Source organism: Castor canadensis, chromosome 5, assembly GCF_047511655.1.
Source record: "Castor canadensis chromosome 5, mCasCan1.hap1v2, whole genome shotgun sequence".
NCBI classification, from domain to species: domain Eukaryota; kingdom Metazoa; phylum Chordata; class Mammalia; order Rodentia; family Castoridae; genus Castor; species Castor canadensis.
In genome coordinates this window covers 33090260-33234438 of record NC_133390.1, presented here as the reverse complement: position 1 = coordinate 33234438, position 144179 = coordinate 33090260, and positions in this window count along the sequence as shown.

The window sequence follows — 144179 nt, the reverse complement described above, 5'->3', positions numbered from 1 at the left end:
ATTTCCTTTCCATTCAATATTAGAAGCATTTATGTGATGTTTATTGCCACTTTTTAAAAATTTCTGGCAATGTTATCAATGACTTTTCAATACAATTCCAATGACACTGATTCAATACTCACACCAGCAGCATGAGATAAAGCTCCATTCCCGTTTTTGATAGACCATCTTTACGTAGCTAAAAAGATGCCACACTATCTTGTTTATAACCATATCACTTTACTTAGTGTTTCACAATTTTCTCTTTGTTTTAAAAATCTTATCTGTTAGTTGATTCTTGAGTCCTGATGCTCAATAATTGCAAGATAAACATTCTTTTTAAATGCATACAGAACAGTTGTCAAGAGTAACAATTGCTAGTTTTATAGTGAGTAACAACAAATTTCAAGGTAATGAAACCATATGGAGAATTTTTCTAACCATATAAATTAAAAATTAAGTACAAAAGGATTAGTAATCTACTAACATTTCACTTTCTTAACTTTTTTGAGGTATACTAAATGATTAAAATTGTATGTATTCAAGGCATACAACTTGTGATTTGATATATGTATATGTTGTGAAACAATTCACTAAAATCAAACTAATAAACATATTCATCCTCACCATGCATATTTACCAATATTGTGTGTGTAGTGAGAACATTTAAGATCTAATCTCTTAAACTTCAAGTATGCAATATAACATTGTTGCTATTGTCACATTGTTGTAAAGGACATCTCCTAAAATTACTTATGTTATGCAGCTGAAACTTTCTACCTTCTAACCAACATCTTCCCATATCTTCTTCCTTCCAGATACTAGTAATCGCCATTCTATTCTCTTTTTCTAAAATATTGGCATGCTTAGGTTCTGCTTGTAAGAGAAATCATGAGGCTTTATCTTACCACATGTAGCTTATTTTCCGTAGCAAGAAGCTCTCCAGGTTTATCAAGGTTGCCCATAGTGAAAAGCTTTCCTTCTCATTAAGTCTGAAAAATATTCCATGGTATTTTTGTGTAAAAAATTAAGGTTATTCTAAAATTTTGCTTATTGTGAATAAAACAGAAATGAAGACAAAAGTCATTCCATTTGTGCAATATATACAAAGTATCATAATGTATATTACTGTGTTTATATAAACCCTATACTGTTTTTCATAGTGGCTATAATTGTAATTTTTCATTCACACCAACAATGTACAAGGGTTTTCTTTCTTTCATTCCCTAACCAATTCTTGTCATGTTTTGTCTTTGATAACAGCCATGCTAACAGGACATTAATTATAATCACATTGAAATGTTGATCTGCATTTTCCATGTGATATACCCTTTAACCATTTGTATTTCTTCTTTTGAAAACTGTCCATTTATGTTTTTTGCCCATTTTTTAATCCAGTCATTTATTTTTTTTTCTATCAATGTCTTTTCAAATAAATTAATGATCATGATTCATGTTAAAATATTTGATAAAATTGTATGCATGTGATAACATTTTAACACAATCAAATATAAACACCAGCATATTAAATTTCTTATTACAATGTTGCAAGTAATATTAGCAATGTTTATGGCTTAAAGAGTGGGTCTTAGAACCATTTTTATTTTATTGTTTGTAAGCTTTAGTATTTGATAGTTTTAGGATAAACAGGTTATTGGCTAGAGCATGTCTCAACAGAAAAAACACTTGTTTAGTAAGTTTGAGAAACTGAGTTCAAATTCTAGTACTGCCAAAACCAAAATGAAACAAAAAGATAAACTGATTATCATAAAACTTTCCTTTTGGAAAATCGGTAATATATTGCAGCAATTTTACTTGTGAGTAAATTAAGAGTTTAGAAAAACTTGTACTTAACAAAATTTATTTGAGAATTATGAATGGAAAGCAGAGGTGAAGATTGCATAATTAACAAAGTGTATTTTACATGCTTTCAAAAGTCATGATCTGGTAATTCCTATATTGGAGGCAAGTCTGTTAATAAAAATTAAATGTTGATAAAAATTCTAGTTAGTATTTTTAAGGAATTCTATGGAATTAAATGTTCAAATACACAGGGCTTACCTAATATACTTACCTCTGGTGACTTTTAACCTTTATTCCTCCTTTGATTTTGCCATGATTCACTCTTTACAGCTTTCCCAGGTATGAATGTGCATTTTTCCATCTTCCTTTTTCCATCAGAGCACTTTCCATCCTATTTATCATTTGAAGAAGCTCCTTCCCTCAGGTTGAAACTCAAGGTTTTTTTTTCTTTGCATGATACCATCTGCCAAATAGGCTTTGCTTTTTGAGATTACCATTGTAGATTCTTCTGAATATCCCCAGAGACTATGATCCATGTTTTCTCATCATTAATGAAAGTCCTTTTCATTTGAAGCAGATTTTAGTAACGAGTTTTCTGTGTGCCCTTATAAAATTTACATTTAGAGCAGTCTGATAATTTTCTATCCCTTTGGCATTAACATATATTGAGCATGCAGGATTTTCTTCCCTTCACCCAATTCACACTTGTAGCTCTCAATAGGATTAAAAGGAGATTAGCGTGTATTGGCATAAACTCTGAGAAAACAAGGTGCTGAAATGTGTGGATATTAATCAAATAAAAAGTCATTAATCTCATCATTGTATCAGTAGTTTTAAAAAGAATACATTATGTATTCCAGCAAATAATGTTTTAAGCATATATAACAACTGAATTAGATTAATGGCAGTATGATTTTAAATAAGGATGAAAGGAAATTGCATTTTAACTCTTAAGTCAAATTTAATGGTGATTGGCACTGGCATATTCTTCCAGTGTTCAAATATTTGAGTTCAAGTGGAGCATTTTGCATCCATTAATAATTCTTCATTGCATGTAGGATTGAGATCCCAAACTCTGCCTCAATTAACAAATATTTCTTAGTCACCAGTTCCTTTTATCTGAAATTCTAATACATGTGGGTTTACTTTATGTCACTCTTGATCCTTTTGTTCCCTGAGAGACAGTAACATTTGGAGATCAGATAGAAAAATGATTGAATTAGGAGAAAATCTTCCTTTATACCCTGTTAAAAGGGTTTTCTGATCAAAAGCAATATTAAAAGTGCTACAACTTGGGATGAAAAGATACTAGCAAAAGATGGTGATTTAAATTATGATTATGGCCATATGGTGACATTGGTTTATCCCAATCTTATTTTGCTCTTATGTAAAATCAGAGTTCTACGCAGAATAATTTGAAAACATCATAGAACTCTTTAAAGAATCAGTGATTCTGTTATATAAATTCTCGTTATAATATATATGTGTTATCAGAAAATATTATTTATCAGAAAGTATACATATAAATGGCTATATATACATACATATATATACATATATATAGCCATTTTTTATACTGATACTATATGACATAGAAATTTTAAATTTTACTGTATGTAGTACTTATGTACATAAATTTACTTCTGTTTGACCCTCCCTTGCTCTTAAGAGATTGAACAAAAATTTCCACCCAGCCATGTGCCAGTTCTGGAACTCAGGAAGGAGATGCCAAGATAAGAGAAAGAAATATATTGAATGTTTAACTATGTGGTATGATCTCAATGCATCCCCTGAAATTTAAATAACAGTGCGAGATTTTTAAGAAGGGGAATTTTTAGGGAGAAATTAAGTTATGAGCCCACAGTAGTCATGAATGGATTAGTGCCTTTACAAAGGATGTGTGAGGGCCTGGCATAGTGGTGCATACTTATAATTCTAGCTACCAGGGAGGTGGCGACAAGAGGATGTAGAGAGATCAAGGCCAGCCTTGACAAAGTTAGCGAGACTCTTCCTCCAAAACAATACAAAACCTAGACATAGCTCAAGTGGTAGAGCACTTGCCTAGTACACATGTGGCCTTGAATTCAATCTGCAGTACTGCCACACACACACACACACACACACACACACACACACACACACAAAGTCAGGGAGTTTTGTTTGTCTTTTCTGTCCTATTGTCCTGATTGCCACATTGCCACATGAGGACACAGGGTGGGGTAACCCCTCTACAGCAGCAATACAGCCCCTTTGAAGCAGAGAGCTGCTCTGATCACACTCTGAACCTACCAGCATTTGATCTTGGACTTCCCAGCCTCCAAAAGTGTGGGAAATTAATTTCAATCATTTATAAGTTACCCCGCCTAAAGTATTTATAAATTACCTAGCAGCATATTTGAAATAAGACAGTTGTCAAGGAGCAAGGCTAACAAGAAAAGCTTCAGCCACTTACCTTTGCCTGACACTGTAATGCTTACAAACTCACACAGGAGGAAACTCTCACTTCACTAGAGAGTTCCATCCAGGTCAGTACATAGCAAAGGGTACTTCTTAGACATGCCCTACTCGGGTCAAAATTTTCCTGCCTCGTTTTTACTTTGCTCATACTTTGACAATAGGAGAAATCTTGACCTAGGTATGAATGTCTCCGTGAACCTGAAGATGTAGCAAATGGAAGCCATCAGCTGACTGCACTTCTTATAGCAACTCTGAATATCACACCTCCATGGCTACCACAATTGGTGTAATTATAACTGACAATTTGACGTGATGGATTTACTGTACTCAATAAATATGGAATTAGTGATTTTTAGGAAAAATAATAAAAATACCTTGAACAAAAATACATTTGTTCCTTGTGAAATTCAAAGGAGATAATATTTAAGAAAGCTATGATATATTTTATATATTGTAAGAACTTTTGTAAATGCTACAATATACCCCCAGAACAACAATAAAAACAAAAGAAAGATATTCGTCTTGAAAAATTTTGCCTATTGAGTAAATATGTGCCTATTAATTCTGGAAAAGACTTGGTGATTACATGTTTTTCTTATAATTAAGAAGATGAATTTGGAGATAAGCACAAATGGTGGCGATCTCTTCTAAATTTTACATAAATCATTTCATTTAATTCTCATAATAGCCTATGACATTTCAGTTTAAAAAATGAACAGCTAGAATATTTTGATAGAATGGTTTAATTGAATTACTAGCTCACTAATACACCTGTGGAGATTCGCCAAGAAAACACTGTGTGTCTTAAATTAAGTATTGTCTTTCATTGAGATACAATGATATCATTTCAATCTTGCCATAGAAATTGGGACGTAATACAAATAGTGTTATAATCAAGTGCAAGCCTTGGAGAGTACTGCATATAAATATGCATGGGAAATTAACCTTGAAAGAATTTCTTCTAAAATTACTTTTCATGATATATGCTAGGTTCATTATCTTTAATGTCTAGCAGAACATGAGTAAATATATCTTACCAAGAGACTTAAGAATGCAGATGAGGAATGAGCCAGAGAAAAATGTCAATGACAGTGCTTAAAGACCCATAAAGTAAAGTGAGAATGAAAATAAAATAAAAGGATGACACCAATCTGAAATTAGTTGATTAAAACATACAGAAAAAATACAAGAAGCAGAAAATTAAAGGATAAAATAGAAATACAGAAAACTAATAAAATAAAAAACATTAAAGAAAAAGTTGGTATCCTATATTGCAATTTTAAGTACTCAGAAGACATAGTACATAATTTTGTAATTTAGTTTTCTTCTGTTAGTCTTAGACAAGTAATGGAAAATATTTGGAAAATCCAGTTTGTGACAATAGATTAAATTGAATATAGTAATAACACAGGAAGGAGTGTCATGGCCTGAAGAAGAGATCATACAAACTTTAAAGTTCTTGCTAATGTTTATTATCACATTGAAAACAATAACAGAAAGTGAAAGGATTATGTTTTCCTTGTTTTTGAGATTTATTATTATATTTTAAAAATGTATATATACATCTGCAGCTTTAAACTATTATATGCCTTACAATTGAAATCAGGAATAAAGCATATTTTCTAAACACAAATTGGGAACACATTCATTAATTCCACTGTTTATTCATTTCAAAACTTCAGAGTCATTAATTAAATCCTAATTTATTTGTGACTAAGACAAATTCTCTATTGAGGTTAAGTTTATAGTATATCAAAAAATGAACTCACTAATAATTTAGCTCTACATATTTGCTATGATAATATGAATTTAAATGAATCACCTGTAATCTATTTAAAAATTCTATTATTAGAAACAAAGCTACTTACATTGATTATAATGTAAAAGAGCATTGTAATAGATAATCATAAAATATTATAGCAAGTTTAAAATTATTTTTACAATATATATATAATTCAAATAGATATAAACAAAATGAATAATTTTGATTTCAATAAAATTGTCCTTATATTGATATTTAGCAAGAAATGTTTGTGTTAATAACAAACTCGAACTTTTTAGAATTTTATTCATGTCATTCTAACTTTTTAGGAGGGCCTTGCATTTGCTAGGCAGGCTTGTGACCATTGAACCACTGTGCCAGTCCTTTTTGCACTGGTTATTTTTAAGGTAGAAACTTGCATTTATGATTAGGCCAGCCTGTGCCAACATCTTCCTATTTGTGCTTTCCTGCCACACAGCTGGGCTGACAAAAGCATGCCACCATGCCCAGCAAGTCATTGAGAAGGGATCTAGCAAACATTTTTCCTGGGCTTGCTTCTCACCCTGACCCTCCTGATCTCTGATTCCCAAGTAGATAGGGTTACAAGTTTGAACAAAGAAATCAAGAAAATAATCCTGTTTGTGATCAGTACAGAAATATAAAACACATTGGAATAAATTTAACCAAAGGGATGAAAGATATCTAAAATGAAAATTATGAAGTATTGGTAAAAATATAAAGGACACACAATAATGTGAAAAAGACATTCCATAAACTGAAATCAATAGTTCTTTTTTTTTTCTGCTTTTTATTTTATTTTATTTTACTTTTTGTGATAAGGATTTTTCTTTTTCCTTTTTCTTTTGTTATTCATATGTGCATACAAGGCTTGGTTCATTTCTCCCCCCTGCCCCCACCCCCTCCCTTACCACCCACTCAGCCCCATCCCTCTCCTCCCCCAATACCCAGCAGAAACTATTTTGCCCTTATTTCTAATTTTGTTGTAGAGAGAGTATAAGCAATAACAGGAAGGGACAAGGGTTTTTGCTGGTTGAGATAAGGATAGCTATACAGGGCATTGACTCACATTGATTTCCTGTGCGTGGGTGTTACCTTCTAGGTTAATTTTTTTTGATCTCACCTTTTCTCTAGTACCTGTTCCCCTTTTCCTATTGGCCTCAGTTGCTTTTAAGGTATCTGCTTTAGTTTCTCTGCGTTAAGGGCAACAAATGCTAGCTAGTTTTTTAGGTGTCTTACCTATCCTCACCCCTCCCTTGTGTGCTTTCGCTTTTATCATGTGCTCATAGTCTAATCCCATTGTTGTGTTTGCCCTTGATCTAATGTCCACATATGAGGGAGAACATACGATTTTGGGTCTTTTGGGCCAGGCTAACCTCACTCAGAATGATGTTCTCCAATTCCATCCATTTACCAGCAAATGATAACATTTCGTTCTTCTTCATGGCTGCATAAAATTCCATTGTGTATAGATACCACATTTTCTTAATCCATTCATCAGTGGTGGGGCATCTTGGCTGTTTCCATAACTTGGCTATTGTGAATAGTGCCACAATAAACATGGGTGTGCAGGTGCAACACCACCACCAACAGGTGTTGGCGAGGATGTGGGGAAAAAGGAACCCTCTTACACTGTTGGTGGGAATGTAGACTAGTACAACCACTTTGGAAAAAAATTTGGAGGCTACTTAAAAGCTAGACATCGATCTACCATTTGATCCAGCAATACCACTCTTGGGGATATACTCAATAGTTCTTAAATGTCAATAGTATTCAAACCAATTTATAGATTTCATACACACTCTATTAAAATACTGAAGTCATCCTTCATAGAACTAGAAAATACAATCTGAATATTTATATGGGACAAAAAAAAATTCAGAGTAAGCTAAGCCACCTTGCTGAAAACAACAAAACATGGTATTAGCATAAAAAACAGACACACAGACCAGTGAAACAGAATAGAGAGTCTATAAGAATACCTATATATCTGTAGTCAATTGATTTTTTGGCAAACTTTCTAAGCCCATGCATAGGAGAAAACAATTTTTTCAAAAAATGGTGCTGAAAAATTGCATATCCACATGCAGAAGAATGAAACTAGACCCTTATCTTTCACCGCTTAGAAAATACACTCAAAATGAATTAAAAACTAAATGTAATGAAGACTGTAAACTATGAAACACATAGAACAAAATCTATAGGCAATGCTAAAGGACATTGGGCTGGGCACAGATTTTTTTTTGGAGAAGACCCCTACAGCACAGAAAACAAAAACGAAAGTCAAAAAATGGGATTACATAAAACTACAAAGCTTTTGCCCAACAAAGCAAATAATCAATGAGTGCTGAGACAAATGACATAATGAGAGAATATATTTACAAATTATACATATGACAAAAGATTGTCATCCAGTGTAAATAAGAATCTCTAATAGACCTAAGTAGCCATTTCTCAAAATAAGACATACCACTGGGTTATAAAAAATGCTCAACATCATTAACAGCAGGGAAATGCAAGTCAAAAGCAAAATAAATTAATACCTTACCTCAGTAAGAATGGCTATTTTCAAAAAGACTAAAGATAACCAATGCCTATGGGGATGTGCAAAAAAACGAACCCTTGCATACTATCAGTGGAAATGACAATTAGTATAGACATTATGGAAGATGTTATAAAGGTGCCTCAAATATTAAAAATAAAATTACCATATGACCCACTAGTTCCACTACTGTTTCTTCCCAGACACTACTATTTAAATATACAAAAGAAATAAAATAAGTGTGTTATAAAGATGTATGTACTCCAATGTTCATTGGAGCATTATTCACCATAGCCAAAATAAATGGAAGAAACATAAATGTCTGCCAATGGATTAATGAAAGACAAAAATGTGGTACACATTATAATACACAATAGAATACTATCCAGCCATAAACATGATGAAATGCTTTCATTTGCAACAACATGTATTGAACTGGAGAGCTTTACATTAAGGAAAATAAGTAATGTAACGAAAGATAAATAATTGACAACTGATAACAGATTTTAAAATGACACAATAAATATATGCAAAACATAAAAATTAAGTAGCAGTAAAATGTACAATCTTATGTTTTATCAATTAAAAATTAATGTCAAAAAAAATTGAAATAAACAATGTAAGTACTTTTTTCAATTCCCATTCAATTAAAGAGAATTTCTTCAAAATTATCATCTCTTCAGTTTTACATAATTTTTTTGTACCATTGTGCGCACACAAGTTAATTTCAAAGTTATGTCTTCTATAAACAAAGAAAGCTTGGGGATTTTATTTGGGAATTTTATACATATTCATAAATGAAGTCACTTTAGAGGTGGGCACATTTCTGAGCATGCTCAGTTAGGAAGCACACTCTTGATTATGCTATGGTTAAGGAAACAATTCAAGAAGGAAAGATAGCAGATTCATATTTGGGCTTAAATGAAGGCATAGAACACATACTTAACAGTTTAAAATCATAAACAGGAATGTCTGTGGACTTGCACAGCTTGCATCATAAAAAGGCAGAAATGAATTTGGGGGCATGCTCAACTTTTTCTGAAATGTAGCAAAAGGAAAGGATACTTTGAAGGTACATCAATACAGAAGTCTCATGCAAAGTTGCCTTCCTTGCTTAAAGACTAATAAATTTTCCTCTGAGACATTTCACTTTGCACTCTTGATGAGTTCAGGGATGAACTGAAACTCTTCTGGTTGCATAGCACTGTATCTTTAGTTAGAAGAGTAAAGCTCTCTTGATGATAAAACAAGATAGATAGATTTTAGGACCACCATGGACAGGCTAACACAATAGTCTGAGTTCCTTTTGTAATTGTTTTGCTACATTTTAAGGCATGTCTAATTATAACATTATAATTACATTGTTAACATTATAACAATCAATCAAATTGACGTTCCTGGTTTAAGTAGTCCAGAAAACATACAATTAATATTCTGGAGAAGCCAGGCCAAAGCACAGTTAAGGAAACAGACTGCCTAAATTAAGACAAAAGCAATATTTATTATTGTATCTGAAACATACAATGCAGTTGCACTGAACATGATTTTAAGCTTCTGGTTAAGACACAAAGAACATTAGCCTTTGGAAGAATAATGATAAATACAGACCAACTAAGAAAGCACGGCAAGAAGATCATTTACTGCTTGACTCGCCTTGTTTTTTGACTTTCCTTAGATTTAGTGTGAGTCCTGGGCTGAAGAATCCATGAGGTTATATACCATAATGCACATCTGTAGTAGAGAAATGTTTCTGAACCTCCCAAACATAAAATTGCTAAGTAACAAATGTAGACAGTTCTTCCAGTCTTTCAGATCTCCTCTATGGACTTTTATGATCCTCCTCTTCAAGACAGAAACTCCTTTTATTCCCCCGGACCTCTGGCATCAGTCTTGTCATAAGTTATTTTTTGACCCTCCATTACTTAGGGCCAAGATGCAATCTCAGTTTGTGGCTGAACCATCCATGTCTTTCTTTCCCCAGTTCTCCTCCACTTTGTTACCAGTACTCTATTACCTGATGATTCAAAGGTTTAGCACCATCCATTCATTTGAAACACCTTCTAAGCAAAAGGTTCAGAGTGGCTGCAAAGTTCACCTAGGAACATAATGCAGTGCAGGACTAATGAGTCAAGCCCTGAGAAGATGTTCCCCTTGACAATTTGGGACTCATCTCTACGAGTGCATGAGGTCATTCCAGGACAAACTAATTTTCTTAATTACCTTTCCTGTCAGGAGCAAAGTAGCAAAAGACTTTCATCCATCAAGGGGTTGAAAATTTGTAACCAAACAAAAGGCGTTCCCATCTTGGTGAGTGTAAATCCAAAAACAAGCATAACCAAAAAAAAAGAAAGATGTATTATGTGCACCAAATAAAGAGAGCATGGGAGTTATTTCTAAAATTCGTATATAAAAAAATTATGGGATAGAAGCGGGATGTGCAACTAAGTAGTACAGTATATACTTAGCATGTTCAAAGTCCTTGGTTCAATCCTAGCACAAAGGAAGGAAGGAAAGAAAGAACAAAGAGGAACAAAGGAAGGGAGGGAGGGAGGGAGAGAAAAGAAAAAGAAAGAAATGAAAAGATGATGAATAATAAAAATAAGTATTATATATCATTTGATGCATGTTTTCACATATAATTTGATACTGTAATTCTTACGTACTTTAGTGGATATGTTTCCAATCTTCAACTGTAAGAAAATTGATATAAAAATGATACTTTGAAATATTCATTTTCTTGTTGTTGAACAGAATTACTTGAGGAAAATACAGTGTAACTACAAAAGCGTTTAGGCCTACTTGCACTTAAATCTTACTTGGTCATTGTTTCTGCAAAAGTCAATTAGCCTGCTTTGGTTCCAATTTATTTCCAGTTGATTTACTTGCAAAATGAAGATAATTGTCATGCAAATATGAAAGGACTAATATGAAAAATAAATTTCAGAATAAAGTAACACTAGAAGAGCATTGTATGGTAGGGTGTGTTCATGATTCTGTGCACTTAATAAATGTTAACTGATGGAGCAGATACAATTAAAATGGAAAATTACAAGTTGAAAAGTTATAGCTGTCATAGATTACTTAACTATCCTATGCTTAAAAAGTCATTACAAATCTGAAAAAATAATATAGCATATATTTTAAGCCATTATTGCTTTATGAGAATGAAAAATAAATTATTTCTTGTCATTCTTGATGAAACATTGCAGTTTAAAAAGCAGAAAAATTGGAAAATTTCAATGTTCTTTTATAGTTCCTAATAACTAATTTTTATTTTCACAATGGCTGATATTCCTTAATTTTCCAGTGTCCCTCATCTTTAAATTTATACACTTAATGTGTGAAGAAATATATTGTCATTTGCTATTGCTCCCAAATTTCTTTACTGGTTGGTTGTCATCAACATTGTTATTTTTGTAATGTTGAGACATGGAAATTTAAACATTAACTCTTCCACTCCCAACATTTTATCTAATGTATTACATTTATTAGAGATTTTTTCTGAATTATGAAATTCTGCTTTTTAAAGATCATTTTTAATTGGTACACTCAAAAGATTTACAGATTATATAAACTAATTCATTCATCTCAAAGTGGTATTAAGGAAGTTTATAATCTTTCTTCGTAATAGCAATAGCACTTCCTAAACATTCTTCAAAAGGAGAAATAAAAAAGAAAAAAGTAAAAAAGAAGATATGCTATTAAATTGAATGAAAAATCTTTTAGATATATTTATAAGGTAATTTAGTGCCATGAAATGTAGTTTGAACTCTTAGAAAAATAGTAAAATAAAGTCTTGTGAATACACTAAATGCAATAAAAGATGATATAATCTGAAAAGACCTGTTCCTCCAATACCTTCTAAATAATAACACTTCATGTAAGACAAAACTGTAAATATTTATAATACATAAGTCCCAATTGCATTTATATAAACTTTTATTTAAAAAGATTGAGACCAAAGCTAATATATTTCCGTATTATGAAAATGTGAGAACCAGAAACCTTAAATTGGAGGAAAACTCCCTTTTAAATCACAAAAGATTCAATCACTTAACCTTGGACAACATCTTGTAAATCTAAGAAAGGAGACAAAAGAATCTATATATGTAGATACATTAAGTGCATTAAAAATTAACATTGACTAGATTTATTCAAATGTCATTATGTGAAATATATACTTAATCTGACTTTGTCGTTACCACGATTATCACAATTGAATCCTGACTAGTCTCTAAAGGAACCTTTTCTGAGCTTTTCCTGTGTTTTGTTCTAATGTACTCCTCTGTTTTAATGCAATGATGTAATGCAGTGAGTAAACTTGGACTTGAAATTGAACTTACACACCAGATTTTGTAACATTTAATTCAATGAGAAGTCCTTCAGAGATTTTGGGGTTAATGATAGCAAAGTGGGCCTCTTTTTATTTAAGGTTAGAAAGAACTGTGCTTCCTTCCTATCAATTTTGGTGCAAGTAATATTGAACATGGACAAATAACTCAGTGTGTAAATCAGTCTTTATATTTATTCATCATGTTTCACAATCTTTTTTGTGCTCATCCAGAAATGCATTCTTTCAATCTGTACAGAAGGAAGTAGATACATTTTTCATATATTCCTAACCTATTCTGCAACCTGCTTTTTTGGGGGTGGGTGGGTAGGATATTGGTGGTTGAATTCAGAGCTTTATATTTGCTATGCAGGCACACTACCACTTGAGTTGTGCCTCTAGCCCTTTAGGCTCTGGTTACTTTGGAGATAGGCAAGCTGGGACCACAATCTTATTTATGCTTCATGCTGTAGTTGGGATGACAAGCACATGACACCACACTTAATTTTTTCTGTTAAAATGGAGTCTTGTAAACTTTTTCTTCAGGCTGGTTTAGAATCACAATCCTCCAGATCTCAGCCTCCCACGTAGTTGGGATTACAGACATGTACCATCCAATCCAGCTATCAGTTGAGATGTGGGTTTTCCCTATGCTGACACTGAACCAGGCAGGATCCTCCCAATTTCTGCCTCCTGAGTAGCAAGGATTATAGGCATGGGATACTGGCACCCAACCTTTAACATTTTTTTTGTATAATAAACCAATAATAAAGGGTGAATTGTCAAATATACATTTTTTATAGAATTAATTCAATGTGATCTGTTCTAATACTTAATAGAGAATTTAAGAAAGGAGCAAAGAGTGGCATAAGTGGTAGAGAATCTGTCTAGGAAGTGTGAAGCCCTCAGTTTGAACCCCAGCACTGCAAAAAAAGAGCAATGTTCCAAACATAGCATCTGTGATTGTTAGTTTTTTTTTCTCGTAAAGAAGTAGATAAAACAAAAGTTCATATACATTAGATTGAACAGAATTATACAAAAAATTATTCTGAGATTCATTAACATGGCAAGGAAATCTTTATTAATGCGTTTTTCAACAGGGTGATTGGTATTTGGAGACTAGACTCAACAGTGCTTAAAGCAAGAACAAGCAGGAATATATGGCCAAGGGTGAGGGGCTCAGTAGATGAAAACTTTCTACAAGGAGACATCAAGGTTAAGGGGATCCTTTGGTTAAATTCATTTAACAGGAATTTAGCTGAAGGCAGTCAAGAATATAAGCTATCAAAGGAGGAGAGATTTTTGCAGTAGCTGGACTGAACAAGTGGCAGATTGGGTGGAAATAAATGAGGCTGCCTCAAAAAGAAGGTCCAAAAAGCCTAATTAAATTTTGGTGAGGTAGAAAACATTTATCAATATTTTTAAGAGGAAACAGGCAATGAGGATAACTGAGTTGCAAATATACTTTCCCAGAGAGAGTAAATTAGAGCAGACTATTGAATATCTGCTTATAAAAAAGTTGTTACAACATTTTTATCAGAAAATAATACTATCTCACAGGTAACATGGAGGAATAACAAATATTATGTTATGATGTTTTTGCATTAGAAAAAATTTTATGTCAGACATTTCTTTCTAGTTTTGACCCTCTTAACAAACATATAAAGGCAACATATTTGAAAACCAATTTCACTATCATTTTTTACAGAAAAATGAAGGGTAACTAAGTCTCTTAAAAAAACAAAGCTATAATATGTGCTTATTTTAAATTCTGGTAAGCAAAATGAAGCACTTATTACATTGATAAGTTAATTGGCAGTCATCACAGTCCAAACAATTTCAATGAAATGACAAATGAACTTTGTGTAATTAACAGCTCCAGACCATTTTGTGATTATGTGAGCAGCACTGTTTCCCATGTAAAAATGTCATAGAAAATAAATAAGGTTAATATTTAGCCTATGAACAACAGTTTCATAGTCCACCTAAGTTAAACCACTAATGGCTAATCAAAAATGATATAACAGCAATGAAAATAAAGTGTAACTTACTATGAAAAAAAAATCCCAGATTAATGAAGTACAATCCAAAATTACAAGGCAAATACAAGTCCCAAAGAAGTCATTAAAGTGGAAAGGATGCTGATTTCTTAAAACACTGTGTATAATAATCATATTTGAAGTTATATAGACAAATACAACATCATATTAATGGACTGCTTAAATGAAAGTTTCAGTGTACTAATAAAAGATTGTTTATATTTCTACCTTCATGCTACTTTGTCCTCATGCGTATGTATGTGTTTTCTTTTTCAGTTATATAACATAGACTTTGCATTTATAAAAAGATTAATCAGATTAAATATTAAAATGTGTAATTTGTTTTAATAGTTTTACATACATTTATTGTGGCACTCAGAAAATATTTACTGTAATCAAACATTCAATAATTTGAAGTAGTTTGCAAATAAAAATTGATTTTTCTACTATTGAAATGTCTTCACCAAATATATTTTTATAACTAAAACTTGGGAAATTTTTTTCATTTTGCTTTTCTTTTACTAGGACATATTCATTCTAAAAGGGGATTCATTGTGACAAATTCAAATAGGCTTATATTGTACATTGGTTAGGTTGCCCCCACCATCTCTTTCCCTCGACCCCCTCCCTACTCCACTTAAAGTAATTGGAAGAAATTTCATTGTTCTGTTTCATATATGAAATCCATCAACCATATTCCCACATTTTAATCTCCTTTGTTAATCCTTGCCCCTCCCACAAGTACCCCCCCACTGTATATATTTTTTACTCCTGTAAAATTAATTTCTAAGTAAATATTCAAAGGGTTTCTTGATATATTCCTGCTGTGACCATACCTTACTGTGGTCAGTTCAATCCCTTCCATTACTCTGCCTTTCTCCTTCCCTCCATCCCCTCCCCCATTATTCAACAGCTTCAATACATTTCATTATATCCTCTACCTTCACAGATGTTACGTATTTCAATATTGTTGGCACTTTATCATTCCATTTTCCTTTCCCTCCTCCCCTGAGATGCATATAGTAAAAGATGGATCCAAAAGACAAACATATACACAAAATAAAAATGATCATATGCAAATTATATGTAGAACATGAATCTAATAGCAGAACTACTCTATGGAGATATCTTAAAACAGCATAAACAGACACACACACACACATATGCACACAAAGAGGTATCATTTATTTTGAGGGCAGGTTGATATGTTTGGATGAAATGTGACTTTCGCATTGGATATTCTTCTCAATGTCTCTGTGCTAAATATTTTTGACTGTTACTGCTTAGTAAAACTCTAATAAGTTTCACTAATGTTTGGCCTGCATCAGGAGTTTCGTAAAGACTATTTTGGGGAAATACGTAATCAATTTTGATCAGTTGGTAGTACCTATTGTGATTCTACTTAAGAAGATGTTAATGTACTATATGGATTTACTACGAAAGGCAAGTAAGAAAATTAGCCTTAATATTTTTTTGTTTCTCACACTACATACTTCATAGTATAATTGAAAACATTCACTTAGGAGGGCACCACTGGCTAACGCCTATAATCCTAGCTACTTGGTAAGCTAAAATTGTGACAATTGTGGTTCAAAGCCAGCCCAGGCAAATACTTTGTGAGACCCACAAAGTTCAAAATAATCAGAGCAAAACAGACTGTCAGTGTTGCTAAAGAGGTAGAGGCCTGCTTTGCATATGTACAGGCCTGAGTTTAAACCAAAGTCACACCAAAAAAAAGAAAAAGAAAAAAATGTAGAAAATTCAGACTTGAAGAATCATCTCAAAAAATCAGCTAGGTTACTCATGGCCTGATATCAAGAGAAAATATTTTCCCCAGCTTCCACATATCCACAACATTTTATATATGTTGTAAACTCAAGGCTTAGAAACTATCAGAATTTTTCATTATTTTGAAAAAAGTTCTCTGGTAGATGAACTTCTCTGTGACATTATTTCAATTTAAGATTTGTTCAATAAATGCCTATTCCATGGATAAATGTCCTGAGATTTAGACATGTGTTGATATTTTCATTATGGAATCAACCCAAAAGCAACTATTGAAGATAATTCAGTCCTCAAGCCAAATACATGATCCATGTGTTGAATAAAGTTGGCACGATTTATTTCCTTTTCAAATGGACTGTATAATTTAATTCTTCTAAATTTAATTCTGCCAAAGGAAAGCTCTTTTATTTAACTTTTTTATGACTATGAGAAATATTTAATGTTTTTCTTTTTTTCTATTTTTTTATTCGTTTATTCATATGTGTGTACATTGTTTGGGTCATTTCTCCCTTCTGTCCCCTACTCCCTCTCTCTCCCCCTACCCCCCTCACTTCCAGGCAGTACCTGTTCTGCCCTTTTCTCCAATTTTGTTGAAGAGTACACATAAGCAATAATAAAAAAAGACAAAATGTTTTTGCTAGTTGAGATAAAGATAGCTATACAGAGAGATTCTTAGAATCACTTCCATTCACAAGTGTATTTAACCTTATCATATGGTTTGAAAAGAGTTTTTTTTGTTCTCTGAATGAGTTCAGCTTGATTTCTCCTACATACACCCAAATTTGAAAGAATGGAAGAGATGTAGGTGGCAGAGAAAAGAATAAAACCACAAGCCTCTAAAGAGTAGCTGCCAATTCTCAGAAGGACTACTAACTTCTAAATACTAATGGAAAAGAGCCTTGGAATTCCACATTCAAGGAAAATGTCAGGCAACACTGAAATCAACATATTTCTCAAATTTCCAAAATATCTACTTTACCATAGATGTATCATGAGTATATTTCAATTGTGACTTTTTTTGGAATGTTTACAAATTACTTTTTATTCTTCTCCCTAATCACTTATTCATTCAACATTTTCTGAGATCCTTTTGTTTGCCAAAACTTTTTTTAAGAGACTGAGTATTCAAAGAAATAATAATAAAGAAAAATTTCCATGAAGACCATTTGTCAAACCTTGCTAGGTTGTTAGCCCTATACCAGCCTACTAGTAGCAGGATTTTATGTTGTCCACCTGTGGCAACAGGTACAAAGAATGAAATAATGCTGGCATCAGTAACATTACTGCATAGAAAGCAGATAGTAAAATACTTCCTCTACAGTGAAAATGATGAGAACTGTTTTTTGAATAAACACTTAATTCTGTCATTTTAATACAAAGAATACCTATTAAATGATATGGAATTCTTTTTAGTAATTAAAATTAATATTAAAGATAACACATCAGAAACATTGTCTCCTGTCTTCTCATTAAAAAAAATTTTTTTAGATTATATTGTTCTGGGTGGAGGTACATTGCGGCATTTACAAAAATTCTTACAATATTTCAAGTATCCACCCCCTCCACCACTCTCTTTTACTTGTTAAAACTATTCCTTTCCTGGAATAGTTTCGACAGACATCCAGGAAGGGAATAGTTTCATCAGACATCATTTTTCTATTTCCATACATGTGTACACAGTATTTTGTACTTATTCACATTCCTTCATCATTTCCCTACCTCCTCCTCTTGGTAACAATCCCCCTAGGCAGGGCCTGTTCTACATTCCTGTCCTCTAACTTTGTATAAGAAAGAAGACGAAGAAAAAAGTGACATTTTGCTTGTTTAAGATAGCTACACAGGGAGTTTCCTTGTGAGGTTTCTATGTATAAATGTATTTATTCACTGTTTATTTTGTGCCAAGTACAGGTTATATAAAATGAAAAGATTATACTCTGTGCCCTTGATAAGTTAGCATTTTAAAGATTTTTCTGAAATATGCAAAAATACAAGCAAAACCAATGTTAATCCTATCCCCTGAAGGACTTAGCTCAAGAAGAGAAAAGTTGTACTGACAATGCCTAGAGGAAATCCAGTAGAGAGAAATAAGTTTAGATTCAGCCAACAGCTACATTGCAGGAAGCTGGTAATGTCTACTTCTTCCACAGACCCCAGATGGCCAACCGAAGCCAGCTCATTGGGATATCTACTCACTGTTACTTTTGGATCCTGGGAGGGATTCCCTCAATGGACATCAATTGAGGGAATTGTGACATTTCTTTTGGCAAGTTTCAGAGATGAAGAGTTGTACCACAGGTCAGCTGCAATCCACCTTGGAGTTGGTTGGATCTGAGGCAGTGTTTATTCCCTCCTTCCATACTGTCATTTTACCTACTATTACAGACAACAATAACAAAGGATGGCATAGTTCACATTTTGGGGGTTGGGAAGTTATTTGGCATTTTCTTATGCATCCAGTAAGCCAACTCCCTAAAGGTTGGATAGTTTATTTTTAAATAACACAAGCAAGTTCATTTTCAGTAACTGATCATCTCACTGTTGCCAACTATTGATGCCCCTATAGCATATAAGCAATCAAAGTTTTCTCATCTCCTAATGTCTTAACCTTTCCCATCACAAACTACAAGTTTCAGCCAGTGAGGTTCATAAAATGTTCAAGTGTCTTCTATTTTGGTTATTACTTGGGATATATGTCTGCTTTCAAAGGAGAGCAATGACAATATGGTTGGGAAGACTGAAAAAGGCTAAATTTCTGAGAGGAAGTTAGTAACTTAATCAGATTTGCATTTCTAAATGACTGCTCAGAATCTGAATTTGAAATGATGAGGATGGAGTGAGGGAAGCAGCAGGCAAACTGTTAGTAATCCTAGTATAAAACAAAACAATACCAAAAATTATCTAACTTAAATAAGGCCAGGGAAAAGCAGTTAGTATTAAAATTTCAGGTTGGTTGTTCTAGCTACTCCAGAAGCCAAGACAAGAGAATTTCAGCTCAAGGCCAGTCAAGGCAAAGTTAGGGAGAAGCTTTCTCATAACATAAAATAAAAATGAGAGGTTTGGCAGTGTAGCTCAAATGATAGATCCCTTGGCTAGCAAGAATGAAGGCCCTGTGTTCATCCCCAGCATCATAAGAATAAATAAATGAATAAATACATAAATATAAAATGTAAAAAATTATGATGTATAACTGGTAGTACCTACAAGTGAAATGGAGTGGTGCCTTAACCTGGATTCTGCCCTTGACAACTAGAAAATCCTTGTGCAAATGTTTACTTTAAAATACAAGTTACATCTGACACTGGTGGCTCATACATGTAATCCTGTCTGCTTGGGAGGCCAGTCCAGGCAAATAATGTGAGACTGCCTCCCACCCCCAGCTCCAAAACAACCAGAGCCAAACAGACTGAAGGTGTAGCTCAAGCTTTAGAGCACCTGCTTTGCATGTGCGAAGACCTACATTCAAACCCTAATCCCACACAAAAAAAAGAAAAATGGGACTCAAATTACACTTGGGCCACCTAAGAGAAATAGAAGTAAAAACGCCAATTCCGTAGGATTTTTTTGGATTTGAGAAAATAAATCAGGATTAGAGTTGTGATTGGCAAGCCATCATGAAATGGAACATAGAGGGAGAAAATCGAAGTCCTGAAGGCAGAACTCTTAAAATTACTCATATTTGATGGTTGGGGAAACTTAGGAGACGAAGAATCAGAATATGGTTAGCAAATCAAAAGAAAATTTGAAAAAACACTCAGGCATGAATCAGTAATATTTATAGCCAAGTGTAAGAGAATGGGCAGACAGATAAGGGTAGAAGAGAAAGGTTCTCTTCTTGTTTAAAGTTCTTATAGAACTTGTTTAAAGTCTTCAAATCTTAAAATGCTAATAAACAGGTACATATAGTACTATATTATGTATTTTTAATAATATTTCTGTTTTACTAGTTTTCTTCATGATAGTATACACATTTTTCTTGCACAATTTAAAATATTCTTATAAAGAACCTTATAAGGCAAGGTTGCTAAAACAAAGTTCGACACACTTAGTGGTAAACAATAAAAATTTACATTCTAAGGTCTGGAGCGCAAATGTCTGAAATCAAGGTGTAAACTGGTTGGTTCCTTCTGAGATCTATTGAGGAAGACTCCACTCTATGACTTTCCCTAGCTTCTGGTGGTTTTCTGGAAATGTCCAGCTTTCCACGGCTTTTAGAAGCACCACCCCATCTCTGTCTTCACATAAGCTATTCCGGTATTTATATTTGGTGTCCAAATTTCCCCCTTTTTTAAGGACACCAGTCTTAATAGCATAGATTCCATCCTAAAGACCTCATTTTAATATAATGGCAATACCCAATTTTTAAATTAGGTCAAGTTCTCATATATTGGGAATTAGGATTTCAGCAAATGAATTTTGGAGGCCACAATTCAATGCATAACAGGCTCCTAGGAGAATGTACTGTAGGTTAGCCCTCTTCATTAGAAATAAACAGACCACTTGTAACTTTTAAATATCTATAGCCATACTAAAAAATAAAGGAAACTGAAAAATGATTTTAGTTTTTGGTGGTACTGTGATTTAAACTCTAGACCTCATGCTTGCTAGTCAGGTGCTGTACCACAGAGCCACTCCACCAGCCACACAATTTTAATGTTACTCCAAAATATTATTACAATGTGCAGTCAGTATAAAAACATAGATATGTTTTGATTTCTTTTTGTTTAAGTCTTTGAAATCAGGTATGCACTTATTTTATACTTGTAGCACATCTTGTTCAAAGTGAGCCAGAATTCAAGGGCTCAGCACATATGTTTGGCTCATAGGTATTGCACTGAACTGAGAAACTCTAGATCAGCAGGGATTATTTATTCATTGATTTGTTTTTTGGTACTAGGATTTGAAACAAGGGCTTTACACTTATAGGTAATCATGCTACTGTAACTTGAGATATGCTCCAGCGTTTTCATTTGTATTTTGTTTTTCAGAAAAGCTCTCACTAACTTGGCCCATGTTGTCCTTGAACTTATGATCTTCCTCAGTCTACCCCCCAAGTAACTGGGATTACAGAAATGTATTACCATACCTGGCTCAGACCAGTAGTTCTTAACTATTATATTTGTTTTGCTTTTTCTATGAAACTATTGTTAGTCTTGTGAAACAAGTGTGGCAGAATAGTAAATTTATTTAGATTGTAAATGTTTATTATGAAGCAGATAAAACTGGACTGAAGAGAGTGAAAAAAATGTGAGATTGCTAAGAATTGAGGGATGTATTAGGCAGCTTTCTAGAACTATGACAATATGCCTGAGATAAATGATTTAAAAAGTGTAAAGATTCGTACTTGTTCACAGTTGCAGAGGTATCCATCCATGATGGCTTAGTGCTGTCACTTTGGGTTTGTGATGGCACAGTGTGCTTTAGCAGGACACACGTGACAGAGACACATGTTCACTTCACAGCTGTGAGGAAGCAAGATACACAGAGAGAGGAAAGAGGCAGGAAATAACGTGTGAGGAAGTAAAAACAGTGGTTGTGAACTAACCTAGATCAGTTTTACCATCACATACTTTCGATCCTGGGTGTGTCCTCTATTCTTTGTAAGTTGTATTAGCTTCCTATTTGCTGATACCCTGAATATTTCCGCACAGCATTCATTGATTTACAGATCTGGAAGTCTAAAATTGGTTTCAATAGGCCAAAACTACACTGTTGATAGGGTTGTCCTAACTCCAGAGGAGATAGAGAAAAATCCACTTCTTTGTCATTTTTAGCTTCTAGAATTATACTCTTTGCATTCCTTCATCTTTGGGGTGGGGTGGGGATTTTCTTCCATCTTCAAAGAGCAATATTTTCAATTCTGTCTCTGCTTCCCTTAACACATCAGCATCTATCACTCTGACCCACTGCCTATGTATCTTTATGATAATAAAATTTTTATTGTACTATTAACCAATGAATGGAATAATACATGGAATTTATGTTCTTTGTGTCTTAGACATCATCATGAAATAATCACGTAACTCTCTTCATTATGTTCAAATGACCAAAATCAACAGTTTAGACATTCCTAAAGTCATTTCAGGCATGGTATGGCTGTAGGAGAGGATAAAATGCACACTTAATATTAAAGTTGACACATTCTTTTATGATTATATTTGCTAAATAAAAAAAAACACTCAATGCAGTGTTACATAATTATAAAATCAGTAATTTGTCCCTGAGAGTTACTTACTGTGAACCCAACATATCCTTTAATCATATGTAGTCAATAATTATAGACTTTCTTTTCTTTTCTTTTTTCTTTTGGTTGGACTTGTTTTCAACTCAGGGCTTCAGGCTTTCCAAGCAGGTGCTCTACTACTTGAACCACACCTCTGGTCACTTTTGCTCTAGTATTTTTGGAGACGCAGTCTCACAAACTATTTTGCCCAGGCTGGCTTTAGAACCATGATTGTCCCAAGCTCAGCCTTGTAAGTAGCTAAGATTATAGGGGTGAGCCACGGGTGCCTGGTTTAGACTTTATTTTCTTAGTAGTTTATTTATTCATTTATTGAAAATTATTAAGAATCTACTATGAGCTAATTATAAGTTTTCATTTGATTTCATAAAATAAGCTAATGGTACTATTTTATAGAAAAATGTAACCATTATATTGTACTAGGCAGTAAATATTAGATAATAGATTTTCAATTACTTTCCTAAATTTTTTGTTGCTCTGTGTTTTTCCTTTTCTTTACTTTTTAAAAACAGGTTCTCACTATGTAACCAATCTTGGTGCCTTAGCCTTCTGAGTGGGGAGTTATAGGCATGTACCACCATGCCTGTCATAGGGGCCTCACACGTGTTCAGCAAACACCTCAACACTAAGGTACATTCTCAGTCCTGCTCATTGCCACTTACAGGACCCCTTTGTCAACAGAAATTTCACTTGGGTAATCCAGGGCAATCTCTCCATCTGCAAACCCTTAGCATAATCATATGTGCTGTTGTTTTTGTCATCTGTGGTAACCTCAAAGGCACCAGGGTTTAGAATATGAACAAATTTGGGGACCATTATTTTGCCTCACTTATATACTATTGATTTGAAAATTATTTTTCTTTTAAATTTTTTTAATATTGTTCTACTGGGCGCACATTGTGATATTTACAAAAGTTTTTGCAATATATCGTAATTGAATTCACCCCCTCCATTATTCACCTTTATCCCTTCTCCCCCTGTTCCTGGAATAGTTTCATACCAACTTGAATGCACTCAATCTCATCTAATCTCAGAGGCTAAGCAGGATTGGGCCAGTTAATACTTGGATGGGAGACTTGAAAATTTACTCTCTGAAAAAAACAATATATATATATAAATCATTCAAAAACAATTACAGAACACAAATATTAACAAGTATCTATTCTTCAAACATTTATTAAATTTCCATCATATGAAGACTTTATATAGTTTTTTCATTACACAATTTTATTTTTCTAAATATTTTCTAAATTTACATCCAAAAATGTAAAAATATATACCAGATAAACTGATAGTTTTGTTATCGATATGAAGAAAAAACTATACACTCTTGGCATTCTACATATGAGAGAGCTCTATTTCTTTACACTAGCATTTTGAATTAATTTGTGTTTCTGATAACAGAAGGCTTAATAGCATTTTAATTAAAACTATACAGATCATAAATTTTAATCATTAATTAACACTAACAGGTATGTGAGTAGCATGGAAATTGCCCTTTTGTTCTCTTTTTTTCTTATTACAACCTTAAGTTATAGAAAAACTCAACACTTAATTTTTTATACAAATTCCTATTTATTTCTTGCCATCATTTTTACACCTCTGCAATAAATGTAGATTTTTCAGTTTTAGTAGAAAAAAATATGAAAGCAAAGTATTGACAATAAACATCCTTCCTTATATTAAACGTCTTATAACTCAGCAAAGATGAGTTAATGAAATTGGTACGATAGATGGAAACACTTTAAATAATTTTTCACTGTCATAGCCCCACCATGCATTTTCAGTGTCACTTAATAAATCAGCATGGCCAAAGATGTAGAGTGGCATTCTTCAAAAGAAAAGAAAAGATGCTTATCCTTACTTATACAACCACTGAACCGCTGATAATGTTATTTACTAAAATTTTGTTTTTAAGGTTCTATTATTATTAATTATAAAACTAAGGTATTCTATAAGTAAAACAAGTTTGCCAGTAAGAGAAAAACATTCTTTTATAAAAAAAAACAGCAATAACAATAATAACCTCAAATATTCTTAATAACATTATACTACTACTAAAGGACTAGGGAACATTATAGCAAATGGTTTTTCTTCAAACTATAAGCAAAATTTAAGAGTATGAATATAAGACAGAAAAGGTGCATAGACCTATGCAATCCCTAGTTTTAAATTATGACTAAAGTTTTTATCTAGCTACATCTAAAACATAATGGTAAAAAAGCTCTAATTAGAAGGCTTCTGTTAGCTATTTTATAAAATATTTCAACTCTATGTTAACCTGATGATATTATTGTAGCAGTATTTCATCATACTAATTTCTATTAATGAAATTAAACCCATAATGACCTTAATCTTCCCAACCCTGCTCCAACTTTAATTTTCATAAAAGTACAAACTAATACTGCCATAATGGGATTTTATCAATCTCTCACAGAACAAAACTCTTCTTGTTTGCACATTGTTAGAAATCGTCATTATTTAAGATAGTTTTTCATGGTGGTTACAAACCACCTTTCAAATCCTGGGCTACTTCTTAGCTATGTGAAGTTGGAAGTTCTACTGATTTCCATTTGCAAATTGAGAATACTTCTTAGTGTTTTGTATGAAGAGTAAATGAATTAATAAATGTATGCATTGTAGATGATTTCAAATGTGCAGTAATGTTAGCTGGTAACTTGTCTTCTGTATTAAAGACAATGATAGTAATTGTGGCAATGCACCAGATAAGTGGAAAAAATTTCAAAAGAAGTAGAAATGTTATGGTTTTATTTTGTAGTTTTGTTTTATGTAAAGGAGCCACATACAAAATGTATACCACATAATTAAGTGCCAGATGTAATAAGAAGCATTTCTATTAGTAGTAGGAGTAGTAGTAATTGGTTTTGTGAGAACCGTGTAAACACTATCCAAACTGAAAAAGTACAAGTATAAAACAATGCAAGTAATTTTACATATAGATCTTAGCCAAATTTCTTAATAAACTATTGCTAAATATTTCTGAAAACTGAAAAATGATTATCTTGGGAATAAATTGATAGCTTAACATCAAATCTATCATTATAAGATGTCACATGAAAAAATTAAACAGAATATCATATTGATATAAAGCATTTGATATTGTTTGATAACTTTATTTTGAAGTATATTTAAAAACAGAAAACATATTTCTTTATATGATAAAATTTTCTACATAAAATTTACAAAATTTATATTACTCATAGCAGGAAAACATAGAAGCAATCTGCTTAGAGTCAGGAGTAAAATAAAAGTTTACATTTTTCAGGAGCATCATTCAAATATTTAAAAACACAACTAAGAGTCAATATCAAACAATTAGACCTGAGGCACTCACAGTAGAATATACGAGCTAATGACCAATTTACTACAAAGTATTGAAGATCTATTCAATGCAATAAGACCAAAAAATATCAACAGTATAATTTTACCTAGAAAACTTAATTCAGGCCAAATTTACTAGAAATACTGAGATCATTTAGAACAACAAAAGAATAAATCAATACTGCTATTCTATACTTGTGTTTAATAGAAAATAAGATATTTAAACAAATACAGAATTCATTCGTTAAGCAGTGTCTTAAGAAATGAGTAAAATCATTATGAAAACATTTGAAGTTATAAAATAAACAGAAGTGCTACCCTTATAAAGAGGACAGTATCATTAATCCCAGACAACCTTACTAATCCCAAGAGGATTCGGGGGTGGGGAATGTACAAAATTATTCTAAAATTTTTGTAAAAGAACAAAGATTCCTAGAGAACCAACAAATGTTTAGAAGATATAAAAAGATAAGATACTTGCTCTCTTAAATATTGAGATATTCTCAATTTGTGAGAAAACTGGTACTGCTAACATATTTACAGACAAATACAGCAAACAGACAAGCAAGAGAATGAGGCGCACATATACAATGGAAACTTCTAAGTAACAAAGATATCAGAACTACTCAGTTAAGGACGAATGGACTATTTGATGCAGCTAATAACATCAGTTCATTTCTTACAGAATAGTGCATTGAACTGTAACATTACATATATGAATAAAATATAAATATGAAAACAAGAACATTGGGATATAAGTAAGATTAAATGGGGCATGGTATTCTTATTTAAAAGGCAAGAAGATAATGGGAAATCATGCCATACATTGCACAATTTCAAATTTGATAAATCACATCAAATAGACATGGAGAACTTGCTTTAGTATCTTCAAAGTATTCATCATTTGTATGGTATCTGGATTGTTTCCATAGCTTAGCTATTAGGAACAATGCTACAATAAACATGGGTGTACAAGTGTCCCTATTGTATACTGACTTAAATTCCTTTGAGTATATCCCTTACAGTTGTATTACTGGATGTTATGGCAGTTCTGTTTTTAGTTTTTTTGAGGAGCTCCACACTGTTTTCCAAAGTGGTTGTATACTAATTTACATTCCTACAAGTGGTGTATGAGGGTTCCTTTTCCCCACATCTTTGCCAACATTTGTTGTTGGTGTTCTTGATGGTAGCCATTCTAACAAGAGTGAGGTGGAATCTTAACATGGTTTTGATTTACATTTCTTATATGACCAGGAATGGTAATCATTTTTTCATGTGGTTTTTAGCCATTTGAACTTCCTCCTTTCAAAAAACTCTGATCAGATCATTTGCCCATTTTTTCATTAGGTCGTTGACTTTTTGGGGCATCTAGTTTTCTGTGGTCCCTTTATATTCTGTTTATTAATCCATTGTCAGATGAATAGATGTCAAAGACTTTCTCCCATTCTGTGGGCTGCCTCTTCAATCTGGTGACCATTTCTTTGGTTGCTCAGAAGCTTTTTAGTTTCATGTAGTCCCATTTGTCAATAATTTCTCTTAGTTGTTCATGTCCTATAACTGCTGAATAGATTAAGAAAATGTGATAAATATACATATATAGCTATATATTTATATACCTATATCTATATGCATAGATACATATATCTATAAATACAGATACCTATAAATATAGATATATGTAATGGAATTTTATTCAGCCATAAAAGAAGAATGAAACCATATGGTTTGAAGGTAACTGGATACAATTGGAAGACATAATGTTAAGTGAACTAAGCCAGACCTAGAAAGAAAAAGGTCTCATGTTTTCTCTAATATGTGGGAGATAGACACAATACAAATATAATTAATGTACTTTCTATGCAAGAAGGATATAGGATATAGAATATTTTAAATGTACTTATTTTTGTGATACTGAGGTTTGAACTCAGGGTCTTCACCTTTAGCTACTCCACCAGTCCTATTTTTTTTTAGTGAGAGTTTTTTTGAGATAGGGTCTTATGAACTATTTGCCCCAGCTGGCTTTGAACCTCAATCCTCCTGATCTCTGCTTCCCCAATAGCTGGGATTATAGATGTGAGCCACCACTGTCCAGCTTAGAATTTTTTAAACTTGTTGAAATCACCATAGGAAGGGAATTAAGATAGGAGAAAAATAGAGGAGATAAACCAATTCAGAATATATACATATATACTTACAAAAGTCACAGTGAAATTTGCTGTAGAGATATCTTAAACAAATAAAATGTCTTTTTTCAAAAATAGAGAACAGGAAGGTAAAACAGGTTTTGTCTGAGAGTTGATACCAGTGGGAGGGAGTCATATGTATTTATATATGAAAATGAACATGTTGAAACTATTCCAGGAATGGGGGAAAGAAGAATAAAGGAGAATGATGGAGGTGAAGAATTTAACTATGATATATTAAAAGAACATTTGTAAATGTGACAATGTACCCTCAGTACAATAATATGATAAAAAATGTAATTTTTTTAAAAAATATGGCTTCCTTGAGTTTAAAAAAAGAGAAGTATATTTTTGAGGTTTTCTTGTCATTCTTGCTTAGATTTTTGAGACCCTTACATATAATATAGTGACCAAATTATTTTCTATTGAAATTAGATAAAATCTTATATATATATGTATATATATGTGTATATATATATGTATATATATATTGCTGTGTAAAGTATGTTTCAATAGATAAAAGATAAAGCTATAGTTCTGAATATAAGTGCATGTATGTACCTATAATTCTTATAGAAATGTAACTTTTTTCCTAAAACTTATAAAACATTTGACTTAAAATTAAAGTCATAATCAAGTGATAACAATATTAATATGGCCTTACTCCATAGGCCATAGCAAACTTTGATGGGTGGTTTGACAGATGATGATTTTCAAGAGAACAAAGGTAATATGAGATATTTCCCATGAAGCAGGACAGAGTCATAAATTGCTATGATTATGTTAGGTTTAGAAATCATTTTTTCTCATCTCATGAAGACAGTGCTTTATCCAAAATTAGACTTATATGAAAAGGTGTCTGTGAGGTAGCCTACCATTTTTTATTGACTTTTCCTTCTCCTTCATAACTAAATGGATTCTGAATGAGAACTAGCTGGTAGCAATTGGAAAATTTAATATTTGATGATAACATTCAGTACTGAATTAAAAAATACCACTTGTGATACAATGGTGAAAGCTTCATAAGATAACAGAGTCTGAAACTTACTCACCTGTATTTTACATTTTCATAAAAGTCCTGGATTAAATGCTATATTTCCAGTGTATCTTAAAATTTCAGTAGAAATTTTTATTAATCTATGCTACTAAAACCTACTAAAAGTACATTAAAACCTCAGAAGTGAGATATTCTTTAATGACAAGAGTGAATGAACATATTTAATGTATATAAACAATTGACAAGGAAGAAAACAAATCACTGTTAACAATTTTATACCAAATATCTTAAAATTTTGACATATTATATAGTTACTTATAAAATGGAAAACCATTAAAACAAATAACTGCCCTGCTTCTCATGTAAGGCAGTGTATTTGAAAGCATAAGCTCAAAAACAAATGTATTTTTCATGCCCAACTATGGATGGCACTCTGTGGAGCTCTTCCCTGGATCTATGTCAAACTGACAATAATTATTATTCTAAAACAAACTCTGAGTGCAGCAAACTTGGCTCAGGCAGATGGTGCTACAGCCAAAAACTGAGGCACAACTTCCATCTCTTGTCATTCTGCTTGGCTTTCAGAAATATGAAGAAACATGTAGAAAAAGCTTTTTAAAAACTATTGAATATATTCCTGTACATGATAATTCTGTAGGTCATCTAACCAACATATAAATTCCAGAAAGTGAGGTCAGATTTGCTAAAGATTATATCCAACTTTCTAAGTCATATCTCATGTAAATTTGAGGAAGATGCGCTAAAATTCAGAAAAGTTTATCACAAGACTTTGGTCATTGTCTTAAAACGGGTGACCCCAGAACCAAATCCTGAATCAATGATTTGAGTGAAAATGGTTTACTCTGTTTATGATTTTAACAAACTTCCACAGAAGAATAGGAAATAATGCAAGTAAGGGAGTTGGACTTATAAGACTACTGTGATAAATTGCCCCAAATTTGATGGTGTGAAAGAAATTTATTTTCTCCTAGTTTTGAAAGTCAAAATCTGAAGTCAAGGTGTTGGCAGAGCTGTGCTCACTGCAAGATTTTAAGAGGAAATTCATCTTTGCCTCTAAGTTTATGGTAGCTGCTAACATTCCTTTATTGGTGGTCACGTAATTCCAATTTCTTTTGTTCTTCATGTGGCTTTCTTTCCTCTGTTTCTCTGTTTGCACTTTTCTGCCTGCTGTAAGAATATTCTTATTGGATTTAGATTCTACCTTCATCCAGTTTGATCTTATTTCAAAATACTTATCTAATCACATCTGCAAAATTCTATTCATAAATATCTTTGCATTCTGAGTTTCTGAGTTGCTATCAATTTTGGGGAGACACTATTTGTTCACTATAGAAGGATAACCAGTAATGTGCATGCTAATAAACAACTTACCCAAATATGTAATTTGAGCTTAATCCCAATGTCAAGTTCCAGAAGCTAATGGATAATTGGAACATCAGAGTTAAATTTTGTTCCTTAACATTGACTTCTAGCAGTAACTGGTTGAGGCTGCTGGAGGTGAGGAAGAGATCCTGATGGGCTATATTCAAAGCTGAGTGGATTCCTTTGATCTGAGGAAGCTCTACAGCCAAGAGATGGAAGTTCTCTATGCATTATAATGGTAAGACCTGAGGCAATTACGGGCAGGGAAACCACAATCCCTGCTACAGTCTATTAGTTACTCACATATCATTTCCACCCATCACAACTTTTATATCCTTCAAGGGAAAATTTTTTAGAAATCTTTAGTAAATGCACAAATAATCAATATTGAAATGATATATGACAGAAAAATTTGATCTGAACCTTTTGATTAACTTTAGAAAGACACAAATGTAAGAATGGGCAATTGAAAAAAGTCTCTAGTTACCAATGGCCTTGATTTTGAACTTAAAATATTTAGGATATGTTTGAATTAGATGAGTGATTTAAGGTTAAAGGAAAGGCTTACTACCATCTTCCCTCACAGAAACACAAGAATTAGTACAGAATGGAGCCACTTTTACTAAGGCAGATAGGTCATTCCTAACAAGAGTGTGAAGCAGAGAGAAGACATAAAACTCATAAAACTCCTATATACAAATCAAACAACGGAATCAGTAACTTGTATTGGTCATTTTTAAATAACAGCAAAATGTTACATGCCTCAAGGAAAATATATTTATAACACAGAATGGAAACATTTTCATAAAAACCCAAGTTTTTGTAACTCAAGTGATTCTTTGTTCAGATGACCTCAGATAAATGTTGATTTGTGCCAATCAAAATTGCTGAATAACATGTAGTACACCACAACTTTCAGCCATCTTCTGAGTTAATACACAAATGTCAAGAAATATTATATTTTATATATTATACAACACAAATATCAAAGAACTCAATGATCAACTTGAGAAAATAATTTATTGTTTGCCTTTCTTTTCTCCTTCTTGGATAAAAAATGTTCTACATGCTGAGTGTCCTTTGGGAAAATAGTAGCAACAGTTTTGGAGTGTTTCTAATTTCATCTATGCAGAAATCTTGGTCAACAAGCAAAAACCATTCCAAGAAGCAAATCAGTCACCTAAATAATTATGATTGATTTGAGAGAAGAAATCTAACCTAGATTTGCAGATCAATTTGTGAAAATCCATCTACTGATATTTTGTGACTAGTTTAAAAATGGTAAATAAGGCAAGTTGCTTCGAACAGAATGAATCACTGAATATTTTAAGGAATCACTGAAATGCTTCTTTGGTATGTTTTATGGTCAATTTTATGTGTCAACTTGACTGGACCACAGATGTGGAGACATTTGGCCAAAAATTACCCTAAATATCTATGAGGATATTCTAGATAAGATTAACTACTAGATCAGTAGATGGAGCAAACAAATTGTCCTCTCTTAAACTGAAAGGGCACCATAATGTTAGTTGAAGGCTAATAGAACAAATGACCCTCTTAAAAGGGTAAGAGGGCTGATTGACTGTCTCAGGTGAATGCATCAGACCTCTCTTATCTTCTTGAAGCAGCAGTTCTCTATGAGTCTTGAACCTGGAACTTCATCAGCTCTTCTCATCTCAGGCATTTGGATTCAGACTGGAACTGAATTATTGTGCCTCTAATGTCTCTGGATTAATTACTACAGATACTGTAACTTGACAGTCTCCATAGCAGGTGAGCCTGACCCTTATAATAAATTATAATTTTCACTTTCTGAGAACCCAAAAACATATTTGAGTATTGGGAAGTGTGATGCTGCTGTAACAAATACTGAAAAGTATGGAAGTGGTTTTGGAATTGGGGAATAGGTAGAGCCTGGAAGAGTTTTGAGGCATGATGGAAAAGATAGAGATAGCTACAAAGGAAGTTTTGGTAGAAATATTATATTAAATGCCATATTTATGAGATATAAGATGAAAATAAAGTACTAATTATTAGACAACAAAAAAAAGTCAGTCCTTATAAGAAAGTAGCAAATAACTTGACTTAAGTTTGCAGAAGTGTTTTGTGAAAGAGAGAATTTGAGACCCATGAAGTTGAGTGTTTAGATAATGAGACTTCTAGGAAAAATGCTGAAGGGATAGCCAGGTTGCTTATAGTGAATTGAGAACGGAGAAAGTTGAATTGAAGGAGGAATTTTTTCAGCAAAATGGAACTAGAACTTGATTTGGAAAATTCTCAGCCTATGGATATTGTAAAAAACAAGAATTCTTGTTCAGAAAAGAATGCTTAAGGCATTGCTGCATAACTTTTTGATAAGAAGAATAGTAAGAGTATGAAGATAAAGAAGGGACTACATTAGCTCAAACAATGCCAGCTGGTAAGGACATAATGAAGAAAAGTTGTTAGTATGCAGTATGCTTCAAGACAAGCAGAATCTTGACGGTAATTCAAAGATCAGCAGGGATCCCATGCCTACTCCCAATCCAGGAACAAAGCTGCTTCCTATCTGATGTCAGAGGGTGAGACTCTCACAGAGTCCTGGAGGAAAGTCAGCAAAGTTACACTGCCACCCCAGTGAGTGTGGATAGTATTGAGTCAAAGATGATTTTTCTTGAACCCTAAGAAATAATGAAATATGCCTACAATGTTTTAGACTTGCTTAGGCCTTATCTCTCTCTCTCATACACACACACACACACACACACACACACACCCTCCTTTTTGGTTTTTGTATTTTTCATTTTGGAATAGGAATATCTATCTTGTGCATGCCTACCACTGCATTTTAGAAAAGCATTACTTGTCTGGTTTCATAGATTCACAGCTAAAGAGAAATTTTGTCTGAAGTTGAGTTGTATTTTGAGTCCTACCCACTTATATATGATTTAAATTATATTGAGGTAAGACTTTGAGCTTGAGATTTTAGAGTTGATGCTAGAATGAGTAAGAAGTTTTGGGGTAATTAGGATGGAGTTAATATACTTGCATATGAATAAAAGACAAATCTAGGGGTGGTTAGGCAGAATGTTATATACTAAATACCATGAGTTCCCCCCCCCAGTTCACATATTTAAGCCCTTATCTGCAGTTTGACTATGTTTAGAGATTGGATTTGTTGAGGAGGTGATGAATGTTAATAAGGTAATTTAACCATAATATAGTTAATCTGATAGGTTTATAAGAAAATGAAAAGACACTAGAATTTTCTCTCTACTACATGAGCAGAGAAAACAGTTAGCTGTCTGCAATCCACTAAAAAAGCCCTTAGTAGAGACAACCATGGTGAAATTTTGATATTGAAGTTGCAGCATCCATCACTGTGAGAAAATAATTTTCTGTTTTTTAAACCACCCAACCTAAGGTATTTTATATGGAAGATTGAGCAGTTTAACACAAGTCACTTTGTGTCATTGTGTATAGTCTATGTACAAAGTCATCATTAAGAAAAATAAGAGTTGGGGCAGGATGGCAGAGGAGTAGAATCTTTTCCCATTGGACTCCATGTTAAGAGAAGTGCCCCCGAGAGGGTCAGCCACATAGTCCTAGCTGTCTATCCCCTGTGGCCCTCACCTGTACCCTCATATGTGGAAGCTAGACCTATAAGATAAAGGTACATATAAAAACCCCCTTGAACAATCAATATACACTTAAAACACAGAGGATTTTAACATACAGAGGAAGTTAGAACAGGTGCTGTCCAGGAATGATATCAGTGTCAGGGAGGAGGGTTAACAGAGAGGATAAAGGAGGGTGAATATGGTGGATGCATTTTGTATTTGTGTACCAAAATAGAACAATGAGACTTGTTGAAGTGGTTCTAAGAAGGAGGTAGAGAGAGAATGAGGGAGAATGATGGAGGAAGTGAATCTAATTAAGATATATTATAAGCACATACAGAAATGTAACAATGTATTCCCCATGAAACTATTATATGCTAATAAAAGTTAAAAACAATAAAATAAAAAATAAGAATTGAAATGCAACAGAAACCAAATCCATCTGATTATGTACATGAATAAATTCAACACTGAAATCTAATTTTCCTTGATTTTTCAGATATATAAACAATGCATATTTTTGTTTAACTATTTTGAAATGCATTTCTAAGACTTAAAAACAAAAGATAACTGGTAAATAAAAATCATCACTCTTTGTGAACTTGAAAATGCCTGTAATCTATACATTTCTAAAGAATATATATTGTCTTAAAAAATGATATAGAATACTAACCCCTTAGTTAATATCTTAGTGATTTTATATTCTGCACCAAATTTTAAAAATTAATTTAAAAATATATGTGACTTGTAACTTTTATTGTCAAATGGAAACATGAATCTAAAGACCTAAAACTTTTAATGACATGTTTCTTCTAGAAAAATTATGTTTCTACCTCTATATGTCTACATATATGTCTGCTTTTATTTCAGTTTAGAATATATATTTCTAAGGTAAAAGGAAAACATTAAAATTATAACTATTTTTATAAAATATTATTTTATTTATTTAAAGTTAAAATATGCGAACAATCTAGGGCCCAGCTTCCTCTACACCCAGTGTCTTGGTGCAAATCTGATTTGTCAATATACTTCTGGAGTTTCACTACACACAGAAGAAAGGAATTATTAAACCCTACAAATACCCTGATCTTTGCTTCAGATAGATGTGCTATTATTATTATTCTTTAAAAAAAAAAAAAACCTCAAAGTAACAGCTGCAACTTCAAACCTGTGATGCTTTCTAAATATTTGTTCTGTCTCTTCTCATTACTTTCTCAACTTGACTGATTATGTGTGTATATGTGCATATATACATAAGCTTATATTTTTTTCTGGGACTTCCATAAGAAAATATAACACACTAGGTGTTTTACACAACAAAAATGTACATTCTTTGTTTTGGAAGGCAGGAGATTAGGGTAAGCTTAAATTCTTCTGAGGCCTCTTTCCTGGGTTTGGAGATGCTCAGCTTTTCTGTTTTCTCATAGAGTATTTCCTCTATGTTCATATGTCCTCAATACACTTCTATGTTTCCAAACTTCCCCGTGTAAAAATACCAGACAGATTGGATTAGTGCTTACCCTAAAGGCCTTATTTTAACTTAATCACAACTTTAAAGGGTTGTCTCCAAACACAATCACATTTACAGGTACTAGGGGTAAAGACTCAACATATGAATTTAGGAGGAAGCACAAATCTGCCAACAAAACATAAACTTTCTATAAACTAATATACTTTTAAAAGCAAAAAGAAAAATTATTAATGATTACAAGGAAAAAATGTTTTTCAAACAGAACTGTCCTAGTACAAACAGACTGGTTATCCTTCTCCTTAAGGATTTGACAAACATTATGTATTAATTGATTGATTCTAAAAAGTCCAATAATTTTCTCTCTTTGGGGAATGTTCTATGTGATGTTAGACTTAATTTCCCCACTTTACTTGTATTTTTTCCTCCTTCACTTTTGCTTACAAAGTTCTGAAAGGACATGTCTGTGCTAGATATTTATACTTTTTTAATTTTTCACTTATTCACTTTTAAATACATTCTCTTATTTATAATAAGCCAGTATCTTGATGAATTGAATTCCTCAAACAGATCTGTCTTTTATGAACATAAAATCTTGGGATCTTTATCAATTTATTAGCAGTAAACTTTGAAAACTCCTTTAGGTAAGAATTGAATAATAAAATTACAACATATACATTGTAGCAGAAAATGTGGATTTTGAGGCAGACAGACTGGGGTTTGAATCTTTACCTCAGGATTTATCAGCACTCCTACCTTGACAAGTTACAAAATTCTCTGAGGTGCTCTCCACTCTAAATAACACTTATATCTCACAAGATTTTTACAATGAGTAGATAACTAAGAAGTGTTAAACACATCATTAAGTCTTGTGGGTACTCAATTTTCTCAAATAGTGGATTCTATGGCTATATTCAACAGATACAAACTCAACTAGTAAAACAGGTGATAGGAGAGAAAAGGACATGGTAAATGGAAGTGATTTAAAAAACTCTTGGACAAAATTATGAAAGAAGCATAACCATTTCTGAAGCCTCAATTCAATAATTCTACTTTCCATCATGTTTTCTCTGTTCTCAGGATCTCTCTAGCCTGGTCAATTGAACAAAATCCTTATCATATCAAGGTATAGCACTACAATTTGTGATAATCTTACCTAAGATGCTTTGTAAGGGGCAATCTTAGAACTGGGAAGAATGTACATATTGTGAAAGAACTTTAATTATTAACTAGGTTTATAATACTTTTATCATACATCAACTCTAATACTTATAACATATGGCTACCTACCCAATTTTAGGTAATGGTAATATCCATACCAATTTCTTTGCTGCAAAGACAACTTATCCATGACAATTTAAGAAAACAAACATAATTTATTATTGATATTTGAGAGCAGACTAAGTTTCTGGGAGCTAGAGAGACCATGTTGGCTCATACACAGTCAAAATCAATGTCCAAACCACAGCAAGAAAGACTAGCTAAGTATTTCTATTTGTGTTCTAAAGCACAGACTTCAGGTGTCTCCTTGGACACCTGATGACTACCACTGTTTCTGAAAGTTGATGGTTCCCCTCAACACTGACAAAAAATAAGGCCCACATATCTACTTCAAGTCATTTCAGGTTTTCCATCTCTAAATAACAGAAACGCGTTTTGTTTATTGAATTTATAAGAAACTTGAATTATAGAAAAAAATGTTAACTTTCATTTTATGAATACAACCATCTAATAAGTACATATCTTGTAATAATTAAATGAATTTAAAATAAAATAATAAACTTCTTCTACATTTAAAGAATTCCTTTATTATAAAATACAATTTTTCTAGATTTTGCATTATGTCCCAAGGAAAAACTTAGTAACAAAAATGAAATGACTGCAGAGATATCGTTTCCTTTTGTACTACTTTATAAATTATAATCTACCAAAAGTGAGCAGCACAAATAAAGAATAAACATGCCTCTGAATGATCAATGGCAAATTGTGGGAAAATGTTTTGAATCATCTAATGACTTTACCATACCTCATAGTTACTTATTATAATTTTGATTATTTGCTTTTCACTGGGAAGTGTTCTAATCTATTGAGATCTCTACCAACAGCTTCAGGGCTTCTGAAAAGAGCACTTAAATGGAGTATCCATTATCCATTAGCTCAAATAGGTAATCTATCAGGAATAATCAACAAGTCCTTCAGGATAAATTTCTTCCAGATTAATCTAAACTGGTATTTTAAATTCATTTCTTCCTATTCGTGAACCATGTCAGAATCTGATTTTTATTGTTTTCCTTCCTCTCCAAACTTATAATAATTGACAATATCCCATATCAGAATTGAAACACTTTCTAATATGGCATTTCTTGAAGTCTTTAAAATTGGTCACAACAATTCTCTAGCAGCACAATTGTATAATAAGTATTTATTTTACAATAATATGAAAAAGCAAGGAACAGGACTTAATGGTGTTTTAGTTAAAAATAATGCAAGTAGAAAATAAATCAATATTCAGTTTAAAGTTTTATATGTTCAACAACATGAATACAGTGACAGTTTCAAAAGTTTTAAATACAAGTCATGTGTTTCTCCTCACAAATAACTAAGTCAAAAATATATGCAAAAGTTTGGGGCAATTTTGCATTCATTGGACAATTTCCAGACACAGTTTTCCATTTGTACTGATATTCTGCCTGACGTTAAAGTATACTTTGAGTTGGAGATTTTTACAAGCAATCAGTAATTAAACAGGGATCATTCCTTGTGATATGAGACTCTGAATATGTTAGAGATGCACGGGAAAGCCTTTAATTAACTCCTTATAAATTTATGATGTGACAAGACATTTTCTGTTTCTTTTTCGCAAGAGACCTTCCCGAGCCATCAGAGGCCCAGCTCCAGCTTTGAGTTACCTTTCAGTGGCAGCCAAGCTACCAGAGAGTTAAATGGAAACCACTGCATCGGGCTGCACATAAGAACAACTGCATAAAATATTAATCACTTGAGCTCCACATGTGAAATGTTACAAAAGAGAAAGTCAAAGAGTATGGGGGAGAAAGATCTCCACAGGAAGCCATATATTAGCATACCATTCTTCATGGCTAAAGCAAAATGTGGTAGCCCAAGCCCCACATGCTAATAATTTCCAAACTTTTGTCATGGTTAAATAATGACCTAGCCACAGTGGGATGCCCCAATATAAAAGGAAGGAACTCTGTCTTAATGAGGAAAGGAAAACAGCTCATGTACCAATGTGATGATTGAAGCGATTGATCAAAAACAAACCGAAATCCTAAACTGAGCAAGGTGTGTTTCTAAAACTGGATATATATTATACAGCTTGTAGTATTAATCTCCTTCAAATGTAATCGTTAGTGTTATGCATTAAAGCCAATTCATCTCATGTAATTGACATAATAAATCCCTAATCTGGATATTATTATCTCCAGTTTAGAGTTAAGGAAGTTACCAAAGGTTTATAGTGGGAATTTGGGGATTCAACCTGAGTTTACCCAACTTGAAGCTATGCAAGTTATTTAATAGAAAGTTATTGCACCTTTCTTTTCTCTTCATGGAGGTTAGATAGCATTTCATAAGGGCTATCCCTTGTTTAATTAAAATTTTAGATTGTTGTAAAGGGTCCAGAAGCCCTTTTTCTGAAGGATTGAGTGACTAAATTATTTTCAATTATTATTAGACAATTGTTGATTTAAAGTTTAAAAAAAATTGGAGAGAAATTCTCCAAAGAACAAAGGCATTCGTTTTGAAATATCGGAGAATTGCAATGGTAACACTTATGCCATAATAAGCTACATGCACTCTCAAAGAGGTTGAGGCAAGAGGAACTTTTTAAAGTAAAAAATGAGGAGGATTACATTAGATATTCAGACACAACAATCCTTGACCACAATGAATAATAACAAGATTGGCATCAGTCCAAGGCTGAACCAACAGTTGCTGGGCAGATTTCTTAAAGTACTTTTAGTACAATGTTGGAGCCTCTGTGAAAGCTGTGGTTCTAGAATAATGTTTTGTGACAGTTACTGTAAAGCCACCATGTGTAAAAAGCCTTCACAACCTCTAGCCTTTACTTATGCATGTTTTGTTGTTAAGCTTGACAGTAAGGACTCCATTTTGATTCTCACAATAGTCACCTAATCTTTTAATAATTTAAAAGAACAATACAGATTTTTAACAAAAATAAAGGCAATTCAAAACATTTGATAGCAGCAGTGATACTATAAAAAAAGACAAAATTAGGTCAGTAATCAGTCTATCAAATGCCTTTTCAAAGTTGCCACCCTAAATTCTGGGTGAATTTACAAAAGTTACTGAGGACTATGTAGGTTAATAAAAAAAACAAGTAACACATCTATGAAAATAGATGTGCACTTGCACAGTCATTCTTTTCTTTTTCTTTCCTTCCTTTCTTCTTCTCTTTTTTTCTTTTACCCTTTGGCTGTATTTGAATATGAATCCAGAATCCCCACCTTTGCCAGGCAAGCACTCCACCTCTTGAGTCACACCTTCAGCCATTTTTGCTTTGGGTTACTTTTTCAGATAGCAATCACACATTTTTACTTGGGCCATCTTTGGGCCACAATTCTCTACCTACACCTCTAGCATAGCTGGGATTACAGACATGAGCCACCACACCAGTCTGGGTTATTTACTGAGATAGAGTCTCACTAACATTTTACCTGAGCCATCCTCAAACTGCTGTTTTCCTGATCATTGCCTCCTGAATAGCTGGAATTAAAGATGGGAGCCACTGCACCATGCTCACAAGCATATGTATGAAAGTTGAACTGAATGAAGTTGGAAGAAGAAGGGGCAGAGAAATGAAAAAGAGGGATGTTTTCCAGGATGATCCCTGATTCTTGAATCTTATTAGAGCTTGACAGTGGATGGACCATCTTTAGCCAAGCTTAGTGGAATAGGGAAGCAGAGTTCCTTCAAGTCCTTCATGAAATCTGTCTCTTAACTAAAGTTTAACCATATTCTCTTCCGACAATGCAAAGCTACTATGATGTTTACTCAATTTACTGAGATATGTAATAATACATATCCTAAACTAAATGTATCCTTTTAGTTAAGTGAAAGCTTATGTTTTGATGAATTATGTGTATCTGTGTACAAATATGTATTCTTTTGTTAAGGTGAATCCTTCTCCCAACTGTCCAGTTGGTTTTACCTCTTGTGGCTAAGTCTTTCTTCTTTTTCTAATTCATTCTCTCTTATACAAGATTTAATAGATATAAACAGATAAATATATTGTTGCCATTTATGTATATTGATCTCATGGGAAGTATGACAATCTGTAGCAGTTGACATAACTTAGGTGTTTTATATCCCGACATGAACATTTAAGTTTATCTCTGCCTCTTCTGTGAGAAATAGTGACAATTAGTAGAGTGGATACATAAATGTAAAGAAAAGAAAAGTACATAGCTTGTAAAAAGGCATGTGTAAGTAACAAATTATGTAGTAATATGTGTTTAGACAGCCTAGGAGCTACCCAACTTTACCTCTGGATTCATCAAACTGACTAGTACTTTGTAACCAAAATAATAATGCATAATCACTGTTACCCTGGATAATTTGTAAGTGAAAATAGAGTACTGGAAAAATTGTTTCATGTAGAAATATTTTATCTGATGTAATTAATTTATCACACAAGCACACATAAGTAATACTTATCATTGAAATGTATATTATGTGTGAATAAAAATCTTTTATTTCAAGTTTTGAATTATTGAGGTGAAGATTTTAAATCCTTTAAGAAATCATTCTATGAAATGAGATTCTGTGAATTTTATTTACCTTGCATATCCACAAATGACTTTATTAGAATCCAGTGACTTTCCTAGAAAGTTAACTTCCTTAAAATGCTTTCCAAAATCAGTACTACAATTGAGGAAATTTATCTAGCCTTTGTGCATGTTTTCGGGGAAAGAAAGATTATATTTTTAGGCCTTTAAAAGATTGTGATCAATTAGAATTTAAGTAAAAAATTATAAAAAATAGAGAAAATGATAAATTACTCAAGACATTAAGGCTTTCAGCTTTATAACTGGAAACCACACTAGCTCATACTGATGTAAGTGTGTTGGTATGTGTGTGTATGCCCTTATGCATATTTTATTCAGTTAGTAATTTAAAGACTTTCTTTTCCTTTTTACCCACTATTTTATTTTATTTTTTGGTAGACTTTTTTTAAGGTTGTGCTGGGTGTGGTACACTGCGGCATTTACAAAAGTTTTTGCGATTTATGAAATCCAGCATATTTGGTCAGGCACCTGTGGCTCACACCTGTAATCCTAGCTACTCAGGAAGCTGAGATCTGGAGAATCAAGGTTGGAAGCCCACCTGGGCAAATATTTCTTGAGACCCTATCTTTAAAAAACCCATCAGAAACAAAGGGCTGGTGGAGTGACTCAAGGTATAGTCCCTGAGTTCAAACTCCAGTACGGCAAAAAAAATGAATAAATAAATATTTGAATTCACCCCTCCCCCACTTTTCTTTATCTTCCCTTCTCCCATTCCTGAAATAGTTTCAACAGGTATCAATTTTTCACTTACACACGTGTACACAGTATTTGTACTACATTCACCCTCCCATACCCTTTCCCATTCTCCTCCCCATTCCCACTGATACCAACCATGCCAGGCAGGACCTGCTCTGCCCTCCTGGCTCTGATTTTGTAAAAGAAGAAAAATGACAGTTTTGTTTGTTTAAAATTGCTATACAGGAAGTTTCTTTGTGACATTTCTATGTATATATGTATTATAAACTAATTGATTCATCTCCTCTTTTTTTGTTCTTTCTACCTTAGTCCCTTTGTTATGGTGGTTTTAACAAGTTTAAAATTCTATATTCATAATTGTATGGAGAGTAATCAACTGTATTCACCTTCATAACTTCCTTCTTTTACCCTCCCCCTTTCCTATGTGACATTCCTTTATTGTGACTTGTTTTAAATAATATAGCTGAATTTGTATTGGGTCTGTAGTCTGCATATGAGAGCAAACATGTGGCTTTTAGCTCTCTGAACTTATCTAACTTCACTTAAGATGATGTTCTCCAGTTCCATCCATTTATCTGCAAATGACAAAATTTCATTCTTCTTTATGCCTGAATAGAATTCCATTGCATATAAGTACCACATTTTCTTAATCCATTTGTCAATAGTGGAGTATCTTAACTATTTCCATATTTAGCTATTGTGAATAATGTTGCAATAAATATGGGTGGGAAATTGTCTATTTTATAACCTGATTTAACATTCCTTCAGGTATATCCTTAAGAGTAGAATTTCTGGATCATATGGCAATTTTGTTTTTAGCTTTGTGAGGAGACTCCATACTGTTTTCCATATTAGCGGTGCTAATTTACATTCCCACCAGTGGTGTATGAGGGTTCCTTTGCCCCCACAGTCTCGCCCACAGTTGTTGTTGGTGTTCCTGATGGTAGCCATTCTAACAGAAGTGAGGTGGAATCTTAACATGCTTAGAGTTGAGTTTCCTTTAGGGCCAGGGATGTTAAGCATTTCTTCATATGTTTTTTATGTTTTTTAGCCATTTTGACTTTTTCCTTTGAAAAATTTCTGTTCAGTTTATTTGCCCACTTCTTAATTGGGTAGTTGGTTTTTGGGAAGTTTAGATTTTTGAGGTCCCTGTATATTCTGGTTTTTAATCCCTTGTTAGATGCATGGCTGGCAAATATTTTCTCCCATTCTGTGGGTAGCCTCTTCATTATTAGAGACCATTTTTTTGTTGTACATAAACTTTTTAATTTCATATAATCCCATTTGTTAATCCTTTCTCTTAGTTACTGAGCCATTTAAGTCTATCTAGCAAATCATTGCCAATGCCTATTAGACCCAGTGTATTCCCTGCTTTTTCCTGAACTAGCTTCAAATTTTCCAGTCTTATATTAAGCTCCTTAATCCACTTTGAGTTGACAGTTGTACAGGGTGAAAGACATGGATCTAGTTTTAGTTTTCTGCATCCAGATATTGTTTTACCCAATGACATTTGTTGAAGAGGCTGTCTTTTCTTCCCCATTGTATGTTTTTGGCATCTTTGTCAAATATCAGTTGGTCATAACTGTGTGGATTCATATCTGGGTTATCTATCCTGTTCTATTGTTCTCCTTACGTGCTTTTCTTCTAGTGCTAGGCTAATATAATTGCCATGGCTCAGGAGTATAGTTTGAAGTCAGGTATTGTGATAGCTACAGCACTGCACTTTTTGCTCAGCGTTGTGTTTGCTTTTGTGCTTCCAAATGAACTACAGGGTTTATTTTCAATATCTATCATAAATGTCATTGGAATTTTGATGGGAATTCCATGGAACATGTATATTGCTTTTGGTAATACAGCCATTTTCTCAATATTGATTCTCCCTATCCATGAACATGGGAGATCTTTCTATCTTCTTTAGTCTTCTTTGATTTCTTTTTTCAAAGAAAAGGTTTATAGCTTTCCTTGTAGAGGTCTTTCACATTCTTTGTTAAGTTTATTCTTCAGTGTTTTTTGAGGCTATTGTAAATGGAATTATTTTCCTATATTCTTTCTCAATCTATTCATTGTTGGAATATAGAAAGGCTTCTGATTTTTGTAAATTGATTTTGTTTTCTGCTACTTTGCTGAAGCTTTGTATGGTGTTTAGGAGTTTTTTGGTAGAGTTTTTTGGGTCTTTCAGGAATAAGATCATGTCATCTGAAAATAGAAATAGTTTCACTTCTTCCTTTCCTATTTGTACTCATTTTATTTCTTCTTCCTACCTTATTGCTCTGACTAGGAATTCCAAGAATATATTGAACAACAGTGGACAGAGTGGACACCCATGTCTCATTGCTGACTTCAGAAGAAATAGTTTCAGTTTTTCCCATTTAGTATGATGTTGGCTATAGATTTGTCATATATATTCTTTCTTATATTGAGGTACATTCCTTCTATTCTTATTTTTATCAGATATTTTATCTTAAAGGGTTTTGAATTTTGTCAAAAGATTTTTCTGCAACTATTGTGAAGATCATGTGGTTTATGTCTTTGCTTCTGTTAGTATGCTGTATTACATTCAATGATTTGCATGTGTTGAACCATCCCTGTATCCCTGAGATGAAACTAACCTGATCATGGTGTATATTTTTGATATGCTGTTGAGTTTGGTTTGCCAATATTTTATTGAGAATTTTGGTACCTATATTCATTAAAAGATGGGTCTGCAATTCATTTTTTTTTGTTGTGTTCTTGTCTGGTTTGGGGATGAATGTAATAATGGCTTCTTTGAATGAGTTTGGCAGTGTTCTTTCCCTTTCTTTTTTGTGGAAAAGCTTGAGGAGTTTTGGTATTAGTTCTTCTTTAAAGGTCTGGTAGAATTCACCAGTGAGTCCATCAGGAACTGAACTTTATTTATTTGGGAGATTCTTTATTGCTGCTTTAATTTCATTGTTGGTTATAGATCTGTTTAGGTGATTAATAGCCTCCTGGTTCAATTTTGGATGGTCATATATGTCTAGAAATTTGTTTACTTCTTCTAGATTTTCTAATTCATATGGATATATGTTTGGAAAGTGAATGGGGATGAATTCCCAGTTCCAAAGAATGATGATAATAATGTTCAATGAGCTTACAGAGAACATACAATAACAACTCAATTAATCCCAAGAGAACAAGCATAAAAGACTTCAGAAGAATCAAAAAGAACTAAATAAACTCACAGAGGATTTCAACAAACTCTGCTATGAAAGTAAAGAGATTGTAAAAAGTGAGATAAATAAAATAAAGAAGACAACACAACATATGATATGAAAGTCTCAAAAAAAAACCAAACATTTTCCTGGAAACAAAATGTTTCTTAAGTTTAATAAAAGTATAGTTGAAAGCTACTTCAGCAGACTGGAAGAAGTGGAAGATCAACTTTCAGGGCTAAAAGACAAAATATATACTAGTGAAAAAATAGAAGAATTCTTAGACACAAAGACTTAAGAGCTGCAAAAGGAATATGCAAGTACTCTGCATCTCCATAAAAACACCAAACCTGACAATCATGGGCACGAAGAAGAAGAAGAGGTGCATGGCAAAGGTGTAGGTAATATAGTCAACAAAATAATACCAGGAAGTTTCAAAAATATTGAGAAAGAGATGTTTATTCAGGTACAGCAAGCCTCCAGGACACCAGACAGACATAACTAAAATAGAACCTCTACACAATATATTATAATGGAAACAATTAATATAGAGAACAATTTTTAAAATTATATGTGGATCATACATATATATATACATTTTATTTAAATATGTATGTATGTATATGGAGGTGTGTGAGAAAGATGTATGCAGATACAGACTATCAAGTACATACTTCAAGGACATTCTCAACACTTAAATTCTAATTGCCTCTTCACCTCTAAGTCAAATGTCTTAATGTGTTTTAAATAGTCCAGTTTTCCCTTCCCTTAATTCTTCAAAGTAGTCAAAAATTTCCCATCCATAAACAACATTCACTTTATGAAATAAAGTTGCTGGAGGATATATGTTAAATTGTTAAGATCAATTCTGTCCCTTTTCCCTAGTACTTTTAGTTCTTCTTTTCCTTGGTTTGGATCTGCTGTCCATTTTAATAAAAGGAAGTCTGCTAATGGAAAGAGTCATGCAATTTTAATAGAAATTAATTTTACTACTGAAAGAAGGAAATCTCTTTTTCTCTTCAAATTGGTGAATTGCCAAAATTTTGTTCAGTGGAATGAATGTACTATATCGGATACACAATGTATGTATTCCTGCCTCACCAGACTGGGATTTGGCTTTATTTTCTATTTCTCTGTATGCAATGTAGATAAGTGTGGTTGTAATAGGCCCTGGGCAAAAATTCAAGGTGGTTGCCAAAACACATGTCTGTCCAACGCACAAGGGAGATGATAGCCTTTATCATGAAACTCCAAAAATCACCAGTGTTTTATTACAATCTTCTTTCATCCTCATTCAATTACAATTGCATATTTTAAAAATAATGAACTATATACCTACTGCCTAGCAATTATTCTTACTTCATATGGTTTCGAGCTTTAATTTGATATGTTCAAATCATAATTATAAGGTTTTCTTTAGTTTGGCTTTGCTGTGTATGTTTTTGTAGAAGATATTAAACAATACACCTCCAAAGCAATTATTTGCCAGAAGCAATCTCTCTAGCCAATGATACTCTTGGAAGGAGATTTATAATTTTTGGCTGGGTTTTAAATTTTTTTTCTCTACAATTATTTGAAAAGGATGCCTTACTTCTGGACTATAGTTTCTAAAACTGTAGTTCAACAATTTTTGCCAAACACTTTGCAGCCAAAGGCAAAACACTATAAGCTGAAATAAAAGGAAAATAATCCCGTGACTTGTATATCATAGATAATTAATATTCATTATGTATTAAAAAGCAAAATTAAAATATAAATGTAGGCATGTTACAATTAGTGTTGCCAAATTAATCATTTAGAAGGAGATTAAACATATAAACTGCAATATAGTAAGCACTAATAGCAAAATAATACTTCAAGCAGTTAGTATGAGAGAAGCACTATTCTATATCCTATATTTAATACACTAACTTCAAAAGCAACTTTATAAGGTAGGTAAAATCATTACCTTCATAGGGAAGGAAGGGGCTTGAGTTTAAGTAATATTACTGAGGTTAGGGCTTGCAATGAATTTGAGTTAGTTTGATTAAAATTAACTTTAATTTCAGCCATGTTTCCACAGTGAACCTAGCTCAGGTAAACAATGTTCAAATTGTAATTAACTAAAAGGTAACACAGACAATGTTAGGTGTACTAAATCGAAGTTATGTACTTGTAGATATGGCAAGATTTTCTTCTTGCTGGCAAAGACCTTTGTCATGAGTTCACTTTTTGCTAAGCAGATAGCTACGGAGAAAAGAAAAAAAATGTCTAATATTAAGAATAGACTTAGTCCACTCAGAGAAGTTTTGGGAGTGCACATCACTTTTCAATCTTGTGTTCTTTCTGCTAATAGCGTTGCTGTGTAAGGAAATGTAATAAGGTTATTGGTGGCCATATAACAGCAGCATTTGCTAGAACCTAAAGAGGGCATTTCATTTCAGCTACAGGACATTTCTTAGAGATTATTTTATGAAGTACTTGTGCACATGGAATATATTGCCAATTTTTAATACAAGCCGAAATGCATCAATCCATGTACATTGATTATGACTTAACAGCAGAAATATAGAGAGCATATATGTCCATTTCAATAACTCCTAAACTGTCTCAAGAGAAGGAACTTGTACTTCCTTCGCTATTTCTTAGGAGGGGTAAAGGAATGAAAATTATTAAGAGAAAAAGTGACAACTTTGAAAAATGTCTTGGTGCAATGGATGGATCTCTAAATGCAAAAATAACCTTACTAGGGTTTTGAAAGATAAATTAGTAGGGATATAAAGCTTTCATATACATATATTTATATGCAGTATAGCAATCCTCACTCAAAATCCTACAGCTGGGCACCAGTGGCTCATGCCTAATCCTAGCTATGCAAGAAATGAATATCAGGAGGATCGTGATTCTAAGCCAGCCCAGGAGAACGGTTTGCAAGATCCTATCTCAAAATGACCCAACAACAATCAAGGCTAGTGGGATGGTTCAAGTGGTAGAGTACCTGCTTCGCACGTGTGAGGCATGGAGTTTAAACCCCAGTATCAAAAAAGAAAAAAAGTCCTACACTGTGTATTTTGTATGTACTTGGAAACAGAGATTAGCTGAAATGCCTGTCATGCTCACAGACTTTAGGACAGAAATTAATCTGTCAGTGCTAGGAGAATTCCAATATTGGTAACCATATGTAGACCTTATTTTCTAACTTTAGCATGCTCTTTCTTTCTGGATAATATTATTTTAATTTGTAGTTGGTAGGAAGTAGAATATGCCAATTCAGTCCCAGTATACAGTCCAAAATGGAATGTGAATCAATGGCCCTTAAAAACTGAATAATCCCTGAGCATACATTCTCAAGATAACCTTAAGGGATGTTTGCTCAAATCAATTTTTATAAAAATATTAATGCTAACTTTTTTTCATTTTGTTCATTTTATTGGTCATTTGCACCAGTGGATAAGTATGATGGAATTAAATTGTGAAGGAATGCAAACAGCAGTATTCATACACTATAAGTCATTTAATTTTTTCACCAACACCCACAAAATCACACAAACACAGAATTGAAAAGAAAATTGATTCACTTAAAAATGTTCCTGATGGTACAGACAAAATTACTTAAATCTTGATTCTTAAGCATCTCTTTTAATATTCTTGTGATAAAATGCATACATAAAGCATGTCTGATGTACCTGGAAATACAATGTTAGATTTAAGGAAAATGACTTAGACTAGTGTTCGAGTTCTTAGCTGAACTAACTGCTTTTGTTCATGGAGCAACTATAAAGCTATGGATATTTAAATTTAGGTACTCGATAGTTACTTCCTCAAAATTGAACACATTAAGTTCATTTTAAGGAAAATAATTGGCTATTTTGATTTCAAACATTTAAAATCTTGGAAACTATGATACTGACTGCTTCTCATTTTCCAAAGACTTTTTCTGTGAGATTGGTAACATAATTTTACTCAGTACTTTGTGATAACATGTGGAAACACTAGAATTCAGTGCATGAATATTTTTCAAATAACTAATACATAATGTGACAAAAATCAAGTGTGTTTAAGATATTCATTTAAAATAGAACATGTAAAAATAATTTTAAAGGCATAAAGTGAATATGAAAAGCTTGTTGATATGATTTCAGATTACACATTGAAATAAACCCGAAAGAAAGTACCACTTGTTAGTCTTGGTGTCATTTCGACAACCAAGAAGAATATCCATGATTATGTCAAAGGGTTATTTAAAATACTATTTTCCTTCCCAATTACTTATATGCATGAGACTATATTTACTTCATATTCCAAGCTAAGCAACACTTTGCAATATACTACCTGTAGAAACAACATGAGTACCTAGAAAACTTCTATTCAGACTAAAATTTTTCAGCACAAAATACTTTAATATTATATTTTACAGTTTCAGAAAATACAGATATTTTGTAAGATGTGCTATTTTATTATTTGTAAATGAAAAAACATTTCATAATAATACTTTTTGTTAAAATTCATATAAAAAGCTGAATGAGTTATCTCACACCCTAATTCCAGTACTCAGAGTGAGAGATAATCAGTATCAGAAATTATAAAGAGATGCATTCTTAATTCTTTCTTGTATAAGAAATACACTAGCCATATAGAATTTTAAACCTGTTGAAATCACCATAAGAAGGGGAATAAGGTTGAAAGGAGAAAAATAGAGAGGATGAACCAGTTTGGGTTATAAAACATGTATGTATTGAAATGTCACAATAAAAAACCCTCTATTACTATCTTATGCAAACACAAATGTCTTAAAAAAAAAAACAGGGAGCAGGAACGCAAAACAGGTCCTGTCTGGAGGGCTGGTACCAAAGGGAGGAGAGAGGATGTTGGAAAAGGGTGAAGGAGGGTGAATATGGTTCAAATACTGTGTACTCATTACATAAATTGAAAATGAGACATGCTGAAACTATTCAGGAATGGGGGAAGAGGGATAAAGAGAATTGATGGAGGGGGTGGATTCAACTCTGATATATTAAGGTTAGATAAAAAAGAAGGTTAGATAAAAAAGAATTAACCTAGAAGGTAACACCCACACACAGGAAATCAATGTGAGTCAATGCCCTGTATAGCTATCCTTATCTCAACCAGCGAAACCCCTTGTTCCTTCCTATTATTGCTTATACTCTCTCTACAACAAAATTAGAAATAAGGGCAAAATAGTTTCTGCTGGGTATTGAGGGGGGGAGCGGGAGGGGGCGGAGTGGGTGGTAAGGGAGGGGGTGGGGGCAGGGGGGAGAAATGAACCAAGCCTTGTATGCACATATGAATAATAAAAGAAAAATGAAAAAAAACAAAAAAAAAAAAAAAAAAGAAAAGTCTGAAAAAAAAAAAAGTATGTATTTACATAGGAAAAAAAAAAAAAAAAAAAAAAAAAGAAATTTTGCAAATGATATAATGTACTTCCAGTACAATGATAAAATAGTAATAATAAAAAGTACAAAAAGAAAATGTAATTCTAAACGTCAAAATGATAAGGGAATATTATGAAAAAAAACTTACGACTTTAAAATTCTAGGAAAATTCCCAAATTACCAAGTCGGTGTCAGAAAGAAAAACAACAACCAAGAAAATCTAAACAAACTGATAAGTGTTTTAGATTTGAATTTATGATTATAACCTTGCAAAAATAATCCAGATCCAGGTGACACTTGTCAAGCTGATGCCCGTATTGCATAAATGTTTCAAGGAATATAAATTGAGGTAATTTTTTCTAACTCAATGCATGTAAACAAGCAGAACACAATAAGTAAAATATAAAAAGGAAAAATACAGAGCATTCTCAGTGAAAAAAATTAAATAAAATATTAGGAAATCAAATTTAGCAATTGCCTTAGTATATTCAGCCTGCTGTAACAAAAATACCAAAGACTGGGTGACTAGTAAACAGAAGGAATCTACTTCGTACAGTTCTGTAGTTCGATAAGTCCAAGATCAAGGCACTGGCAAATTCGATTTTTCGTGAAGTCTACTTCCTGATTCATAGGTGGTGGCTTCTTTACTACCTCTTCACATGATGGAAGGGACACAAGATCTCTTTGGAGTATCTTCTATACAGTGACAGATTATCTTATCCATGAAACCTCACCTATTTGATCTAATCAACTTCCAAAGAACTTGCTCTCAAAATGGCAATTAAATTTCAAACACAAATCTGGGTAGAGAAGACATTCAGTCTATATTACAAACAAAATAATGAAAAGGGTAATATATCATCACAATGTTAAGTTTATTCCAAGAATAGCAATCAACATAATTTGCTACATTAACCAGCTTATATGAAAAACTATGCTATTTTCTTAATAAATGCAGAAAAAAATTTGACAAAATAAATTAGTTCATTAAAAAAATCTTAGCATTCCAAGTAAAGAAATTCCTGTAAGATCATGTGTTATTTTCTTTAAAGCTACAACAAATGTATTTAAATAGCAAGATAATGTTTGCTTTCCTTTTTGAGACTAGAACAAGACAAGGATGCCTTTATTTATATTATATTAAGGTAACAATGATGGAAGCCAATAAAGAATAAAATACATAAAAGTAGTTAATGAAGGAACAACTACAACAGAAAGATATATAGAGGTGATTTTATATATATACAAGTGTACATATATATATATGATCCCTTTCTCATGATAACCTCTGTTCCTTTAAGGTTTCTGTATTAGCTCCTCTGGAGTGGGGATATCAAATGCTTTCATGTTTTGGGTTTTTTACCTATTTCTATATCACCCATATGTGCTCTCCCCTTGTCATGTGATCCCAGTCCAACCACATTGCTGCATTTGCCCTAGATTTAAAGTACACATATGAGGGAGAACATATGATTTTTGGTTTTCTAAGCTTGGCTGACCTTGCTCAGAATGATGTTCTCTAGTTCCATCCATTTACCTGCAAATGATAAGATTTCATTCTTCTTAATGGCTGAGTAAAAATCCATTGTGTATAAATACCACATTTTCTTGATCCATTCATCAGCAGTGGGGCATCTTGGTTGTTTCCATAACTTGGCTATTGTGAATAACGCTGCAATAAACATTGGTGTGCAGATGTCTCTGGAGTGACCTGTGTTGCTTTCCTTTGGGTATATCCCCAAGAGTGGGATTGCTGGATCATGTGGCAGGTCTATATTTAGATTTTTAAGAAGCCTTCACATTTTTTTCCAGACTGGTTGCACCAGCTTATATTCCCATCAGCAGTGTACAAGGGTTCCTTTTTCCCCACATCCTCGCTAACACATGTTATTGTTGGTGTTTTTGATGATGGCTATTCTAACAAGGTTGAGATGGAATCTTAGTGTGGTTTTGATTTGCATTTCCTTTATGGCTAGAGATGATGAGAATTTTTTCATGTGCTTTTTTGCTATTTGAATTTCTTCTTTTTTTTCAGTTTTATCATAAAGATTTTCACTATTCAGAATTGTACATTTATATTTGTTTATTCACTTGTTCATTTTCTGTGTTTCTCACTGGACTGTAAGTTCCATTAGGATGAGAGTTTTGCTCCATTAATGGGTATAATCTTAGCATTTCAAACAGTGCTCAGTAAATAGCTGTTGAATAAATAAATGGATGAAAATCAATAAAATAGAAACATCTTCTCAAATTTCTTACCTTACTAGGCTAAACATATTTTCTTCCACTAACGTATTTGAGGGTGTCATTCTGAACTTAAAACCATTACTTTTTTTATTTCTTTTGCTCAGAGATGAGAGTTAAATGTCTAAATAAAGATATTCAAAGCCATGCTTGGTCCAAAAGATATCAATTTACCCCTAGAGAGCCACAAGTCCTATTCAGTACATTGTGATGTAGGAAATTGTAACTCATGAATAAGTGTTAAATATCTTCTGAACACACCTCAATCAGGTATGCTCCAAATACTACTGAATTCTATATGTATATATACAGATATACTCACACGTATATACATATCCATATGTATATTTATGAAAACTTATAAGAAAGAAGTATTAAGTAGCTTACATGATTGTTCAACAGCTTATAAAATTTTGATTTTACTGTTTTAGTTGATACCTGCTAAATGTATCTTAAATGCTCTAGAAGTTTCTAAAATATTTTTATACTTTAAGATCTACAAATAAGGAGGGTAAATATGGGTGGGGTACTTTCTATACATTTATGAATACGGAACATTCAAAACTGTTGAAGTCATTTCAAGAAGGGGAGGTTAGGGAATGGGATGAACCCAACCAGGATACAATATAAGTAGACACAACAAAACCCCCTGCATAAGTATCGCATATTAATAAAAACATTAAAAAAGATTCACAAACGTTTATAGCTTTGAATTCTAATAAAATACTTTTCCCTGAATGCATAGGGACTTAAACAAGAAATGTTATATATATACTGTACCACAGGAGGGAATATCTGAGATGTAAAACTTTCACCTCTGTTATAAATATCTCATGTAGAAGTTCTTTAGTACATCATTGGACCAAAGGTAACCGTTCAATTACCAAGAGGAATACATGTGCTAGATGTTATTTATAAGAGCACCTTTTGCTTTCCTCTACTTTCAAATCTCTTCACTGGGGACTGGACTCAGGAATTCTTAGTATGGTCCCTATCATTCAAGCTCTATCATAAATGACACATTTCTATGAAGCTTGCTATGTTCGAATTTTAACCCAAGACATTAGATTCCCAAATAATAAGTTTTCTCTCATACTCCTTATATTTATTTGTGACAGATACATAATTCATTTGCACTCCAAAGATGATCCCATTAGAAACTCCATCCTTTCTTTTCATTTTGTCTCTTACAGCATTTGGCAATGGAAAAATATACTTTTTATGCACCTATCACACATTGGTTATTTGTGAGAACTCTCCATACTTCACTTCAGCTAATATCTAGCTTTTGATATTAAGAACATATTTTTAGAATCTATTTCAAATATTTTGTCTCACAAAAGTCTAGACCTAAAAGCTCATTTTCAAAGTAGTGTCTTGCCTACAAACTTAAGAACAAAGTACTTCCTATTGTGAAACTTAACAAAAACATTTCACTCTATGGTACATTCATTTTCTTGGTAAAAGAATAAAAGCCAAAGATTCAATGGATGGAATGTCTGAAGCAACTGTGAATAATGAGTAATTACTGAGAATAAAAGAGAATATAAATATATACAAGTGTGTATATATATATATATGTATATAATGTACATTACAAGGAAATACACTTAGAGTTAAAAATATATTAAGCCAATGTTACAGAGAGTATTTGTTGATATTTAAATTAACATGATATCAAATTCCACAAAATTAACAATTTTGTATCTAAATAAAAAAATAAAATATTTTGGAAATTTTTATTCTGAGTAATTTCCCAATGTAGGCAGTTTTATGTGAGAATGTACAATGATGATAATTATCACCAGTGTAACTGATAGATATGTTGCCTTGGGATTTACCTTTTGTTAAAAGAAGAAAGACCTCAAAGTTAATAATTTAGCACATATTTAAATAAAACACAAGTACTTTAATATTAGAATGAAATTACAAAGAAAAGAAATACATTAAGAAAAATAATAATGAGCACTATAGCTTTCTAGAATGTAATAAAATGTGATGAATCTTTTTATCCTCAAAATTTCACATATTACTAACTGCTTTATAGCTAGTAAGAGATCACCATTATGAACAGTTATAAAACGTGTCACTTTTTAATGCAGACAATTCATTTTTACAGAAGCATCCATCAAAATTCTTGTTCTTCATAAAACTTCCTTCTAGCCTTATGAATATTTCAATTTTCATGAACATTTATATACCAATTACAAATGAAAATGGTTTAGGCAAAGAATATTATGTAAAAATGATACCTTGTTAAAAACTCAATTCCTTTGATAGATTTTGAAACAATACAGCTTTTTAAAACAATATTTAATTTAATACCACTAATATGACATATGTCACTCAGGTAATGCATATGTACCTTTATTCATTAGAATAGAAAGTGTACATTTTCTTAGAAGTATACTAAAAATAGAATTATTTTCATATTTAAAAACTTGATCTTTTACAAAAATTTATATGACAACTTTTTCATAAATATGCACTAAGATATCATTTATGCTACTTCTAGCATTTAAGGACAACAGATAAATCTGTTTTCATCCCTCGGTTTTTTTAAATATGTCTTCCTTTCATGGCCTGATGTAATAGTTCTCAAAGTGAATTTATAAGCACAATCTGGAAATTTTATCAAAAAACAACTGATTCCACACCCTTGTCACCAATGATCTGAGTAAGAATATGGAAAGTAACAATCAAAACCTAATAATGTATGTTTTCTAAAAGTTAAATACTTTAGGTAGAACAAAATTTGGTAATCATTAACCTAGAAGATAAAACAGCATACTCCTCAGTATACTTTTCATCAACCTTTAGTCCAGATTTGCAGCAAATCAATTCCATATTCCCTGTGTAACAATTAATGAACTGGCATTGTCCATTTTTTGATGCTATAACAGAATACCAGAGACTATGTAAGTTAAAACGAACAAAAACCTAATGCCTCACACTTCTGGAGGGAAGAAGTTCAATATCAAGGTGGTGGCACCTGGCAAAGGCTTCTTGTTATTTGTTCCAATAGTGAAGGGGGAGACAGTGGCAGAGATCAAAAGGAGTTACATTCACCCTTTTATGATGGGTCCAATCCCACCCACGATGGGAAGTTCTTGTATTCTAATTATCTCTTACATGCCCATCTCCTAACACCATTACAGTGGCAGTTACATTTCAACAAAAGCTTTAGTGGCCATAAGCATCCAAACCAAAAAATCAGTGTCATATAAACTGTAACATTCCTTAACTCTCAGCTCTCAACAAGTGTTTGTGTTCTTCCCAAACCTTGAATTTGTTCTTTGAGAAGTTAAATGACCAATTGGAGACTCTCAGTGATGAAATGAAGACTAGAGTCCCGGTGTTCTAATTGCTTTTATATCTATGCATTCTTTAATTACTCTTCTTTCTAAAGCAAAGTCAAATGATGTGTAGAGCACTGGAGAAAATTTTGACAGAAATCCCTCTGTCTTCACTGTTCTGAGAAATATTGTTACTGACCTGATTACAAACTAGAAATAATTCATTTGTTACTGAAAGAATATAAGCCAAAGAGTAAGATGAAGCAGATATGACTTAAATAAATTGTTAAGATAATCAAATCCATGTCAAACAGTTCTAAAAGTAAACAGTAATGACAAAAATATAATTTGCATCAATTTAAAGCCAAGATCAACTCAAGCTCTTTCTGAACCATTATAACCTTCTAAAGTAAGGGGACTTCCTATTCACAGCAAGATTTCAGTTGGGTAGAATTTTAGTTGGAACTCTTGTTTGGAGAAGATATGAGGGATAGAGATATGTGGTAGATACGTAGTAGACACTGTAATATAGTATGCTGCTGACATCACCCTTCATACACTGATCTGCTTACCTTAACAACTGGAATTGCTCAGTCTCTATGCAGATTACTTGAGAGAGACCTGCTTTGTCCAAGGTCACATCCTTTCACAGTTTAGTTCTGCAAAAGTCTAAACAATGTCATGGTTTGAGAGACTTGTCATCTAAGGCCAATGAAAAATAGCAATGGAAATCTATTGTCATTTCAGAACTCCCTGTGTAGTTGCCTATCATTGGGCCTTCAGCCCTGCCCAATTCTGCTTCCTTCCCTACCTTTTGAAGGTGTTGGGAGTGTCTGAAACACTAATATACATCTTGCATGCTAAATCCGTTGTCAAAGTTTGCTTTCTAATAAAAGGACCTCAGCATACAAGGAGGGGTCTAGCGAATCAGGCACTCAGGTGGGTCTAGAGCTGCATTCTTACAATGTGGCTGATATGAAGTCCTGTCAATAACAGCAGGCAGTTCCTGACCTACTTGGTGTACCAGTTGTTAAAGATAGCAATGATTTAGTTGAACGATGTAGAAGTGTAGAGAAATAGGGCAAATAGTAATTATAAAGACAAAAGATCAAGAAGCAACAAAAACTCACTAAACTCACTTGACAGTATGGAAAATAACAACTTGATGAGAAAGATTAATCACCAATTGAAAACAAGTATAAAAGTGAGAGGACATATGAGTAGTACATAATTCTATAACAAGAGGCTGGGCTTACTACCACACTCAAGCTCCAAATTGGAATAACTCAAATAACACAAGTCTTTTATGCCAAATTCAGAGTTTTGTTAGAAAAGATCGTGAGACTCGAATGTGATAGGAACATGTGTGTTGATGCTCCTAAAAATCTTTAACCCCAATAATCATTGAATGTGCTGACCTGGAAAACATGGACTAAACCCAGACATTCCTGTTAAGAGCTAGCACTTCCCTTTGGCTTGAAAATCATTCAGAAGATCCCCATTGCACAAAAGCAATCCACTTCTTATAATATAACTCAACTCTTCTCATCATTGCTAGGCCTATATACAGGGTAAACTCATAACAAACCTTAGCCATGGATATATTGGACCAAATAAAGAAGAAAAGGGGACAGATCTTAAAGGAGCTATAATACCTAGTCAAAAATAACAGAAGGAGCAGAGGTGAAGAGCATGAGATTTGTTTCTAAAAATCTTTGATTAAGGGAAGGAAATTACAGATAAAATAGTATAGAATTTATTCACGATCACTTCCCATAGATATGAGATATAACACGCTGACAAGGCTCTAGGAGATGATGCAACCTTGCTGCTTGGATGTCTCCTAGAAGTACAGAAGAGTGATGGCCCAGCTAAGTTGAAATGAAAAACTGCTTAGCATGAAAGAAAGAGGGAGAAAAATACTGTAAGGAAAAAGAGAAATAGCAAAGCTAAAAAACATGGTGTGATGCTCAAAAGTCAACCAAAGGATCATGTTCTTCAGGTAGATGTAGAGGACAGGACAAGGGAGGTAACAAGACCTTCCTTGTTACCACTGAGGCCTCTCACTGGTAACAAGAAATGACACCAGTGAGAACACCTGCTCCATAAGAGCTGCACCACTATGAAACTCAGTGGAGGCTGTTTCCTTCATACCTTGGATCATGGTAGAAGAATGAGTGATTAAAGAACTTATCTCACTGACAGCAGCGAAGGATGATAGAACACACAAACAAGGCCAACAGCACAACTTAAAAACCAAGTCAGTGTACTTATTTTAATGAAGGCAAAGAATGATCAGAGATGCTTTACCAACAGTTTTATGGATTGGTAACTAAGTGTCCAGAGGAATAAATTAGAATGTCATCCAACAAAAACAACTGTAGAGGAGACCAGAAACATTTGCCCTAATAAACATCCAGTTTCTTCCTCAGGTTTGAAACCTGGGCATGTTTTGAAGAAAGAACCCAGTGAATGAGGAGAGACCATACTGCAAGTATGCAAAACAATAATTGCATGATAATTCTTCAGATAGAATCACTGCCATTTACTGGAGTAATTTGAAACCAGAGAAGGGGAATGAACAACCATTTTGAGGACTATTTGTCTGTACAGGTATTATATCTAGAAATCCCAAAGGATCATGATAGCTATCAAAGGACTTAAGGAGTGTTTGACCATCATCATGAGACCTTACTCAATATCACTTCAGGAAAAAGGACCCACTTTAAAGGAAAGAAGTTATGAGAAGGACTCATAACCGGGGGATCCACTGCCTCCCAGGAACTACAAAATCACTAATTTATAACGATACGCATGTGTTCATTGATAAATACAAAGATTTCCTAACACTCAATAATATATTTATGAATATGTACTTCTGTACAAAAACATGGAATTACATAATTCACATCATTTTCCATAAGCAACATAAAAAGTACACACATTTAGGTTAAAAATTTAAGTGGTCTACAGATTATACTTTTCAACAAATTGCTTTATATTTTTCGAACCTTGATTGTATTTGTCCAATTTCCATCACTGTGATGAAATATTAGGAATGAGCAATCTATTAGGAGAAAAAACTTACTTTGGATCATAGCTTTGGATGTTTCAGACCATAGTCAGTTGGCTTTCTGCTTTGAACTTGTGGCAACTCAGTACATCCTACTGGAAAAGAAAAGTTCAACTCATTGTGACTGGGAAGCAAAGAGACAGAGAGGAAAGGAAAGGCCTAAAATGTCCACTTAAAGGGAACAGCACGATGACCTAACTTCATTTCAGTTGAATCCGAATCCTGACAGTCCCACCCTCTCCCAATAGTGCCACAGGTTGGGGATCAAACTTTCCACACATGGGCCTTTGACAGACAGTCAAGATCCAAACCGTAGCACAGAACTTACAGGTTTTGCTTCATCCTGGTTCCTGATTATGCTTCAAGTCACTCACTTTCTGAGCTCACCATTCCTATAAGATACACATCATTGAAGTTTTTCATGCCTAACCTAAATATAAGACTTGATAGATATAAACAATTGTTTTTCATGCAATTCACGCATTAGGCCAATATCCCTATACTTTGTTTCATCATGTAAGTTAATACAGACAATGAAACAGGTACATTTTGAACTTAAGTAAGTTTCAAATCATGACAAATGAAACAAAAATTTATAAGGCATTTAGAATTTAAACAAATTATGAACATTTATCTAAGAGGAATCCCAAGAAGAGAAAATAAAAGGATTTAAAATAAATAATGGAAGAAAATTCCTCAATGTCAAAGACAGAGAAGATAAGGATGTGTACCTATTTTAAAATGTTTCAAAATACTTAAAGTTGAAAAACAACTACAAAAAACAATGACTTAAGAAGTTTTGGAGATGAGAAATGCAAGAAAAACAAAGGACATTATTTAGTCATGAACAAAGAAAAAGAACAAAGCCATATGGCAAGATTCATCAGAATTCTCATCATCAATTCAAGGCAGACACTCTACCACATAAGCCACTCCACTAGTGCTCATCATCAATTTTAAGTGCTAAGAATTAATAGAATAATGTCTTTAAATTTAATAGCAAGCCAAAACAACATTATAGAGAGGGAACAGGATATAAAAATTGACAAATTTAAAAAGCTTTCAAAAGTTACTTGAGAATAACAAGCAGTAAATTTAAATGATCTAAAATTAAAAAAAAGATTTGAGATAGGAAATAGGAGCATATAATCCACAAAATAAAAATAAATAAATAATAAGAATGCCTATAACAGTCTGGAGAAGTAATCATTCTAATAAAGTACAGGAATTTAAGACTAAGAAAGCCTTAAACAATAAAGTAGATTCTATTCCTCAAAGATAAGAAAGTCATCTAGAAAAAGGCAAGAAAACAACCTTTACCATAATGGTCATGGTTTTAACATAAAATAAATAAAAATATGAAGTAGTTTTTTAATATTTGGTGGAAAAACACTATTTTTAGAGCATATAAGTGTCTTAAAATGGCTGATTTTTTCATGAATCTGATTACTGTACTTGCTGCCTTGTGCATAATATTTATATAAGATAGCTTTTACATGATACATAATTCATATTTGTATAATTCATTGATGGAAAGTAGCAAAACAAAACCAACAAAAGTATAGCATCAAACCAACAAACAGAATCAAAAGTATGGCTTACTGCATTAATTTCCCATGGTCACTTAAACCTAATTACCACAAACTTGGTGGCTTGCCACAAAATATTCTTCTGTGAGTCAGGAGTCCACAATCAAGGTGTTCACAGAGCCACACTCCCTACAGAGGCTTGGAGGAAGATTTTTTTCCTTGCTTTTTCCAGCTTCCTTATTGCCAGCTGGGTCTATTCAAACTCTGATTCAGTTCATACATAGCCTTCTCCATGTGTGCCTGCCTAATCACCCTATACCCGTCTCTCCTTTATAAGGATGCATTTTACATCAGTTAGAGCCACCTATAGGAAGAAATTCCTCCCAAGGCCCTTATATTCTTTACATTGCTTTCCATATGGGCCATATTTACTCTTTTTCCATATACATAATCACTGTTTTGTCATATAAGGTAACATTAACAGGATTCAAGGATTAGAAAATTAGTATATCATTGGGAGGGACATTTTTCTATCTATCACACTTAAAAATGATGTATGATTGTTAAAAGAACTAAAAGAATTCTGCATTCTCATTTATTTATCCTTTATTAGCACTCTGTTTAATGTTGTTAGATCAAGAACTGGCATTTAATTATATGTAAAGACAGAAACTGAGCAATGGAATAGCATAATGTGAAATATCATTAGTGGGACTTGGAGAAAGGACTCAATGAGTAGGTGTGAATAATTTAAAGAACTAAATTCCCAATATTTGATATCAGAAAGTCAGTATTTTTGATAAATACCTAGATGCATACATATATCTAATGTTTGAAATTATAAAATAACTATAAAAGACCTATAATTAAAATAAATTTAAAGGAGCATAGTAGAACAGCGATTGGATTGAACAATTACATACACTTTACATTTTATGTATTTTATATATTTTAATATTTTAGAGAATATGATTTATATTCACATGCATAATGATAACTTTTAAATTAATATTTAATGTAATAATTTCTTAACAATAAAATAAAATAGAAAGGATCCTTTAATTTTTTTCTCAGTGACACCGCTCATTAGGTCATTATTTTCTTTTCCCCATTCATAAATTTCAATGTGCAATACTAAGTTTCTCATGCAGAGAAAGAAAACATAAACCTACCCAACACCAATGTTTCTTTTTAATCCAAGAGTAACTAAATGTCAAAGAGACAAAAAAGCATTCTCACTAGATCACTTTTCTGCTGAAGAGTTTCTTTACCTTCAACTAGAATTCTGATCCCACTGGAGAACCTATGTTTTTAGCTGTTAGAGCAATGTGAGCTTCTCAACATAAAATTCTAACAGAATTGATCTAATCCATAGCACTTACTCTGTGCCTGTGTGTCAGCAATCATCTCGACTAATAAATTAAACATGACTATTAATCAGTGGCTGGCAATCTCAGCTCTGAAATATTAGTAACAATGACATTGTTCTCATATTAATTACTAAGAAAATACACTTAGAATCTTTGCCCTTATAAAATTTATCATACATGTATGAATAAAAACACATTATTTGTTCTCAGAAGTTAATATTTTTCATATTTCATTTCAGTAACTGGGTTTTGAGACAGCAGTTAATGAGTGATCCTAGAAGCTTTGAGAAATAGAATATTTTAATATTATTTGTTGACTTATGCAAATATTATTACAGAAGTTTATCAACATCTTAATTAGAGTTGGGCTTGAAGACTAGGTTTTGTTTCTTTTATACAAATCCAGACTACAAAATTTATGTCATAGATAAAATGCTATGCTTTAGCTGATTCAACTTATAAAATCCTTCAAAATACTGCACATGTCTGGCACTGCAAATCATTTTAATAGAATGAATGCATGTGGAATGTAATGTTCAGTTCTTTAGTCAGAAAAAAATAAAAGCATGCTGCCCAAAAATGAGGCCCATGGCAGCAGTGTGTTTGAGTGTATGTGTGGTGGGGTCTATAAGGGCAATATTTTGAAGGGATAAACATATGATGAAGAGGAACTATCACTAGGAAAACACCTAGGGAATTTCACTAGAATAAGAATAAATGGAATTTCATAAAATGCTGACCTGCAACAAAATTTCTCTTTGATGTGACATTCATGTTTGGAAACTTAAAATTTTAGAACTGCAAATGCTTTAAAGAAAAAGAACTATTTTCATTATTTAGCTCAGGGAAAAGTTTGATAAGAAGAAAATAGAGAGTATGGTTTTAAAATAAAAATGTATGTTTCATATGTTAACACAAAATACAAAATGTTCTCTTGATAATAGGATTATTAGCCCTCTTAGTTTTTAAATGTTATTATTCTATCTTCCTTTCTAGACAATTAAAAATATAGCATCCTTGGAAAATTATACTTAAGAATCACCTCCAGTGCTTGCACCTATCTCTGGCTCTGACCTGTGAGGTTCAGATTCAGTAGCTGGGTACCAGATGAACTGCTGCTAGGTTTCTCTCAAGATCTAAAATATGTGAGTAATGAAATTCAAAGGTACAGCAGGTCTGTGAGATAATCTGATGAATTCAGTCTTGGAAATATTAATTTACAATGTTTGTGGAAGTAGAAGAGGAATTTTAAAAAAGAGTTTGATAGATAAATGTACGACAGTTACATACTTACTAGTAGACTGTTAATGACTATAAAGTGTATGGAATGAGTGACCAAAGGTGGCTGTGTGATATGGAGAAGAAAAGTGATGGAATTCGGGAAGATTTTTGCATTCAGAGATTGATTAGAGGAAAAAAAGACATGAATTAGTAACCACCAAGGTAGAGTGGAAAATACAAATATGATATAACAGAAGTCAAGTGGGAATTATCCAGAATGAGGCATGTCAACAAAGTGACTATGGTGAAGATCATGAAAGATAAAGACAGAGAAAAGGCCCCTGGATTCATCAACATGAGCAACATTTATTCCCTCCTTGAAAACACATTCAATGGAATGAAAACAAAATTAAAATCCACAGTGTATAGAAGTGACTTGCTCAATGACCAGACAGGGAGACAAATAATTTGCATACATTTTAAAGGTTACTGACCTGAAAGTGGTACAATGGTAGAACAAGGATGAAGTAAGAATTTTAGTACCATAGGACAGACATGAGCTTCCTTTGAGAAAAAATAAAAGGAGCCACTAGAGAGGAAGAATCAAAAATAAGTTTGAAAAATAAGCTACATGGCACTTGTAGTGAATGAAATGGACTGAGGCCTATCTACCATCAAGGAGTAACATTGTGTGTTTTGTACTTATATATAAAATATATGTTTGGTCAGCATAACCAAATCAGATAAAATGTAATTCAAAAACAATACATATTGTTAAATGGTGGTTTTTGCAATTAGGTCCTTTAAGTGATTTTAATCAGCTTTAAAAATCCAAATTTCAGTGCTAATTCTATTCAATGATGTAAATTTGATGATAAAAAGAGTCACAGAATTGTGATGATCAGCACAGCACTGAATTTTTTCATTTATAAGGTCTTTAACATAAAGATTCTCATGCGCTAATGAATTTTAATTCTTTTTCTTGTTTTCTTCAATGTCATTTGATGTTATTTTGTCTCCCTGGCATCTGAATCCCCATACTATATTTGAATAGTCCCCTAAAAATAAGGAATACCAAGGCTTATGTTTAGAAGTCACATATACTGGAACCTTATTTTCCCATTCTCTTAGAGATGAGTACAAACATATGACAAAGGTTTTACTGGTCACACATTGACCATGAACCATAAGTTAGTGACCTAAATGAAGGTACATAAAAAATGTTTTCTGGTAACAGGTTGCTGCAGTGACCCCAGCTAAATCCAGAGGCCAGTTTCATCAGGGGCTGCATTACCAAAGGCTGTTTCTATGACTCTGACACAGCCGTTCCCATGGTGCCACAAGGCACCACCTGGCTGGCAAACTCAGAGCTCTGTCTTTGCTTTGCCAGATTTGCAACATGATTCTAGACTCCTCTTTCGGCTTTGTGGACTCCAACTTTGGTTCACTGGATCGCTGGTGATCCTATGAACTATCTAACATTTGTCTTAAGAATTCCTTTCCTAGAATTGGCTGTTCAGAATCTATTCCTCTTTTTTTGTACTGTGAACCCTTGGCCATCAACTCATGTACATGAGTCATCTCTTGGGGCCTCAACAATTTATATTATTTTTAATACACTTTATTCATTTAAAACACAAATACATGTTTTCTGGGTATCTATTCAAGCTGAAATTTATTAATGATTTTGCTTGTTTTTGTGTACTTCCTTTCTATCCACCAATTTTTGTTTATTCCATAACACTTCAGTTAAAAAAATACAAAAATAAAGCTATAATTAACTACTGTCCTCATTCACTCTCATAGTATTCACTGCATAGGCATTGTTTGCTACTCTAATTCTCATCCCATCCTGGTTAGCCATCATTATTGACTTAGAACAGCACTGGGCTGTGTAATATATCCATGCTGCAAAAATCATTCTTCTTCGTTAAATCCTCTCTATTTGCAGCTGCCTGCTGAGTTTCACTCCACACCAAGATGCAGACATTGCATTTTCTATGATTGTATTGGTGACACATTCCTGAATGATTCTTGGGTAAAAAATCATTCCAAACCAATAAATCAAATCAATAAGTAAGTCAATAAATCTCTTTTGCCTTACAAACATTATCAGTCCTTAGCAGAATGAACTGCTAGTCCAGTCCATGTACCTGGCTTTTGGACCCTTTGAAACTATTTCATCTACTATTAGATGCTCTTTTGGTCTGTGTTAATGCTTGCATTCAGTAACACACTTGACCTTATAAAAGTTCCAAAGACATTTGACACTACGGGTCAATTTCAATGGAGTTCATCTTTTCTAATAGACTTCCACAGGAAATGGAATGTGTTGAAATTATCATTCACTAGTATTTTGTAGTTTGAACAACAATCCTGTATATATACATATATATATGAATTCACAGAGATAATGAAATTTATTTAGGGGATATAGCATATCCCAGTATTTATAATGTAATATCTCAATATGAATTTTATATAAAAAATCTAATAATGCAAATCCATAATGCAAAAGATCTAGCTGGAGTGAATTTATCATCTCTTACTGCCATTCCCCAAAACTCTCTCCTTGTTCTGTCACCTTACTCAACATAATTCTGTTCTCTGCCAGCTTTGCTCTATGCCTCTAAAAGGCTGATTGGTTCCTACGAATTTTTGCATACTCAGGTTCTCTTGCTTTCTGGCTTCCAATTGGATTTGTCAAAGGGGAAGTTCAAACAGAAAATATGAGGCTTTGAGGACAACATTCAGATATTTTATCCCCATTCTCTCTAGACCTCAGCCCTTCACCATGTCCCAGCAGTGGTTGTATCTATTTCAGTTGGGCTAAATTTCCTGCTAAACTTCTACCATTCTTTGATCTGGCTCTCAACAAACTCTAAATGACATAATTCCTTTTCTTGACCTTCAAGAAAAGAAGGCTTTGCCTGCTTGAGTGGCCTTTCCTGCTACCACTAGTCCCTAATGCCTTTTCCTAAATCATTTATCATTTACTAATTTATCTTCAAATCCATGCAAATTTTGCCTTCTGTTTGCTGCCAGAATTTTTATTACACAGACTGTACTCCTTCAAAAACCAGAAGCAAGGAATAAAAATAATCTTTCAATGGTTTAAAATTTGGTCATGCTCTGAAGATCTCAATGACCATTCAGTCAACTCTCAGCAATTCCCAACTGGCTGAAGAAACATCTATAGTGACTGTATGAATCTACTAATTATTTCTGAAAATTCCCTCAGTCTTTTGCTATTTATTTTAGTGTAATCCTTTCCATTCTGATCTGTGAACTGCTTCTGATTTCTCAGATGGCTATGAGTGACAAGAGCACTCAAAACTTCACTATGGGTTACTAATTGATTCCTGCCTCATAGATTGTATTGCATGTATTCATTTCATAATGTATAAGGAAGGGTTCTCTAATCCCTAGAAGGAATATTAAACATTGTTTAACACAACTGTTGATATGTCTATTCATTTAATATTCATATAATTATATATATTATAGTGTGAATAAATGAAATTTAAAATAGCAATAAATGAACTGATGCTAATTAAAATATCTTTAATTTTTCATCCCTTGAGGGTAAAAAGTTAATGGAAGTTTCAGAAGTCATAAGAAAAATGAGCCTCATGTTCTATTTTTTAGTCTTAACTTTGGGATAGTAAAAATTCTTCTTCAGTTATGACTGTGCAAACATTAACACAGATTTTATTCTGGTATTGTTGCTGTGGGTTTATCTAGTATTCATCATGTTCACAGAAATAGTGAATTTGCATTGTGTTCAGGGACTGAGTATAAACCTTTGTGCATAGCCAGCAATAAAGGTGAATAATTTTGTTATATGTTTAATTTGAATTTTATTTGTTTTGTTCTCTTTCTTCCTCCTCTTTCTCTCTCATCTTAGCAATTTTTATAGCTGAGATACCCTGAAAAAATCATGTATTAAATAGTTGTATATTTTCCTATTTTGATATATTCTACAGTTATTTGTAAGAAAGCTTGGAAAACATAAGCAATAGTTTTTAAAAAGAGATTTATAAAAAGAGGTAGAATATGAAACAGTATATATATATATCATGAAAATGTTTTCTTTGAATGACACTTGGAGTCTGGGACTCATGCCAGAAAGTAAAAGCATTTTAGCAGTGTAACTTCATGAGCCCAAAAGATCAAATGTTTTTCATAATCTATCATGCAAAAGTTATTTGCTTGATTTGTAATCTGTTTCCTCTGTACTTTAGGGGGAAATGGATGATATGAAGACAGAAAATAGGGAAATGACTTGTTTGTATTATGGAAGTGTCAGGTTTGGTGCTCATTTGGATAACTCAATATGTCCAAAAGTTTCCGCAATGCTTTATCTTTAATTTAAATTCTTAACATATCCCTGCATCATTGTAAGGTAATCAGAAAAGCCTTGTGTTCTCAATATATTTAATGTATTATAAACACTCTAAAATTGACATTGGCCTGGTATTATTTGTTTTTCAATACATTTTTGGAAGCGAGGGTATTGAATTTAGGGCCTTGTAAATGCTAACCATGTACTCTACTACTAGGTTACACCCCAAGTCTATTTTTCCATATATGTTTGACATTTTCACATTATTTTAAATTTTTCATCAGTTTTAATTCCTTTCAAGACTAAAGAGAAAATCATCATAATAGCAAACATAAATCACAAATTAAAGATTACTGTATTTGTTACTTAGTTCTTCATTTTCATTCTTTATTAATTATGAAATCCTAAAAACAAACAAAAAATAAATACTAAACACCTGATATGTGCATAATGATTTGGCAGATGTAGATTGTAAAATAACTTTATATATTTAACAACATACTGTAAGGAAAATAAATTTCTTTGATTTTTGTTTATTTTGATTATGCTACATTACCATAACTCAACAATGGCAACCTTCAGTGATGTCCTTCACTGATGTCATTATTTAACTTGTCTGATTTTATAACTACCCATGTTTAGACTGGCAATAGTTTCAACAGAGTATAACTATGCACTGATATCCTCTAGTAAGAGGGTTATTTCCTGTTGTCAATCAATCTTAGTTTACCAGAAGAGATTATGGTTTTTCAAAGGATCTGAATTTTTTGTGTAGTTAACTTTCAGTAAATACTAAAATGATGTGACTAAATCTGATCATATATACAGAAACAGAACATTCTATGTACTAGAAGATAAATACTAACAGTTTCTTAAAAAATGTAACTGACTTGAAGATTATCCATGGGAACCAGTGTTTAGTAACAAAGAAGATGAGGTGCAAGTTTGCACTGAATCTGGTTAAGTAGAATTATATTTATTGCATAACTTAATACCTGGAAGTAACAGCTAAAAAGAATGTACACTATCCTTGTATTAGTGCACTCATGCTATTGTTTTTATGGTAACTAACCCAAGTTCTAAGAGAACTATCCCCAAATTTTTACTGAAGGAATTTTTACTTGAACTTTACATGCCTTAGTTCTTTTCATCCTTACAATAGCTCTCTGAAGTGGATAGTATTATTGTGGATGCAAAAAATTGAGGAAAAAAAATTTCCAAGATCATTTATTTAATGAGTAACCATTTTCAAAAGAATTCTGTTGAATCTCCAGGCAGTTTAGAATGTTGTAAATGGAATTTCTAAGTGAATCTCTGCTGGAAGAGCCACCCTTCAATCTACATTTGCTTTCATAGCTCCTGTAGTTTAATTTGTAGATTAGCATGCACAGGACAGTGTATCATCAAATACAAATGGTGTATAACTCATCATTTGTGTCTTGAAGCACAAATAGCTTGCAGGAAATGTGGCTCAAATGCCTATGGTCTCTGCTGTAGCTACACACTTTCTCTCTCTCAATTTGCATCTTATGAAGAATTCCCTACCATCATTTGACAAATGAAGGCATCACTGGGGCCTGGATTACAAGCAATTCTCCCTAACATGAAGGTGTTACTTAAGGCATGGTGCAGTAATTCATACCTATAAACACAGCTTATCAGAAAGTGGAGATGAAGAGGATCCTTGTTTGGGGCCAGTCTGGGCAAAAAGTTAAAATGATCTGTCTCAACAAATAAGCGCATGGTGACTCATGCCTATAATCCTAGCTAAATGGGAGGCATCAGTAGGAGGATTGTGATCTGAAGCCAAAACCAGGCAAAAATGCAAGAGCCTATCAGAAACATAAGTAAAGCAAAAAGATTAGGGTCAGGGCTTAAGTGGTAGCTTGCTTACATAGCATGGGCAAAATTCTGAGTTCAAACTCTAGTACTGCCAAAAAAAAAGAAGAAGAAAGGAAGGAAGGGAGGGAAGAACAAAGAAAGGAAGGAAGGGAAGAAGGAAGGGAAGGAGGAAGGAAAGAAGAAAGGACAGAAGAAAGGAAGGAAGGAAGACAAACCACCACTCCATACCTTCTCTAAGATGTCCCTATGACACTGGTGAAGAGAAATATTTCCAGGCATGAGAACTTGAAGCAGAGCATTTTTTGTGCACTTTGATTTGAAGGAGAAATGGCCAGATATGTACTTATATACAAATTAATCGGTTGGTACGCATAATTTTGTAAGAGAGGAACTTGGAGGGAACATGATTGGACAGTTGGGGACAAAGACAATTAGGAAAGTAGTAAATACATAGATCTCTCTGAATGTGTAAAACTGAAGTGAACATACTTGTGAGTCGTGGGAATGCTCACCAATGTATGACTTTGCACAGAAGAATAGTCAAATTATTAAGTACATAAAATGGCCCATGTTATGTACTGCAAACTCCAGCCACCTCTGTCTTCACACAATGGGCTCATGAACAAAGTAGACATGAGGTCAGGGGAAGAGGTTATGCATGGGTTCAGTACCAAAGACTTCCACTCACCAAGTCAAACTGTTATGACCATTGCTCGATCTGCCAGTACCAGAGACCAAATCTGAGCCCACAATGTGCTATCATCCTCCAAGATGATCAGACAACTACCTACTAGCAGGTTGATAATATTAGACTTTTTCCATCACAGAAAGGGATGAGAGTTCTCCTTCCTTACATGCAGTGCTTTAAATAAACCACCTTCCACGGATTCATAAAGGAACTCACTTCTCTTTCCAAAAAAAATGTGTAACAATGGCCCAGGCTCATGAAATTAACGGTCTTAGCATGTTCATCTCATACTGAAGCAGCTAGCTTTATAGAACAGTGGAATTTCCAAGTAAGATATGAAAACTCAATTACAGAAGCAGCTTACTAGGAATACTTTGCAGAACGGGGGCAAGTTTCTCCAGAAGGGAGTAAGTGCTCTGAATCAGCTTACAATAGATGATACTATTTCTCCAATACATAGGATTCACAGATCCAGGAGTCTCAGGCAGAAATGCAAGTGCTAATGATACAGGGGCTAGGCAGGGATTTACAAAACCTTATGGCTGAGAACCATGGCTTAGATGTTAGGAACCACATCCTAGACTGCTGGCATTAACAGAATGTCTTATGATGTACAGGAGGATTTTTCTGATGTTCAATCCTTAGAGCCCCAAAAAATAACAGCCTCAGTCTGGCCACCTAAAGCCAACATTTCCTATCTTCCTGACATGTGGGAAGAGTTCATGACCCACAACCCTGTTGTCCAGTTCTTACCATCCCATGTCTGTAGACCTCAATGAAAGCTTGAGGTCTTAGGACCTCCAGTATGGAGCCCTCTCTTGAGCCCACCCACCTTCCCAACTGCATGTTGCATCTTTGCTTTGCTTTCACTTTTTTTTTGCATGAATAAACCTGCTCATGCTTATGTCTCCTCTGTCAATCCTTGAGTTCTTTCTCTGATTAGACACAGAATTTTCTGGCACCCAGACTCTGTGACCCAAATCTGGTAACATATTTTGGCAAGTCAAGCCAGGAGAATCAAGGACACACATTTTCAGGAGGAGGTGACTTTACTTTCTTCTGATTTTGGTATGTCCACCTAATTCCCTATCCATAAAGGGGGTTGCCTTTTAGCTTTTCTGTATCATTCTCAACTATTATTTGACAAAACCTGTGCAGCAGTGGAGATTTTCTTCTCCTCTCTGGTATTTTAAAAAAGACCAAAAAATAACACACCAATTTGACTTTGTCTCATAAACTGCAGCCAAGGTTAACATGTTACAGTTTTGGGCTCTTTGTGTATTTTCCTCTCCTTTCTGCCTTATACTAGGACAGGTTTTGTTGTTCGAACTAACTTGGAAGTTTTGTTCTCTTAGCCAGCCTTAACTAGAATGTAACATTCTGTAACTCTTAGCTTCCTATAAGACCAAAGGGGGAAAATGTATAAAGATACCCCTCAAAAAAAAAATATAAAAAGGTATAAAAATACACTTTTTAAAAAATCCAGGTAAGGATGGTGGAGTGGCTTAAGTAGTACGTGCCTCCCTAGCAATCAAGAGGCCTTGAGTACTGCCAAAAAAAAAAAAAAGTTTACCCTTAATATTAAAAAAAAATCCAGGCCATAGTAAGTCTGCATAAAATATGCAGCCACATGTGGACAGGGACTCTTCATTTGTGTCATTCGGTCATAAACACGGTTTTAGCTAAAAATAAAAAAAGCAAAAGAACCAATAAGTAAGAAATATAAAAGACATTAAAAAGGTTATAAAAAAGAGAATTTTTAAGTAAGAAAGGATTTTGTGCATAAATAAGATATTGTCCTAAAAACAAAGGATTATTATTGTTTCAAAATAGAAATAAGTGGTAAGGACAAAACCAGAATGCTAAAAGCACTTCATACCAGATTTTGCCAAGATTTAGGCTGAGCTACAATTGATGGAATATGGTAGGGCATGAGGAGGCATAAGAAAGTTTTAAGTAAGAGGACACTGTGGATAATAAGGTGTGTCTTAAAGTAAGATTGCTCCAAAATGAACATAGAAAAGGACAAAACCAGAAGGGTAAAAGTATGTGACAGAACGATTATAGTAGGGTCTAAAATGAGATATAATTGTTTTAAAAGTATGACATATTGTTTTAATAAAATTATAAAAGCCTCACTAAAAAATTTCCCTTTAAACCCCAATAAATATGTGAGACAAAGAAGTGTGTCGCTGTTGAATTCCTCTCTGAAATGATCACTCTTCTGAATGACAGTCTGTTCTCACTTCTTTTGTAAACTTTGCTATTACTTTTCCTATGTTTTGCATCTTGCTGAAAATCTTCTCTAGTAGGAACATAAAAACTAAGGTTCCCAATCAGTTTCAGAAATACTATACTGCTAATGACTTAGTAGCAAATTGTTTTTCTTCCTGTCCCCATGATTGTATGCTTTGCTGGCCTATAAATCTTAGCTATAGAGGAAGGGATGTTTCCAGCAAAAGATATAACAATGATTACATTCCATTAAATGGAAAACAAAGATTGAAACCTCACCTCCTTGATCTCCTCACTCCTCTTAGCAGGCAAAGGAGGGAGTTATGGTGTTGGTTGGGCTAATTGATTCAAACCACCAAGTGGAAACTGAATGACTACCTCAAAATTCTGTAGATGAGAATATGTCTGAACTATAGAAAATTCCTTAGGGCATATTTTAGTATTGCCATGTCGTGAGTTTAATATCAATGGAAATCTATAAGGAATCTATAACAACACAAACCAGGAGAAGTTTCTTCAGGAATGAAGGTTTGAGTCACTCCACCACATAAACAACCATAAATAACTGAGGTTATCTCTGAAGAAAAAGGGAACACAAAATTGATAGTAAATGGTCATTATAAATCTCAGCTACATTCACGTATCCAATGATAGAAACAAAGACTATAATGTTGTGAGTACTTTTTCATTGCATTATGAGAACATTTATTTGTACATAAGTGTGTTTGTGTGTGTATATACACATAGATGCACATAAATATATATGATGCAAATATCATTCTTTTCTTTTCTCTCTTCTATCCTTAGCATATAATATATTTATTTTCTATCGGCGTTTAAGCATTGTTAAGTTTGCATCAAAGTATTTGAGTTACAGGATATTGGAGGAAGTATAAGCATCATGCAAGGAGTTTACTTCCTCTTCTGAGGAGGAGATTGGTGCATTTTTGATTACACAGAATGACTGTATAATGTGAAGCAGAGTTATAACCTTGCTGTTGTATTTACTTTGAGATTAAGTATTATCTAAAGAAGTATGCATGAATGCCAAGTTCACAAGTGGTGGACTTGTTATGGTTAATATTGTATGTTAACTTGGTTGGGCTAAGAGATGTTCAGAAAGCTGGGAAAGCATTGTATCTGGCTATGCCTATAAGAGTGTTTCTGGAAGAGACTGGCATTTGATAGATAATCTGAATAAAGCAGATAGTCCTTCGGAATGTAGATTGACATAATCCAATTTGCTTAGCATCAGAATAGAAAGAAAAGGGTAGATGATGGGAGAATCCTTTTACTCTTTAAGTGATGGGATCCAGCTTCTCTTTGCCTTGAACACTGGTGTTTCTGGCTTAGTCTCATAGCAAAACTTGTACTGCAGTCCTGCCTGTTCTTGGACTTTCAGATTTGGAGTGAGTTTTACCATGATATTTCCTAATTCTCCAGCTTGCAGACAACAGATCATGAGAATTCTTGATCAATGTATTCACATAAGCCAATTTCTATTGTGCATGTATGTGTGTTTATGTGTGTGACCTTATTGGTCATTATTTCATTGGTTCTGATTCTCTGGAAAAGTAAATCCACTTAGTTAGAGCTTCTTCAATTGCCAAAAATGTCATACTTACCTCAGCAAAAAAGGATGATGTATTCTAAGGATATAACAGCATCTTACAGAAAACAGTGGAAAGGATATAGTGACGTTACCCAGATTAAAACCAGGAACTGAAAAAGTCATATAGCCTTCAGTAAATGTTTCTCTCTGTTCATTAGTTTTTCCTCTTTCTATGTGCACGCTCTTTTTAAAAATATCTCTAGGTATTTCTCTTCTACTTTCTTCAGTTCTATAGTTAAGAAGACAGTATTCAGGTGCCAATAACCCAAATCAGTTTTTGAGGAACCCCAGGAGTCATTTCATATGAAAATTGAATGCCTTGTGACAATTATAAAATCAACAAGCATTAAAATCATAGTGGTGCACTTCTCCTTGGAAGTCAGAAGCAAGAGGATTGTAAGTTCAAGGCCAGCCTGAGCATAGTTAGGAAGACCATATCTCAAAAACCAAAAACCAAAATGACAATAACACCTAAAGGGCTGAGGCAATAGTTCAAGTAGTAGAGTGCTTTCCTAGCAAGTGTGAGGCCCTGAGTTCAATTCCAAGTACAAAAAACAAACAAACAAAAAAATCTAGAAATTCTCTTAAATATATACAGCAAATAAAGAAACATTAATTAAAGAATATGTATTAAACTTCAGTAAGAATAGAAAATGTCTGTGTCCTTTGAAACCTAATCAATCTCTCTCTTCCTCCATTCTTGCTCAAAGTGATAGGAGTTACACATTGACTGAATGTTGTCAAGATGAGTCTTCTTCTCCCATTAACCTTAGCTCTCAAATAATATATTTCCATGGGAGAGAAAGGCCTTCCCTTCCAACTCTGAGTATCAGAGGCAAATTTCTGCTGAGAACAAGCAAGAAGCCAGGACTCCCTACCCCACTCAGGCTCTACTCCAGGCACAATAGCGATCAGTAATAATGGGACCCTAATCATGATCACACCACTTCACCTATAGAGGCATGCTGAGATCAGTGGCTCCAATACCAGGAGCAGTGACTCCGAGATTTAAGTCCATAGTGAGAGGAATTCATAAACACAGTTCTAAATTCTTCCCATGTAAGCCAACTTTGTTTGAAACACAATGAGGGAAGGTTAGAGACTAAAGCTATTCTTGGAAACAATGGAGATTTGAGTAGGAAAACAATAAAGATGAGATTGGAAGCTCTGTGATGGCAAGCAGCTAAACCAATGGCCATCTCATCTATCAAGAGAACTACAGAAAACAGCAAAATGTGCCCTCCTCAAGTCAGACCAAAACTCAAAGGATGCCTCACAAATTACTCCTACTCAAATTTCAACAGATCAAACTACAGAGCTCTTTATTTCCTTAAGAATTATTAACAATGATACAGGACTCAGAGAGCAATGCATGAATCTAAAGAGTTGGGGTGATGCTGAAGGAGTAAGACATGTTGCATAATAAAGACACAGAGAAGGAAACCAGGAAAATTCTGCTAAGACCACTACCATCTCACAGTGACTGTGTTCATGCCAAAGTTTCCACCATCTGAGGAATGTTTCAAGAGATTTCACACTGTAGAAAAAACAAAATTAATTTAAATAATCCAAGTCACACTAACAAATAAATAAGCAAACTGCACACATAGATAGTGGGAAGGAAATGATTATCCAGAGCAAATGTACCAAAATATTCAGGTGCACAAAACGAGTTATGAACAAATAGCAAAGAATGACCCAAATACAAAAAAAAAAAAAAGTAGATAACACAAACAGCCTGCAAAAGATTACACATATTGGATTTAATAAAACTTCAAAGTAGCTATTATAATTAAGTTTGATGAACTAAAGGGAGCCATGATTAAAGAAATAAAGAGGGTCATGCTGATATTGTCTAATCAAATACAGAATACCAATAAAGAAAAAAAATTATAGAAAAGACCCAAATGTTAATTATATGGTTGAAAAATGCAGGAACTTAGGAAAATGTTATTAGAGGGTCTCACCAATAGATTTAAACTAAAAGGAAAAAAGAACCAGTGAATTTGAAGATAGATTATTAGAATTTATGCAATTCAGAGAACAGAAAAATAAACACAAAGAGAAATGAGCCCTTAGAGCAAAGCATGACACTGGTAACCATGGAAACATATGAGTTATTAAGAGAGGGGAAAGGGAAAGGATTATGAGAAATTAAAAAGTTAACTGCCAAAATTTAATAAATTATAAGCTTTTACAAGCCTACAATACATTTTTTCAGCAGAGTAAACATAAAAATATCCATGCTCAGACATATCATGTTAAAGATGTAGAAATCCAAAGACAAATGGAAACTTTTAACAGTAGAAAGAGAAAATAATTCATAATGTGAAAGGTATCTCTGGTAAGATGATTGCCAATGTTTTATCAGGAACAATAATGTCAAAAAACAATGAGATGTTACATTTAAATTGTTGTAAGGAAAAAAACAGTAACTGTCAATCAGAAATCTTTTATTTACTCAACTGTCTTTCAAAAATGAAGTCAAAGGTATTCCCTCATAAACAAAATCTGTGAGACTTTATTGCTAGCTGACCCAACTTACAAGAAATACTAAAGTTCTTCAAGCAAAAAACAAGTCATTCCAGAATAACATCACCCTCCAAACACCTGAAAAGCATCAGTAAAAAACAAACAAATAAAAACAGGTGTAATATATGTTTCTTCTCCTTTCTTAATGTATTTAAAACAATGTATAGATTCTATGGGGATTGAGGCAAAATGGAAGAATACAAGTTTCCTCCCATGGCTCTGATTAAGAAGAGCAAGCAGAAAAATGGAGATACTGTATTTTTAGGAGAGAGGGAAAAAGAACAGGAAAAAAGAAAGTGGAGATGGGAAACCTAAGAAATACAGAAAAACATCTGGGCAACTAAGAAAAGTATGAAATAGTATACACCTCCAATTCCTGGGTTTGGGATAAGAAAAACTGGAAAGAGAAGGTACGCCTGGAGACTGTGAGTGGACAAAATGACTACAACAGACTGCTAGTTCTAAATGCAGGAGAAGCCCAGGGTTCTTATAATCTTTAAATCCAGTGAAGGGATCTGGTCTGAAAGTAACTCCACCAACATGGCAGCCTAGCTTAAGAGAAGAAATCCACTGTAATATTTGCTGTAACCTGGAGTGCTATAACTAAGAGTCATCTCATGAGGGAGCCTGAATATGGAACTCAGATACTCAGGGGATTATTAAATATAGAACAATCATAATTCAGGGTGCATTGGGGACACCCTACCCCAGTGACTAGGTAGGAGACGGCTACAAGAAACAGTTGTAGATAGGAAAAAAGCCCAAGGCAGGAAGATTGATTAGTTCTTTGGCTTCCCATTCTTGTGCAAACCTCAGTCCTCTGCTTGTTTTCCCCACTCTCCAACACATTCAGGGAAGCAGAGGTCACTAGGAATAACAGAGATTCATAAAGGGACAAAAAGGAGAAGCCTCTGATAGAACACCTTTGACCAGCTGGACCTTAACTTAAGGCTCAGCCTGCATATAGCAAGAACTTCTTTGATAGGAAGAGAAAGTAAATATATTAATCCTCTGGTGTCACCCACCACCACTCCAAACCTTATGACTCCAGTATTACAAGTCCCTACAAGTAGGAAAAAAAAGGAAGTCAAATTGTCACAATTTGCAGATTATATGATCTTATATTTAGAAATCACTAAGTCTCTACCAGAAGATTATGACATGTGATAAACAAATTCAGGGAAGGAGCAGAATGCACAATCAATATATGAAAATTAAGAGCTTTTATATATTATAACAATATTGGACTGGCTGAGAGATCAGGATATCAATTCCACTCATAATGCACCCTTCTCAAATAAAATACCTAGGAAAGAACTAACCAAGGACACTAACTAATAAATGTTGGAAAGACTGGTACGTGGCAGGAAACACTTATACACAATCAGTAGGAATATAAATTAGCTCAGCCACAATGAAAATCAGCATAGAAACTATATGATGCACCCAAATGGCTCCTAGGTATATACTTGAAGGAATCAAAGGAAGAATACCATAAGACATACTTGATTAACCTTATTTCTGTGTCACTATTCACAATAACCAAGTTATGGAATCAGCCTTAGTACAAGGTAAATCGATGACTGGATAATGAAAAAGGTGGTATGTATACATAATGGGGTGGAGGGGTCATTCAGTCATAACAAATAATGAAATCATATCTTTTGCAGGTGTGCAGTTGGAACTGGAGATCATCACGTTAACTGGAATAAGCCAGACTTTGAAAGACAAGTATCCATGTTTTCTCTCATTTGTGGAATATCCACACACAGTAAAAGACACAATGTAGACTATTAGAGAAGAGGAAGGGATCAAGTATAGGGGAAAGGAAGGGTAAAGGACAGTAATGGGAGTGTAAGATCAAAGTTTGTTATACAAATTTATGAAAATATGACAATGAAATTATTTTATATAATTATTATTAACTAATGAAAATTTCAATGCATGGAATTATGTTGTTAGAAATATAATATGCAGAAACATTATATATTGAGCAATAATAACACATTACACCTTGTGGGATAAATACTATATTAGAATATGAATATGATATCAATTAGTAATTTGAATCCATGGTAAAAATAAAGAGAACCAGATATGATAAACAAACTTAATATAGAAAATTGTATGCATTTCCAATCAAAAACACTCAAAAAACTTCTGAGTTTAGAGAGTAGAAGGACAAACAAGAAAACAAACAAAAGTTAAAGGAAGAGAGAAAAATCACCAAAAACAATTTTCTTATATCCCAATTCACAATTCATGGAAAAGGAGCTCATAGGCTTGGCTAATTCCAGGTTCAATCCAACTTCTTTAGCCACAGTGAGAATGACTGTAAGAATGCTTTTTATACATGGAAGCAAGGCTACTGTAATCAGACAAGAAACCTTTTAACCATAGGGAAAATTGCTCCTTTAAGGCTATTCTGGGGAAATGAGATGCTCAGAAAATTCAAAGACATTCTTGAAAGGTTATGAAATTTTCTCAAAGTAAGAGTTCTTCTAGCTTACTATTTTCTTACTCAACCCCCAGTGGCTGCCTCTGTGCACACAGATCAGGGACAGTTAACTCTGCCTGTAGGGGAATAGGAAGTCTTCTAGACAAATAACAAATGAGTTAAGTGTTGAAGGATATACAAGAGCCAAATAGGATGGGATACATTTTCCAGGCACAGGATGCATGATAGGTAAAATATCAGAGAAAAGAGCAAATATGTGGCAAGAAGCTGCCTATGAGACTGGCAGTCTAGCTCATTTTTGTGTGCTTCTCAACTATAGATTGTTAATCTCAAATTAATCAGCTTTCAAAGATACTGTCATGACCAGATTTATGTTATAGAAGATTATACAAGCAACACCATTAGGACATAAAATACAAGAGGAATTATTCAAGAAGTGGTGTCAGTAATTCCAATGACTTTTTACTGCCATCTAAATCTCCATATTGTATGCAAGAATGAGTGTGCTAGTCTTCAAGAGTCCTCTCTCTGACCTAAGGGTCACACTGAGTCTGATAACTTGGGAAACACAAATGAATCTTCATATCCTATGATATATGGGTTCTCTATCACACTTGGCTGAATGTTTAGCATTGTAAGAAAAACTGAATGTAATTTATCTTTTCATCACTGATTATTAACAGGGTTCACTATATTCATACTTAAAATCATTAAGGAGAAATATGAATGACATAGTAAAGAAATACAATTAACACAAGGAGAGTATGAGTTATCCTGAAGAACTTTTTAAAATTATCTAGATGAGAAAGTTTCACACTTACCACAAAAATTTTTCACATTTTAGTCTCTGGAATGAGCATTTTCTCATTCCCTTGTTGGAGTGAGAGTCTTCTCGCTTCTTCCTGGTTATTACTGAATCTAACTGGAACTTAACTGGTGGCAACTGGAGATTCAGTTGAGGCCAGGTGTGTTGGGCCCTCAGGTGGAGATGCATAACCCTCACTGCTTCTTTTCTCTATTATTCTCTTCACTTTACTCTGATTCTTTTCTCTATCTTTATTCTTTAAGGCCTTACTTCTTTACAATTCTTTAAAACCTTGCTTCTAAAGTCTTTCTTAAAACTTTGCTTTATATTATTTAAAACCTCTTTCCTTAGACTCCCACTGACCCATGTTTTCTCTTAGCTGTTCTTTAGCATAATCTCTTTTAAAGTCTTTGCCTCAAGGCTTGCACTGTCCCATGTTCCCTTTTTAGCTTTCTTAAAGCCTTGGTGCTTAGACTTGCAAACAACAACAGCCACACCTAAAATCTGCATATGCATAACTCTTAAAGTCTTGGTCCTTAGACTTGCACTGTCCCATATTCAGTTTATCTTAAGAGAATATGTCTTATATTAATATGTCTTATCTTAGCTTTTCTAAAGCAAATGCCTCTGACCTCCTTCAGCAAGTCTTTTATACCCAGTGTAAACAGGGTGGAGCAACAGTTCTCAAGGAGGGGCTTGACATTGTAACAAGAGTTCCTGTTTCTCTGAATGTAAACACCTTAGGAGAAGCAGCTGTTCTGCTGGCCAAGGCTGTGCCAATCTCAGCTTACAGATAAAAGCAGTTGAGCTGCATCTCACCTTGCTTGTGCCCAATTCTCATAGTCTTCTCATAATCTACTCTCCAGTCTCAATATGACACACCTTCTAACCTAGATAGTGATAATTAAATGAATATGCTTTATTAATTGATGTGGTACTTTACCTAAAATAACAAAAATTCAGATATAGAAAGAAAATATGCATGTGAGTTTCTTTGGTGTCACATACATCAAATAAAAAGGACAGTTGCTAGCGAAGAAATATTCAGATAGCTGTTTACAAATGCTTGTAAGTCTAAGCATAAGCACATTTCAATTCATGTTAGATATACAATCCTTACTTTTTACAATCTGTAAGAACTATGGCTTCACTACAGGATAATTTGTATCCAAAAGAATGCTTTACACTTATTTCCAGTTTTTTATTTGGTAAATGTATTTTTGTAAAAATTCATAAATTATTTACATTCTTTAATTGTGAGACAATATATTCATAGTAACTTATGTCGAAATAAGACTGTTCAACTTTTGCAAGTTCCATTGAAAATTTTTATAATTTGTTATACTAAATCTACTATTGTGTTTCAATAAATAGTGTTTATGTATAGATATTCTGATACCACTAATATTTTACTATGTGTCTAAGTTTTAGAGTAAGTATCAAATCTGCTCATTGAATCTTCCTATGAAAACATAGTAACTCTGAATTCATAGTAGATTGCAATGTAGAGTAGATTATAAAATTTATGTGTGAGCACACATTAGAGAGTAGTGCAAATCACTACTAGAAAGGAAAGGTCCACTTGCTTTTTGCATAAAAAAAGAATACCTCACACTATACAGTTGTACACACAAAAATTTTTTTTTTTATTTTTTTATTTTTTTCATTTTTCTTTTATTATTCATATGTGCATACAAGGCTTGGTTTATTTCTCCCCCCTGCCCCCACCCCCTCCCTTACCACCCACTCCACCCCCTCCCACTCCCCCCCTCAATACCCAGCAGAAACTATTTTGCCCTTATCTCTAATTTCACACAAAAATTTTTCATATCGAAGCAATATATATGCAGATTTTGAAACATATCCTTAAGAAAATATTATAAACAATGGTTTAAATATTACAAATCCAGCTAACATTTTTATTTCAGAAATACAAAAGGACATCTGTTTTTTTCATTGGAATTTAACCATGCAAAGTTTAAGGAAGATTTGGGTAAGCAGATTAAATATGTGTTGACTACAGTTCATTGACTCTTGTCTTCCATTACCAGTTCCATCTTGTGTCATTTTGTATCAGAGCAATTACAAACCTTACAACTAAATTCCTATTGCCCATTACAACTAGAATACTGGATATTAATTATTTGAATTCTCAATCAGGTTGATGCCACTATTTGCTGCTCTGGTATAAGACCAAAGAGATAATTTTTGCTTGTGTTTTAGCTCAGGATTCAGGATATAGTCACCAACTTTTAGATGCAAGGATTAGTGGGAACAGGCAACAGCATTTAGTTCCCAACTATATTAGTTTATGATTGCTCTCATGACAACTTACCATGCAGTTGGTATCTAAAAATCATAAATTTATCTTACAGTTTCCTAGGTGAGAAATCTAAAAAGTTTCAGCAGGGTTGAATTTCTTTTGGATGCTCTAGGACACAATCTGTTTCTTGATTCTAGACAGACTGCCACATATCTTGCTTCATAGTCCCACATTGCATTATCACACTCACTTCTGTTACTATATCAGTGTCTTGATTTGATTCTTCTTCTTCCTCTGACAAGGAACCCTGTAATCATGTCAGATCACCTCAGATAATTCAGCATTATCTTTATTAATTTAATCAAATTGACAAATTCCCAATTACCACATATGGAAACTTATTAACAGGTTGTAGATATTAGGATATGACTATCCATTTTTAATTTGCTTAACTTTTTATTAGTGTATTTTTGTTGTTCTGGGGATTCATTGTGACATTTACAAAAGTTGAATTCACTCCATCCAACATTCTTCTTTATCCCTCCTTGCCCCATTCCTGGAATAGTTTCAATAGGTCTCATTTTTCCATTTTCACACATGAGTACGTAACAGTTCCACTATGCTCAGAATTCCTCACCCTTTCAATATATCCTCCACACCAACACTGGTACTAACCTCTAGACAGGACCTGTTTTACCTTTCTTTTCTCTGATTTTGGAAAAAAGGTATTTTTGTTTGTTTAAGATAGCTCCACAGGGAGTTTTCTTGTGACATTTCCATGTGTATATGTATTATAACTCAAATTGGTTAATGTCCTCTATTTTTCTCCTTTGTACCTTAGTCCCCTTCTTATGGTTAATTCAACAGGTTTAAAAATTTTATATTCCTTCTTCTTTAGAAAGTATATCACCACAGGAAACTAAAAAGAAAACTAAACCAGCAGTATCCTCCTAAGAATACACCCAAAGGAATATGTCAAGATACAATGAAGACACTCACATACCAATGTTTATTGCAGCACTGTTCACAATAGCTAATCTATGGAAGCAACCCAGATGCCCTATAATGAATGGATTAAGAAGATGTGAGGTATATATATATATATATATATATATATATATATATATATATATATGATTACATTTTACTCAGCCATAAGGAAGAATGAAATCATATGGCTTGAAGGTAAATGGACATAATTGGAGGACATAATGTTAAATAAAGCAAGGCAGGCTCAGAAAAACAAAGGACACATGTTTTCTCTCATACATGGGACATAGACACAAAACCAATACAAGCAATATTGTGAAAAACAGTTTATGTTAAAGAGAGGTCACTAACAGAAGGGAGTGGTGAAAGAAGATTAAGTTAAAAAGATGAATATGGGTGATGTACTTTCTATAGAAGAATGAATTTAGAATTTTTAAACCCATTGAAATCACAAAAGGAAGGGGATAAGGCAAACAGGATTAAAAATAGGGAGCATGAACCACTTTGAGTTATAATACATATATACATGGAAGTGTCATGGTGAAACTCCCTGTATAGCTATCTTAAACAAAGAAAAATGCCTTCTTTCAAAAATGAAGTCAGGAAGGTAAAACAGGTCTTGAGAGGGGTTTGGTACCATTGGGAAAGGAGAGGACATGAGGAAAGGGTGAAGGAGGCTTAATGTGGTGGAAATATTATGCTTTCATGCATAAAAATAGAAAAATGGACATGTAGAAACTATTCCAGGAAGGTGGGGGGGAATAAAGAAGAATGATGGATGGGATAAATTTTACTATGATATGCTGTAAGAACTTTTGTAAATGTCAAAATATACCTCCAGTACAACAATAATATAATAAAAAAGTATATGACCCATATTCATCTTCTTAAATTCCTTCTTTTACCCTCCTTCTCCTGTTAGTAGCTTCCCCTTAGTGTAACCTGTTTCTTATAATATTGATTTTATTTTGTATATTGTATGAGAGAGAACATGTGCTCTTTACTTTCTGAGCCTGGCTTATTTCACTTTATATTATATCCTCCAGTTTCATCCATTTACCTTCAAATCATTTGGTTTCATTCTTTATATTGCTAAATAAAGCTCCATTCTTAATCCATTCATCATTAGTGGGGCATTGTGGCTATTTCCATAGTTTAGCTATTGTGAATAATGCTGCAAAAGACATGGATGTACAGGTGCCTTTATTGTAACCTGACTTACACTCTTTTGGGTATATCCCTAAGAGTGGTATTGCTAGATCATGTAGAAATTCTATTTTGAGTTTTCTGAGGAGCCACCATACTGTTTACCACAGTGGTTACACTAATTTACAGTGTATGAAGGTTCTTTTTGTCCCACATCCACAACAATATTTGCTATTGTTTGTGTTCTTGATGATAGCCATTCTAACAAGAGTAAGGTGGAATCATCACATGATTTTAATTTGCATTTCCTTTCTGGCCAGGGATGTTGAACACTCTTCATGTGTTTTTTGGCTATTTGAACTTCTTCCTTTTATATGCTCTGTTCAGTTCATTTGCTCACATCTTCATTGATCATTGATTGAGTTTTTTCAGTTCCCTGTATATTCTGGTTGTTAATCCCTTGTCAGAAGTACAGTTGACAAAGATTTTCTCCCATTCTGTGGGCAGACTCTCCAATCTGGTGATCATTTCTTTTGTTGTGCAGATGACTATTTTTGAGAGGATATCACTCAGTCTACAATACCAGCTATACTTATGTACCCTTGAAGTCAACATTTCAGTGGTAGACTATGGACCCCTGGGTACATAACAAGTCCAATAATTTTAACAGCATATAAATCTGAATATTAAATCTCCATCTGCTTCAAATGACTAGAAGTTCTACCTCCATTATAAATTTCAGATTTCTATATTTGATTTTGCAAATATTGGTTTGTTTATTTACATTATTCATATTCTCAAGTACTTTCTAATCCAAAAAACCTTGTCAAATCTTAGTGATTTGGATGAAATTTTTGATGTTGGATCATATTTGTGATATAATCTTGGCTTTTCCAACACCTGAACTTTCATTTCTCCATGTAAAATGAAACTACTAACATCTCTTGCAAGGTTGTGGTAGGGATTAAATTACACAATTTGATTTTAGCGCTTTTTTTTGTTGTTGTTGGTTGTTTGTTTCTTTTTTCCCCTCTCCACAGAGCAAAAAGTCAATGCAAAAAACTGCAGAATGAGTTCTGAAAGTACCTGGATAGTCCTGGACCCACCAAGATTCGTGGACACAGAACTTCTGACTGCACCTGCCTGCATTTATACAGTCTGGCCTCAATACCACTGAGAAAAACTACAACCCTTCCAAGTGAGTGTGCCACACTCTTTGCTCTGGAGGACCACATAGTCCAGAATTGCACCCCTTCTGGACAAAGCTGGTGGCCTTAAAACAGAGGGAAAATTTCACTTCTGCATGGTGGGGTGGGGAGGAGTGCTGGGCTGATCTAGCTTGTGTGGGAGAGTGTGGACAAGCTGCAGTATGGGGAAAATAACAACACATTCAAATACTTTGAAGAAAGTGGTTGTAAGCTGAAACTAACAGCCTTCCAAGAGAAAAGCATTTGACCAACAAAGCTGAATTTCAGCTCCCAACCTAGCCCTGTGGGAAGAAGGGACTATCTACCACTCACAAACCAGATCCTTGCAGGACCTTGCAGATCCTTGGAGAACCCACCTACTCAAACCAGCTTACCCTGACTGCACACCTCTCATAAAAGAACATGGACTTAAACATATCTGGGAGAGACGGGCATCATCAATTGCTACACAGCCCAGCATATCAACCCTAAGAAGGGACAGAGTAGAAATCGGAGGCAATGGAACAGAGCACTCATTGAACTTCTTTTCATTATAAGGAAGAAATTTGGACAATAAATGACTATATTCATATATATTAGTTACCTTTAAAACTTTTTTCTCTCTTTTGTTTTTATTTTTTTGTTTCTGTTTTTGTTACCTATCTACTTTTCCCACTCTGTTGTAATTTCAATTTGCTTAGTCCTCCCTTTTTCCACATTTTTTCTCTCCCTTAATTTTTTCCTTTTCTCTTTTTCTCTTTATTCCTTCCCTCACCTTATCTTTTTCTCCTCTCTATCCTTCCCCCTCACTGTCCCTATCTCATCCATAATAACTATGCATCAAGTAGTCTACAATACCAAATTTACACATTGCCCCTATCCTTCTTGTCCCTCTGCAATTTCTGATGATAGCACCCTCCCCCACAATGACTGAACTACACCTTTACTCATATTAGGGACCTATTACACCATAGCCCAATACCTCAAACCTCTTCTCACCCTCACCTCATTCACCCTCCTTGTCACCTCTTCTATTGCCATCATTTTAATTACTTGAGAATCAATATCTATGCAAACAACTGTTACCTCCTCAATACCCACTGTTTATAGAAAATATTGCCAAGGTATTTACATATTGTGTAAATAACTGGTTTGACAATGAATCAATAAATTTGTTATTACTAAATTATACCTCCAGGTCAGTGAACAGGTATGTTACAACAACCTAGCTAACAACAAATCTAACCAGAGCATGGAAATTAAGTCAAGGGGAAGATAACAGGTGATTAAAACATCAAACTAACTCATAACATCACATGAGCAAAGCTCAAAATATAAACATGGAGAAAAAGGAAGGCAGGAGTATAGGCTAACAATCACACAATAAGAGGTTTTGATGGGCAGTAAAGGGGAAGAATCCCCAGTTGCTGAGGTCAGAAGAATCATGGTAAGAATGCTTAACAAGCTTAAAGAGGAACTTAAAGTGAACATATAAAAACAGCTCAATAAGTCCCATGAGAATACTGATTAAAAACTCAAGAAGGCACAGCTACAACTAAGTGAAATCAAAGAGGATTTCAAACAACTTCAAAACAAAGCTAAGGAAATTGTAGAAAAGAAGACAAATGAATTAAAGAAAGAAATACAAGATGTGAACAAGGACCTTAACAAAGATAAGGAAATTCTTAGAACAAATGGAAACAAAAAAGCACATTAAGTCAAATAAAAAAATACAGTTGAAAGCCACTCCAACAGACAGGAACAAGTGGAAGGCATAATTTCAGGGCTCAAAGAAAAAAGAGGTATTAAAGAAAAAAATAGAAAAATCCTTAGACAAAAGACTGAAGAGCTGTGAAAGGAATAAGCAAGAACTCCACAACTCCATAAAAAGACCAGCTCTGAGAATCATGGGCATCTAAGAGGTGCAAGCCGAAGGTATAGGAAATGTATTCAACAAAATAACAACAGAAATCTTTCCATAACCTGAGAAAGACATACCCATCCAGTTACAGCAAACCCCCAGGATAACAAATAGACATTACCAAAACAGAACCTCTCCACTGCATATTATAGACAAAGCAATTACCACATAAAACAAGGAAAGAATATTGAAGGCTATAAGATAGAAAAATCAAATAAAATTAAACCCACCAAAATAATAGCAGATTTCTTAACAGAAAACTTAAAAGCAAGAAGGGCATGGAGTGAGGTATTCTGAATACTGACAGAAAACAATTTCAATCTCAGAATACTCAGTAAAGCTATCATTCAAAATTGAAGGAGAAATTAAAACCTTCCATGATAAACAGAAACTCAAACCAAACACGACCACTAAACCAGCACTCCAGATTTTCCTCAAAAGAATCCTACACACAGAAGATGAAAATAAATATAGCCATGAAAAAGATTGACCATTAAATCTCAAGAGAAGAGCAGAAAAGTTATTAGAGAGTAGAATAAAATTAATTGCACACATGCACATACACACATACAAACCATTAGACAACAGAAACAGCTAAATGAGAGAAGTCACCATATACCTCTCAAAATTAACACTGAATGTTAATGGCCTCAACAACCTTATCAAAAGACATTGATTGTCAAAATGGATTATAAAGAAAGACTGGACAATTTTTTGCTTACAAGAAACTTATCTCACAGACAGAAACAAATATTGACTTAGAATGAAACAGTGGGAAAATAGTTACCAAGCTAATGGCCCTCCAAAACTGAAAGAAGTAGCTATACTTATATAAGATAAAGTAGACTTCAAACCTAAATAAGTCAAAAGAGACAAAGAATTTCATTTCAGACTAATTTAAGCAACAATACATCGTGAGGGAGTAACAATTTTTAACTTACATGTACTCAATATTGGTGCACCCAACCTCATCAAGCATACACTAGTGGACTTAAAAACACAGATAGACCCCCCAACATAGTGAGAGATGGTGGCTTTAATATTCTTCTCTCACCAATAGGTCATTCAGCCATAAATCAACAAAAAAATTGCAGAATTGAGTGGCACCACAGATCAAATGAACATGATAGATGTATATCTGACAGTATTTCATTCTGCAGCAGGACAAGCCCATGGAATCTTGTCCAAAATAGATCTTATTTTAGATCACAAAGCAAGTCTTAACAAATATAAGAAAATTGAAATAACCCCCTGCATACTATCTGACCACAATGGAACACTTCTAGAACTCAACAACAAAAGAAATTTTGTTGAAACACTTAAAAGTTAAACTGAAATTTTAGAAATGAAAACTTCAGTAAGTCAAATAACAAACTTAGTTAAAAGCCTCTTCAGAAAATGTGGTATTTATACACAGTGGAATTCTACTCAGCCATGAAGAAGAATGAAATCTTATCATTCTCAAGTAAATGGATGGAACTGGAGAACATCATCCTGAGTGAGATTAGCCAGGCTCAGAAGACCAAAAATTGTATGTTCTTCCTCATATGCAGACTTTATATCCAGGGCAAATACAGCAAGGGGACTGGACTTTGGTCACATGATAAGGCAAGAGCACACAAGGGAGGTATGAGGATAGGTAAGAAACCCAAAAAAACATGATAACATTTGACGTCCTCAATGCAAAGTAACCAATGCAGAAACTTTAAAGCAACAGAGGCCAATAGGACAAGGGGACCAGGAATTAGAGAAAAGGTCAGTTCAGGAAGAATCAACTTAGAATGTAACACATATGTACATGAAAGCAATGTGAGGAATCTCCCTGTATAACTATTCTTATCTCAACTAGCAAAAACCCTTGGTCCTTCTTATTGTTTATACTCTCTCTTTAACAAAATTAGAGATAAGGGGAAAATAGTTTCTGCCTGGAAGTGAGGGGGTTGGGGAAGAGGGAGAGGGTGGGAGGAAAGAGAGGGGATGGGGAGAAGGGGGGGAAAAATGACCCAAACATTGTATGTACATACAAATAAAACATATTTTTTTTTCAAAAAAAAAAGGCCTCTTCAGAAGACTAGATTAAATTGAAGACAAAACATCAGGGCTCAAAGCCAAGGTAGATAAGTATTAGAATGGTAGAACAAAAAATAAGAAAAAATAAAGTATGAATGGAATATGCAAGAACTCTCAGACACTATTAAAATAATCAACTAAAGAATCATGGGCATAGAAGAAGAAGAAGAAATAAAATCTTGAAACAGAGACATTCATACAAGTAGAGGAGGCTTATAAGATACCCAGTAGACAAGACCAGGAAAGAACCACTTCAAGGCATATTATAGTTAAAATATCATATGTACAGAGCAAGTGAAGAATATTTAAAGCTAGAAGAAAGAAGCAACATGTCACATATAACATGTTCAAACCCCTCCTTATAACAGACTATTTCCCAGTAGAAACTCTGAAAGCAAGGACAGCATGAATAATTTAAGACCTAAAAAAGTAATTTCAAACCTAGATTACTATATCCCACAAAGTTATCCTTGATAATTGAAAGAGAAATGGAAGTCTTCCATGATAAACAAAAATAAAGGAATTCATGAGCACTGAGCTAGCATTGCAGAAAACACATAAAGAAATCCCATGCAGAGGAGAGAAAGATGAAAAAAAATGGGAAAAAATAAATCTGAGCAGAAGAGTAGATAAACAAATGAGGATTAACAAGAATCAAACATTACAAAAACTAGAAAATGAGAGGAATCACTGCTACATACCTTTCAATAATACCTCTAAATCTTAATGCTCTGAATTCTTCAATCAAAAAACACAGATGTTTTTGGTTGTATTAAAAAACAAGATGCAAAATTTTTGTCTTACAGGAAATAAATGGGTTCCTTCTGGACTATTTATTCTGCCCCAGTTTGTTAAGTGTCTATTTTTAAATCCAGTACCATGTTACTTTTAAGTTTGAAATCAAGAAGTTGGATTCCTCCAGCTGCATTACTCTTGTTTTTTTCCTCTTTTATAAGAACAATGTCATTTTAATTTTGGTAGGATTTGCTGTGGTTCTATAGATCAATTTGAGGAGTGTGGATATTTTAACAATATTAATGCTTTCAGTCTATGCACATAGGCATAGTCCCATTCATTTGTATTTTCCACATTATCTTCATTATTTTATGGTTGTCAATGTGATATATTTTACCTTCACATTTAAATTTACTCCTACATATATTATTTTCTTAGATGCTATTTTGTTTCCTCATTTTCATTTTGAACATTTATTGTTAGTGTAAACATAATTATTCTTTATGTATTGATTTTGAATATTAGTGCTTTACTAAATGTGCTGATTATTTTCAACAGTTTATTTTTTTGCTTTTGGTGGATTGTTTAGGTTTATTCTTCCTTCTTTTTATTATCCCTCCCCCATTCCTGGAATAGTTTCAACAGGTCTTATTTTTCCATTTACATACATGTGTACAAGTATTTACACCATATTCACCGTCCTACACCCTTTCTCCACTTCCTCCCTGCCTCCCACTGGTACCAAACCCCCAGGCAGGACCTGTTCTGCCCTCCTGTTCTCCAGTTTTATAAAAAAGAAAATGATATTTTTGGGTTTTTTGGATAGCTGAACAGGGAGTTTTCTTTATGACATTTCCATGTACATAATGTATATAAGCATTATGACATGAATTTGTTCATCTTTAATTTTCTTCTTTCTACCTTAGTCCCTTCTTATGGTGATTTCAACAGGTTTAAAAATTCTGTATTCATTCTTGTATAGGAAGTACATCAGCCATAATCATCTTCTTAATTTCCCTGTTTTACCCTTCCTCTGTTAGTGTAACCTGTTTTTCATAATATTGCTTATATTTGTGTTAGGTCTGTATTCCACATGTGAGAGAAAACATGCGGCCTTTTTCTTTCTGAATCTGACTAACTTCACTTAAGATGATGTTCTCCAGTCTCATCCATTTACCTGCAAATGACAATTTATATTCTTCTTTATAGCTAAATATAATTACATAGTATATAAATACCACATTTTCTTAAACCATTCATTAGTAGTGGGGCATCATGACTGTTTCCATAGCTTAGCTATTGTGAATAATGCTGCAATAAGCATGGATATGCAGGTGTCTTCATTGTAGGCTGCTTTATACTCTTTTTGGTATATTCCTAAAACTGGTATTGTTGGATCATGTGGCAGTTCTACTTTTAGCTTTCTGCAGAGCCTCCATACTGTTTTCCATAGTGGTTGTACTAATTTACATACCCACCAGCAGTGTCTTAGGGTTTGTTTTTCTCCACATCCTTGCCAACATTTGTTGGTGTTTGTGCTCTAACAGGTGTGAGGTAGGTGAGGTAGAATCTTAATGTGTGGTTTTGATTTGCATTTCCTTTTTGGCCAGGAATGTGGAACATTCTTTAATGTATTTTTTGGCCTTTTAGACTTCTTTTGAAAATGTTCTGTTCAATTCAGTTTCCATTTCTTCATTGGATCATTGGTTGTTTTAGGAGTTTAGTTTTTTTGAGTTCCCTATATATTCTGGTTATATATATATATCTCCTATATATTCTGGCTGCCCCTTCAATCTAGTGTGAATCTCTTTTGTTGTACAAAAGTTTTTTAATTCATCAAGTCCCATTTGTCAATCCTTTCTCTTAGTTGCTGAGTCATTTGAGTTCTACTGAGGGAGTCAATGCCTAGGGCTATTAATTCCAATGTATTCTCTTTTCTTTCCTGCACTAGCTTTAAAGTTTCAGTCTCAGGATATCTTCTACCCACCAAAGCTATAAAGCAAAATTCAAGGAGGAATAAAAACCTTCCATGATAAAGAGAAACTAAAATAATACTAAACTAAACTAAAACTAAAACTAAACTACCACTATAGAGGATTCTGAATAGAATTCTGCACACAAAAAATGAAAAGAAGCATAGCCATGAAAGAATGGGAATCATTAAATATCAAGAGCAGAGCTATCAACTAATTAGAGATAGCATAGAAAATGTTTGTTTGTTTGTTTGTTTGTTTGTTTAAAGCTATGTATGATCATGTTGTCCAAAACAACAATTAATTTCTTCCTTTCTGGTTTGGTTGTCTTATTTTTTCTGTCGCTTAATTTCTCTGGCTAGGACTTCTAATACAACGTTAAATAAAAGTGTTAAGAATGGGTACACTTGTGTTATACCTAATTTAAAGGAAAAGCTTTCAGCTTTTTATCCTTAATTATAACGTTAGTTGTAAGCTTGTCAAATTAAACCTCTATTATGTTGAAATACAGTCTTATATCTCATTGGCTGAGTTATTTTTATATTGAAAAGATATTGAAATTAGTCATAGATTGTTTGAATCAAAATGCAAATAAAGTCTCAGATGTGACTTGTTGGTGTGTCTCATAGTTCTTTAATCTTGTTGTTCCATCTCTCTTGTTTTTAATTCAATTTATTTGTTAAAGAAAAACATAATTCAAATATCTTAGTTATTGTGTACCTAAGATACTCCTACTGGAGTTACTTGCTTTGAAATTTGTTATTAAGATTTTTGGTGGTGGTCACGTGATATATCTGATAATTAAGTGATTAGAAGGGAACAGTAAAATCTACATTATCCAAAATGTTTTTATATATACTAATTTGTTTGACCAAATATACTAAGAATACTTTATATATAATTAACATGTGATAAAACTCCAAAAATAATTTAAAATATTTTTAAGCAAATTTAAGATTTTCTTGCCTTACAGCACATATTTAGAAAGTTTAGTTGAGACTGATAAATGTTTTTCATTCCAAGTGCCTTAGAAAATTACATCAACAAAATATCTGAATTAGGCCTTTCCTTTGGTATAAAGTAGCATGGTATAAACTATTAAATTCAATGAACTCAGCATGACCCAATAGTGTAATTAATATGACTACTGTATTTTGAAATGACATTATTGAATTTAGACATGATATGTATACAAAATCTTATTCTTGTATATTATTTGCTAAGTCCAATTATAGTTTTCCAGAGATTTAACATGTTTTATAAGTTCCCAGGTTTTGATTTGTTCAATAGATTAGCAGTGTATATCAACTGTGTTGCATTTAGACATGGTAGTTACATGTTTTGCTTCTTTCAGTACAAGGTGCTAAGTACAAATGTCTGTTAGTTTTAAGTAATAAATATCTCTTAATAATAGCTGATACTTGTAAGCTGATACATTATGGCATAAACATAATCAAGAAATAGTGTGAATCTCAAGTACATTATAAGGAATGAATGTTAATTAGTCCTGCACAATTATAAATCTGTGCATATGCAGATAGATATTAGAAATTGCTAATTTATTCCAGTATGTAACTGATTAATCAACATTACTAATTATAATTACTGCAATTTTAGGTTATTTTGTATAACATCATTTTTCATCATAAAACAGAAGCAATGATGAACTGTTGTTTCTCTGAAACAAAAAGTTGAAATCTTTGCACTCTTTAAACAAACATAGAGACAAGACACTGGGGATAGCAGACTAGTGGCACCTACCAATTGTTAGCTTCTCTAGGAATACAGCTAGAACAGCTGGAGAGCAGCTACACTGCACAGCAGGGATAGTCTTCTGAGAAGGCACTGAAGTCCCAGTAGTAAACAGCAACAATCTTATATAAAGCAGATAATTTGCAGAGTGGGGTGGAAGGAGACAAAGACGACGTGAGTGATCAGAAGGTACAGTGCCACACAGCAGAGACTGAGAAAAAACAGTGAGAGCCTCATAAAATGCATATTGTAGTTTCAGTTTCAGCTGTAGACAGAATGTAAAAAATTATATTAGAGTGAAGGAAGTAAAAGAGAGCTTCAGCAAGCAGAACTTTCTGCCTTAACAGAAAACAGTGTTTGAGAGAAAAGTAACAAATAATGAGAAACTCAGAAAACACAAGTCTTTTCACTTCTGAGAAAATTTGCAGTTTAATCAGACAAGGATCCTGGATCCTGCATAGCATAGTGGCACTAGGAAAGTTCTGTCTTCCTATTGCCATTGATCTGTAGTGTAGTGTCAGGAAGTCATTGTGAGGGGCTCCTATCTGATTCTGTGACTGTAGAAGTCACACCTACCTGTATTGCTCTATCTCTAGGATCTCCCAACAAGATTTGTGTGCTGATACACCTCATGCTGGCCTGGAGAGCTGGCTGAGATATGAGGAAAAATTGAGTCAGATATACAGAGAACTCCACAGGTTGTGAAAGTGGTCAGTGTCAGGGTTGGATGCTGCTTTCCATTTGAGCCCTCAATGATGGAAATTAGTTGCAAGAGCTCCAGGTGAGGGAATGAGCATTTGCCTGTGATTATGTGTGGAATAAATATGTGAAAACTCTTGGACTGGAAGAATGGAACACACAAACATTATGCCACTGTATGGTTTGCTGCATCCTTTGGGACATCCCTTCTCACAGCCAGGTATTTGAAGGTGCTGAAGACAAGGAAAAGCCAGCAGAAAGCTTGAGGTTGGTCTCCATATGATCCTGAGATGCAGGGCAGCACAGAGTAATCACAACCACCAACGATGCCCTCTGGCTAGTAGGCAAACACTACAAGGAAAAAAAATCTATGAATCTGAATAGCATACACACTCTGCTGTGTAGCTGAATTGCCCACAGAAAAAGCTAATCTGCATAGGTTGATAACTTTTCACTGTTAATACACAGTTGACCTCCTTTAAGGACTGGAAACCTGTATTCTTTTTAAAAAATGAAAAAATGTGTTTTTCGTTAGATTGTTTGTTTAGAGACTTTTAAAATCAGATGGATGGGTTTAAATATTTGCATGTAAAGTTTCTAGCATTTTTATATAATTATTTTCTTTCCTTTATCTTTTATATTTCCATTTTGTTTCATCTCTTTTTAATATATAATTCCTTCATCTTGTTTTGAACTATCCTGTAATTCTTCAAGATGAGCTTTCTCCATAAGACCCTCTTTTTTCAGCCTTACAAGTCCAGGGATTGTTGTGTGAGCCACCACACCCAGGTTTTGTTATTTAATTTTTAACCTTCTCTTTTCTTCTCTTTCTTCTCTGATTCTCCATTTTATTCTCTTCTTTCTTCAATTATATCTATTTTTCCTCTCATTTCTTCTTTCTCATTTTCTTCCTTTTTGGATTTTTCTATTTCTTTCCTAGTCTGATTCTCTCTCTTTTTATTTATATTTTACAATCCTATCCTTACTAATTACTATCTTATTAGTTCATGAAGTATTAACATTTGTTCCTTTTGCCCTCAAATGTTATTAGAGATTGATGGCACTAGTTTTTAAATTTATTATGACTATATTTCTATAGTTGGCTTACCTGTCTTGAGTAGGACTGGGGAATGGGCCTGGTACCATAAGCTATTGTGTGTGTGGTGAGCTACTGAGCTACACAACCTGATCCTACACAAGGTTGAGAGAAAGTGTACCTCAACTTTGCCACAACCTAGTCCCACCTGAAAATTGGCAAATGTTTCATCTAAAAGAATAAGAGAGGTCTAAACTTCCAGCTAATGACTGGCTCCAAGAAAGGTAAATCCCAACGTAGTAGTACAAGAAATATCAAAAAAGGCTTGGGGAATGACTCAAGTGGTAAAGCATGTGTCTAGTAAGTGAACATACATGAGTTCAGTCTTCATTACCACAAAAAACAAACAAACAAAATAAAACAAAACAAACTGTCTGGGTGTGTTGGTTAATGCGTACCATCTCAGAGATGGAGAATATAGGAGAATAGTGGTTCAAGGTCAATCCTAGACAAAATGTAATATCCTATCTGACAAATAACTGAACCAAAAAGGGATGAGGCTGTGACTCAAGAACACAGAACTTCTTTAGCAAGTGCTAAAATGTTCTGCCACAAAAAAAAACACAACATAACTCCTCTAATATTAATTCCACAGTAACTGATTCTTTTTTTTTTTTTTTTTTTTTTTTCTGTCATTTTTTTTTTTTTTTCATTTTTCTTTTATTATTCATATGTGCATACAAGGCTTGGTTCATTTCTCCCCCCTGCCCCCACCCCCTCCCTTACCACCCACTCCGCCCCCTCCCGCTCCCCCCCTCAAATACCCAGCAGAAACTATTTTGCCCTTATCTCTAATTTTGTTGTAGAGAGAGTATAAGCAATAATAGGAAGGAACAAGGGGTTTTGCTGGTTGAGATAAGGATAGCTATACAGGGCATTGACTCACATTGATTTCCTGTGTGTGGGTGTTACCTTCTAGGTTAATTCTTTTTGATCTAACCTTTTCTCTAGTTCCTGGTCCCCTTTTCCTATTGGCCTCAGTTGCTTTAAGGTATCTGCTTTAGTTTCTCTGCGTTAAGGGCAACAAATGCTAGCTAGTTTTTTAGGTGTCTTACCTATCCTCACCCCTCCCTTGTGTGCTCTCGCTTTTATCATGTGCTCATAGTTCAATCCCCTTGTTGTGTTTGCCCTTGATCTAATGTCCACATATGAGGGAGAACATACGATTTTTGGTCTTTTGAGCCAGGCTAACCTCACTCAGAATGATGTTCTCCAATTCCATCCATTTACCAGCGAATGATAACATTTCGTTCTTCTTCATGGCTGCATAAAATTCCATTGTGTATAGATACCACATTTTCTTAATCCATTCGTCAGTGCTGGGACATCTTGGCTGTTTCCATAACTTGGCTATTGTGAATAGTGCCGCAATAAACATGGATGTGCAGGTGCCTCTGGAGTAACAGTCTTTTGGGTATATCCCCAAGAGTGGTATTGCTGGATCAAATGGTAGATCGATGTCCATCTTTTTAAGTAGCCTCCAAATTTTTTTCCAGAGTGGTTGTACTAGTCTACATTCCCACCAACAGTGTAAAAGGGTTCCTTTTTCCCCGCATCCTCGCCAACACCTGTTGTTGGTGGTGTTGCTGATGATGGCTATTCTAACAGGGGTGAGGTGGAATCTTAGTGTGGTTTTAATTTGCATTTCCTTTATTGCTAGAGATGGTGAGCATTTTTTCATGTGTTTTCTGGCCATTTGAATTTCTTCTTTTGAGAAAGTTCTGTTTAGTTCACATGCCCATTTCTTTATTGGTTCATTAGTTTTGGGAGAATTTAGTTTTTTAAGTTCCCTGTATATTCTGGTTATCAGTCCTTTGTCTGATGTATAATTGGCAAATATTTTCTCCCACTCTGTGGGTGTTCTCTTCAGTTTAGAGACCATTTCTTTTGATGAACAGAAGCTTTTTAGTTTTATGAGGTCCCATTTGTCTATGCTATCTCTTAGTTGCTGTGCTGCTGGGGTTTCATTGAGAAAGTTTTTACCTATACCTACTAACTCCAGAGTATTTCCTACTCTTTCTTGTATCAACTTAAGAGTTTGGGGTCTGATATTAAGATCCTTGATCCATTTTGAGTTAATCTTGGTATAGGGTGATATACATGGATCTAGTTTCAGTTTTTTGCAGACCCACAGTAACTGATTCTAATGACAGCAAAAAGGATGACATTTCAAACAATGAATTCAGAAGAATTCATATAAGAATGAATAATCATTTCAGAGAAGACATGAATAAATGCTTGAATGAATTCAAAGACAATATAAATAAACACGTGAGGTAAAGAAGAAAATGCCATACATGAAAGAGAAGTTTAACAGGCATTTTGAAAAAAAAATTAAAATTTTAGAAACAAAATGTGCAATAAATTGAATAAAATGCTTCACCAATATATTAGACCAAGTGAAAGATAAATTAGAATATTCCTGTAATAATAAAGAAAAAAAGTGTAAAATATGACCAGAATATACAAGACTGCCAGAAACCTATATTAAAAGACCAAACTTATGAATCATTGACATAGAAAAAAGTGTTATAAGTTAAAGGCATAGAAAACATATGATGCAATAAAATAATGGCTGAAAATTTCCTAAATCTTGGTAAAGAGATGGACACCAGGTAGAGGAGGCGTTTTGAACCCAAACAGATATGACAAGAAAAGAATTTGCCCACATTATAGTATGAAAACACCAAGAATACAGAATGAAGAAAGAATATTGAAAACTGAAAGAGAGAAGCACAAAGTCATACACAAAGGCAATCCCAGCAGAATAAGAGTGGATTCCTCTATAGAAACTCAAACCCTCGAGGGTATAGAATGGTGTACTTCCAATCCTGGAAGAAAATAACTGGCAACCTGGATTACTGTATCCAGAAAGGCTGAATTTCAAAATTGAAGGAGAAATAAAGACCTTCAATAAACAATATGGACCACTGAAATAGAATAGAGGACTCAGAAATAAACTTACACAGTAACTGCTGTGTAATTGAAGGAGAAATAAAGACCTTCAATAAACAATATGAACCATTGAAATAGAATAGAGGACTCAGAAATAAACTTACACAGTAACAGCTATCTAATTTTCTGACAAAAATACTATTTGTAATATGTACGTGTATATATATATATATATATGACAAAAATGGCATATATATATATGAGAAAAGAAAGCCACTTTAACAAATGGTGTTGGAAAATTTGATATTCACAAGTAGAAGACTGAAACTAAATCTCTAATTTTTATCCAGTACAAAAATCAAGTTCTTAGTATAAGACCTGAAAATCTGAAACTACTGGAGGAAAACAATGGGGAAACTCATCAAAATGCAGAGTTAGGCAATGACTTTCTGAATAGGATTCCAGTAGCTCAGGAAATAATAAGAATTGTCAAATGTGATTGTATCTAACAAAAAACTTATATACAACAAAGAAAATAATTAACTACAAATAGAGCCTAGAAAGTAGGAAAATTCTAGCTATTCATCTGACAGTGGATTGACATACAGAATATATAAAAAGCTCAAAAAATTAAGAAGAAATAATACAACCAAATTTGCAGATGAGGTGAGAAGATACTTTTCAAATAAAAAAATTAAATGACCAATAAATACATGAAAAATGTATTTTAAGCAATCTGGGGACTGCAAAGTAAAACTACCTTGAGAGTCTGCACTCTCCTGTCAGAATGGTTAACATCAAGAAAACAAAAAACAAATATTGGTGAGACTGCAGGGAAAAAGGAATCTATTTAACCTCTTGGAGGGAATGTATATTAGTCCAGTCACTATGGAAATCAGTATAGGCTGCTCAAAAGAGTAAAACTATGACTATCACATGACTCAGTTTTAAAGCTCCTGGGTATAGATTCAGAGGAATACAGGGAAGCATATGATAGAGATACCTGAACACCCATGTTTATCACAGAATTACTCACAATAACTACGGTTATGGAATCACCTAGGTGCCCACCAAAGGACCAATGAGTTAAGAAAACATACAATATATATCCCATGGGGTATTATTCACCCATAAAGAAGAGCAAAATGGGGTCCCTTGTAGGAACATTGATGTAACTGCATATCATCATATTAAATGAAATAATCCAGATCCAGAAACACAAGTATCACATGTTTTCTTTTGTGTATGGAGTGTTAAGGGTAAAAAAAAGACATGGAACTAGAAGAGAATATGGAAGGGGTAGTGTGTGATAGGGGAATAATGTAAGTTACGGAGGGGAATACATATTGAGACTAGAAACAAGGTGGGTAGAGATTTGAAAAGGGACTCAATGGAATGTACTATTGTCCCAGAGTGTGGAGAATCTTGAAACTACTCCAAGAACATTGGAACCACTGCAGCCAGCAGACCACTCCTGACTGAACCACAGGACCAATCACAGATGGACAGAAAAGCATAAACGGTTGGTGATGTGAACAAGCCGATGGTATTGGGACACAGTGGGCTTCCCTTCAAGAGGAGAAGAAGTATCTTTATAAAACCCCTAAGCAAAGGGGCCATGAGTAGCTCAGTCTCTGAGTCCCACTCACGCAGGTGTTCTGTCTTTCTTTACTTCATAAAACTTCTTGGTCTGCCACTTACTCATTGTTGGGTTCATTATTCTTCTACTGACCCTGGACAAGGACCCAACCAACTTGAAACCACGTCAATATGATCAAAGCACATTATATACATGTTTGAAAATATCATAATGAAACCCAGTATTTTGTACCTATTTTCTGTAGGACAACCTCTCTGTATGAAAAATAAAAATGGGTGTGCTTACTCTGAGTTGCTGTGACCCCCCCCCCGTATTTAAGCCCATCTCAGCCCTCAACAGAGTAGTGACTATAAGTAAGCTTTATTGCAGCATGGCTAGTGACTTGCAAATATTTGTAGAATGGTTTCACAATTTAAGTGAAGTAGAACAACCAGTAATCTCAAATTGATTATACTCCAGAGCTAACAAGAACATAGATAATATCACTGAACAAGAATGGTAACCTGGAGAGGTGAGAGCACAAAAAGGGAAGCCTAAGTCTGAGGGAAAGGGAAAGCTTCACAGAGGAGTGAAAAAGAAGCATGAGAAAGACTTACCCACTCATTCTGAGAAAACAAAAGAATTTCTTGGTAGAAGTAGTAGACATGCAAAGACATGCAAGTTGACAGACCATGAAGAATAGGTAAACCTTAAAATGACAGAGGTCAGTTTGGGAAAGTGACCAGGAAGTAGTGAAGAGGTCAGGTAGAAATTAATCATTTTGGGTTATAATACACTTGTGCATGGAAGCAATGCTAGGAATCTCTCTGTATAGCTATCCTTATCTCAACAACAAAAATGCTATGTCTTTCTTATTATTGCTTATGTCCACTCTTCAACAAAATTAGAGAAAAGGGCAGAAATGGTTCTGCCTGGAAGTGAGGGAGGTGGAGGGGAGAAATGGCTCAAATAATGTATGCACATATGAATAAATGAATAAAAAAAAGTTTTTCAAAAAGTGAGTGCAAGACTTTGAAGTATGCCTTTTTGTGCCATTTTGAATTTTAATGTGTCCCTCTAACCAGGGGAGGATAATACTTCTATTTTTAGTTGCAGAATGCTAATATCAGATTTTATGTTGGTTAATTTCAATTCAATATATTTAGCCAGCAAGATAAGGTGAGATGGGGAAAATCATAGTTTAAGCAGGTGCCACTGAATAAGTGGGAAATAGTCAAGGTGTTGTAGTAAGGTGCTGGCTCTGAAAAATGATGGTAGGAGAAGTTAAAATGGGGTGTTTGATATTTACGTTAATCTATAACTATTTGTATAATAACGTTAAGTCTGAAGACCAACTCACTCTTCTATATGTGAAAACTGGTCAAAAAACCAAAAAGAGGGCTATATATCCCATGTATAATACACAAATTCTAATGTGTTTTTGGTGCCATACATTAATTGTACAGAATGTTTTATTGTGATGTCTCCTTTGTGAGTATAATGTTCTTTGATTAAATTCATTCCCTATTACTTTGTCTCCTCTTCCTGCTTTTTAAACAATTTTCAGTGGGTTTCACTACTGTATTTTCATACATGTGTATGAAGTACTTCAATTATATATGTATATATATATATATATATACATATTTAAAAATAAGGGTACAAAATTATTACATGCAATTATAATTGGGACTCATACCTTGAAAATCTAACTTCATAATGACCTGAAAAACCAGGTTGAAGATTAAAATTCTTCTTGCTGGAACCTAACAACTTCAAGAGATCTTTTTCCACCTTGATTCCATCCTACAGAGTAAAAACCCTAAAATGTGTGGCTATGCAAGCTGAATTCAATCCCATGCCCAGAAAAATAAGCGTTTTGGACATTTGGTGTCTACCTTTTAGAACTATTCAGGGAAAGAGTCCTGCATAGACGTGAAAACAGACGCTAAGCCAAATAAGCAGAAATGTTTCAAATTTCAGGTACTTGAAACATGGTCTAAAAGAGGGCTGTCATCTCGAGGCTCTTCCCACATCCCTTGATCCTGACCACACTAGCCACATGTCCTGTGGAATGTTCTTAGAATTGAACTAAATGGGATGTTTAACACAGAGAACTTCTTAATGGCATTACACAGATTTCAGACACTAGGTTTTATTTTTTTTTCCTTTCAGGGTGTTCATTGACCTGTTTTTTATCTTGTTAAATGCCAGAGGTGAGGCTCTCTGTGCTCTCTTGGAGGTGAGTGTTCTCTGCTAATGTTTTCTGCAAAATGCCTTAAACAAAGACTGTGTCTCCTGAGAATGCCTGCCACTGCTGCAATGAAAAGGGTGAAAGAAAAATGAATAAAAGCCTGTTTGGGCAGGTAAATATCATCTTCTAATCGGCTTTTGTCCTTTTATTTCATTCCTGAGTTTTATTATCAATGGCCCCAGCTGTAAAAAGTGGGGTAAAAGCTCTCTGCTGTCTTTCTCTTTGTTTTTCCTGCTTAAATATCTTCTATCCAATTACTTTTATGTCACATTAGTCCAAAGATTTTTGTTCTAGTCTCCTTTCTATCACTAATTATGTGGATGACCTTGGGCAAGTTACTTAATCACTCTGTATCTATATTATTCTGTTACTTTTGTCTTATCCAATTCAAAGAGCTATGACTAGTAGAAGGTGAGTCAAATGCTGTCCGAATGCTGTTAAAATTGTAATTCATTATGCAAATAAAATATTCCACAATTTTTTGGCAGTACTGGGGTCTGAACTCATGTCACTCTACCACTTGAGCTACACCCCCAACTCTTTTGTGCTTTAGTTATTTTCAAATAGGGTCTCACATCTTGCTCAGGGTAGTCCTCAGTCCATCATCTTTTTATATATATATCACACAGCTGGGATTATAAGCATGTACCACCACACCTGGTCCAAGATCTTAAAAAATACTTATTTTTCACTATTGTGAAAATGTTTATTTGCTAGTTTTCATTAAGTAATTTTTCTGTACTTATTTAAATAGGAGGCAATGCTTATAAATATGGACCTAAAACCAATAATGTTCTGTTCTTTCTAACATGAGTGGCTGTAATGGATTATTACTACAAATTAATAAGCGATTAACACTGCCAGGAATGTAAATTGTTGTTTTTACTAAAACTAATACAAAATGTTTGAGTTTCTTATGAATTTTAGTTTAAGCAGATACAAAAATTACTTTACTGAAATAATTTTAGTGTCATATTATTCTCAGTTAATATAACATTCTAAAACAGAAATATTTTTAAAATTCCAAATATTGTAAAATCAAAACTGATGTTCCATATTTCATACTAGTTTTGGTAATAGTCTAGGGAAATTTATAAAGTGTCAAATTAAATATTTCATCAATATCAATTTGATTATCAATTAGATAATCAAAGGTGACTTTAATTATCCTGATAGGTCTAAACATATAAAAACATGGTAGATAAATACAACTCATGATATCATTTAATTATTACTTATGCTGCCTTTTCTTCCTTTAAATATTATCTTTAGATTTTTACAGTTTGTGAAATTCTTACTATTATTGATTTGGAATTCAACTTGAAATTATAGTACAGAGTGATGAAATAAATTTAGTTCATGTTGTTTGACAAATGTGGAGCCAAGTATCAAGCAATAGGTCAAAAGAATGATCCTCAAACATTTCAAGAATCAAGGTCATTCCTTGAAAGAAGAAAAAAAAAAAAACCTGTACTAATATGGCTTATAATAATACTTTTAATGCCCATTGATTAAAAATAATAGAAAAATGAATGGTTGTTCTCTACAGTCTGAATTTCATATGATTCATATGTACCATATATAAATTTTGAGTGGATGTAGAAGTTAATTTTAAAGCCAATTTTTCATAATTGATCTCATCCTATGTTTCATCCACAAACAGCCTTGGTATTGTTAGAAAGGTGGGAAAACATGTTCCTATTGTTTTTCTTTAAAGTAAATGCTCACTCAGTCTTCAATGATTTATTTCAAATAGCCTTCCTTCCCCTTGGGTGGCATTATATTATTTTGTGAAGCTTATACAAAATCATAGTATTGAGGGTAATTTTGTCTATATTTTGTCACCTGCTATCTCTTCTTAATAATCAGTCATGAGGAAAACTCATCACATCCTGTTTGGACCTTATCTTCTGTCCTGTAAAGCATCTTCTGAGAAAGTGCCTGTGGCTAGTGTAATTGAGTGTCTGTTCTCTGGGAAATAGCAACACACCAGGATTACTCACACAGAGCTTAGCTATCACTCCTTGCTAAGTTTACTTATTTAACAGAACAGTGCTTCTTAGGGATCAAGAAGTGTTCTAAGTTTGTTATAGTTATAATTGATTTTGCCTAATTGCATACCTAAAAAGAAGAAACTATTGTACTGATAATCTTGTATAGATGGTGGAAAGCAGGTCCAGTAATGTTTAGCATCTTGCTCAAAATTACATTGGTAGTAAGAGACATGCATACATTTCAACTGAAGCCATCATTCTCTTGCTTCCATGCAGATAACACTCTACTTACTCCACTATGGTGCCTCTAAGCCATTTTATAACCCTCTTATACTACTAAAACCAGAGACTTCACTGGGTTCTTCTGACTATGGGTTAGATATGTCCAGACCCACAAAGTACCATTGTTTCAGGGACACCTCTGTTCAACCTTCAGCTGTACCTTAGGTAGGAACCCAGTCAATTCTTAGCTACTTATGGATGACCCACTAATGTGTTGTTCTATTGCAAGGCATGAACAGTTTACTTAGGAACAAAACCATTGCCTTTGATATTCCTTATGTCTAAGCATATCTTGTCATCACTTATCTCCTAATGTAGCTACCTTGTTATCCTTCATAAAATCCAAATAGTAAGTGGACCAGAACCTTTCTGTACTGTGGCTTTCTCTTCTGTCTATACCATATGCTGTAGCTAAAGAAAGTTGACTGGTGCTAGAACCGTCATTCTCAGTGACTCAGGCAGATTCTTCAGCTGGTAAAATCTCCAAGCTTGTCATTTAGGTTCAGATTTCAGGAACTATGAAAATTTCATGCTCCTTGCTATGGAGAAGAAATGTTTATTACATATAAACTTCAAATAATGACTCATATAAGCTTCCTTTTTTTTAAAGATTTTGATATTCTAATCAACCATTTCTTTCTCTAAATAGTCTATTTTGGGAAAACTATCATTTCTTTACTGACTCAAATAAATCTGATTAAAATACAAAGAAAATTCTCTGCTTATAGTTCTAGCTTATTCTAGGTTTACAATGACATTTATCTGAAGAACAGAGAAAATTTAGGATTGTGAGAATACAAATGCATAGGGTTTATATCTCAACTACTTCTATAACCCTATTTAAAATTCTGACTATCTGAAGGACACTGATCTTGGGAGACTCCTTGCAATTCCCACAGATAGATACTTAAAATCTGGTTCAGAGCTATGAAAGTAGGGAATCAATCTAGGGTAGTAAAAAGCACCCCAGAATTTGACCTTCTGTGACAATCAAAAGAAGGAACAATGACAAATGATTGTATCCATAAAAAAGGTAGAAGAAAATTGGAGTAAAGCTTTTTATCCACAATTAGAAACTTTGTTTACCAACTCAGGTTTTCTAAAACTGGCCAATACAAACCTCTACAAAACAAATCAGTTTGATTAAGAAAGGAGAATGTAGAAATAATAGTTTTTATATTGTCAGAAGGACCTCAGGAGGTGACAGAAGAGACAATAGTAGCAACAATTTGATGGCAGTTCTCCAAAGGTCTTGTTTTTCTATTTAAGCTCTCCAAAGGCTTTATTAACATTTAGACTCATGAAGTCGCTCCTTTCTGTGGGTAAAAAAACAAAGGCACTCAAGGATTCCAGTCTCACTCACATCTGTAGCTTCTGCTTTTGTCTACATTTGATATTTTTGACAATATACCCTTTAGCAAAAAGCTTCAACAGCTTGTGTAATTATTAACATGAGTGCTGCAAACCTTTTGTATTGTACTTAAGAATTGCCAACCTTCACTGTCAGGAAAATCATGGAAAATTAAATTAGGACAATAGATGAAATAATGGATGTGAGCGAGTAAAATCCCTGAGTGCTTTGGTCATGCTGCTAATGAAGAAAGAGTTCTCTCCCTCTTTTCTCCCAGTTGTGAATGTCAGATCTCAACCATAAAAGTGTACCTTATCAGCTATTTTCCTCTTATACAAGCTGCTAATGATTTCTTGAGTGGATCCTTTAAAGTGGTCTATTTTAATACAGTGTTTCAAAACCACCCTTGCATTAACAGAACTACTTTAAAATAGGCCAACTTTCAAATTACTAGAAAGCAGAGAGAGAGAGAGAAAGAGAGACAGACAGACAGAAAGAGGAAGCTATCAGATCTGTCCTGTTTTCATATGTGTAAAAGCCTTTTTATATAGCTCTCTGTGAAAAATTACACAAAGTGACCCAAACATACCATGAGCCTATAGGAAGCTCTTGCATGAGACAATATATTACTGAGTCAGTCAAGAAAAAGACAGAGTGTCACACAAAAAACATGACGGTAGTATTCATTTACTATTAAACATGTCATGCCAAGATTACTGTACCTATTCTACAGGCTTCTTTGTTTATCTTCTAATTTTATTTGAACATTTAGATAAATTTTTATCCATTTCTAATTTATTAAAGAGAAATGTTTATGATTTTCTAATTAAAAGTAAATGGTCAAAAAGCATTAAATGAAATCAGTTGCTTCTAATATTAACTTTAAAAGTAGAAATATATTTGGAGTACACAGATAAAAATATGGAAGCACTGTTGAGGAAAAGGCTAATATTCATGTTTGAGAAACAGAGAACCACCATGCTCATACACACTAAGTTATCACTCTGAAAATCTTAGAACTACTATTCCAGCTAAATTTCAACTATATGCTTGTGTACAGGAGGATGGTAAGAGTGGATTGCATTGCTTGATTAAATGTATGAATAGACTAAAACCAAAAAAATGTAACAGTCCTTAAGCATCTCAAAACAAACAAAAAACTTCTCTTTTAAATACCAAATATTTTGTAACACCTTACATATACTACATACATAATATATTAACATTTCTGTATTTCTTTTAAATTTTTAACTGATTTTAAGAATTTATGGGACTGTGATACTTCAATATTTACATGCATGTGTAATACTTAAATCTTTCTATTGAGACATAACTTAATATGTTAACATTCATATTGAGAAAAATACAATTTATACCAAAATTAATTTATTTGTTAATTCTCAAGGATGCTTATTTTAGAAGTCCTAATGAATGATGCCTACACACACATATGGAACCATGATGAAACTCAATTACCAATGCTTGATGGCATAGCAGTGCTGTGATGATAATTCATGTATCATGTTTGCTATTGACATCGATGCTGCAAATTCGTGAAATTAACACAAATTCTTGCTCATCACTAAAAGACCAACAAAAAATACGTTCTTCTAATGCATATTGTAGTGTCTTACTGTGAAAGTTTAAGTACACATTAAAAACTGTGAGAATGTGAGGTATATTTTGCTACAACATCTGTCATAATTATGTTATGACATCCCCCTTAATTGCCAGGGTCAGTCAGCTCATCTGACCGACTAAACAGGTGCTCCCCCTCTTCCTTGCTACGGCATGTATGTCCCTTCTAAAACTATCCACTTTTTGCTTCCTGGATGTCAAATGCATCCAAAAAAAGGGAAAATTATGAAAAAAATTGTCATAAGATTTAGCATTTTTGATTAGTTCAAAAGAAATTTTAAATTTTGTGAAATGAAGAAAAATTCTTCATTATAAAGGATAGTCTGAGACATTTCAGAATGTCTTATCATCCTATCCTCTGCTAGTTTTAAAAACCTCTGGCACCAGACATTTTTCATGTAGTCAATATGAACAGAAAAATAGTTCCCATACACTTCAAAAATTTCTTCTGAACGGTGGTACTTACCTGTTGAGAATCAATGCTCCAGGAAAATGCAAAGGATTTCAATTTGTGATTGAATTCTATCATTCAAGCCGCATGAGATCTAAAGTGAGTCAAAATTCTAAAAGTTTTTTCCCTTGGTGTAAGGTGGTTGCAACAAACCACATCTATGGCTTGAGTCAAGGACTCTTGACTATGCTGTCAAGCATTGGAGTGAGTATGTAGTATATGCCTGACAAGTTCAGCAGCAAAATGTAATCTCTGTGAGCTGTTCATAGCACCACACTTGAAACCCCAACCCTGTTGTTCTTGTACTGCCCTCCTAAGTAACACAACCAGCAAGGCTCTTTGACCTTACTCTTCAGTGCTGCTATACTGAGTGCTATTGTAGTAACATGTAGTGCCATCTCCTCACTGTTAGGAGGAGTCAATTGCTTCTACCTTGTAGTCTTATCTTGTTTTTCCTTCTATTATCTTCTTGATTGCTAGAAACCATGGAAATGAATGCTATTGAAACTCAGAAACATGACAGCTGTTGCCTACTAGATCCAGCTCTTTCTCTTCCAAGTTTCCACTTTACACTGCAAATATAAATGTGAAGCATAGTTGAACAACAGACCCCAGGCTATTTGTGAAACAAGAAACTCAAAACTGAATATAGTTGCAGTTGTTTTCCTGAGGCTAGACATATAACACATGCAACCATTATTTTTGACAACACCACAAATTTCTCCGGAAATTGCAGGGTCATCATAAGGACACAAGTAGAACTATAACCACATTTAGGTTGTCTGAAGCAAAGGGTGTTTTTCAGAGTGACTGAATAGCAGTTGTGTGTAGTTTCAACATTCATCAAGGGTAAAGGAAATCAGCAAAAGAAGCCAGATAAATATTGTCTTTTTTACTTCCTATACTCCTCTCATGAGACATCAGAGTTGCATCTTTTCCAAATACTTAGAAGGTTTCCTGGAAGACAGGGCTCACTATTCTTCCCACATCAATAGCAAGGCTCAAGAAGCATTTACAAAAGAGGCTCACAGACCACAAAGATAAGGCTTACATTTCATTTTTTGTGAACATTTTCAAAACCCACCTGCTCGCAAATGTTACTTCTTTTCATGTACAAAAATGCTAGTTAGAATCTTCATCCTAGTTTTTCTTTCTTCCTATTTTGATTTTCAGATGGCTACAGCTTTTTTTCCACCCTTGGTAAAAGTATTTATATTGTTAAGAGAATTAATGATATATGAATTGTCCTGCAAAAAGGCATAATGCAATCTTGAATTATAGTCTATTACAAACTGAAAGTTGCATCTCCAAATTTTACATCATTGTTGTGTTACTCAGTGTTCAAACTATTGCTGTCTTGTTAGATTTTTCTTTATTGAGTAAAAATTCAAAGTTCTCTTCTCATAGCACTGGTCTGAGCTTCTCACAATAATAGTAATAATTAGCATACAATAAGTACTATATAATCTGTTTTACCACCTGTCCAAGGCAATTTGTATGAAGAAGCTACCATTGGATTTAAGAATGTTTGGGTTTTAGCATCCCTGCTTTTTTTTGCTTAGTTTCTTGCCTTCCATTTCTATAGCTATTGAACTACTTGCCAAATACTAGTTTCTCATCTACACAACACTATTATCAGCAGAAATTCATCTTTAAAACTTATGCTATTATATTTCTAAATCTGCAAATGAAACCTGTCTATCCAAATGCTAGATAATTTTCTATCCCACGGTAAACCACCTTTTTTACTTCATCTTATGATACCACTATGTGGTTCAGGCATATCCAGAAAGACAGTATTTTAATGTGACTAGAATAGAATGATTATTTTCAGCCTTCAACTAGCATATACATATTTCTGGGGTAAGGGAGTGAAGATGGTAAAGGCATGCTCTTTAGTACACTGACAGTCATCAAATACTAACTGTGAAGGTTGTGTACAAGAGTACATTATGTGCTAGACGTGCATTGAATTACAACTACACAGAGCCCTTACATGAAGCTGGAGGCAGTGAATAAACCCAATTCTACCAGAGTCCTTCACCTCCACTGGTTTAGACTCTTAGGCACCCTGAAAAACCATGTCTCTTTAATGTGGATAAATCTCTTTTGTTTGGTTCCATTCAATATTTCTACATCCCCCAATCTATTGAGTTCTTTTTCCTCTTACAATAATCTGGACCTTATAAAATGTCTGTGATTTTCCAGTTAACAAGTTAGTGTGTCAATGTATGTATGCTGGCAGACTATAAAGGATTCCTGGACCAGAGATGAAGAATATATCACAATATGCACAGGCCTTGCCCACAACACAGCTCAGCAAGCTGTTTGTGTTTATTCCCCTTGGCTGTCATGTCTCACAAGTCAGTGTGAAGGAACACTGGTGAATGCTGTGCACATAGTGAGCTTGTGTTCTGTCGCAGAACCTCCAGCTTAAGGAACATACATCTTATCCAATAGGTGAATCCTGCCTGTTTGATGTCCTGCCAAGAAACATTCTCATTATTATACTAGACAATAAACATAATTTGTGTTCTTTCCTTCTCCTACTCTCACAGAGGTAGGCACTACAATATTCTTGAAAATATACTCAGAACAAAGATCCTTAGTGACTGGGCCAGTACTACACGCAGGTATATGAGAGGTCTATGGAAACTTGTCTTCCAAAAGATGCTTCTTGCCCTAGACATTTAATACTTCTTTTCACAACTCTTCTGATTGAATGCAAACAAGCCCTTTGGATTCTGTGAGTAACATGTACCACTCTGCCCAAATTACATGTTTCTGATTAACTTTTCACATGATGTTACACCAAAAGTTCCTCTCTCTTACAACTATACGTAATGACAGTTAGTTCTGAGAACATTTTACACATGCTAAGGAAGATTGTCAAGAGTTTCCTTGTATATATTCTTTTTGCTTTTAAATTTTCTACCACTTTCTGTGTAACCCTGGTAAACCCATCCAAACAGAATAAATCATGCTTGCTTTGATCTCTTATAATATTTTTACCTCTGTTACTTTGTATAAATATTACTTCAATTATTGTAACATATTATATTCTGTCAATGCACAGTCATTCAATATAAAATATACTTTTATTTTTTTATTTTTATTTACTTTGGAGTACTGGAGTTCGAACTCTGGGCCTTGCACTTACAAGCCAAGTACCATTTCAGTCATGCCCCAGGTGCTATCTTGAGGCCCTTTTCCCCTAGATGTTTTTCAGATGAGAACTTGCATTTTTGCCCAGGGCAGGCCAGGGCCGTGATCTTCCTACCTACACATTTCCATGTAGCTGAGCTTGCAGATATATTCCACCATGCCTGGCATGTTTGTTGGGATAGAGTTGAGTTTCACTAACTTTTTGCCTGGCTAACCTCAAATTATTGAACTTCCCAAGTAGCTAGAATTATAGGAATGAGCCTCCATGCCTGGACAAGAATATAATTTTATAGTCATATGGGACCTTTGAATCAGATACAAATATCAAGAGAATGGAAAGAAGGAAAGAAGGAAGGAAGGAAAAAGAGAGAAAAAAATACTTAATTGTTATTTTAAATGTGCACTCTTAGAAGCTTGAGCAGAAGGCAAATTAATGCAATGTACATAGAAGAAAAATTAGGAGATAAAAATCTGCTATGTAAAATATAGAAGACACTGAAAATCAAGGTAAAACATATTTATTTTATAAGACTAATAAAATTCATAAGCTTAGAGAAATACCAATTAAGAAAAAATAACACAAATTGCCAATAGTGGAAGTAAATTATTATAGATTCTACAGATAGCAAAAGAATTAAAAAGGGATATTATATATAACTTTATGTCAATCAATAATTTTAATCAATTGAAAAATACAAACTATAAAAACATAAATAAAAAGTAGAAAACATTTGTATACTTACATCTACTGAAGAAATTTAATCTTGACCAAAATCATTTCCATAAAACATTCAAAGCTCAGACAGACAGATTCACCAGTAAAATTTCTCAATCAACAAAAATAAACAACAACAATCTTAGAAAAACTTTCAGAAATTATAGACAGTTACAAAGGAGAGTCAGACCCTGGTGCCACAGGAAAATAACAGAGAAGTTAGATATTTTGGAAGAGATGAGCAGGAAGGAGAACTAAGGTGAAAGAATGCATCATGACAAATTAACTTTTATCCTAGGAATTCAAGATGGTGGAATTCATCATATGAAGAGAATAAGGGATAAAAAATAATCATAACAATGCAGAATGTTAATTTTTGATAACATTATACCTTTTATGATAAAAATTATCAGTAAATAACTACAAGAAAAATTCCTTAATTACAAATATATCCACAACAAACCTACAGCTAATATGATACTTAATTGAGTAGCATCCACCTACTCAAAAACACTAGCTAATGCCATAATGCAGGGAAAAGCTTAATCTCATAAATATAGTATTATAAATTTTAAAGTCCCTATTTTCATATGGAATGATTGATTAAGAAAATGTAAAGTTTTACTAAGAAAACTACATACTAAGCATTCACAAAGACAATATACAATTTTATTTATAGTTCTAAATACTAACATAGGAAATTTATTCAAGATCCATTAAACAGAATTGTATTAACACTCAAGAGAATTGAAACCATAGATTTTAACAGACAAAAATTTTAAAAGAAAACCCTCAAATATCCAAGAACAAGAAATGAAACAAACTATTTTATTCGTAATAACAGATCAAAGCCAGCATGTACAAAAATGGATTATAGACACAAGCGACAACATAGATGAATTCTCAGACATACATGTCAAACAAAAGAAGACACATGCAAAGTAATATATTCTGGGTGGTTCAATTTACATGAAGTTAAAATCAAGCAAAATTAATCTGTAGTAATTGAAATCAGAAAGTGGTTGCTACAGACAGTGGATTGGGAGTAGGAATTGAAAATGGGCACAAGCGAAGTTCTTTGTATGATGAGTTTGTTTGATTGATGATTACAATGGTGTTCAAAATTTCCAAAAATCGTTGAACTGAACACTTGGTAGTCATGCATTTTACTGTATGTAAATGGTAACAATTTTAAAAAGGGCTTTAAGAATACATTTGTTACTAGTATTCACCATTCTAATTCTGTTTCTAAGAATAGTTTAAGGAATTATAAACTTATTGTACTCATTTCTATGGGATTTAAATTCTGAAACTAACACATGTCAAATGACAATATCATAACTCAAAAGGTGCCATTGTCTGTGCTTGATTAATTGTCAGATAAGATGGTAAGTGTTGTCATTTCAGAACAGAGAGCAGTGAATGCAGAAGAAAAACTGTAGAAGAGTTTCAGGCTGGAACAGGAGCTTAAAATGAGCTGTAAAATGAACATTTAAATTATAATCCAACCTTTAGTTGTTACTAGCAAAGTACATATTTTTATAAGATTGTCTGTGCTATTTAAACTTGCCAAAAATAAACAAACTTAGACTTCATAACAAAGAAATCTGATAAACAACAATACATGGTGTTACTATTATTTACAAGTGATGGCCAACACAGTGTTTATTAAATCAATGAGAGTAACCATAATTTCAAATTTAGAACAAACATTCAGGGTCCCAGAAATAGTTTTGCTTTTTAGATAGTTTTATCAAGAAAGAATAAATGGCACACAGTAATACAGACATCAACACTTTCAACTCATTCGGATTCAAAACACTGCACTAAGATGTCAGTACTGCTCTTTTCCTGACATCTGAATGTTATTATAGTATTAGCAAAACAACTGACTAAGCAGAATATAGCACTCACAAGCTGATGGATGATAGGTAGGAACTGCTGAAGCAAAGTTTCAGAAGGACATTTCACAGAGTACAGTATCCAATTTCATGAAGTGACAGTTTTCAGTATCTTAATAGCTAAAGGATAGTAAATTGTTCATTTCATGAGCATTATTGGCACAAACTTTTACAAGCAATTTTCAAGGGAGTCATCTCCAATGAGTGATATGGCACTTAGTGCAACACTGGAGTACAATGTTAAACAGTCACCATGTGCAGAACATGACACGACATGACTCTCCTTGCAAATCGTGTACGGGGAGAGCAAGAGATGCTCAACTCACATGATGTGTTTTATCATGGTGAACTTCCAGCTATTGAAACCTGCTGTGTGGTAAGAATGACATTTATTTAAAAGTTTAACTTCCTATGATAGAATTTTTTTTATTACTTTTTTAATCACCAACCAAAGCTTTGTGTCATTGAAAAATGTGAGTGCAATGACTTGGTATTGAGCTGAGTTCTCCGTTCACACGTGTGCCTTAAATTCCCTCAGTAGTGGGGCAGTGTAGCTGATGGAGTCATTTCCAATACTTTCCAGGAAACTCTTCCCTGTAACAGCTTCAGCTTTCAAGGAAAATTTTATTTTTAAAGAGTATTAAATGTTCAGATTTAACTCATATTAGGTATTAAAACATAGAAATCATAGCAAAGAACTGCTTTTTTTTTTTTTTTTTTGCAGTCCTGGGGTTTGAACTCAGCACCTACACCTTGAGCCACTCTACCAGCCCTATTTTGTGAAGGGTTTTTTGAGACAGGGTCTCACAGAACTGTTTGCTGAGGTTGGCTTCAAACTGCGATCCTCCTGACTTCTACCTCCTGAGAAGCTAGGATTACAGGTGTGAGACACCAGCACCTATATGCATCTTTTCTCTGAGCTAAGGGAAAGAAAAAGACATTACATTCAAACCTGGCCTCAGACTGAGCTCTTGTTTTACTTCCAGTTTATCCATTGCACAAAAGCAACCCTTTGAGAGCCCTTGTGCAGTGTTAGGGGGGAATATAGATAAGTTAACAAGTATGGAGAACTGTAAATACACTTAAGATAGAATTAATAAGCTAAACTATAAATGACTACTGTATGATAAACATAAACCCTATGAGCTAAAAGTAGTATTATGGTATGATTCAGAAATCTCTCTTCAAGTACTTACCCAATACATTTGAAATTGGTATTTGAAGAGATCTTTACACTTACATTTTCAATGCTGCACTATTCACAATAGCTGAGTTATGAAATCAAACTAAGAGTCCATCAACACATGAATGGATAAAGAAAATGTGGTATATGCAGTAAACCTGCCTTATTTACATGCACAAATTGGATTAATCATGGTCAAAAATAATGAATTAAAAAATCAAAAGAAATTTTTAAAACAAAGATTTTTAATTTCCACACCATCACACAACTCAGTTGATGCCCAGAAGCTATCAGTCAGTCCTGCACTATTGTCAGTTGTGTTTAAATCATTGGGTAATCTGAGAGGGTTTCCCTGCTCTTAATTTTCTGAAAATATGCTTCCCCCAAAGAAAATTGTCCCCCCAAAGGAAGGTAAATATTTATATGGCTAATTTAAGTGATAAGTAAAAGTCTTAGATTTATCGATTGGTCATAAATGGAAGTTGGATGGCATCATGGGAAAAATGAATCAAGTTTTCTCAGTACAGTACTGATGTCTGTGCATCCAAACCATGCATAGTTTTTCCTCAACAGTGAATTCTTTCAAATCATTTCCCCACAGATAGCAAGGGTCTACTATATGAAAAATGGAAATCTATTCAGCCTTTAAAAAAGAATAGAATTGGTTACCCAGATGCTAAATTAAATAAGCCAGGCTCAGGAACAAATACTGCAGGTGTTCACTTATATATGACATTTAAAGAAACCAAACTCATAGACTCAGAAATAAAATGGTTATTAGAGAATGAAGCCAGGGGGATTGGTGCAATGATGGACAAAAGTTACAAAATCTCAATTAGACAAGAGGAATGTGTTTTGTTTTAAGCTTTGTTTTTCTTTTTTCACATTTATTGCATAGCATGGTGAATATTGTTAGTCATAGTATATTCTGTGTTTCAAAATTTCAAAACAGTAAACTTCCAATGTTCTTACCACAAAAATAAGTATTTGAGGTGACTGATATGGTAATAAGCTTAATGCAATTATTCCATATTGTTATTCATAAATCATAACTTTGTATCCCATAAATGTATATAATTAAAAATTGCCAAATTACAATAAAAGAAAAAATTAAACCTCTTGCAATACTGCTTTTCATGTAGCATGAAATATATTGAGACAATAATCAATTGGAAATCTTTAGAAGGAATTAGCATAGGTGATTAAAGATTGAAAATTTGATGAGACTACATGAAATTAAAAAAGTTTTAGAAATGGTCTCTAAACTGAAGAGGCTTCCCAAAGAATGGGAGAAAATATTTGCAAGCTGTATATCAGACAAGAGAGTGATAAACAGAATATTCAGGGAGCTCAAAACACTAAATTCCCCAAAATCAGTGACCCAGTAAAGACATGGACAACTGAACTGAATGGAATATTTCCAAAGGAAGAAGTCCAAACAGCTAAAAATCCATGAAAAAAGTACTCACCATCCCTGGCCATAAAAGAAATGCAAATCAAAACCACACTAAGATTCCACCTTGCTCCTATTAGAATAGCTAGCATCAAGAACACCAGCAACAACAAATGCTGGTAAGGATGTGGGGAAAAAAGAACCCTCATACGCTGCTGGTTGGAATCTAAGCTAGTACAACCACTACGGAAAACAATATAGAGGATCCATAAAAAACTAAAAATAGATTTGCTGTATGATCTAGTAATACCATTCCTAGGGATATACCCAAAGAAATGTGAGTCAGGTTACTACAAATGCACCTGCACACCCATGTTTAATGTAGTCCTATTCACAATAGCTAAGCTATGGTAACAGCCAAGATGCCCCACCACTGACAAATGGATTAAGAAAATGTGGTATTTATACACAGTGGAATTTTCCTCAGCCACAAAGAAAAATGAAAGTTGTCATTTGCAGGTAGATGGATGAAGTGGAGAGCATCATCTTAAGTGAAGTTAGTCAGGTTTAGAAGGCCAAAGGCAACATATTCTCCCTCATATGTGGATTCTAGACCTAAAGCAACTGCAGCAAGATATGGGACATTGGTCACCCTAAGGGGAGGCATGCACAGAACGGATACGACAAGAGAAGGAAACCTAAAACTTGAATGTGGTTGATGTGCTCACAGTACAGGAATGACTACACAAATCATAAACTGGCTGGAGCCACCATGTGCAGGGGACTAGGGAGGAGTGAAGAGGATTGGTAGAGATGAACTATTTGGGATTGTTATACACATGTGCATGGTAATAACACAAGGGCATTTCCTTGTGTTATTGTGATAACACAAGGGCTATCTTTATCTCAAACTAGCAAAAGCACCATGTTTTTCTTTTTATCTTTTTTTTTCCTTCTACAAAATCAGAGAATGGGGGTGGATGGGTTCTCGGTGGAGGAGGGGTTTGGCACCAGTGTGAGCAAGGAGGTGAAGGGTAAAGGGGCGGAGGATGAATATGGTGCAAATAATGTATACACATGTATGTAAATGCAAAAATGATACCTGTTGAAACTGTTACCGGAATCAGGGGAGGGGGTATGAAAGAGAGCAATGGAGGGGGCAAATTCAAGTAGATATATTTGATACATTGTATGAATCTTTTTAAGATCTTTTGTAAATGCTAAAATGTCCCCTACAAGCAAAACAATAAAAAGAGAGAGAAAGAAAGAAAAGAAGAAAGAAGAAAGAAAGAAAAGAAAAGAAAAAGGAAAATTCAGAATTTGAGTCCAGACATCATGGTTCATGTCTGTAATTCCAGCTATAACTAAAGGAAAGCATGGTAGGAGACCAGCACCATGGCTTTCATCATAATCCTAGCTACCCAGGAGGCAGAGATCAGGAGGATTGTGGTTCAAGGCAAGCTGGGGCAAATAGTTCTCTAGGCCTTATCTTGAAAAATACTCGTTACAAAAAAAGGCTAGTGGAGTGGCTCAGGATGCAGGCCCTGAGTTCAAACCCCAATATCCCCCCCCAAAAAAGGTGGCAGGCATGTTCAAGTGGTAAAGTGCTTACCTAGCAAGCACATGGCCCTGAGTTCAAACTCCACTACTGTGAAAACAAACCAAAATTTAAAAAGAATTTAGGATCTAGAGTCATACATCTAACATTAAATTCCAATCCTGCATATATTATCCCTAGGTCTGGTCTAACCCTTCTCTTTATCCATTTCCTCCTTTGTAAAACTAAAATATTATGCATGTATTATAAGCTGCTAAAATATTAAATGGATTAACATATGCAAAACACTTTCAAAAGAGAGAGACTTTCATATCATAAGAACACAATAAATACTGCTGTTATTGGCTAATATTTGTACTTTTTCTTGTGTGTTTTTTATCAAACAAGTTTAATTTTTTTCTTCTTTTTTAAATTTTATCATTTTTACATTGTTTGGGCCAGTTCCCCCTCCCCCTCTCCCACCCATGCTTCCAGGCAGAACCAGTTCCTCCTTCTTGTTCTCTGACGTTGTTGAAAACATAAGAAAGACAGAACATTATGCTAGTTTGAGATAAAGATATCTATACAGAGAGATTCTTAGTGTTCTTTCCATGCACATGTGTATTTCAACCCACATTGGCTCATTTCTACCAGAACTCTTCACTATTTCCTAATCCCTTCTCATGGTGGCTTCTGCCAGTTTAAGATTACTATATTCACTCCTGTGTGGTATGCACATCAACCACATTCAAGTTTTAGGTTTCCTTCCTTTTCCCTATTCCTCCCATTTGCATTCTCCTCTTAGTGTGTGACTCATGTCCAGTGTTATTGCATTTGTTTTAGGTCTGTAATCCACATGTGAGGGAGAACATGCTCTTTTTGGCCTTCTGAGCTTGGCTAACTTTGCCTAAGATGATGTTCTACAGTTCTATCCTTTCACTTGTGAATGACAAAATTTCATTCTTCCTTGTGGCTGAATAAAATTCCTTTGTGTATAAATATCACATTTTCTTAATCCACTCGTCTATAGTGGGGCATCTTGGCTATTTCCATAGCTTAGCTATTGTGAATAGTGCTGCAATAAACATGGGTGTGCAGATGCCTTTGTGATAACCTGAGTCTAATTCCTTCAGGACCTAGATTAAGATTAGGACATCCCTAGGAGTGATATTTCTGGATCACATGGCAGATCTATGCTTAGTTTTTTATGGATCCTCTATATTGTTTCCCATAGCAGTTGTACTATCTTACATTCCCACCAGCAGTGTATGATGATTCCTTTTTCCTCACATTCTTGTCAATATTTGCTATTGTTGGTGTTATTTTTTTTTTCATTTTTCTTTTATTATTCATATGTGCATACAAGTCTTGGTTCATTTCTCTACCCTGCCCCCACCCCCTCCCTTACTACCCACTCCGCCTCCCCCTTCTCCCCACCCCTCAATACCCAGCAGAAACTATTTTGCCCTTATCTCTAATTTTGTTGTAGAGAGAGTATAAGCAATAATAGGAAGGAACAAGGGTTTTTGCTGGTTGACATAAGGATAGCTATACAGGGCATTGACTCACATTGATTTCCTGTGCGTGGGTGTTACCTTCTAGGTTAATTCTTTTTGATCTAACCTTTTCTCTAGTACCTGTTCCCCTTTTCCTATTGGCCTCAGTTGCTTTAAGGTATCTGCTTTAGTTTCTCTGCGTTAAGGGCAACAAATGCTAGCTAGATTTTTAGGTGTCTTACCTATCCTCACCCCTTCCTTGTATGCTCATAGTCCAATCTCCTTGTTGTGTTTGCCCTTGATCTAATGTCCACATATGAGGGAGAACATACGATTTTTGGTCTTTCGGGCCAGGCTAACCTCACTCAGAATGATGTTCTCCAATTCCATCCATTTACCAGCGAATGATAACATTTCGTTCTTCTTCATGGCTGCATAAAATTCCATTGTGTATAGATACGACATTTCCTTAATCCATTCGTCAGTGCTGGGGCATCTTGGCTGTTTCCATAACTTGGCTATTGTGAATAGTGCCGCAATAAACATGGATGTGCAGGTGCCTCTGGAGTAACAGTCTTTTGGGTATATCCCCAAGAGTGGTATTGCTGGATCACATGGTAGATCGATGTCTAGCTTTTTAAGTAGCCTCCAAATTTTTTTCCAGAGTGGTTGTACTAGTCTACATTCCCACCAACAGTGTAAGAGGGTTCCTTTTTCCCCGCATCCTTGCCAACACCTGTTGTTGGTGGTGTTGCTGATGATGGCTATCCTAACAGGGGTGAGGTGGAATCTTAGTGTGGTTTTAATTTGCATTTCCTTTATTGCTAGCGATGGTGAGCATTTTTTCATGTGTTTTCTGGCCATTTGAATTTCTTCTTTTGAGAAAGTTCTGTTTAGTTCACTTGCCCATTTCTTTATTGGTTCATTAGTTTTGGGAGAATTTAGTTTTTTAAGTTCCCTGTATATTCTGGTTATCAGTCCTTTGTCTGATGTATAGTTGGCAAATATTTTCTCCCACTCTGTGGGTGTTCTCTTCAGCTTAGAGACCATTTCTTTTGATGAACAGAAGCTTTTTAGTTTTATGAGGTCCCATTTATCTATGCTATCTCATAGTTGCTGTGCTGCTGGGGTTTCATTGAGAAAGTTCTTACCTATACCTACTAACTCCAGAGTATTTCCTACTCTTTCTTGTATCAACTTAAGAGTTTGGGGTCTGATATTAAGATCCTTGATCCATTTTGAGTTAATCTTGGTATAGGGTGATATACATGGATCTAGTTTCAGTTTTTTGCAGACTGCTAACCAGTTTTCCCAGCAGTTTTTGTTGAAGAGGCTGCTATTTCTCCATCGTATATTTTTAGCTCCTTTGTCAAAGATAAGTTGCTTATAGTTGTGTGGCTTCATATCTGGGTCCTCTATTCTGTTCCACTGGTCTTCATGTCTGTTTTTGTGCCAGTACCATGCTGTTTTTATTGTTATTGCTTTGTAATATAGTTTGAAGTCAGGTATTGTGATACCTCCTGCATTGTTCTTTTGACTGAGTATTGTCTTGGCTATTCGTGGCCTTTTGTGTTTCCATATAAATTTCACAGTAGATTTTTCAATCTCTTTAATGAATGTCATTGGAATTTTGATGGGAATTGCGTTAAACATGTAGATTACTTTTGAGGGTATCGACATTTTTACTATGTTGATTCTACCAATCCATGAGCATGGGAGATCTCTCCACTTTCCTCAATGTCTTTCTTCAGAAGTGTATAGTTTTCCTTATAGAGGTCTTTCACATCTTTTGTTAGGTTTACACCTAGGTATTTGATTTTTTTTGAGGCTATTGTAAATGGAATTGTTTTCACACATTCTTTTTCAGTTTGCTCATTGTTAGTGTATAGAAATGCTAATGATTTTTCTATGTTGATTTTATATCCTGCTACCTTGCTATAGCTATTGATGATATCTAGAAGCTTCTGAGTGGAGTTTTTTTGGGTCTTTAAGGTATAGGATCATGTTGTCTGCAAATAGGGATATTTTGACAGTTTCTTTACCTATTTGTATTCCTTTTATTCCTTCTTCTTGCCTAATTGCTCTGGCTAGGAATTCCAGTACTATGTTGAATAGGAGTGGAGATAGTGGGCATCCTTGTCTGGTTCCTGATTTTAGAGGGAATGGTTTCAGTTTTTCTCCGTTAAGTATAATGCTGGCTGTAGGTTTGTCATATATAGCTTTTATAATGTTGAGGAACTTTCCTTCTATTCCTAGTTTTCTTAGAGCTTTTATCATGAAATGATGTTGGATCTTATCAAAGGCTTTTTCTGCATCTATTGAGATGATCAAGTAGTTTTGTCTTTGTTTCTATTAATGTGGTTTATTACGTTTATGGATTTTTGTATGTTGAACCACCCCTGCATCCCTGGGATGAAGCCTACTTGGTCGTGGTGAATAATCTTTTTGATGTGGTGCTGAATTCGGTTTGCCATTATTTTGTTGAGGATTTTTGCATCAATGTTCATTAAGGAGATTGGCCTATAGTTCTCCTTTTTGGAGGTGTCTTTGCCTGGTTTTGGGATAAGTGTAATACTGACTTCATAAAATGTGTTTGGCAGTTTTCCTTCCCTTTCTGTTTTGTGGAACAGTTTAAGGAGGGTTGGTATCAGTTCTTCTTTAAAGGTCTGATAGAATTCAGCAGAGAATCCATCAGGTCCTGCACTTTTCTTTTTGGGGAGACTCTTGATTGCTGCTTCAATTTCATTTTGTGTTATAGGTCTATTCATGTGATTAATTTCCTCTTGATTCAGTTTTGGATGATCATATGTATTTAGAAATCTGTCCATTTCTTTTAGATTTTCAAATTTATTTGAATATTGGTTCTCAAAATAGGCTCTGATGATTTCCTGGACTTCCATGGTGTTTGTTGTTATCTCCCCTTTTGCATTCCTAATTCTACTAATTTGGGTTTTTTCTCTCCTCATTTTAGTCAGGTTTGCCAGGGGTCTATCGATCTTGTTTATTTTTTCAAAGAACCAACTTTTTGTTTCATTAATTCTTTGTATTTTTTTTTTAGATTCTATTTCGTTGATTTCAGCTCTTATTTTTATTATTTCTCTCCTTCTATTTGTTTTGGGATTTGCTTGTTCTTGTTTTTCTAGGAGTTTGAGATGTATCATTAGGTCCTTGATTTGGGATCTTTCAGTCTTTTTAATATATGCACTCATGGCTATAAACTTTCCTCTCATGACTGCCTTAGCTGTGTCCCATAGGTTCCGGTAGGTCGTGTTTTCATTTTCATTGACTTCCAGGAACTTTTTAATTTCCTCTTTTATTTCATCGATGATCCATTCTTCATTAAGTAATGAGTTATTTAGTTTCCAACTGTTTGCATGTTTTTTGTCTTTACTTTTGTTGTTGAGTTGTACTTTTACTGCATTGTGATCAGATAGTATGCATGGTATTATTTCTATTTTCTCATATTTGCTGAGGCTTGCTTTGTGCCCTTGGATATGATCTATTTTGGAGAAGGTTCCATGGGTTGCTGAGAAAAATGTATATTGTGTAGAGGATAGATGAAATGTTCTGTAGACATCTACTAGGTCCACTTGATCAATTGCATATTTTAGATCTTGGATTTCTTTATTGAGTTTTTGTTTGGATGACCTATCTATTGATGATAATGGGGTGTTAAAGTCTCCCACAACCACTGTGTTGGCGTTTATATATGCTTTTAGGTCTTTCAGGGTATGTTTGATGAAATTGGGTGCATTGATATTCGGTGCATACAGGTTGATGATTATTATTTCCTTTTGGTCTATTTCCCCTTTTATTAGTATGGAATGTCCTTCTTTATCTCGTTTGATCAATGTAGGTTTGAAGTCTACTTTGTCAGAGATAAGTATTGCTACTCCTGCCTGTTTTCGGGGGCCATTGGCTTGGTAAATCTTCTTCCAGCCTTTCATCCTAAGCATATGCTTATTTCTGTTGGTGAGATAAGTCTCCTGTAAGCAACAAATTGTTGGATCTTCTTTTTTAATCCATTTTGTCAAATGGTGTCTTTTGATGGGTGAATTAAGTCCATTAACATTAAGCGTTAGTACTGATAGGTATGTGGTGATTCCTGCCATTTAGTTGTCTTAGTTGTTTGAAGGTTTGATTGTGTGTATCTAACTTGATGTTACTCTCTACTGTCTTGCTTTTTCTTATCCTGTGGTTTGGTGCTGCCTGCCTTTTCATGGTTAAGTTGGGTGTCACTTTCTGTGTGCAGGATCCCTTGCAGAATCTTTTGTAATGGTGGCTTTGTGGTCACATATTGTTTTAGTTTCTGCTTATCATGGAAGATTTTTATTGCTCCATCTATTTTGAATGATAGCTTTGCTGGGTAGAGTATCCTGGGGTTGAAGTTATTTTCATTCAGTGCCCGGAAGATCTCACCCCACGCTCTTCTTGCTTTTAATGTTTCTGTTGAGAAGTCTGCTGTGATTTTGATGGGTTTACCTTTGTATGTTACTTGTTTTTTCTCTCTTACAGCCTTCAATATTCTTTCCTTAGTTTCTGAACTTATTGTTTTAATGATATGTCGTGGAGTAGTTCTATTTTGATCTGGTCTGTTTGGTGTCCTGAAGGCCTCTTGCATTTATATGGGAATATCTTTCTCTAGATTTGGGAAATTTTCCATTATTATTTTGTTGAATATATTACACATTCCCTTTGCTTGCACCTCTTCTCCTTCTTCGATGCCCATGATTCTCAAGTTTGGTCTTTTGATGGAGTCAGTGAGTTCTTGCATTTTCTTTTCACAGGTCTTAAGTTGTTTAATTAATAGTTCTTCAGTTTTTCCTTTAATTACCATTTCATCTTCAAATTCTGAGATTCTGTCTTCTGTTTGTTCTATTCTGCTGGATTGGCCTTCCGTTTTTTTTTGCAGTTCTGTTTCGCTCTTTTTTCTGAGGTTTTCCATATCCTGGCAGTTTTCTTCTTTAATGCTGTCTATTTTTGTCCTGAGTTCATTTATCCGTTTATTCACTGTGTTCTCTCTTTCACTTTGGTGTTTATACAGTGCTTCTATGGTTTCCTTTATTTCTTCTTTTGCTTTTTCAAATTCTCTATTTTTATTGTCTTGGAATTTCTTGAGTGTCTCCTGTACATTTTGGTTGACCCTATCCAGTATCATGTCTGTAAAATTCTCATTGAGTACTTGTAGTATGTCTTCTTTTAAATTATTCTTGTGGGCTTCATTGGGTCCTTTGGCATAGTTTGTCTTCATTTTGTTGGAGTCTGGATCTGAGTTTCTGTTCTCTTCATTCCCCTCTGGTTCCTGTACTAATTTTTTGCTGTGGGGAAACTGGTTTCCCTGTTTTTTCTGTCTTCCAGTCATTGTCGTTGGTGTTGTTACTGTCCCTGTACTGTGTGCAATTAAGTATTTTCTAGCTTGTAATAATAACAATGGTAATATTTAGAATGGAAGGGTGAGCTGAGATGGAAAGCAAGAAGTTAAAGAAAAGGGGAAAACAAATATACAGACAAGAGGGAGAAAGCAGAACAAGGTATCAGACAAGAGAGTTTCAAAGGTATAAACAGGGAGTGTTAGTGTACTAATCGACAATAAGCTGGTCCGAGTCTTCCCAAGCCGTATGGGCGCCGGCCACTGGCGGCCCCGGGGGCCCTCCTTGTTTCACCGTTTATTGTGAAGTGGAGATTCTCTGCACTGGCTGGAGATGTGGAGGGGTGAAAGTTAGGCCTTTTCTCAGTGATTATGCCTGCAAAGTGTGTCACCAGCGTCTCTCCAAGATTTCACTATAGGAGGGTCGCTTTCTGCTTCCTACCTCTAGCCGCCATCTTGGAATCTCTGTTGGTGTTCTTGATGGTAGCTATTCTAACAAGAGTGAGGTGGAATCTTAGTGTGGTTTTGATTTCCATTTCCTTTATAGCCAGATGGTGAGAATTTTTTCATGTTTTTTGTCCATTTGGGGTTTTCCCTTTTAAAATATTCTGTTTAGTTCAGTTTCCCACTTCTTTATTGATTTATTGTTTTGGGGGAAGTCTAGTTTTTTGAGTTCCCTTTCACAGATGTATACCTAGCATAGATTTTCTCCTGCTCTGTGGGTGGTCTTTTCAGTTTAGAGACCATTTCTTATAATGTGCAGAAGCTTTATAATTTCATGTAGTCCCTTTTGTCCATCCTTCCCCTTAGTTGCTGGGATAGTGTAGTTCAACTGAGGAAGTCCTTCCTGATACCTATTGCTTCTAGTGTATTCCCTGCTCTTTCCTGTTCTAACTTCAAGGTTTTGGGTTTGATATCAAGATCATAATTCTCTTTGAGTTGATGCTAGTACAGTGTGATAGTCATGGATCTAGTTTCAGTTTTCTGCAGGCAGATATCCACTTTTCCCAGCAACATTTGTTGAAAAGGTTGTCTTTTCTCCATCTTATGTTTTTGGCACCTTTGTCAAAAATGAGGTGGGCATAGCTGTGTAGATTCATATCTGGGTGCTCTATTCTGTTCACTGGTCTTCATATATGTTTTCGTGCCAATACCATGCTGTTTTTATTGCTATGGCTCTATAATATAGTTTGAAGTTGGTTATTGTGATATCTCCAGCATTGCTCTTTTTGCTCAATATTGCCTTGGCTATTTGTCTTTTGTGTTTCCAAATGAACTTTAGGGCAGATTTTTCAATCTCTGTGATGAATGTCATTGGGATTCTGATGGGAGTTGCATTGAACTGCTAGATTGCATTTGGTCGTATAGCCATTGTTACTATGTTGATTCTGCAAATCCATGAGCATGGGAGATTTTTCCACCTTCTGCAGTCTTCTTCCATCTCTTTCTTCAAGCTTGTAGTTCTCTCCTCATAAAGGTCATTTACATTGTTTGATAAGTTTATTCTTATGGGGTTTTTTTGAGGAATTAATTTCAATTGTTTCCCTATATTCTTGCTCAATTTGTTCATTGTTGGCGTGCAGAAAGGCTACTGATTTTTGTAAGTTGATTTTGTATCCTGCTACATTGATGAAGCTGTTTTTGGTGTCTAGCAGTATTTCGGTGCATTGTTTTTTGGTTTTTTTTTTTGAGTCTTTGAAGTATAGGATCATGTCATCTATAAATATAGATACTTTGACTATTTCTTTACCTATTTGTATTCCTTTTCTTTCTTCTTCTTGCCTTATTTCTCTGGCTAGGAATTCAAGGTCTGTGTTATAGAAGGGAGGACAGTGGGCAACATCATCACACTCCTGACTTTAGGGGAAATAGTTTCAGTTTTTCTCCATTAAGTATGATGTTGGCTACAGGTTTGTCATATACACACTCATGGCTACAAACTTTCCTCTTAGGACTGCCTTTGCTGTATTCCCTAGGTTCTGGTAGGTAGTGTTTTCATTTTCATTAACTTTCAGGAACCTTTTGATTTTCTCCCTTTTTTCTTCTATGACCACTGATCACTGAGCAATGTGTTGTTCATCTTTTAATTGTTTCTGTATTTTCTGCTGTTGTTTTTGTAGTTGAATGCTAGTTTTAATGCATCGTGATCAGATAGCACAAGGAGGGTTATTTCTATTTTCTTATATTTACTGAGGCTTCCTTTGTGCCATAGGCATGATCTATTTTGAAGAAAATTCCATGGGCTGTTGAGAAGAATGTATATTGTGCTTTTGTTGGATGAAACATTCTGCAGACATCAGTTAGGTCCATTTGATCTATGGTGTCATTTAGTTCTAGGATTTCTTTGTTGATTGTTTTGTTTGGATGACCTATCTATTGGTGATAGAGAGGTGGTAAATTCTCCCACTACACTGTGTTTGACACTATATGTGCTTTTAAGTCCTTTAGTGTATGTTTGATAAAATTATGTGCACTGACATTGGGTACATATAGGTTGATAATTGTTATTTCTTTTTGATGTGTTACCCCTTCTATTGATATGAAGTGTCCTTCCTTATCTCACTTGACCAATATAAGTTTTAAGTCTACTTGGTCTGATGTACATATTGCTACTCTTGCCTGTTTGGTGAGGCCATTGGCTTGGTAAATCTTCCAACCTTTCACCCTAAACCAGTGTTTACTTCTGTTAATAATATGGGTCTCTTGTAAACAACAGATTTTCAGACCTTCCTTTTTTAATCCAGTTTGCCAAATGGTGTCTTTTGAGAGGGGAGTTGAGTCCACTAATATCCAGTGTTAATACAGATAGTTATGTGGTGATGCCTGCCATTTAGTTGTTTTTGTTGTTGGGATTCTATTGTGTGTAACAGAAACAATGCTACTCTCTGATTACTTGTCTTTTCTTCCCCTGTGGTTTGATACTTCTTATACTCTCATGGTTTTGTTGGCTTTCATCTTCTGTATACAGAATTCCTTGTAGAATCTTCTGTAGTGTTGGCATGGTGGTCATATACTGTTTTAGTTTCTATTTATCATGGAAGATTTTTATTGATCTGTCAATATTTAATGATAGTTTTGCTGGGTAGAGTATCCTGGGGCTGTAATTATTTTTATTCAGTGCCTAAAATTCCTCACTCCATGCCCTTCTTGCTTTTAAGGTTTCTGTTGAGGAATCTACTGTTATTTTCATGGGTTTACCTTATACATTCTTTATTTTTTCTCTCTTACAGGCTTAAGTATTCTTTTTCTGTTCCCTGTGCTTGTTTTAATGATAATATACTGTGGGGAGATTCTATAGTTGAAGTCTGTTTAGTGTTCTGGAGACTTCCTGTCCCTGAATGGGGCAAAACTCTCTCAAGACTTGGGACATTTTCTGTTATTATTTTATTGAATATGTTACATATCTCCTTATTCAATGCCCATGATTCTCAGGTTCAGTCTTTTGATGGAGTCACTGAGTTCTCGCATATTCCTTTCATAGCTCTTGTGTTGTTTGACTAAGATTTCCTCTGTTTTTTTTCTTTAATTTCTACTTCATCTTTGAGCACTGAGATTCTGTCTTCAACTTGTTCTTTTCTGCTAGAGTGGTCTCCCACTGTTTTTTGTTTGAATAAAGAGACTGTTTCTAGGATTTCTGTTTGATTCTTTTTTCTGAGGTTTTCCCTATCTTTGTTCAACTCCTCTTTTATATTTTGTGTTGTCATCTTTAATTCATATATATCTCTTTTTGTCCTTTTTTTCACTTTGGTGTTTATTGAAGCCCTCTCTGAGTTCATTTATTTGTTTCTGTATCTCCTCATGTTCTTTATTTTTGTTGTCTTGAAATTTCTTGAGTGCATCTTGTACATTCTGGTTAACCATGTCTAGCATCTTCATGGATTTCTCAGAGATTTTTTCCCAGATTTATTCTTTGAGGGTTTTTTTGTGGGGGTCACTGGGCTCCTTAGTGACATTTACATTGTTTTGTTGGGGCCAGGAATGGGGTATCCATTTTCTTCATTTTCCACTGAATACTATATTGAATTATTTTTTTGATGAGAATGATTTCCATCCTTCTTCTTCTCATCACTCTACTTTGTGCTGTGCAACTATGTTCTTGATAGGCTAATTGGTCATTTTAATTGCCTGTTTTCTTTCCCTTGGTTTAATTTTTGTATTGTGACTGACTTCATTGTTAGCTAGGTTGATGAGCTCTTTCTGTCCCTGGCCTGGAGGTGTAATTTAGCAATAACAAATTCAGAGGTTCAATGCCATGCCAGTTGTTAACATATTATATAGAAAACCTCTTGGTGATAATATCTATAAACATTGGGAGTTGGGGGCATAGTTGTTATTATACTTGATGTAGAAATTTGGGGAATTGGTAAAGGTGGAATTAATGGGAGAGTGGGAAAAGGGGTGGGTGAGTAGAGGAGTATGTATGGGGGCTGTTGGGTTTTGTGGCCCTTGTCAGTGTTTGTATGCATTTCTGCTGTTATAGTGGAGAGTGCTCGTGTCAGGGAATGCAAGGATCTGGGGTTGTGTATAGTTGGTACAGTAGGCTAGTCAGTGGGTACTGACCATGTAAGAGGGAGGGGTAGTGTTGTAACAGAAAAGGGAGGTGAAGATGGGGGAAAGAGTGGATGAAAAGGGGCAGAAAGAGTAGTTGGGAGGGAGAACAGTGGATTGTAGCACTGAAAAGGAGGGAAAGTGAGGGGGTAAGAGTAGGGATAAGAAAATGACAGTGAAGTTAATAATAGAGAAAAAAATACGCAAAAAAAGAAATACAATTAAAACACCAGGTACAAGAACAACAAAAAGTTCAGTTTTTTGGTAAAAGTTCTGGAGCTATTCCTTAGGTGTCCAATCCTGGTATTGGTGTATAAGCAAAAACTCTGATGTGGTCTCACCAGGTGACTGGCTCGTGAGTAGTATTTGGTTCTTTCTGTCCACAAGACTAGTTTCAACTGGGAGGCAAAATGAGTTTGACAGTTCATACAGGGTAGGCAGAGCTGTTGTTTTCACCAGGCAGCAACTGCATTGCCCTTCAGTTTCATCTCTGTTTGGTCAGCTACTCTGTCAGCAAGGTGGGGCAATTCAGTTTTGAATGCTGCCTCTATCCCATGAGATTACCTCTGGGACCCACCACTTGCTCCACTTTGGGAGGGTGGCCTGTTGCCCCACCTTGCTTGATGCTAGTTTGCCTCCTCTGGGAGTTTGGTTTGTCACCCCAGCCTTTGTTGCTTGACCTGTGTTTTTTCACTGAGAGTTCAGCACTGAGAGTTCATCTTCTAGCTTTTCCCCCATGCTCCAGGGTAGGTTCAGTGTTCCACTTCACCTCCACTGTTGGTGTTAGATTACAGTTTGCTGTTTATACAGCTCAGTTTTGTTAGGGGGAGTTCAGTCTTCCCAGGGACTCTGCTGGATTATGTTCCTTAGTGGTGGGTAGGAGAGTCACACATGGTATGTGATGCTCACCTCCTTGTTTTGCAGATTCACATAAGCAATTTTAGAGCCAGCTGTTAGGGAGAAATGGTATCACTTTTCTCAGTGTGGCACAGTGTAAGGAGGCTTTCTATGGGCTAGGAGCCTAGGATATCACAGAGTTTTATTCTTATTGATGCTTTGTCTTCTGTTTGTTGGGATAAAAAAAAAACCAAAAAGCAAACTAGAAACAGCTGGGTGGCTTTTTTCCCATGGACAGACATACCTTACTGGCTATGCCACATAGGATTTTTGCAGCTGTTAGGTGCAATTAATGGCTGATTTAAGTGTCAGTGCTTGAATTTTATGTGTACCTAATGTGATAGTCATTATTTGGATTAGGAGCAATCAGAATTACCCAAGTGTACCATTAGCATCTCAAGGTGGTTCTGGAGTCATGGAGTTTAGGATTACTGATTCTCTACCCTAACTGCCACCCTGGATCAAGCCACCGAATAAGTTTAAAATGAAAATTTAAGAAGTAGTGAACAGAATTGTGTTCAATTTTATTAACGGTTGATGTTACAGATTAGTATTGCTATTATTATAGTTTCAAACTAAAAATTTTAAATTGAAATGCTGTTGATAGCTGATGCTAACATTCTTAAATTACTTGGAAATAAATTAAGTTGAAATTAATACAAAAATGATAAATGGAGAAAGATCACAAATCAGAATGTCTTTCTTTTCACTTGAAAGCACTTATGATTAGAATCTCAAAAGTCATACAGAATTTGTGCAGACCTTTTGAGGGGGTTTCTTGTTTTACAGTACCTTTCAGAAGAGAGATGTCGAGGAAAATCCTCTGTAAAGCTCCCATGAATTCAAAGGAGGCCATTCAAAATGGATATATCAGTGATAATTACAGAATTTCAAAATATGAATATCAACCTGAAACAGCTGGGCAGAATGATAACTGCAATTTGCATTTGGAAAATAACTGCTCTGCAATTGCAAAGGAAAGCTTGTAGCAGTGTGTCTCTCATGTATGATCCAAGCATGAAAGTCACTTTAGACCCACTTAAAATTGGATTTGACTCAAGAGAATTTTCCTCAGCAGATATAAGAACATGAAAATTAGAACCTAGAGAAGACTGTATCCCACAGGTATCAAAGTTGGAGAGATTCATTAAGAGGCCTCTCAAGATTTCATGACATCATCAATGACCTCACAAGAGTGAGCTTCAAATATCTATCATTTCCAAAGAGCCAATGCAGTCTTAGTTTCAGGAAGGTGTGAATATTTCTCCAGCCCTTCATCTGCTTTCTCCAGGTGCTGCAAACAATCAATAACTGTGATGAGTTAAGGAGATCATCCAGGCTATAAGAGACCAATCATACCACCTTGCAAATAGTCAGGATGCTCTCAGTAGACAAGACCTGGACAAGAGTGGAAGGAAAAGACTTGTACTTCAATAATAATTGAAGTGTTTGGTGTACTGGACCAACATTCTAAATTTGGAATCAAATCTTCATTTAGTGAATACAATAACCTTGTCTTCTTTACTAGCTAAGATCAACAGAAAAATCATGAAGCTTGTCAGAATTGTAATTTTATGGCAAGAGAAAAATGTTTCCTAAACTGAAGGTCAATTGGAGATAATATTAAATTACACTTCAATTACATCTTATTAGTTCTACTTGTTCAAGTCTATCACCTCTAGTAAAATTCATAATGTTTGTTGTGGACAAGCATTCTTTGGTTCTCCTTTTCTCTCTTGTCCTATTTATATGAACTTAAATTAGGGGTGGGGGTTGTCCCTCCTCTATTCTGTTGTTTTTTTTTTTTTTTTTTTTTTTTTGGTGGTGGTGGTAATGGGTTTTATGTTCAGGGCCTCACACTTCTTAGGCAGGTGTTCTATCACTTGATACTCTCCCCCAGTCATTTTTCTTTAATTATTTCTTGAATAGAGTCTTACAATTATGCCTCAACCTAAACTGTGATCTTTCTATTTATGCATTCCATATAGCTAAAATGAGAGACCCATGCTACCACATCCAGCTTTTATTGGTTGAGATTTTGTCCCTCAAAATTTTTTCCTAGCCTGGGCTAGCCTTCATCTGGGGTCTTCCAGATCTGTGTTTCTGGAATAGCTGGGACTACAGATGTAAGCCACCATCCCTGGCACCCTACCCCATTTCTACATCTCTTATTAGTATAAACATTATTCTATTTTCAGCTCTGAAAATGTGCCATGATTGCTGTAAGCCAATTAACAAAGCACATCTCTGGGATGATTTAGAGAAAGAAATTGGGATTTGCAAGAAGAAAAAGCTATTTCACATATATAACCCTGAGAACCCAACACTTGGTAGCAGTTAATTGATGACATGGAAAAATGTGGACTATAAATGCTAGGTAACATGAGACATGAAAATAAAATTGACCAGAAGAAGGTAGATATAATTTGTGCTACTGTTATGTAGAGGTTAAGTGAAGGCAGCTGTCTTGACTATAGACTCAATTAAATCAGACTCAATTTGAAAACCCTATCTAACCAAACTTTTATGATTTTTGTGTCCTTAGTAATATAAAATGTCATCATAAATAATTTGAGATCGTTTGGTATCTTAATTTTTCCATAACAAACATTCTAATAGAAAGTTCAAAAGTTATTTTAGCCAAATACATTCCATTAATTTAAGAGCCTAATTTCCCAAAGATTTTCATCTCTATATATCATAAATACCTTTTTGTAGCTTTCACATTTTTAAAAAAATGTTTTGATTTTAAATTACTCTTTAATCTGTTTCCCAATTTTAGGTATATTGCTTGAAACTTAGAGTTAATATTTTCTCAGTCATCATAAGAAACAGAATAACATTAATCCCCAGAAATCACACTGATGTCTTTCAAATTCATTCCTGACTGCAGCTCCTACATCTTCAGAAAATAACATGTTTTTTGCCCTGATAGTTGTTTTCTTCTGCACTGCCTTCTGGAGCAAATATTAAGCTGCAGGTTATGATCCTCGAGAGGTAACTTCTTCCAATGTTATATCTGAATAAATAAAGTTATATAGAGAATTTTAGCCTTTTTAAGATTAATTTTTACCTAGACTGCATTTCCATGGATTGATAAGAGTTACATACCAACTGCCCACCAGTTTAATGAACCCATAAAAATAGCAATATCCTTTTTCTTATTCTAGCTAGGTGTAAATAACAGAATTTGAGAACGTATATTCATAGGTTATTTACAAGGACTCTTATTTTTCAGGAAACTGACATTTATTCAAACTTGTAAACCCAAATGGCCTGTACATACCAATGTCATTAACCTAGAAAAATAGTACAGTGAATTATTTATCTGTAAAAGTCCAGGAGCTGGGCAAAAATGAGGTGGTGAAGGTTTGATTAAGATGTTACTCAAGAACAGTGTTTATGAAAAACAACTTTATATATAACAATAGAGCTACTTAAAAAGATGTTTTAAAAATACTGTTTAAATCTTCATCCCTCTCTGTATTTTAATATTCAGATATGATATAAATCTAAGACATACTTTAGGTAAATTTTGAGGAACTATTTGTTCTAGCTCTCTGAAATACACTAACCAATAGTCAACTGAAACCAAGATATCAAGATGAAGACACCAGTGAAAATTATTTATCTACCCAATGTGATAGTCAAAATTATACAACATGCTGATAATGTAGTTGAGTTCAAATATACAATAGGCTTCAAATTTCATTTCCACATGAGGAAGATGGTGCACAGAGCCTGTTTCTGAGGATACAAAATGAGGCTTCATTTTACCCTTCAGGTTATAGTATGAAACTATTTAAGTTTAAAGATAACCCAGAATCATGATTAAAAAATAGGTTTGTGGAAGCCAGAATCCTAAGTGTTTTGGTAATTAGGCCATAATCAATGATCCTGGGGTTCTTGACATCAATAAGATTTTCAGGGTCTGTATCTGATGGAAGGCAGTCAGTTCTCAGTGCTCTAGATTCCTTGGGAATTTTTTTGTGATTTACACAGAAATTCTACAGTTGATGACATGAGTTCTAATTTTGTAACTTGTAACCAAGAATATTTCAGCTAACTGTCACATTCAATGCTACTCAGATATTTTCTCAAATAATCACTTATCTTACTTTTACAAATAAAATAATACTTCCCATTTCTTCTGTGATTAGAGGTTTAACAAAGAAAAAAAGAAATGATAAACACCTCATAAAAATGTTAAAGCTTATAGAGAACTTTCTCAGGTTTTTTTGGTTATCCAATGAGACGACATTTGTAAGTCGATTGCTTAGAACAATGGCTGGTTTATTAAAACTACCATCAATGTAAGAAATAAGACCAGGGTTTAGAATCAGAATAGAAGTGGGAGAAGAATGAAAAAATACAGATATTGTGACATCCAAAGAGTTGCAGATTTTTATTTATTTTTTTTTTTTTTTATTTTTTTTTTTTTCATTTTTCTTTTATTATTCATATGTGCATACAAGGCTTGGTTCATTTCTCCCCCCTGCCCCCACCCCCTCCCTTACCACCCAATCCACCCCCTCCCGCTCCCCCCCTCAATACCCAGCAGAAACTATTTTGCCCTTATCTCTAATTTTGTTGTAGAGAGAGTATAAGCAATAATAGGAAGGAACAAGGGGTTTTGCTGGTTGAGATAAGGATAGCTATACAGGGCATTGACTCACATTGATTTCCTGTGTGTGGGTGTTACCTTCTAGGTTAATTCTTTTTGATCTAACCTTTTCTCTAGTTCCTGGTCCCCTTTTCCTATTGGCCTCAGTTGCTTTAAGGTATCTGTTTTAGTTTCTCTGCGTTAAGGGCAACAAATGCTAGCTAGTTTTTTAGGTGTCTTACCTATCCTCACCCCTCCCTTGTGTGCTCTCGCTTTTATCATGTGCTCATAGTCCAATCCCCTTGTTGTGTTTGCCCTTGATCTAATGTCCACATATGAGGGAGAACATACGATTTTTGGTCTTTTGAGCCAGGCTAACCTCACTCAGAATGATGTTCTCCAATTCCATCCATTTACCAGCGAATGATAACATTTCGTTCTTCTTCATGGCTGCATAAAATTCCATTGTGTATAGATACCACATTTTCTTAATCCATTCGTCAGTGCTGGGACATCTTGGCTGTTTCCATAACTTGGCTATTGTGAATAGTGCCGCAATAAACATGGATGTGCAGGTGCCTCTGGAGTAACAGTCTTTTGGGTATATCCCCAAGAGTGGTATTGCTGGATCAAATGGTAGATCGATGTCCATCTTTTTAAGTAGCCTCCAAATTTTTTTCCAGAGTGGTTGTACTAGTCTACATTCCCACCAACAGTGTAAAAGCGTTCCTTTTTCCCCACATCCTCGCCAACACCTGTTGTTGGTGGTGTTGCTGATGATGGCTATTCTAACAGGGGTGAGGTGGAACCTTAGTGTGGTTTTTTAAAAGAGATGATGTTCAGTGAAAAAAAGTGTGAGTTCTAAACATTAGTGGAAATGTAAATTTATATAAACTTCCAGAAGTTAATTTGATAACAAATTGCCAAAATTTTAAACAGGCTCTTTACCATTTTACCCAGTAATTCTACTGGGTTAACATTCAAGCATAAAGAATAATGAAAAATGAAAAATGTAGAGAGATATTCATTGGTACTGAATTTATATCAATAAAAAGTAAATATAAGAGACAATTGCATTATGCTAAGAATAAGAATCTTGCATTTCACTGACTTGTTAAAAGAATGCATGCAGGCTCTTCATGATATCTAATTTTCACCTGGAGATAGCAATACAAACTAACTCACCAATTCTAATTACCTTAGAGGATGGACAAAGTAAAATACTCTATTTAAAATGCTTAGTATTTTTCCCAGGGTAGAATAACTTGCTATAGCTTATTATCATGGCTTGTGTCACTGTGATTATATGCATGTCTTAATTTTTATTAGGCAGCTTTAACAAATAGAGTTTGAAGATGCTGGGGCTTAGAGAACAGAAATATTCTTTACTTCATAGTAATATAGGCAGGATATTCCAATGCAGTAGCAGCTCTGTCTGCACAATTACCCCAGATGCAGGCTGACCAAAGTGCTGCTATCTCTAGCAAGTATTTTCCAAGGTTATTGCTGTTGCTTGCTCATAGGCATCTGGAGATGGAAATAGCACAGAGGACATAATTTAGAAAGTTTTATAGAACAGACTTCAGGTTGTACACACCATATTCTTCCCTCATTCTATGGATTGACAGCAGTTTATTTCATCCAGTCCAGCTTTTTGTCCAGAAACAATAAAGGGTGAATTAATTTAGTGATCAAATACAAGTTTTAGTCATATACTCAAATTTAATATTGGGCATTTCATGTATCAAATAGTATTATTTCTTAACAAATAAAAAATCTGATTAAAATTACACTAAGTATAATGTAAAACAAATTCATAGAAAAACAACCAAATGAAATATAGTACTTCTGTCATTCATGGCAGAAGTATGAGGTTTGTTCTCTAAATAGTTATTACTTTGCATAGTTTAGCATCACAAATTTGTTTTTTTTAGTCATAAGACAAATAATTACATAGACATAGACGTACATAGGATATTATTAGTTGGGTAATTGCCCTCTTAGGACCCCCTTAAGATTAAAAGCTTAAGGCTATTAGATATAATTCTCATTTTAATTTAAGTAATTTTTAATGAAGTTTTGACTGTGATTCTAACTATAAGAAGGTTATGCATTATGTAATGCTATTTCTTAAGTGAAATTAAAAAGAAATTACATGACTTGCTGATCTTATCTCTTCTTTATAAAATGATAAGAAATTAATTTGGTAGTTTTCAATAGAGCAGGTTGATAATTTAACACTCATTCATTCAACAGTCATCAAGTATTTTTATAAAAGAATCTCCCAGAAAATGTTGAAGATGATTTAAGACCTAAGTTGAGTCATGAAAACTCATAAATGAATTGACAAATATGTAGGAAGTATTATGATACAGGTATAAAGCACTTTGGAGATCTACAGTATTTATTGCTTAGCATAGATTGATGGAGAGGGGTTATGAGTATTAAATAAAATCTGGTAATATGTGAGGCATAATTTAAAATCTTAGTTGAACATTTTTGGAGAAGAGTTGAAGAACAATCCATTTAGGAGTAAGGACATGATATTATATATACTGTCACTGGATGAAGGGGTTCCCTCAGATTTCCAGTTTTCACTTTAAATTGCATTTACTTGTGATCCATACCTGAAAAGAATTTTAAGGTATCTCATAAACAAAAAGAGACTTTCACAATGTGGAAAGTTCAGCAGAAAAAAAAATTACTTTAGTGTAACAGGATAAACAGTGAGAGAAGTTTAAAAAGCGAGAGAAAAACCAACTCCTGCTAGAAGTACCAGGGTTGGAGACAAGATCAAACATGGAGCTCTTGTGAATCCTACATGCTTTGATTGGGAAATACATGTTATGGAATCAAGCTCTAGCAACTTGTAACCAGTAGATAATGGTTTTAAGTGACCAAGACAGGTGATGCTTATTAGTCTAAAAAACAGAGATGTGATCTGTGCCTACCCAAAATATAAGAACAATAGGTGTTTTAGGACTTTACTAGACATAACTTTCATTTTTCTGTCTCTCTACCCATTCAGGGAGACTTGTAGCTTCTTAACATCTCAAAGGCAAAATCAGATGCAGTTAACCTCTCTGGATCTCCAAATTTTTGTAACATACCATCTAAAATCAGGTGGTAGAAGGGAGCTAACTATCTTAGTTTTTCTGTTTTTACTTCCTGTTTCCAATGTCTGACTCTGGTATCTTTAAATATTTATTGATTTTAGGTTCCTTGTTTCCCCATATATTTATCCTTCTTGAATACTATAAATTATCTATATATGAAATTATATGTGTGTACATATATAAAGTATAGTAAGTCATACTTCCATGTCCAGTGGATGTTGGTTGGGGCCAGTTTAACTGGATCATAAAGCTTATCGTTAAAAAAGATGATGGATACATGTCATAATTATCACACAACCTACTGTGATAGAATAATTTAGATCAAGTACTTGGTAGATGATAGTTTTCTTGTATGGCATGATTAAAAGTCTAAATATTGCCCTTTATCCAACATAAGGTTTTCTTTGTGTGTATAATACTAGAGTTTGAACTCAGGGCTTTGTGCTTGCTAAACAGACTGTCTACCACTTGAGCCAGCACCTTTTTGCTGTGATTATAATAGATGTAGGGTTCACATTTTTGCCCTGAGACCCTGAACTGTGAGCCTGTTCTGTTATCTTCCCCCAGTAGCTGGGCTGACAGGTACATAGTACCATGTTCACCTTTTCTCATTGAGATGAGGTTTTGTACTTTTTTTTTGCCTAATCTCAGTGTCTTGTGTAGCTTGGAATGACAGGTGCACAGCACCATGATCAGCTATTGGTTGACAGTGGATATCATGAACTTTTTTTGCCTAGACTGGCCTTGCACTGCAATTTTCCCAATCTCAGCTTCCCAAGTATCCAGGATTATAGGTGTGAACCACTGATGCCTGTATTAATAGGTTTTATATTAAGAGAAAGAAGATTGAGATGACAATGAAGAATTGGAGACTAATGAGAAGATAAAAAGAAACCTGAATCATAGGTAACATATGGAGGTAACAGTAACAGCTGTGATAAACATATGATGGCCCACGCTATGTGAGAGCTCATTCTTTGTTGGCAAACATAAAAGGTAGACATATTTCTAAGCTATGTGGGATCCATTCTCTGGCTTTATGTAGATAGTAGTGGAGACAGAAAAAGTATGAATGATTCTGAAGAGTGTTTTAATCTATTTTAAGTGTTTGCAATTAAAATATAAAACGTTAGATAAGGGGCTGGCTTGGGGTTCCTGCCTGTAATCTGAGCTATTCAGGAGGCAAAGACAGAAGGATCAAAAGTTTGAGATCAGACTGGTCGAAGTTAAAGAGAAACTATCTTAAAAACAAAACACAAGCAAAAGTATTGAGGCATAGTTCAAGTGGGAGATCACATGCCCAGCAAGCTTTTTGGCCCAGGACTCAATTCCAGTAGTACAAATATGTTATCATGCTTCTATTTGTCTACTAGTCACTTTCTTTTTTTTTTCTTTTATTATTCATATGTGCATACAAGGCTTGGGTCATTTCTCCCCCCTGCCCCCACCCCCTCCCTTACCACCCACTCCACCCCCTCCCTCTCCCCCCCACCCCCTCAATACCCAGCAGAAACTATTTTGCCCTTATTTCTAATTTTGTTGTAGAGAGAGTATAAGCAATAATAGGAAGGAACAAGGGTTTTTGCTGGTTGAGATAAGGATAGCTATACAGGGCATTGACTCACATTGATTTCCTGTGCATGTGTGTTACCTTCTAGGTTAATTCTTTTTGATCTAACCTTTTCTCTAGTTCCTGGTCCCCTTTTCCTATTGGCCTCAGTTGCTTTTAAGGTATCTGCTTTAGTTTCTCTGCGTTAAGGGCAACAAATGCTAGCTAATTTTTTAGGTGTCTTACCTATCCTTACCTGTCCCTTGTGTGCTCTCGCTTTTATCATGTGCTCATAGTCCAATCCCATTGTTGTGTTTGCCCTTGATCTAATGTCCACATATGAGGGAGAACATATGATTTTTGGTCTTTTGGGCCAGGCTACAGAACTTTCTCAAAAGAAGAAATTCAAATGGCCAAAAATCTCATGAAAAAATGCTCACCATCTCTAGCAATAAAGGAAATGCAAATTAAAACCACGCTAAGATTCCACCTCATCCCTGTTAGAATAGCCATCATCAGCAACACCACCAACAACAGGTGTTGGCGAGGATGCGGGGAAAAAGGAACCCTCTTACACTGTTGGTGGGAATGTAAAGTAGTACAACCACTCTGGAAAAAAATTTGGAGGCTACTTAAAAAGCTAGACATCGATCTACCATGTGATCCAGCAATACCACTCTTGGGGATATACCCAAAAGACTATGACACAGGTTACTCCAGAGGCACCTGCACACCCATGTTTATTGCAGCACTATTCACAATAGCCAAGTTATGGAAACAGCCAAGATGCCCCACCACTGACAAATGGATTAAGAAAATGTGGTATCTATACACAATGGAATTTTATGCAGCCATGAAGAAGAACAAAATATTATCATTCACTGGTAAATGGATGGAATTGGAGAACTACTAGTCACTTTAAATGATAGAGATAGATAGATGATAAATGAATAGACTGTCAGTTTACTCTTCAATGGGTACATTTATAAGCATAATATACGTATTGCTAAGATTTAAAATGTCCATGCTTTATACTAAGCATGAAGGGTTTACAAAATTCAACTAATATGCAAAATAATTTGTTGGAAAACAATGAGCTTCACTTGCAAAGACTGTACTGATGAGAGTGAGCACTTTCCACTTGTGTGATTTGAATGGAAGTTTGTTCTGTGATAAATCAATATTGTAAGTTCTTAGGGCCAAATTTTCATTTTAAAATCTGAAACTAAACTTTTTGACTTCAGGATGGTATTTTTTGACCAAGCCAATAACTGTTGAAGTGAAAGCAGTAACTTGCCAGAAATGAAACAGTAACCAAATTTATAGAATCACATATGATGTTTTTATCTAGAGTTTTTCTCACTTCTTGTGTGGTTGATTAAGAAATATGATAAGAGACTATAAACAAATGAAGCAGATTCTCCTTTTGATTTGTTCCTCTGGAATAATTAAATTTTGTCAGTCATTTGCATAAATGGAACCATAGTGTTAAGTGAAACAGTATTTGAGAATACCTTGGCAGGAACTGTTTGTAAGCTTAAAGTGCAGGGAGAAGGAGGACAAGGAGGACAAGGAGGAGGAGAAGGAGGAGGAGGAGGAGGAGAAAGAGAGCTTGGTGATGTATGTCTATAATCCCAGCACTCAGTTGCTTGAGCTGGATGATCCCAAATTTGAGTTTGGCTTGAGCTGCATAGTGAGACGCTATCAAAAAAAAAAATCTTTAAAAAAGCATTATCCCAATGAATATAAATATAATCAAATTTGACTACTTTTAATGACTTAAGTAGGTATTTTTACTATAAAACATAAATTATTAATCTAAAATAGTAAGAATTTAAAATTAGAAATAATATAGGTAGATTGAAGAAGGAAGGGACTTTTGCTCTTGAACCTGAAGGTCAAATATTATTTTAGAAGGCACATTGAATTTTACTTTCTGTACACATAATATAATTAAATCATTGTTTTAACATCAATGAAATTATTAACACTCATCTAAACTCAATAGTGGTGAATAATTATTATTGCTAAATAATTTGTCAGGACAATAGGAAACAAAAATATGTTCTTATTTCCTCAAAATGTGCTCATTTAGACCTAGCAATTCTAACTAAACTTCAATGGAATAATGACTTTTCTAAAAAAAAATATTTAACCTCCAACCATAAAGAAAAATTCATAGCCAAGATATAATTGAATGGCATTGTTGAAGTATATAATTTGAATTTAGATTCTTGACATTAGTCAAATGTTTAAGTGATTAAATGTCTAAATGAAAGATACTTATGAAGAAAAATTAAGCTTTTATTCTTTCTAGTTATTTATAATATACACAGCTAAGAAGAGTTTCCCAATACATTGTCAAAATTATATTATTTTCAAACTAACTCTAAAACTTGGTGAAGATAATTGAAAAGATATTTTCTTTTATGGTTTAAATATTTCTTGACTCATACACCAAATATCTTCCATATTCTAAGTTTAGTTAGCAAAACTTCACTTAATATGTAAAGGTATAAGTTAACAGTATCCAAACTCTTATTAAATTCACCTGTGAAATAAAAAGGAAGAGTTATAGCAAGTTTTCTTTATTCTGGGAAAGCTTCTGAATGCAGTAAGTTTGGATAATCTTTTTTAAAGAGATTGTAGGGATATATAAATAGAACTTGAAGAACCGAGGGAGGCTATAAAACTAAAAGGAATCCTACAGTTGAAATTTTTTGGTCAGTTGTTCAAAAATTTTCTTTTCTTTTTTTGGTACTGGAGTTTAAACTCAGGGCTTCACGCTTGAAAGCAGGTGTTCTACCACTTGAACTACACCTCCAGTCCATTTTATTCTGATTATTCTGGAGATGGGGTCTTGTGAGCTATTTTGCCCAGATTTGCCTTGAACCACGATCCTCCTGATCTCAGCCTCCCAAGTAGCTAGGATTACAGATGTGAGCCACCAATCCCGGGCTTAGGCTTTATTTTCTTAACAGTTTATTTATTCTTTCATCCAAAATTGTTAAGAATCGAATTTGAATTTTAATCAAATTGACCACCCACATTACTTACTCTTTCTCTATCACCATGCTCCCCTGAAATTCAATAGCTTACAGTGTATTATATTATATTCATATACAGATGAGCTGATTCAAAATTTTTCATTCTCTTAACATTTTCGTTCCTTCTCCTGCATGCTATAGTCCCCTAGACTGACTCACCAATATAATCTTTTTTCTCTCTCACTATATATGTGTGTATGTGTATATATAGTGGATTTATATATGTGTGTATACACGCACACACATACACACATATATGATCATATATGTAGTTTGTTCATTTACTTGCAAAAAACATTTCATTCTTCTTTAAGGCTAAGTAAAACAGCATTGTATATATATATATATATATATATATATATATACCACATTTTCTTAATCCATTCATTATTTGCATGGCATCTGGGCTGCTTCCTAAGCTTGGATATTGTAAATAGTGCTGCAATAAGCATGGTGTGCAGGTGGCTCCATCATATCTGGAAGCACATTCCATCACATTTATGCCCAGGTGTGGTATCGCAGAATCATGTGGTAATTCTATTTTTATTTTTAGTTTTTGAAGGAACTCCATATTGCTTTGTGTAGCAGTTGCACTAATTTACATTCCTACCAACAATGTAGAAATGTTCCTTTTCCCCCCATTCTCACCAGCATTTTTTTGTGATTTGTGTTGTTGATGATAGCCAGTTTGACTGGGATGAGGTGGAATCTCAGTTTCATTTTGATTTGCATTTCCTTTATAACCAAAGATGTTGAGCATTTCTTCACATGTTTATTGGCCATTTGTACTTCTGCTTTTGAGAACTGTCCGCTTAGTTCATCTGGCCATTTATTCAGTGAGTTGTTGATTTTGTAAGAGGTTAGTTTTTTTAGCACACTGTATATTCTGTTTACTAATCCCTTATCAGATATATAGCTGGCAAGGAGCTCCCACATTCTGTAGGCTGTCTCTTCAGTCTGGCGACCATCTCCTTTGCTGTGCTGAAGCTTTAGCTTCATGCAGTTCTATTTGTTAATACTTTCTCTTAATTGCCAAGACACTGGAGTTGCATTCATCAGGCTGTTACCTATGTCTACGTTGCCCAGTGTGTGCCCTGCTTTTTCCTGTATTAACTTCATCCACTTCAGACTTTCCATTAAGACC